Source organism: Bufo bufo, chromosome 6 (genome assembly GCF_905171765.1).
Source record: "Bufo bufo chromosome 6, aBufBuf1.1, whole genome shotgun sequence".
NCBI lineage: Eukaryota > Metazoa > Chordata > Amphibia > Anura > Bufonidae > Bufo > Bufo bufo.
Genome location: NC_053394.1, coordinates 104,835,984 through 104,980,162, shown reverse-complemented (window position 1 = coordinate 104,980,162; position 144,179 = coordinate 104,835,984). Strand labels below are relative to the sequence as shown.

The 144,179-nt window shown below is 46.0% G+C and overlaps 1 protein-coding gene across 3 annotated transcripts; it reads right to left on the bottom strand.

The window, feature by feature from the left end:
- Positions 1-73,219: 73,219 nt before the first annotated feature.
- Positions 73,220-141,673, bottom strand: PLEKHA1 (pleckstrin homology domain containing A1). 3 transcript variants are annotated; one of them, XM_040438040.1, is made up of 13 exons: positions 141,521-141,673; positions 100,551-100,711; positions 100,251-100,307; positions 99,934-99,979; positions 89,215-89,312; positions 86,901-87,032; positions 86,075-86,209; positions 84,044-84,112; positions 83,890-83,954; positions 83,557-83,620; positions 82,735-82,824; positions 74,465-74,542; positions 73,220-73,976 (listed from the first exon to the last, which is right to left on the bottom strand). In XM_040438040.1, exons 2-13 carry the CDS (start codon positions 100,689-100,691, stop codon positions 73,695-73,697), a joined length of 1,257 nt encoding a protein of 418 aa, XP_040293974.1. In that variant the 5' UTR covers positions 100,692-100,711; positions 141,521-141,673; the 3' UTR covers positions 73,220-73,694. The 3 variants fall into 3 exon arrangements, with proteins under 3 accessions (XP_040293974.1, XP_040293976.1, XP_040293975.1); XM_040438042.1 differs by having other exon boundaries at positions 74,465-74,505; XM_040438041.1 differs by lacking the exon at positions 74,465-74,542 and having other exon boundaries at positions 141,521-141,672.
- Positions 141,674-144,179: the final 2,506 nt, after the last annotated feature.

Here is a 144,179-nt window from a genome sequence, read left to right as displayed (position 1 = left end):
GCTTTATATTATGAGTTGTATGTATTCCTACAAGCTGTCTGTAGGTGGCGCTGTTTAGTTAATTATACCCTGGCTCAGCAGAAGGAATCTGCTTTCCCCTCTGAGCCAGTAATTTCTAGTCAGGATCAGCCACTTCAGAGTTTAGCTCTGCCTGCCATTCAGGGCAGATGCCAGTTCAGCCAGAGGCGTAGCTATAGGGGAGGCGACTGCTTTGGGGCCCACCCAGGAGGAGGACTATAAGATTTTATTGTCAGGGTCCCCTCAACAGTATTATAAAATTACATTGTTAACAGAGACACTGTAAGAAATGTACTTAGTGGCTGATGGGCCTCGTCTGAGAGTGCGATCTTGACTAGCCACAGGAGTGGGGGTTGCATGGGAGGAGGGGGTTGCAAAGAATTTGCTGGGGTGGGCGATCCCCGGTAGGGGGGCCCTGTACAAAAATTTTCTGTGGGGCCCATTCATTTATATTTCAGCTCCAAAAGGAACATCCTTCCTGTTGAGAGAATAATCCCTGATGGGAAGCTGGAGAAGACATTCATAGACTGTCCAGGATCACAAGGCTGTGCGTGCCAGCAATGTATACTCTTTATGGCCAATATAAAGACTTTGCTGCTTGGGGAAGGATTAACAGTTAATGGCACCTTTCCCACTTACAGTATATAACCGTTCCACAGTCTGCATTCCTCAGTCCAGGAATTTTACAGCTGATTGTGATACTTTTTGCATGTGGATGGTTTGTAGTCTCTGGTGCTTACCATACTTTCTTGCTATGTGTGTGGATGGTTTGTAGACTGAGACGCCTACCACATTTTTTTAGAGCTTTCCACACCTGTGATCATCTTGCAAAAGTTGCAAAGTGTTTAGAAAGAGCTTAGGGACCACTACTCCTATTATCATCACTGTTGCCCCTTGCCTATATACAGCTATTGGGAAGAGACTGCACTGTGACTTGCCTTGGAAGGATGTACTACAACTATCATTCTGCCCTTCGGTAAAGAGAAACTTGTTTATTTTTTACAATTGGCCTTGGTTACTGATTCCAGCTCCATACCCTTGTAGCATACCAAACCACAGGGGAAACACGTGAGGCTCACGGTGGGCCAATGGGTGCAAAAGTTCATGTACTCACGGTTAGCAGATGCCTCCCTGGGCTGGCGTACAGTGGATTGGAAGTCAGCATGAAATCCTCGGTTGTAGGGAACACCAGCCAGATGTTGGTTGAGGTGCCTTTGATGGTAATTAGTGTAAGGTGCTTTTGCGGCTGGGCCCCTGGTTCGTGACGCCAGCACCATTAGGTGCAAATGTTGGTGGTAGTAGTTGAAATGATGATATATAGAATAAGGGAGACTAGAGCTTATAACAAACTCCCAGTACTTTACTGTAGCTGTTCCACAGATCATCAAGGTATGCAACAGTCATTTACATAAAGGCAGCTTTCACAGTGATTCACATTAGTTTCCAGAAGTTGCATAAGGAATTGTCCTCTATGACAATCAGTCTTTCTCTCTCTTGTTTCTCCAGGCTGGAGGGATGAACTATGTCTGCTGTCCAGTATAATCCTATACTTCTGTATCCTCCTCTAGGAATACTATACTCTGACAAATGGCCTTTTTGTCTTTAATTATGGTGGATAGCTTGTAGCTTGAGATCTCTCCACCTAATGCAAAGGAGTCTAGAGTCTGATAAATGACAGTTACCTTCCTTCGCCAATATCCTCATCTCCTCTCTGGGTTGCCTGGAGATACTGTGATCTTTTCCCTTCTATGGGCTGGTACATGGAACTAAGTATGGAGTTTGGATAACTCACAAAAATGGCTGCTGAGGTTCAGCTTGTCCTCAGACATGACACACTGACCTTCTTCTTCCTGCACTGTGCACACACTGTGTGTAGGGCGGAGTTAGCCCTGGGAGGCTTGTTAGAATCTCCCCCTCCCTATGAGAACACATTTCTAAGCACAGTTTACATGAAACGCAATCACAACAATAAAGGGATTCTGCAGTTTGTTTAAACTGATGATCTATCCTCTGGATAGATCATGAGCATCTGATCGGCGGGGGTCCGACACCTGGGACCCCCGCCGATCAGCTGTTTGAGAAGGCAGATCATCAGTTTAAACAAACTGCAGAACCCCTTTAAACAGTGTGTTTCAGGACATTGTACCCTGGCCACAGAACCTATAGCTCCTGCTCTGCACCTGTACAACACTTCTAACACCAAGGGCCGCCCAACTACCATCTGGAAGGAGCCCCAACGTTAGAGTTTGCCCCAAGGGAAGGAAAGGTGTGCCCTCCTATCATTGCCCAGGTGTGCCCTTCTATCAGTGTAAGGATTGCCACCGTGAATAAGTATTGCAACCAGAGCCACTACAACTCCTATTCTCCACTCCTCTTGGGCTTGCAACACAGCATGCATTACAGCCCTGGGTATAGTACAGCAGGGAATACATTCTTCACAGTACAGCTTTAAAGGGGTTTTGACTTCTGGCACTTCCACAATTCAGGAAACGGTTGTGACGCTCAGCCAAACCATGTGCCCCCTCCCTCCACCTGTGACATCATGTCCATTGGTCACATGGCCTTTGTGCAGCTCAGTCCTGTAGAAGTGAATGGTATTGAGCTGCCAAACCAAGCACAGCTGCTATACAATGTACAGATTGCACTTAGTATACTATGAAGAGGCCAGGGCCCTGTAGCTATATTTCCAGACCAAGGAAACTGGCTTGTTAGCAAATCCCCTGGCACACAGAAACCAGTGCCCCAGCCTCATACCCTGCAAAGCCAATGCAGTACAGCATAGTGCATAACACACTTTGGTACCCAGCATGATCTGTTATGGACTAGGTATGTGATGTGTGTGGCCAGCAAAATGCTTCAAATGCTCTCCTGAGACCTGGACCTGGTAGTATAATGTCATCATATTCTGTTTAATGGACACAACTTAATAGGAACAAAGTACGTGTTTGCCCAGGGGGTCAATGGGCCCAACAGGTGCACTGGACCCCAATATCATAGTACGTTTTCCCAGGCACTGAACTCACTATAAAAGAAAGATCGATTAGAACAAAATGCTTAGTACAACATGGGGAACATTATGCAGTTTAGCAAAGGGCATAATACTTAAAGTTAGCCACTAATTAAAAAAATATCAGGAGTAATGCACACCATTTTATGACCAATGTAAAAAAAAAAAAAGCTGTCCTCCAATGTACTGTGCACCCTTTTTGTTTAGCTTCTTTACTCACCCCTCTAAAGCTCTGGTCTCTTCAGTGGCCAGCTGCTTGTCCCATGTGACCATCAACCACCTGCATCTCTCAGGAGTGCTGAACCCCCCCCTTCCCCCCCAGATTTCAAAGCTCTTTTTTACCTGTCTTCTTCCTCTGCATAGGAAGTAGACTTTCACACACAGCCCTAGAGATTTCACTAATAAATAGCACCACGGTATGGAATGTCCCCCAATTTTCTTCTCTGCATTCTAGAGAGGTATGGCAGTCAGGCCGGACTGGAGCGCAGCGGTGGGGGAGGACGCGCATGAAGAGGCCTGGCGGTGAAGGACAGGTGAGGAAAGGGTTAGTTGTTTGTGGGGGCGGGTTAGGAGAAGAGGCACGAGTTGCCAGGGCGGCGGGGGGCGTGGCCAGAGCGGAGACGGAGGAAGAAGGCGGAAGTAAGGACAGTGCGGCCAGGGGATCGAAACGAGCAGGACGGACCTCAGGATGTCGGCGCCGGTGATGTCAGTTGAAGAGATGCTGGAGAGGTTGCGGCGAGAGGCGGAGGTGAGGGGGCCTGGCTGGCTGCAGGAGCAGGTGGGCGCCTGCATAGTTTCTCCTGCTCCTGTGGTTACCCCCATTGCTAGGGCTGCCCGGCCGCGGCGGAGTATACCGCCGGCGCACTTAAGCCCTGAAATCACCCCCGGGCCCGGCGCCGAATAGGGAGCCCCCCTGTGGACCCTCGGCGGCGGAGAGCGGCCGCTCAGCCTTCTGCGAGCCGCTCTCGCCGTGGGAGGAATCCCGATTCTCGGCGGGGCCCTGTGAGGAGCGGGACGCCCCTTCCCCCGTTCCCTGCGGCAGTGGACATGGATGCGGGACCAGGAACGGTGGACCGGCCCAGTCCTTCCTTAAGCGGGCTGTCCACTCGGCTTTCAGATAGCATCCGGGTTCCTCGGGCTGCTCTGGTGGGAGAGGAATATCAGGGCAGGCCCAGAGAAGATAGGAGCAGTGCGGAGGAAGATCCCCTTGCGGTGGTGGGTGCTGCGGTCTCGTCCAGGCGTCCATCCAGCGTGGTGCAGGAGGAGCAGCCGTCGACATCCAGGAGCTTTGACGGTGAAGTGTCTGTACGGTGGGAGTCAGGATCTACGGCAGCGGGAGTCACAGCGCCCGTGGTGCCTGGTGAGATTGGTTGGGGATCTGTTTTAGCGCAGGGTTTCCCGGGTGGTGGGGGTGGGACCATGGGTGATTTTGGTAAGGGTTTGGGGCAGTTTTTGGGGGGATTGGCGGGTTGGTTGTCGGGTATGGGTGCTGGTGCTGTGTCTCCATTGCCGGGGTGGGGAGTGATGCCGGGGTTAGGGGCAGGGACGCAGGTTGTTACGGCAGGGTCGGTGTCGGTGGAGACGCAGGCGGGGGGGGGGGAGAAGGAGGTGCAGAGGTTGGATGATAGGGCTCGTGGTGAGGTGTACGTGTGCTTTGAGGGGCCGCTGGGGGCTCATTTAAAGCAGGAAGTGAGAGAAAAGGTCTGGAAGGGAGAGTATGTGGAGATATTCTCGCTGCTCCCATTGGAAAGGTTTAACCTGGATAGGGGTAAGAAGGATGAGGGGAAAAAGGAGGATGAGGATAAGCGTAGGCATCGATTGATTCCACGTACCTTTGCTAACTGGTTACAGGCGTTTGCCATATTAGCAAGTGTCATTGGGGAACGGTCTCCGGAATGCTGTTCGGCGCTGTTTTGCTACCAGGAAGCTATTGGGGAGGCTTATAGGGTTTATGGTGGGGTGGGTTAGCTCCGTTACGACGAGCAGTTCCGACAGCGTAAGGCGGTGAGACCCGATATCAGGTGGGATCATAAGGATATTGGGTTGTGGTTGAGGGTGACGGCGCCTCCTAGGGCTGGGCAGTCCTTTCGTGGTGAGTCCGGGGGGTCATCCCCGGGGGCCTTGGCATCGGCATCGGCAAAAGGGTTGTGCTTCCTTTTTAATGAAGGAAATTGCAGATTTGGGGCCAAGTGCAAATTTAAGCACGAGTGCACGGGGTGTGGGGGAGCCCATGGAGCTAACCGTTGCTTCAAAGGGGGAAGGAATAGGGGGGGTGACGGTGCTGGAAAAGGGACGGACGCCGGTACGGGTGGAAGAGATGCAGGTGTTTCTAGATAGATATCCGGATCGGGTTGCGGCCGGTTTGTTGGGGGGATGGTTTTAGGTTTGGTTTTCGTATTCCATCAGTGGTTACGGCGGGGCCTACGGTTCCTAAGAATCTTAGGTCCGCGCTTGTTCACGCGGGTGTAGTGGCGGAGAAGTTAAGGAAGGAGGTGGAGTTGGGGCGGATGGCGGGTCCATTCAAGGAGCCGCCGATTATGTGATTGAGGGTGTCCCCGTTAGGTGTGGTGCCAAAAAAGGAGCCGAACAAGTTTCGGCTCATTCATCATTTGTCTTATCCAAAAGGTGCGTCGGTCAACGATGGTATAGATCCTGAACTTTGTTCGGTGGTATATACCTCCTTTGATGCGGCTGTAAGATGGGTGAGGCGGTTGGGGCAGGGGACGTTGATGGCTAAGGTGGATGTGGAGGCGGCCTTTCGATTGCTTCCGGAACACGTGGAGAGCATGGGTTTGTTGGGTTGTTTTTGGGATGGGGAATATTTTGTGGATAGGTGCTTGCCGATGGGGTGCTCTCTTTCGTGTGCATATTTTGAGACCTTTAGCTCATTTTTGGAATGGGTAGTGGTAGAAGTTTCAGGTTGTTCATCCGTTATCCATTATTTAGACGATTTTTTGTGTTTAGGGCCGGCGAATTCGCGGGTGTGTTCTTTGTTGCTGCACACGGTGCAGTCGGTTTTTGCGCGTTTTGGGGTGCCATTGGCGCGGGAGAAGATGTTGGGGCCGGTGACGGAGTTGTGTTTTTTGGGGATTGTTATAGATACTGAGCGGATGGAGTGCAGGCTTCCGCAGGATAAGTTGGTGGATTTGCGTCTGGAGATTGGCAGGGCCTTGGTCAGGGAGAAGATTAGGTTGAGGGATTTGCAGTCATTGTTGGGTAAATTAAATTTTTCTTGTCAAATTATGCCAATGGGTAGAATTTTTTGTAGACGACTGGCCGCGGCTACGGCGGGGGGGTCAGCGCCGTATCATTTTATCAGGTTACGTAAGGAGTTAAAAGGGGATTTAAGGGTGTGGGCAGAGTTTTTGGGTCAGTACAATGGCAGGTCTTTAGTGATGGCGGAGTTGTGTGATAGTGTGGAGTTTAAGTTATATACTGATGTGTCGGGGGGAGTGGGTTTTGGGGCTTATTGCCAGGGACAATGGTGTGCGGGCGTATGGCCGGATTCGTGGGTAAGTCGTGGGTGGGTGAGGAACATGGCTTTGTTGGAACTTTTTCCCATTGTGATGGCGGTGGTGTTGTGGGGTGAGAAATTTGAAAACAGGAAGGTGCGTTTTCATTGTGACAATTTGGGGGTGGTTCAGGCTATCAACAGTTTGTCCGCATCTTCTCCGCCGGTGGTTAGGTTGTTACAGTTTCTGGTATTGAGATGTTTGTCGATTAACATGTGGTTAGTGGCAGAACATGTGGCTGGAGTGTCTAATTCAGTGGCGGATTCTCTTTCTCGTTTACAGTAGGAGCGGTTCCGGCTTCTTGCGCCAGAAGCGGAGGTGGAGGGTCTGGAGTGTCCGCCGTGGCTGTGGGGGATCCTGGAGGAGAAGTGATGGGGATGTTGAGGGATTCGTTGAGCCCGGGTACTTGGAGGGAGTATGGTAAGGCGTGGACGACCTGGGAAACTTGGAACGGATCCTGGGGGGCTGGTGTTGGGGATGGTGATGTGAGGTTGTTGATGTTGCTAGGTCAGTTGAAGAGCGAGGGGTGGTCGGTGTCAAAGGTGAATCATTTGATTGCGGGGGTAGCGTTTGGTTTTAAGTTGCGGGGGTTGCCGGATTTGACTAAGGGGTTTTTGGTTAGGCAGGTTTTGAAAGGGTGGCGTAGGGGGGCAGGCAGGGTGCCGGATTATCGGAGGCCGGTGTCTTTTGAGTTGCTGGTGCAAATGGGTGATAAGTTGAGTTGTGTTTGTAGCTCTGGTGGGGAGTTAGTGCTGTTTAGGGCTGCATTTGCTTTGGCGTTTTTCGGTGCTTTTCGCTTGGGGGAGTTGGTGTGTGACAGTGTGAGTAGAGCGGGGGGACTAAGGAGCGAGGATGTTGAGTTAGCGGGAGATAGGGTGTATGTCCGGATTCGGAGGTCAAAGACTGATCAGGAGGGCAGGGGGCAGCGTTTTACGTTGTTTCCGGTACCAGGTTGTAGTATGTGTCCGGTGCGGTGTGCAGGGTCTTAGGGGGCGGGGCTACAGCGTAATGAGGTTCATTTTCTTAGGCATGAGGATGGCTCCTTTTTGTCTAGGTTTCAGTTCTTGGCGGTTTTTAAAAAATGTTTAAAGCTCTTGGGGGTGCCGGTCAAGGATTATTCTGGTCATTCGTTCAGAATTGGTGCGGCAACTGAGGCAGCCAGGTGGGGCGCCAGTGAGGAGGTGATTAGGAAGATTGGGCGTTGGGAGTCGGTGCGTTTTAAATCATATGTGAGGCCTGCATTATTGTACATGTACGGTAGGTGGGAGGTGGGTCTTAATCTGTTCTTTTTTGTGTTCACAGGTCGGAAGGTGGCGGCCTTGGTGTGGATTCTGGGGCACTCCTATGTGTTCTGGGGTGCGATCAGAGCAGATGTGAGGCCGAGTGGGCGACAGTTGGGTATTAGTCCGGAGCGGGCTACGGTCAGGTGGTTAGGTGTGAGAGGTATGTTGTGGGGTGGATTGTTGCGGAAGGTGCATCATTTCGTGCGATTGGATCGTCCTCCAGATGTGTTAGTTTTGCATGTGGGGGGGAATGATTTGGGCAAGCGTCCTTTTAGGGAATTGGTTCGTGACGTCAAGTTTGACTTGCTCAGGATCTGGGCTTTGTTTCCAGGGATGATAACGGTGTGGTCAGACATTGTGCCGCGGAAGGCGTGGAGGGGTGCGAGGTCAGTGGAGAGCCTTAATAAGGCTCGGATTAAGGTAAATAGAGCAGTTGGCCGGTTTATTGCAAGGAATGGCGGTGTGGTGGTGCGGCATGAGGTGTTGGAGAAGGGGGAGGGTGCATTTTGGAGAGCAGATGGAGTACACCTAAATGCGGTGGGTACGGATTTGTGGGCTCTGGGGCTCCAGAGTGGTGTTGAAATTGCTTTGCGTATGTGGAGGGACGCGCAGGGTTGAGGTGGTCAAGCTGCGCGTTCTTGGAGGCGGGGGAGGTCCTTGAAGTGGAGGAATATGGTGGTACCTGAGGATGGGAGGGCCCCGCTGGAGGGGCTGGACTCTCATTGAGGAGCTGGTAGGAACTAATTACGCGTCCATCAGTTGCTGCCTCCGAGCTGGGTTCAACGGCTGGGGGCAAGATGGAGACGCAGGTGTTCCAGCTTTTATGGAGTTATTGGGGCTTCTTGGACCTCCCTCGTCATTGGTTAACTTATGTTATATATTTTGTATTTATTCAATATAACGGCTGCTGTGGCCGATTAAATCCAAGCAGTGGTGTGGTGTGTTTATTTCCTGGGTTAGGGTGTTGGGTTGGGGGTAAGGTGATGGTTGAGCTAGTGGGACTGAACAAATAGCCAGTGCCATCTTCAAGTCAGGCCGGACTGGAGCGCAGCGGTGGGGGAGGACGCGCATGAAAAGGCCTGGCGGTGAAGGACAGGTGAGGAAAGGGTTAGTTGTTTGTGGGGGCGGGTTAGGAGAAGAGGCGCGAGTTGCCAGGGCGGCGGGGGGCGTGGCCAGAGCGGAGACGGAGGAAGAAGGCGGAAGTAAGGACAGTGCGGCCAGGGGATCGAAACGCCCACCCACCCGACCCTAGTGGAGGTGGAAGTGGGGGAGTGTTGGTGTGTTATATGTCGCGGCAGTCGTGGAGGCGGGGGAGGTCCTTGAAGTGGAGGAATATGGTGGTACCTGAGGATGGGAGGTCCCCGCGGGAGGGGCTGGACTCTCATTGAGGAGCTGGTAGGAACTAATTACGCGTCCATCAGTTGCTGCCTCCGAGCTGGGTTCAACGGCTGGGGGCAAGATGGAGACGCAGGTGTTCCAGCGTTTATGGAGTTATTGGGGCTTCTGGGACCTCCCTCGTCATTGGTTAACTTATGTTATATATTTTGTATTTATTCAATAAACGGCTGCTGTGGCCGATTAAATCCAAGCAGTGGTGTGGTGTGTTTATTTCCTGGGTTAGGGTGTTGGGTTGGGCGTAAGGTGATGGTTGAGCTAGTGGGACTGAACAAATAGCCAGTGCCCTCTTCATGTATATTTCTATCAATTCAGAAGTAGGGAGGAATAAATGAAAGGTGTCTGGGCCACTTCACCTGCATCTGTATGAGATCATGAGAGAAGGAAGAGAACGGGAGAGCTACTGATCATATGGATCTACCACTGAGTGCAGAAGAAGCTGGACCAGAAGTAAACGCAGGAGGGCGCTATCAGAGGCAAAAAAGTATTGTACATAAAAAAAACTAACATTTTTATTGCATAGCTACTGCAATAATACTTCATTTGAAATGCCATATTCACTGCAATACTTTTCATGGGATGACCCCTTTTTCAAAACTGGAACATCAGTGACAACTCGCCCTTTTTAGGAATAACACAGCCTTATGCCTTAGGCCTCTTGCACACAAATGTATTTTCTTTTGCGGTTCTGCTGCGATACCGCTGCCACTACAGTATATAGTGCATTCACTGAGCGCCTTTGAAGCAATTTTTTAAGTTTCTTGTATTTTCATTCCGTTTCCGTTACGTTTTTTTTGCCGACCGTATACGGAACCATTCATTTTAAGGGGTCCGCAAAAAAAAAAAACGGAAGGTACTCCGTGTACATTCCGTTTCTGTATTTCCATATTTCCGTACCGCAAAAAAATAGAACATGTCCTGTTATTGTCCGCATTATGGAAAAAGGATAGTACTGTTCTATTAGGGACCAGCTGTTCCGTTCCGCAGAATACGGAATGCACACGGAGGTCATCCGTATTTATTGCAGATCCGTTTTTTGCGAACTGCTAAATAAATACGGTCGTGTGCAAGAGGCCTTACACGTCCGTGGTCAATGTTTCGTCCTTGACAATATCCATAAAAAGTCTGTGTTTGGTCCGTGTGTCCGTTTTTTTTTACCTCTGTGTGTCATCTGTTTACCACATGCACTGCTAGGATGCAAAATGGATTTCCAGAGCATCTCCTATCAACGACTAGAGAAAACCATTGATAGAACACGTATACTATTCATGTTCAGTCAGTGGTTTTCATGGATCCATAGAATTCAGTGTGTTTGGTCCACATCAGGGACCACAATACTGCATGTTTGTGTTGTTTCTCCACTGATCCACGAGCAGTAGAAGACAAGATGTGTGAATAAACATTATTAAAATCAATGGATATGTGAGCTGTCCGTGGAGAATCCATGAATAACTGATGTGTGAATAAGCCCTTAGGCAAGATAATATCTCCTGGAGATTTTCCTTCACACATTAAATAGCTTGTTTGGAAATATTAACAGGCACTCAATCATCTGGAACTGCCCTGAAAATGCATACTTTAATATGGGGGACGGAGCGCCGGTCCGGCGGCACGGCGAAATAGCAGAAGGATGGATCCGACAGGGTGAACAGCCTGTCGGATCCGTCCTGCCGCAAGTGTGAATGTAGCCTTAAATGTGATCTATGCAGTATCAATGCGTATATGTATTAATGCAAACTATCTTTTGCTGCTGGCAGCTCTACGTTACCACTTAGATATCTTCCCAGGAGGGGTTAGGTCAACTCATGTCCCATTTGAAGCCCCCCTGATGCACCCTTACAGTAGAAACTCCCAAAAAAGTGACCCCATTTTGGAAACTAGGGGATAAGGTGCCAGTTTTATTGGTACTATTTCGGGGTACATATGATTTTTAATTGCTCTATATTAAGTTTTTTGTGAGGCAAGGTAACCAAAAAATGGCACAGTTTTTATTTTTTTGTTTTTACAACATTCATCTGACTGGGTAGAGCATGTGCTATTTTTATAGAGCAGGTTGTTACGGACGCAATGATATCAAATATGTCTACTTTCTTTGTTTGTTTGTTTCAGTTTTACATAATAAAGCATTTTTGAAAGAAATTATGTTTTTGTGTCTCCGTTTTCTGAACGCCATATTTTTTCATTTTTCTGCCAATCGTCTTGTGCAGGGGCTCGTTTTTTGAAGGAAGAGTTGACGTTTTTATTGGCACCATTTTTGGGTACATGTGATTTTTTGATCATTCATTATTACATTTTATGGGGCAAGGTGACAAAAAAATTTGTTGTTTTGGCACAGTTTTTATTTATTTATTTTTACAGCGTTCACCTGAGGGGTTAGGTCATGTGACATTTTTAAAGAGCAGATCGTTAAGAACATAGCAATACCTAATATGTATACTTTTTCTTATTTATTTAAGTTTTACATAATAGCATTTTCAAAACCCAAAAAATGATGTTTTAGTGTCTCCATAGTCATAGCTTTTTTATTTTTTGACCGATTGTCTTAGGTAGGGTCTAACTTTTTGCGGGATGAGGTGACGGTTTGATTGGTACTATTTTGGGGGGCATACGCCTTTTTGATCGCTTGGTGTTGCACTTTATGTTATGTTAGGTGACAAAAAAAATTTGCCACAGTTTTTTTTTTTTTTTTTTACGGTGTTCACCTGAGGGAATAGGTCATGTGATATTTTTATAGATCAGGTTGTTACGGACGCGGCAATACCAATATTTTTTTTAGAAATTTCACTTTAACACAATAATAGCAGTTTTGAAGCAAAATAAATCATATTTTAGTGTCACATTGTCTGAGAGTCATAGTTTTTAAATTTTTTGATAGATTGTCATAAATAGGGTCTCATTTTTTGCGGGATGAGGTGACGGCTTGATTGGTACTATTTTGGGGGGGATACGCCTTTTTGTTCGCTTGGTGTTTTGTGATGTAAGGTGACAAAAAAAGATTTTTTTTGGCACTGTTTTTATTTTTATTTTTTTACAGTGTTCAGATGAGAGGTTAGCTCATGTGATATTTTTATAGAGCTGGTTGTTACGGACGCGGTGATACCTAATATGTATACTTTTTTATTTATTTCACTTTAACACAATAATAGCATTTTTGAAACAAGAAAATGATGTTTTAATGTCCCCATGTCTTTTTTTATTTAGCGATTTTCTTATGTAGGGGCTCATTTTTTGCAGGATGAGGTGACGGTTTTATTGGTACCATTTTGTGGGACATACGTCTTTTTAATCACTTGGTGTTGCACTTTTTTTTATGTAATGTGACAAAAATAGAAATTTGTTTTACCCAGTTGTTTTTTTTTTTTATGGTGTTTATCTGACGGGGTGGATCATGTGATATATTTATATAGCCGGGCATTACGGATGCGTGATACCTAATATGTGTGTTCTTTCCTTTTTTTTCAATTTTTTATTATAAAATCAGGGTAAAGGGGCTTTTTTTTTCTTTTTTTTTTTTATTAAAAACACTTTTTTGCTTTTTTTTAAAACTTTATTTCTGTCCCTCACTGGGACTTCAACTTTTGAGGGTCTGATCCCCTCTGCAATGCATTACAATACATCTGTACACTGAGTAATACACTAACAGGTTGCCTAGGAGACGCAGCCTGGGGCTGGATCTCCTCGGCCCCTGTGCAAGGCATCGGGCAGCCTGTGCATGGCATCAAGCTGCCTTGTCACCCATTGGGTCCCCACCACAGCAGCGCGGGGACCCGATGGGCTCCCTGCAGTATGCACCTATGCCGCGGTCAGCTCTGACCGTGGCATAGAAGGGGTTAATCTGCCGGCATCAGCTTTTACAGCGATGCCGGCTGATACAGCCGGGCCCCTGCAGTGATCGGGTGTGCACCACTCCAATGCCCGCCCGATTACCATGGCGTAATAGTACGTAAAAATGCGGCAAGTGACTTGCCGCCATGACATACTATTACATCATATGTCGGGTAGGGATTAAAGTATGAATTTTCAGAGCAGTTCCAGATGATTGAGTGCCTGTTAGTATTTCCAAGCATAAAATATAGTACTAAAAGGCTGTGGGGTAGGCCTATAACAGTGCACCTATATCCATAAATTGAGATGGGGGAGCCACTATATCAATTTTTTCTATTATTAAATGGTTAGTTGCAGAAAGCAAGGAGGTGGCATTCCTTTTTTGCGTGCCTCTGCTCTACGGGTAAATGGCCCGGCAGCCCGGCTTATATGTAGGGCAGGGGTTTCCTGCCAAAGGAAAGGTGAAGCAGGACTTTGGCATGTGTGTAATTGGGAGCTGTGACTGTTGTGGTGAAAGCAGAGTCTGAGACAGCCGGCCAGTTAACTGCTAAACTGTTAGAATGATGTGATGATAACTATGATCCTATGCACTATGTATTCTTAATGACTATCCATAGGTAGGAAATTGTTAACTAGCAGTCCTTAGTAATAGTTGCCGGGTCCCTGGCTAGTGAAGAGTTGCTAGTAAGCAAGCCAAGAGGAAAGACGTGTATACTGCCAGATAAGCTACAGCAAGGGAAAAGAATCCTTCTTCAGAGAGACACCATGTCTGTGAGTGAAAAACTGTCAGAAAAGCAACTTTGCTAAGAACCAACCTGTGAGGGAAAGCATTGAATTTTTACAGAAGGTCGTGGACCAATAGGCTTGCACCAGTTTTTGTCCAGGCAAAACCCAGTGCTCATGCTGGAAACTGGCCAAATCCCTGTCAGTTCCCAGTCAATGGGGACCGGCGGTGCATGGCCCTATTCGGCTATGCTGGATACAGTGAACTTACCTTAGCACAGCTGTGCAAGTTGTGCAGCTTATATTTTACCTGATGAAGGGGAGTAAATCCCCGAAACGCGTTGTACTGCTGCAATAATAATTAAACTAATCCTGAACCAAGATCCGCTTTGAATTCTGGCTGGTCCTTTGCGCCGTGGGATACTCTCTTCTCTGGAACAGCTGTGCAAGTGGCCTTAAAGATACAGTGCTTGGACAAAATCAGTAAAGGTAATGCATGCCTTTGGTTTTGGACTTTACTGCACACGATTAGGGTTAATTGCTTCAGGCGCCCGACACACTACTGAGATGGACTGGCCATCTGATCTAGGGCTACAATCCACAGTTGAGCATTGCAGGAAATTATTGAGAGTGATTGCACCCCTTTGGTCATTTTGAAAGATTGCTTGTATCTATAGGAAATAGACCCAGGGAGGACCATAGTAGCCCCTCTTATACACAGCCTTTGGAAAAAACCTACTCTGTGGAAATACTTAAGAGCTGTGCCTACTGCTTTTATTTGAACTGTGACACCCATCCTCTATTCCGTAAAAGAGAGACTTTATTTTACTATAACCAAGGTCATTGGGTTCCACATCTGATCTGGCCCCCCCTGCTCTTCCGCTACCCATTTACCCAAAATCAAGGGCATCCCAGCCACCACCAGGCAGGAGACCCCAAAGCTCATGGTGTGCCCCAAGGGGAAGAAGGGTTGCCCTCATCCAACCACTGAACTAGGGTTGCCACCTGTACAGGATTGACCCAGACAGTCCGGGTTTGTAATCCTGTGTCCGGGTACAAGCCTTTCTCAGACCAGGACACAGGATCAATTTCAAACTGCAGTGCAGACTGTGAGTGGAGGCGAGCTGTGAGCGGCAGGCACTCCGGGACCGTCTCGAACCTGAAGAGGATGAGGCCGCCAGTCAGGATGGATTGGAAGCCGGAGAGCTGGGGGCTGCGGGTTGTCAGGAGCAGGAAGACGCGTTTGAAGGAGAGAAGCAAACCCTCGCCACACAGCATGGCGGTCGCACCGGGACTAAGGTGCTCTCACTCCCAGATTAGGCCGGATAACAATGAGACGAGCCGCGGGCCTGCGCTCCTCCCATCCCCGGCTCTTCTGCTGCGCTCCTTTCCTATCACGACACCCCCCTCTCCCCCGGTCTCCGTTACCGGGCCCAGGAAAGCTGCCCGACTCTCACACAACACTCTGCAGTTAGTGTGCCGGCCCCGAGTGACGGTTCCCAGGGATGAGGGCCACATTACTCTAACTGGGGGTCACTAATGGGGGCATTATTCTTAAAGGGTGGCACTAATGGGGGCATTACTCTTTGGGGTGTGGCTTAACTTGCCCTATTTTTTGTTGGGAAAGGTGGCAACCCTACACTGAACGCTCAAACTGGGAGAGCACTGGAGCAGGGTTATCCAGCATGAGGACTACAACCACCCTCATCTCCACTGTCACCACTCCAATTGTCTCTACTCTCCACTGCCCTCACGCCTCCCCCTGTGGGTCAGCGCAGTGCAGAAGCATTGACTGAGAAACGCAATTCTTGTACCACGACATCACTACTGTGACACTGTACTGAGCTGTAACATTACTGAGTGGATTAACCTTGTGCTGTAGCATCACTGTGTGCCTTCTGCTGGCACTGTGATATCACTGATCTCACAATAGGCCTAATTTATGAAAACTGTCTATAAGTAAAATTGTCTTTGTTGCCAGTAAAAACCAGAGCTCAGTTTTTATTTCTGAAAATGCTTTGGCAAAATGAAAGCTGAGCTGTGATTAGATGCTTTGAGCAACAGACAGCTTTTCTGTTTTGATAAATGTGATTTTTGTGCATTATCCCACTACTGTGACATCTAGCAAGATTGATGAGATATAGCTATAGTGGAGTATCCCTGTACTGTGACATCACAGTGTGCAATAGGTCTATGCTGTAATATCACCAAGGCCTGGCACTGCGAAATCACTTGGTGCAAAATGTCTATGATGTGACATCACCGAGGTCTGGTACTGTGACATCACTGTGTGCAATATGTCTATGATGTGACATCACCGAGGTCTGATACTGTGACATCACTGTGTGCAATATGTCTATGCTGTGATATTACTGTGTGCATTATTCTGGTACTGTTAATGCACACAGCATTAATTAATGCCTGTAAAATTAGATATTACACATATTACAGATTGTACAGCAAAATAATCGGATTCCACTTGCAGCAGAAGGCTGTAATAGTGGAATAGGATCCTTTTTTAAATTTTGCCATGAGGCCCCATGATGAGACAGGCCTTGTCCCAACATTAGTTATAAGCAGAAGGCATTAATAGTAATGACCACAATTATCTAAAATTGTCAGAAAAATTATTAGATTTTTTTTTCACAGAATTAGGGCTCATGTACACGGCCACAGTTTCAGTCCGTGTCCATTTTTTGCAGATCAGATGTGGACCCATTTATCTCAATGGGGCCACTAAATAAGCATCTGCAAGTTCGGTCTGCAGCCCCTCAAAAAAATAGAACATAAAACAGTGGCTTTATGTATATGTTAAAAATGACATAGGAAAGCTTGTAATAACAACAAAATGTTTAAATGTTTAGGTTAACTATACTCTACCTTCTTTTAAAATATATATATATATATATATCGACAAGACATGATATAAAATGTACCATAATGTAAGAACACTACTGTTATGCAAATAATAACATGTAATGAATAATCCACATGTAATGTATATAATTTATGTTGGAATCGATGTCTACTTATGATATTTCAATAAAAATGATTCTAACTAAAAAATAGAACATGTCCTATGTGTGTCTGTTTTGCGGACAAGCATAGGATATTTCTGCAGGAGTAAAAAAAAAGTGGCGGCATGTTCTGCGGACCACAAAACACTTACGGGCGTGTGCATGAGGCCTAAGGCCGTTGCGCCGTTTTTCGTGATTTTCAGTGGACCCATTGATTTTCAATAGGTCCGTTGAAAACTCGACTAATGCACCGTTTGCCATCCGCGTCCGTGATCCGTGGTTCCAGTCCGTCAAAAAAATATAACCTGTCCTATTATTTTCGCGGAAAACGGTTCGCGGACCCATTCAAGTCAATGGTACCGCTAAAAAACGCAGAGGCACACACGATTGTCATCCGCGTCCGCGCGTCCGCGTCCGCTTTTTTCCTATCATTTGCATGGCAAACCACTCTTAGACTGTTTTTTACTTTCCTTTATGTCTGGTGGTCCTCCAAAAATAAAGGAAGACACACGGAAACAAAAACGGAAACGGATCACGGAACAACGGAACCCCATTTTGCGGACCGATAAAAACAACTGTCGTGTGCATGAGGCCTTATTCTGCTAATAAAATGCAGCGAAGCTGAGGATGTAAAAAAATCACATTATACTTGTTTAGTCCCTGGGACGGGTGTGGGGCAAGCCAGAGGAAAATGGCAAAAATCTTTGCATCATTGCAAATTATTGGCACAATTCTTTGGTGAAGTAGGAAATTCTCAAAATAAAAGGCAGGAATTGCCTTTTCCTTAACTTTTATGTAGCATTTATGTGGCTTCATCGGTGGATCACTTTAACAAACAACATAAAAGTCCTATAGAAAGGATCAAAGTTCCATTATAAAGGGGAATACGCAGCTATTATAATGCGCAGTGATTACAGTAAAGGAGATTTGGGTACAAGAGCAAAGTGCAGACTAGGATACATACAATGCTGTGTATTATTGAGCACACAAGAATACAGCATAAAGAGCCATTGAGATCAGAGCACAAAGAGCATCACTCACAAAGAAGAGCGCACTGCCGGGAACAGACAGCATCACAAAATATGCAGGACGGTCCAGGAAGCAGAGTATGGGTCAGAGCCCAGCTAAAGGGATGACCCAGAGATACAGACCACAATGCACAGTGCCCACAATATACTGTAATAAGAGCTTTACTGCTGTAGCAGCCAACTCATGAATGTGCAGCTGTCACTGGCACTTTAAATGATGTAATCTGGAATATACCCTTCAAGGGTTCAAACTGTTGGTGCTAAGTGCACCCAGTAAATCTTTCCTCCAAACTGCAAAACAGGTGGATGCACACAGTTGGTCAAGTAGGTAGGTCCCCTCGGGCATCAGGACCTGACTGCGGTTGCTACCTCTGTACCCCTGTCTCTGATTCCTCCACACTAAACCTTTGCCTTAAAGGGGATGCCGGGTACTTAGCTATTCTGCGGATTTCCCACTTGAATGGTAAGTGAGCTGCAGTACCCTGAGATGGCCACTACACAGTGGATGGAGCCTGGTTATCATGGTCCGGCGTATGGTAAATCTGGCCCAATGTCTATAACTGGAGAGAAAAAAAACACATTAACTCATAACTTGCTAAACAACATAAAGTCATGGTGCAATAACCTATCACTCCACCACCACCTTCATATCTGCATATTCAGTCCACTGCAGTGTCTGTCGCCAACACTATAAAACTTCTAGAACGTCCGCTGAAGAAGACACCTCCCTCCTGTTTGCTCATAACGGCTGAAATTATGGTGGGTCAGTGAACAATTCAGAGATTACGCTACTTTTATAACTTTTGTGTCCCATAACGTTTCGTTTGGCTGTGGCATTGTGTGGCATTTTCAGAACACTGTAAAAGTAATTGACCTAGATATGCTTTCCACTTGTATTAAAAGGAAAGAATGTTGGAAAAGCCCGACTTGAGCAGCTTGTAAAGTTTATTAGGCGATAAAACTCACTTTATTCATAAAACTAATAACTACAGTGTAAACAGGATCGACGGTATCGCCCAGGAGCGGATTGGCCATAGACCCTACAGGGAAATTTCCTGGTGGGCTGATGCCCAGAGGGCCACCCAAGCCCTCCTTTCGGCCACTACCGAGAAACATAAATATCTGATGCTCAGCATTAATCAATGTAGGCAGTATTTTGTGCAGCTCTGTGGTATTTGGTTCTGCTGGGGCAGTATTTTGTTCTGCACTGTGGTATTTGGTTCTGCTGGGGCAGTATTTTGTTCTGCACTGTGGTATTTGGTTCTGCTGAGGCAGTATTTTGTACTGCACTGTGGTGATCGGTTCTGCTGAGGCAGTATTTTATGCTGCGCTGTGGTTTTTGGTTCTTCCGAGGCAGTATTTTATGCTGCACTGTGGTATTTGGTTCTGCTGGGGCGGTCTTTTGTTCTGTGCTACTATAATGCTGGCCCCGCCTACTTCTGTTGTCCCTCCTTCTGTCAATTTGGACCAGCCTACAACATGGGGACACTCTTAGTTTTTTTTTCCGGGGCCACATTAAGTTCCCTGTCCACCCCTGGTACCACCAAGGGATCCTCTAGTAGGACACAATAGAAGGCCCTAAAGGTCCCCATTTGCAGACCACTTTGGAAACAATCACTTCTTATCCGATGATTCACAGATAATTTACAGTATTAGCCCTCATTAATGATACGTCCTGTGTGTAAAATGGTAACAACAGAGATTACAATGCCGGAAGATTTCCATATTTTCTGTATAGATGGTGTTGAAAACAGCCTTGCCCCTCTTACAAAAAAAAAAGTTTTCAGTATTATATTGCTGTAAGTTACCGTTGACCCTGTTGCGGTATCGGTAACAATACCGACTAAGTTGAACTGTTTGTGACTGTTGATTGCATGTTGGCCTCACATAAGTACATTTTTAACCATTAAGTTACAGATGAATTGTTGGACTGTTATTGTTGATATACCTTTAAGTGTTTGCTATTCACCATGCCCCATTATATCCGAGACTAAATCATACCTCCAGCCATGGCCAACCCACAGTGGTGATGATACTCACCTGGTCCCCGTCGCTTGATTCGATCTGTGTGGCTCCTGGAACTGCACTTCCACTCCCCTCTGCACACATATCAATATCCACAAGAGGAGCACCCCCATTGACGGATGTTGATATTGGTTCAGAGGGAAGTGAAAGTGCCACTCCGGGTCAGTATCAGCACCCTCACAGGTTTGCCATGTCTGGAGGTCTTTTAGTCTTGGTTAAACCTTTAAATGGGAAATACACCATTTTTGTATGTAAAATGATATGTTTCATATGTGCTCAGTGGGTCTTAAACTTCTAGGAAGCGCCAGTTGGGGTACCACAAGGGAAAGTATTGAACTAATTGGGGTTCTAACAGTAGAAATGTAACACCCCAGAGTTGTGTTACTACACGCCTCTACCCCGCTACTATCTGTTAAGAGCCTTTACCTTGTCATCTGATGTGATTTTACTCATGTCTTCACAACTATGCATTTAAAATTATGTTAAATGTAAATTTCCTTGTAATTTTCCATGTTCACCAGCAGGTGGCAGCAATGCGTTGGTAAGGAGCTAGTTACAGTTTAGTATATATAGGCTGGAATGGATTATTCCAGCTTAGCAAACCCTCTGTTCCCACATCCTGAACCGTGGATTTAGTTAGTTAGATGTAGTGTAGCCCATCCCCTTCTAGGGGTAGGGTGTGTGTGTCAGGAGTCCCCCTGTAAAGGGAAGAATGCCAGGATCTTGTCTCTGCTGAGACATTGATCACATCCCCAGACTGAGCCCTGCAGCCTCAGCTGGAAGAAGAAGAAAGCAGACAATCTCCAGAGTTCCAGGACGAAAGCATTCCATGTGAGCCTATCTGTGAGTAAAGTCCAGAGACCTAGGAGAAGCCATATTCCTCCTCAGCTAGTCAGTCCCCACAAAGCAGAAGATAAAGAGAAGCGCAGAAGCTAAATTCCTGCCACAGTTATAGAGCTACTAAGCAGACGTCTTTTCCTGCAAGCTCCAGAGTAATAGTGTAGAAGATTTATTCCTGCCAACCATTGCCAAAACCTGCTGGGACTAAAGACCAAAACTGTATTCTGCTTGGATGAAAGTTATCTTCAGTAAAGAAAAGTTAGAATTTCACTTAAAGGTCTGGACATCAATTTCTGCTGCAAAATCCCTCTATTACTCCTACTATCACTACACTCAATTATTGCAAGTGAGCCAGGAGCCAGAAGTCCAGCCGTACCCAGGTAGGAGACACCGTTGACACCATTATCATCACCATAGAGAGACATTATAGGACATTACACCACTCTGGCATTCCTAACCTGGGACGTGCGTTATAACACCTTGGGAGGGCCCTGTGATAGTACCCTGTGCACGCTGCAATTGGCATCACAAACAAACTACAGACTATTAACCACCCATTCCTGACCCACTGCATAAGTGGCATCAGCGTACCCGTTCCTGGTCACTGCAGATACAGCTGGTAGCAGTGGAAGGATGGAACTGATGTGCAACCACCACAGTGAGGTGGACAGAGAAATATTGAGAAGTACAAACAGCAGGTGGCGCTATACAGATACATTCAATTGCTTAATACAGAGGCTATACCAAAATCCAAAGAGATTAGAGGTAAACTCCAAGATCCAGGTACATCAGTGTCAGATCCCACTTAATGGACTTAATGGAAGACGACCAAGGAGGAAACTACTGTTGAAAGCAAATCATAAAAAAGCAAGAGGGGAAGTAGCTAAAATACATATTGACAAGCTTTTTAGCAAGTCGCGTCAGCTCTATGTTCACAGATGTAAAAATTAAGCATACAAAGAAAAGAACTTTGGGGGAGATTTATCAAACAGGTGGAAAGTAGAACTGGTCTAGTTGCCCATAGCAACCAATCAGATTCCACCTTACATTTTTCAAAGGAGATGTGAAAAATTAAAAGTGGAATCTGATTGGTTGCTATGAGCAACTAAGCCAGTTCTACTTTACACCAGTTTGATAAATGACCGCCATTGTACCTACTGTGAAACATGGAGAAGGTTTGGTGATGTTTTGGGGTTGCTTTGCTGCATCGGCATAGGGTGTCTTGAATCTGTGCAGGGTACAATGACTATCAAGACTATCAAGGTATTCTGGAGCAAAATGTGCTGCCAGTTTCAGGTCATGGGTCCTCCAACATGATAATGACGCAAAACACACAGGTAAAGACATCCAAGAATGGCTAAGAGCAAAGCACTGGACTATTCTGAAATGACCTTCTGAAGACCCGATCTAAATCCTATTGAACATCTGTGGAAGGAGTTGAACATGAGGTCTGAAGAAGGCACCCTTCCAACCTGAGACAGCTGCAGCGGTTTTCTCCCGATGAGTGGGCCAAAATACCTGAGGACAGGTGCAGAAGTCTCATCGAGAGTTAGGCCCCCTGCACACGAACGTGTGCACCCCGTGGCCGTGCTGTGGCTCGCAAAATGCGGGCCGCAATGCACGAACACAGTCCTATGATGGATCTCAAAACCGGAAAGGAAAAACGCAGATGTGAAAGTAGTCTAAGGCCGGTTGGTAAGTGATCCGGACGCCCAGAACAGCCTGCCGGATCTCTCTGCATTCCGGCATTGCTGGGAGCAACCGCATCGCCGTCTGGCCCCATTCACTGTAATGGGGAATGGTGGAGATCCGTCCACAACCCGGCAAATATGCAGAGAATGGGTCGGACAAAAACCGCTGCATGTGTTACCAGCACTCCACCTGGGCTGTATGCTGTGTATGATCAGAGCTCTGCCTGGACAGGATGCAATCATTAGGGGAGCTCTGTCTGTGTTATCTAACAGTTCAGGCTGCTGTTTCATAAGCATGAATTATAGAGCTGTCCGTCAAGCTGTAGGAATGAAACATACTTGTATAAGTTCACACTGAAACATTGCACAAGATGGTTGTGTAAGGTTTTAGTCCCAGAAAGCTCCAAAAATAAGACTTATTTCCAATGATTTTTCTGCTAGCTTGGCACACGCTGCCCAGCTGAAAACAGGTTAATGCGTATTCCTGCCCTGAGGCAGTAACACGCTGGAACAAGCTGCGCACGCCGGAGCCAACCTGCTGCTACGGGATGAGAAAGGTTGCATTTCCATTTTCTTTCTATTCATTTTTCAAATGAGGTAAGACGAGAGCAGCATATGCTGCGACGTCCTCTGTATGTTTTCTGTATAGTGTCTTTGTGCCTCATAGGTATTTCTATTTATCAGCAATATCACTGAGGCAAAAAGGTGCCAAAGCAGCCCACCAAAAATCGTGATGTAACCTGGCAGCTTGCAACATGTTTGTAGGCGGTGCGTCTGCCTAAGGCCTCTTTCACATGAACTTATTTGTTCCGTTCCGTGACCACAATTTTCTGTCCCCAATGCACAGGCGGCGGCCGGGACGGATCCAGACCCATTTAACTTGAATGGGTCCGTGCTCCGTCCGTTCCGCAAAAAGATGTGTTCTATCTTTTTATGGAACGGAAGGGAACCCCACGGAAGCACTCCGTAGCACTTCCGTGGGGTTCCGTTCCGTGCTTCGTTTAAGTAAAAGGGTCCGCATCTGTGATGCGGAATGCACACGGCTGGTGACCTGTGTATTGCGGAACCGCCGTATGCGGCCCGCAATACGGCCACGGAACGAATACGTTCGTGTGAAAGAGGCCTTAAAGAGAAACTGGCATTAGCACTACAGCTGTACCCATGAAGTGGCTTCTTAAAGGTGTTTTCCAGATTTTTTTTATTTTGAGTCAAGCGTGCTGTACCTGTTAAAAAAACATACTCACCTGCTGTCCCTTTTCTAGCACCAATGTCTCTGCAGTGACATGTCCCAAGTAGCATGTGGGTCACATGATGCTTGCAGATATCTCACCCCTGAGCCCAGGCATTGGCTGCAGCAGCGCATGTGATCCCATCCATCCAGAAATTTACAGCACAGCACAGCTATGCTGCTTCCTTAGCTCCCATGACCAGAATAGGAGCTACTTCGCTGTTTCCCCTGTCGGCTGGTGGTCGGGAATGTGTCTTATCTTGCCTTAGTAACTGTGAGATGAGACAATCCCTTTAAATAACTACCCTTTGGGAACCGCAATAAAAGAAGTCATTTAAGAGCCAGATGAAGATGTAGGGTGCGGTCTGTGCAGGAGGTTTATTAAAATCTCAACCACTGTGCTGGTATTGTGGATTTTCCACATGTGAACATAATGCCACACAAACATCACCTGGTATTACTCTGGCTTAGGGTACTTTCAGACTAGCGTTGTTGGATTCCAGCAGGCAGTTCCGTTGCAATCTGTATGCCAACGGATACCATTTGTAGACGGATCCGGATGCGGATCCATCTCACAAATGCATTGCATTACCGCATCCGTCTCTCCAGTTGTTATCGTAAAAACGGATCCGGTATTTATCTTTTTCACATTTTTAAAGGTCTGCGCATGTGCAGACCGCAAGACCGGATCCGTTTTTTCCGGAACACTTGGGGCCGGATCCAGCATTAATGCATTTCAATGTGTTCCGGAATTTTGGACGGAGAAAATACTGCAGCATGCTGCGCTATTTTCTCAGTCCAAAAACCGTACAGTGATTGAACTGAAGACATCCTGATGCATATTCAACGGATTGCTCTCCATTCAGAATGCATTAGGATAAAACTGAGCAGTTTTTTTCGGTATTGAGCCCATAGGACGGAAGTCAATACCGGAAAAGTTTAACGCAAGTGTGAAAGTACCCTTATCCCTTAAAGGAAGAACAGAAGAGGATGGACAGGAGCTTCACAGCGGCACAAACCAGGTAAGTAATTCTTATTCTTCAAACAATAGATTTTATTTTTACACAGGCTGTTATGGTAACATGTTTCGGAGCTGTATCGGCCCTTTCATATGGGAATACACATATGTTGTAATGCCTGATGAAGGGTGCCGTATGGCCCCGAAACGTGTGGCATAACAACCTGTGTAAAAAAATATGTACTGTTTGAAGAATAACGATTACCAGCCTGGTTTGCTCTGCTGTGAAGCTCCCGTCCATCCTGTTCTGTTCTTCACTGTCTGATCCGATTTTGCTGACATCTGGAAGGAGTCCATAGCACAACACAAGGAGGTCAGAAGCTTTAAACTACTTATTTCACGCAGAGCACGCTTGGGTGCTCTCCTTCTCTTTGGGGGGGGAGGGGGGGTCCCGATCTAGAGATAGGTGCAAGTCCCATTGGTGGCATATCCTAACCAAATGCCTCCAATGTTTGAGATGGGCCAGACCCTTCAAAATGTGTGTTCCAAGTTTTAAAGGTATCCCCTATGCACACAATAAGAGATACATTGATTGGTGGTGGTTTAACTGCTAGGATCCTCCACCATTCATGAGGGTGGGAGTATCAAGTCCCAAAAAGTGCTCTACTGACACTCCATTCATTCAGGGTTCTCAGTCAAACATTTGAGGGAATCTGGTCCATCATTCCCATAATCGGTGCAGGTACTAGAGGTCAGACCCCTACCGATAAGATGCTTATCCCCAATCTTTTGGATAGTGGATACAAATCCTTTAAAACTAAACCTTTTTAACTGTATTCTCTGAGTGCCTACACCTAGCCATGCCTCTGAATTGTCCCCAAATAAGGTGCTCACAGCAGAGTGGTGCCACCTTGCATATATTCCACATTGAAGTGCCCATGCAGTATTATAGGATAGCACACAAGGGCACAAGGTTCAGACTGGCCCACCAAAGTACCAATGGATCCTCAGGGGAACTCAGGCTCTAAAGTCTTCAAATGACATCTTCAAATGGTGTTGTCTTCTGCTGAGCTTTTGGGACCCATTATTGCCTCAGAACGTATCACTTGCCACTAGCATCTATTTCCTAGGGACCAATTTACAAATAACTTATTAGACCTCATTGGTGATAAGTCCTGTGTGTACAATGATAACAAAAAGATTACAGTGCAAGTGGATGAGCACTGGTTCTGTACAGATAAATGATGAACCCTCAGACCACAGTGTATTCAGGTTTGGGCTCCTGTTTAGCTTACAGGAAACTAAAATTTAGTAAATTTTCAGCTATGAAAATGTGGAATAGCTGAATGTGTAATACCTCAGAGTGGTTTTACCATTCCTACACCCTGCTACTGTCTTTAATTGATGATAACCATAATTCCATCTGTGTACTTCTTCCAGGTCCTCCTACATTGTGCATTCCTAATACTGCTATGTACCGTATTTTTCTCCCTATAAGACACACCGGCCCATAAGACGTACCTAGGTTTTAGAGGAGGACAATAAGAAAAAAATATTTTTCATTAGACCTCAGGTCAGACCACCAATCAGATCTCCAATGTTAATCAGATCTCAGCTGACAGCCCCAATAAGACCCTTAATGTTAATAAGACCCCAATAAGACCTCAGCTCAGACCCCAATGTGAATGACCCCCAATCAGACCTCAAGTAAGAGTCCCATGCCTCTCATCAACCCCCCATGCCTCTTAGCCCCCATGCCTCCACTCAGACTCCATATCAGCACCTATGCCTCTCATCAGCCCCCATGCCACAGAGTACATAAAATAAAATAAAAACACTTACCTCTCCTGCTCCGGACATCGCCGCTCCTCACCTCAAGTGCTCCTCCTGCTCTTCCTGCCACCGGCTGTGCTGTGAACTGACGCACACAGCGTGAGGTCATAGAGCGCCCTCACGCTGGGCGCGGCCACAGCACAGCCTACAGCCGAGGACCAGGAAGCAGTGAGTACAGAGCCTTCACCGCTTCCCGGTCCTCCAGTACTAATGAGCACTTCCTAAATGGAAGCTCTCATTAGTATTCAATTAATATGTAGAGTGAATCTAAATCGCACATCCTCATTCCTATGCTTCTGATATGACCAATTTTTACAATTTTCAGCATTTCTTTTGATAAAACATGGCTATACAGCACTATTATCAATCATTTGCTGTGCACTATAAAGAGGCATTAGTATACAGTTTGATCAAAGAGCATAGGCCCACTTACCGTGACAAGGTTGCCTCTTGTTTAAGTGGAAACCTACTCTAACCATGGCGTGGCGCTGTGTGGCGACCACCGCGCCTCCACACCGCTCCAGCAGGCAACGGGACCCAGCAGCCGCACAGCGGCCCCACTGTACAGTGAGGCCACCTGGGCCCCGGGTCCCATCACTCCACCGGCACGGCACAGAAGCAGCGACGGCCGCCGTCCAGCGCCGCATGTGAACTGGTGCAAAAGGCTCACCTGTTCACAGCCTCCCAGGAACTCCAACTGAGATGTGGTAGGAATTTATAGACCCTTTGCAGACTTCTGCTAATTTAAAAGCACCTGAGCCAAATGGTATTCACCCCACAAGATGCTGGGACATTTTTTCCCCACCTTCAGGGAAAAAATGCGTGTTATGGAGCGAACAATAAGGTAACTATTTTGTTTAAGTAATATGCCTGGTTCACCAGCAGGTGGCAGAGGATATATGGCAGAGAGATCTCTAGATAGAATGGAATTTACCATTCCATTCTCCCCCTTTTGGGAAGAAGGGGGCCAGTCCTGATTCCTACCAAAGGGAAGGGTTGCAATTCTAGTTTATTCCAGTCTACTCTAGACAGTGGAGCTAAAAAGACGTGCCAAGATGTAGAAGCGAGTGGAAAGTTCCACCTCCTGCAGCAGGAGTCTCTGCAGAGGGAAGCAGCTAATAGAGCACCCTGACTACTTGCAGATTTACCTACAGAGTGTCACGAGGGGGTCAACAGCTGAAGACACCTCACTACAGAGATACCAGAACAGTCCTAAAGTCCAGCTGCCAGAATAGAGCCGAGTTTAACACAGCAGAGAGAGAGAAAGCAAAGTTTGTCTGCCAGTTGATGCCAAAGCCTGCTGGAACCAAGAGAAAGCCTGAATATTTGTCTTGATGCAAGTAAAGCTGTTGAACTTTATAAAAGCCTGGGCTCAACTTATTCTCCACCTCTACCATTACTCATCCCTTTTATTGCTTCGAAGCCAATCCTTGGGGAGCGACGGTATCCAGGTAGGAGCACCGTGACACACACAGAGACTGTTAAGTCCGCACCACACCACTCGGCATTCCTATAGACCTGGGACACGATTGGCCCTGGGTGGGGGCGGCACGCTGCAAATGTGAACAAGAACACTCCATTCACTGACAGCAAACAGAGCTCTTGGAAATGGAGAGAAACTGGAATAATGTATATCAGAAAGTTGTAGACATTTTCATCATGATTATTCCTGGGTTTCCCCAACAGAAGCCACCAGGCAAAACTCAAGTTGGGCCAATATGTACATGACCTGTGGATGCCATGCAATTTGATATTTATGATGATGTGATTTTTATAGGAATTCTTGTGAATATTTAATAAAACCTTTGTATCAGAGGAGCAGTCATGAGGCTGTCTTTTTCTTGTATGACAGGCTATTGAGGACGCTGGAATTCTCTACTTGCACTACTTGTTATTGGATGTGGATGTTTAATGTCCAGCTTGTTTCTTTTTATTTGGTGAAGACCTTTAGCTTTCAAGGGTGCATTTTTGGACCCCTTTAGTTTCATATGAATTCGGTATTGTTATCACAAATTGCAAGGCATCTCAGGGACAGTGAATATATGTTATAACACTGATATATTAGTTTGTCATCTTGTTCAAAGTTTGTTCAAGGCAATGTTTCAAATGTTGCTGTGTTTCTAGATTTTACACAGCCATGTCTTACAAAAATATTACACAAATATCCTCATAATGAAGCATCAGTTGGGCTGGTTTTGCTGCAAAAATACCATTTCTAGATGTTAACTGGAGGTCTGTGGGAAATATGGGGGAAAGAAGTGTTTTTTGCTCTTGGTGTTTCTGTTCATTTGGTGGTGTTATTTGTCTTTCTTGCTTTCTTTTAAAACGTGGCATGCTGGCGATTTTGGCATTTTCCCGGGCATTTTGACAGCGCCATCTTTAGAGGGGAAAAATGCCATGAAGAAAATGCCAGTGGTAAGAAGCAGTGTCATAAATTTACTAATTCTATAGATGGCGTAAACTTAGGGCTCTTTCACACGAGCGGATGCCGTGCGTGAAATCCACTGCGTGAAAGACAGCCAAGCCCCGTTCCGGACAGCAGAGACACGGAGCATTAACATGATTGATAATGCTCTTTGCCTCTCTGTGATCTTTTTACTACAAAATCACAGTGAGATAAAGTTGTCACTGTGATTTTGTAGTAAAAAGATCACAGAGAGGCACGGAGCATTATCAATCATGTTAATGGTCCGTGTCTCTGCTGTCCGGAACGGGGCTTGGTTGTCTTTCGCGCAGCGGATTCCACGCACGGCATCCGCTTGTGTGAAAGAGCCCTTAGGCTGTCTAGACCTGCACCAGATTTGTCACAGTGGCTCAGGCTGGATGATAAATCTGGTGCAGGGATAGACACTTTTCTCTGACTCTATGCCAACTATTGATTGCCTTACTTTGAGACAGATTTTTACACCAGAATTGTAACGCAAATTTGTTGCAAAATGGAGCATCTTAGGCAACGTTCCTTTTCCACAAGGCTCCACCCTATTCGCCTCTAAGCTCAGCCCTTTTCGAGCAACTCACGTGCTGTAGTTTTATAATTATGCATATGCACAGAATATGTCTGTAGGGGATAAGTGGCTAGTTATGTGCCAAAACAGTGTCGCTTTAGCATACCATACATTGCTCCTAATAAAAAAACAAACCATCGGTGTTGTACTAGGGTTCCTTGGGTCCACAAGAGAAAATTATTCTCGGGGCCCAACCCTCATATCATCAATAAAGTCTTATAAGGTTTTTATTTAAAGAAATAGACCCTAATGGCAAGTGATTATCTAAAAAGGCAGCTTTAGACAGATTTTTCCCCAGGACTTTTTGGCCCACTAGGATATCAAAGCCTGGGCCCACAGGATGATCCTCTGGCGGGCCAGTCCAACGTTGCGAAACGTATAACGAAAACAGAGATGTGAACCTTATCCTGAAACCAGGGTTAAATTTAAACTTACAGGAAAATTATCTGGCTGCCCAGATGTCTCCACCAAGTCAATGCATACATATCACAGAAGTACAAAGGGTGTTCAATGGTGAGAAAGGGTCATGGAAAGGGCTTGGACGTAAAAACAAACACTAGGCTCACCTGTTCTGGTTAACAAAACCCAGCACCATAATGTGGGCCCATTTTGATTTTTGTTTTGGGCACCCCTCTTTTCTATGTATGCCACAGGTCTTTGTGCATCAACTTACATAGTCAGGCAGAACTATTTTGAGACAACTTCTCTTTAAAAGGAAAACACTTGGATGCCTACATAGCAGTGAAGCTGGCAGTACCCAGACTAGAGTGATAAATGGGATACAGTACACAGGAAAGGGCAGGGTCATATGGGCAATTTAGAACTGTAAGTCATCTTAAAGTGCATGGAGAACTCTGTTTGCTTTTAGAAATGCTCAGTCGTCAAAACACAGCATCCAAACATACTGACACAGTCTATCATGTGTGCGGTGAAATCATTAATATTGAGGTATCATTTCCATCATTTTAGGTGGTCATTTATTTTTAATTGGAAGAAATATGACATATCAAGGCATATGACAACACATGAGTGATCACTTTACTGGATACATTGTTTCTGGTGGACGTTCTTTATTGAGAGAGTGTAAATACATCAAGGTTCTCGTATTCCACATAACCTCAGTGAATACATAGATTTATATTTGACATTTAGAAAACTATAGACTGATGGTTTAGAATAAGAGGTGGTAAATCACCATTAATACTAGAACGAATGGTACATTGCTGATCTACACATGTGAACTAAATTGTTAATACCCTACCATTAAAGAAAGAAAACCTCACAATGGTCAGTGAAATAACTTGAAACAGACAAAAGCAATAAATAAAAAAAATACTTATTAAATCAACTAATGAAAATCAGACATTGTTTTTGATTTGTGGTTCAAAAGAATAACTTATAAAACAAACTAATGAAACTGGCCTGGACAAAAATGATGGAACCCTTAACTTAATATTTTGTTGCACAACCTTTTGAGGCAACCACAGCAATCAAGCGATTTCTGCAGCTGTCTCAGGTTGGAAGGGTGCCTTCTTCAGACTGCATGTTTCAGCTCCTTCCACAGATGTTCAATAGGATTTAGATCAGGGTTTATAGGACACTTTAGAATAGTACAATGCTTTGCTCTTAGCCATTCTTGGATGTTTTTAGCTGTGTGTTTTGGGTCATTATTGTGTTGGAGGATCCATGACCTGCAACTTGAAACACTAGACACCACATTTTGCTCCAGAATACCTTGACAGTCATGAGATTTCTTTGTTCCCTGCACAGATTCAAGACACCCTGTGCCAGATACAGAAAATATGCCCCAAAACATAACCAAGCCTCCTCCATGTTTCACAGTAGGTACAATGTTCTTTCCTTTGTATGCCTTATTTCTGCATCTGTTAACATAGAGCTGATGTGACTTGCCAAAAAGCTCCAGTCTCATCTGTCTAAAGGACATTCTTCCACTTGTTTTTTTATGATTTGCTTTCAACAGCGGTTTCCTCCTCCGTCACCTTCCATTAAGTCCACTTTGGCTAAGACACCAACGGATAGTGCAATCTAACTCTTGACCTTGGAGTTCACCTCTCTTTGGAAATTGGTCTGGGCCGTTTTTCTATCATTTGTATTACTCATCTCTTCAATTTGTCATAAATTTCCCTCTAATGGCAACATCCAGGGAGGTTGGCTACAAACCCATAGACCTTAAACTTCTGAATTATATGTGCAACTGTAGTAACAGGAACATCAAGCTTTTTGGAGATTGTCTTATAGTCTTTAACTTGTTTGTCTAATCTGCTGAGACAACCTTCTCCTTAGCTTTCTTTGGTCTATGTTCAGTGTGGTACACACCATGATACCAAACAGCAGATAGACTACTTTTCACTCTTTAAATAGACAGACTGACTGATTACAAGTTTGAAGACATCTGTGATGCTAATTACAGGACACACCTTAGTTTAACATGTCCCTGTGGTCAAATTATTTTCAAGCTTTTTCAGGGGTACTATCATTTTTGTTCAGGCCAGTTTCATTCGTTTGTTTTTTAAGATTATTCTGTTGAACCACAATTCAAAAGCAATGTCTGACTTCTATTAGCTGATTTTCAGTAATTTTATTTATTATTAAGTTTGTCAGTTTCAAGGTATTTCAGTGACCATTGTGAGTTTTTCTTTCTTTAATGGAAGGGTATCAACAATTTTTTCCATGTGTGTACATTAACTTTGATTGGCCATACATTAAAAGATGGCCATATTTGCAGAAAATATAAAAAACGATTGAGTTTTCTTAGAAAAGAAAGTATTCAATGCTCATATTCTGCTGGTGCTATAGGGACTCCATAGGTTGTCAGATCTCTGACCAAGCATTGGGATCAGCCATCTTATACAGTGGGATGCTAAAGTTTGGGCAACCTTGTTAATCGTCATGATTTTCCTGTATAAATCGTTGGTTGTTACGATAAAAAATGTCAGTTAAATATATTATATAGGAGACACACACAGTGATATTTGAGAAGTGAAATGAAGTTTATTGGATTTACAGAAAGTGTGCTATAATTGTTTAAACACAATTAGGCAGGTGCATAAATTTGGGCACTGTTGTCATTTTATTGATTCCAAAACCTTTAGAACTAATTATTGGAACTCAAATTGGCTTGGTAAGCTCAGTGACCCCTGACCTACAAACACAGGTGAATCCAATTATGAGAAAGAGTATTTAAGGGGGTCAATTGTAAGTTTCACTGCTCTTTTAATTTTCTCTGAAGAGTAGCAACATGGGGGTCTCAAAACAACTCTCAAATGACCTGAAGACAAAGATTGTTCACCATCATGGTTTAGGGAAGGATACAGAAAGCTGTCTCAGAGATTTCAGCTGTCTGTTTCCACAGTTAGGAACATATTGAGGAAATGGAAGACCACAGGCTCAGTTCAAGTTAAGGCTTGAAGTGGCAGACCAAGAAAAATCTCGGATAGACAGAAGCGACGAATGGTGAGAACAGTCAGAGTCAACCCACAGACCAGCACCAAAGACCTACAACATCATCTTGCTGCAGATGGAGTCACTGTGCATCATTCAACTATTCGGCGCACTTTACACAAGGAGATGCTGTATGCGAGAGTGATGCAGAGGAAGCCTTTTCTCCGCCCACAGCACAAAAAGTGGCGCTTGAGGTGGGCTAAAGCACATTTGGACAAGCCAGCTTCATTTTGGAATAAGGTGCTGTGGACTGATGAAACTAAAATTGAGTTATTTGGCCATAACAAGGGGCGTTATGCATGGAGGAAAAAGAACACAGCATTCCAAGAAAAACACCTGCTACCTACAGTAAAATATGGTGGTGGTTCCATCATGCTGTGGGGCTGTGTGGCCAGTGCAGGGACTGGGAATCTTGTCAAAGTTGAGGGACGCATGGATTCCACTCAGTATCAGCAGATTCTGGAGACCAATGTCCAGGAATCAGTGACAAAGCTGAAGCTGCGGCGGGGCTGGATCTTTCAACAAGACAACGACCCTAAACACTGCTCAAAATCCACTAAGGCATTTATGCAGAGGAACAAGTACAACGTTCTGGAATTTCCATCTCAGTCCCCAGACCTGAATATAATTGAAAATCTGTGGTGTGACTTAAAGAGAGCTGTCCATGCTCGGAAGCCATCAAACCTGGATGAACTAAAGATGTTTTGTAAAGAGGAATGGTCCAAAATACCTTCAACCAGAATCCAGACTCTCATTGGAACCTACAGGAAGCGTTTAGAGGCTGTAATTTCTGCAAAAGGAGGATCTACTAAATATTGATTTCATTTCTTTTTTGTGGTGCCCAAATTTATGCACATGCCTAATTTTGTTTAAACAATTATAGCACACTTTCTGTAAATCCAATAAACTTCATTTCACTTCTCAAATATCACTGTGTGCGTCTCCTATATGATATATTTAACTGACATTTTTTATCGTAACAACCAACGATTTATACAGGAAAATCATGACGATTAACAAGGTTGCCCAAACTTTCGCATCCCACTGTAAATATAACTGTCATTGACTGGTCCTACAGTACCAGGGAATTAAGGAATTTTTCAGATTCTCTATAAATTGCTGAGTTGTGAAAATAGTGATCCCCATTGTCAATAAACTTGGAGGACTAGTGGGTTTAGGTCCAACCACTAAATTCAGTCTTTGAAAACAGTGCATCTATTATTTTAAGGAACACGCGTGATGGCTTTCTCTGGTTAAAATTTACAATACAATAATATACAGTCAGGTCCATAAATATTGTGACATCAACACAATTGTAACATTTTTGGCTCTATACACCACCATAATGGATTTGAAATGAAGCGAACAAGATGTGCTTTAACTGCAGACTGTCAGCTTTAATTTGAGGGTATTTACATCCAAATCAGGTGAACGGTGTAGGAATTACAACAGTTTGCATATGTGCCTCCCACTTAATAAGGGACCAAAAGTAATGGGACAATTGGCTTCTCAGCTGTTCCATGGCCAGGTGTGTGTTATTCCCTCATTATCCCAATTACAATGAGCAGATAAAAGGTCCAGAGTTCCTTTCGAGTGTGCTATTTGCATTTGGAATCTGTTGCTGTCAACTCTCAAGATGAGTTACAAAGAGCTGTCACTATCAGTGAAGCAAGCCATCATTAGGCTAAAAAAAAGAAACATCAGAGAGATAGCAAAAACATTAGGCGTGGCCAAAACAACTGTTTGGAACATTCTTAAAAAGAAGGAACTCATCGGTGAGCTCAGCAACACCAAAAGACCCGGAAGACCACGAAAAACAACTGTGGTGGATGGCCGAAGAATTCTTTCCCTGGTGAAAAAACACCCTTCACAACAGTTGGCCAGATCAAGAACACTCTCCAGGAGGTAGGTGTATGTGTGTCAAAGTCAACAATCAAGAGAAGACTTCACCAGAGTGAATACAGAGGGTTCACCACAAGATGTAAACCATTGGTGAGCCTCAAAAACAGGAAGGCCAGATTAGAGTTTGCCAAACGACCTCTAAAAAAGCCTTCACAGTTCTGGAACAACATCCTATGGACAGATGAGACCAAGTGTCATGGTCTTACCTGCTTGCTGCTCTCCTTCGTTTGACATGTGCTGGCGGCCATCTTGGGTTCTGGGTTTCTTGTAGCCTTCCACCCTGCGGCTCCTCCTTCCCCTGGGAGGAGCTGGATGCCTAGCTCATATATATAGGAGGTCTGTGGCTTCAGTTCCTTGCTTGGTCCTCCTGTGTTCACATGCTTCTAGACTGCTGCTGCTTCTGGTTCCTGATCCTGGCTTCGTCTGACTACCCTGCTGGTTCCTGATCCTGGCTTCGTCTGACTACCCTGCTGGTTCCTGATCCTGGCTTCGTCTGACTACCCTGCTGGTTCCTGATCCTGGCTTCGTCTGACTACCCTGCTGGTTCCTGATCCTGGCTTCGTCTGACTACCCTTCTGGTTCCTGACCTCTGGCTTCGCAAAGACTCTGCTCGGTTTCACCATCCGTTTGGACTTTTGCTTTACAGCTTTATTTTCAATAAAGCCTTCTTATTTTCACTTATCTCTTGTTGTACGTCTGGTTCATGGTTCCGTGACATTAGGACCAAGCCATGAATTCTGACGGTACAGGGCCATCCTCGCTACCCACGCTGGTTGCCAGACTTGATCAGCAGGATCACCTGTTGGGTCGGTTCGCTGTGGCGTTGCAAACCCTGCTTGAACGCACGGCTCATTTCGCTCCCGTTGCCGATGGGTCGGTTGTCGCTCCTGGGCTCGCTCCTACTGCCGCTCCGGTTGTTGCGCCAGAGTCTACCCCGACACCTGTTGTTGCGCCTGCGGTGTTTCGGGGTATGACCGGTTCTGCCCCTCTTCCACAGCGCTTTGGGGGAGAGCCAACTCAGTGCCGAGGTTTCCTTAACCAGGTGGGCATTTATTTCGAGTTGCTGCCACATGCCTTTCCTACTGAGAGATCAAAGGTGGGCTTCTTGATCTCGCTGCTCTCGGACAAGGCCTTGGCCTGGGCCAGCCCTTTATGGGAGAACAACAATCCGGTGGTTGCCGAGTTTTCCGGTTTTGTTGCTTCTCTTCGGAAGGTATTCGATGTGCCGGCTCGTGCTGCCTCTGCTGCGAAGCTCCTTATGTCCATCAGACAGGGTTCACGATCCGTAGCTGAATACGCCATTGAGTTTCGTACCCTGGCAGCAGAGGTGGGCTGGAATAATGAGGCTCTGGTCGCTGCTTTCTCTCATGGTCTCTCGGATGCCTTGAAGGATGAGGTTGCAGCTAAGGACCTACCAGTTGAGCTCGAGTCTCTTATTTCTTTCCTGATTTTGATTGACACCAGACTCAGGGAGAGACCTTCCTTTAAGGAGAACCTGCGGAGGTCTTCTAACAGATTGGTGCCTACGTTTGCTGTCCCACCCGTGCCTCCCTCTCCTCCCACGCCTCCTGGGGATGACTTGTCTGGGGGTGAACCCATGCAGCTGGGGTTTGCTCGCCTGTCCGAGGGGGAGAGGGCACTCCGGAGACGCGAGGGCCGATGCATGTACTGTGGTCTCGGTGGGCATTTTCGGTTGGCATGTCCGAACCGTCCGGGGAACGCTCGTACCCTGAGATCCTGTCGGGGGCAGATCTTGGGTGGAGTCTCCTCGTCCCCGGTTTCCCGTGTTGACAAACCACTGATCACTGTTGTCCTCTCCTGGGTCGGGGGCTCGGTGACGACCCAGGCGTTGGTGGACTCTGGTGCTGGTGGTTTGTTCATTGATAGTGTGTTCGCTGCCGCCAATTCCATTCCTCTGCAGGCTCGAGGTTCCCCACTGGCTCTTGAGGCGATAGACGGCAGACCCCTTCTGCCGCCACACGTGACTCATGAGACCCTTCCAGTGGGGATAGCCATTGGTGCCGTTCACAGAGAGTCGGTCTGCCTCCAGGTTATTTCGTCTCCACACTACTCGGTGGTCTTGGGGTACCCCTGGCTCCAGAAGCATAATCCGACTTTCGATTGGAGATCGGTCGAGATCCTCTCGTGGTCACCGCAGTGTGGGGCTAGTTGCATCCATGGGTCTGTCAAGTTGCTGTGTACTTCCTCGGACTCTCTGTTGCCTCCTGAATACGAGGAGTACCGGGATGTATTCGATAAGGTGCGCGCGGTTGCCCTACCTCCGCACCGCCCATACGATTGTGCCATAGAGTTACAATCTGGTGCCGTTCCTCCTCGTGGCAAAGTCTATCCACTGTCGGTAGCGGAGAATGAGGCCATGGAGGAGTACGTGAGGGAGGCGCTTTCACGCGGACACATTCGCAAGTCTTCGTCCCCGGCAGGGGCTGGATTTTTCTTTGTGAAAAAGAAGGGCGGTGAGTTGAGGCCTTGCATCGATTACAGGGGTCTCAATCGCATCACGATCAAGAACGCTTACCCGATACCCTTGATTTCCGAGCTGTTCGATCGCCTTAAAGGGGCCACGGTCTTTACCAAACTCGACCTGAGGGCGGCATATAACCTGGTAAGGATCAAGGCGGGCGATGAGTGGAAGACCGCGTTTAACACCAGGACCGGTCATTACGAATCCTTGGTTATGCCCTTTGGGTTGTGCAATGCGCCCGCAGTCTTTCAGGAATTCATCAACGATGTTTTCCGTGACCTGTTGCAGCAGTGTGTGGTAGTCTATTTGGATGACATCTTGGTATATTCTGAATCCATGGAGGCCCACATTCTGGATGTCAGACGAGTGTTGCAACGGTTACGAGAGAACAAGCTGTTCGGTAAGCTTGAGAAATGCGAATTTCACCGATCCCAGGTAACATTCTTAGGTTACATCATTTCCGCTGAGGGGTTCTCCATGGATCCTGAGAAGGTTTCGGCTGTCTTACAGTGGCCCCAGCCCAGTGGTCTTCGTTCCCTGCAGCGCTTTTTGGGCTTCGCCAATTATTATCGGAAGTTCATCAGGGACTTTTCCATGCTGGCCAAGCCTCTCACGGATCTGACCAGGAAGGGCAGTAATTCCCAGGTCTGGCCGCTCGAGGCCATCCGAGCTTTTGAGGCCCTAAAGTCCGCCTTTGTGTCAGCTCCGATTCTGTCGCACCCCAACCCTGGGTTGCCCTTTGTCCTCGAGGTGGACGCGTCTGAGACGGGAGTAGGCGCCCTTCTGTCTCAGCGTAGAACACCAGAGGGTCCTCTGCTTCCTTGTGGGTTTTACTCCCGGAAACTGTCTTCCGCGGAGTGCAACTATCAGATTGGTGACAGGGAGTTATTGGCCATCGTGCAGGCCCTTAAAGAATGGAGGCACTTGCTCGAGGGTTCGGTGGTTCCGGTTCTCATCCTGACGGACCACAAGAATCTGACCTACCTTTCTGAGGCCAAGAGATTGACACCACGTCAGGCCAGATGGGCTCTGTTCTTGTCACGTTTTAATTACGTGGTCTCCTACCTACCCGGTTCCAAGAACATCAGGGCGGATGCCTTATCACGGCAGTACTCCGAGCTGTCCAGGGAGGAGTCGATTCCGACTTCGGTCATACCTCCGAATCAGATCCTGGCCGCCATTCGCACCAGCCTGACCTCTCCCCTGGGTGAGCAGATTTTGGCGGCTCAATCTGGTGCTCCCTCTGGGAGACCCAACGGCAGATGTTTTGTGCCTGAGGAGTTGCGCACTCGGTTGTTGCGAACCTACCATAACTCCAAGACCGCGGGGCATCCTGGAAAGAATCAGCTGTCCTGGGCTGTTTCACGTCTGTTCTGGTGGCCTTCCCTACGTTCCGACATCGCCGCATATGTAGCGGCATGCTCCGTTTGTGCCCAGAGTAAGTCCCCTCGGCACCTTCCGTTGGGCCTTCTGCAACCCATAGCCACCGGGGAGCGCCCATGGTCACACCTGGGGATGGATTTCATTGTGGACCTCCCTGCATCCCGAGGCCATACGGTCATTCTCATGATTGTGGATCGGTTTTCCAAAATGTGCCACTGTGTTCCTCTCAAGAAGTTACCCTCTGCACAAGAGTTGGCCACGATTTTTGCCAGGGAGGTCTTCCGGTTGCACGGTTTGCCTAAGGAGATTGTGTCGGATCGGGGGAGTCAGTTTGTGTCCAGGTTCTGGCGCGCCTTTTGCTCCCAGTTGGGGATTCATCTCTCCTTCTCCTCGGCCTACCACCCTCAGTCCAATGGGGCCGCAGAACGATCCAATCAGGCCTTGGAGCAATTCCTTCGTTGCTATGTCTCCGATCACCAAGACAATTGGGTTGACCTCCTGCCTTGGGCTGAGTTTGCCAGGAACACGGCGGTGAACTCTTCCTCTGGGACGTCTCCCTTCATGGCCAATTATGGGTTCCAACCTGCCGTGTTACCGGAGGTATTCTCTCCCCAGGATATTCCGGCTGTGGAGGATCACCTTTCCGTCCTACGTGCTTCTTGGGTACAGATCCAGAAGTCCCTTGAGGTCTCTGCGCAGCGCCAGAGACTCCAGGCTGATCGCAGACGAGCGCCTGCTCCTTCCTACCAGGTCGGAGACCGTGTATGGTTGTCCACCCGCAACCTCAACCTTCGAGTGCCCACTCCCAAGCTGGCGCCTCGCTTTGTTGGTCCCTTCCGAGTGCTTCGCAGGGTAAACCCGGTAGCCTATGCCCTTGCGCTTCCTCCTGGCATGCGGATCTCCAACGTGTTTCATGTCTCCCTGTTGAAGCCACTGGTGTGTAATCGTTTCACTTCCTCGGTTCCTCGGCCTCGTCCGGTCCAAGTGGGCAATCGTGAGGAATATGAGGTGAGCAATATCCTGGACTCACGCCTGGTCCGCGGTCGGTTGCAGTTTTTGGTCCATTGGCGTGGTTATGGTCCAGAGGAGCGTTCCTGGGTTCCCTCCGCAGATGTCCATGCTCCTGCCTTGCTCCGAGCCTTCCACGCACGCTTCCCTCAGAAACCGTTTTGTGCTCCGCGGAGGAGGGGCCCTTGAGGGGGAGGTACTGTCATGGTCTTACCTGCTTGCTGCTCTCCTTCGTTTGACATGTGCTGGCGGCCATCTTGGGTTCTGGGTTTCTTGTAGCCTTCCACCCTGCGGCTCCTCCTTCCCCTGGGAGGAGCTGGATGCCTAGCTCATATATATAGGAGGTCTGTGGCTTCAGTTCCTTGCTTGGTCCTCCTGTGTTCACATGCTTCTAGACTGCTGCTGCTTCTGGTTCCTGATCCTGGCTTCGTCTGACTACCCTGCTGGTTCCTGATCCTGGCTTCGTCTGACTACCCTGCTGGTTCCTGATCCTGGCTTCGTCTGACTACCCTGCTGGTTCCTGATCCTGGCTTCGTCTGACTACCCTGCTGGTTCCTGATCCTGGCTTCGTCTGACTACCCTTCTGGTTCCTGACCTCTGGCTTCGCAAAGACTCTGCTCGGTTTCACCATCCGTTTGGACTTTTGCTTTACAGCTTTATTTTCAATAAAGCCTTCTTATTTTCACTTATCTCTTGTTGTACGTCTGGTTCATGGTTCCGTGACACCAAGATCAACTTGACCCAGAGTGATGGGAAGAGAAGAGTATGGAGAAGGAAAGGTACTGCTCATGATCCTAAGCATACCACCTCATCAGTGAAGCATGGTGGTGGTAGTGTCATGGCGTGGGCATGTATGGCTGCCAATGGAACTGGTTCTCTTGTATTTATTGATGATGTGAGAATTCTGAAGTGTTTCGGGCATACTGCAAAAGCAACCAAAGAGTTTTTTAAGGGAAAGAAGTGGAATGTTATGCAATGGTCAAGTCAATCACCTGACCTGAATCCGATTGAGCATGCATTTCACTTGCTGAAGACAAAACTGAAGGGAAAATGCCCCAAGAACAAGCAGGAACTGAAGACAGTTGCAGTAGAGGCCTGGCAGAGCATCACCAGGGATGAAATCAAGCATCTGGTGATGTTTATGCATTCCAGACTTCAGGCTGTAATTGACTGCAAAAGAATTGCAACCAAGTATTAAAAAGTGAAAGTTTAATTTATGATTATTATTCTGTCCCATTACTTTTGGTCCCTTAACAAGTGGGAGGCACATATGCAAACTGTTGCAATTCCTATACCGTTCACCTGATTTGGATGTAAATACCCTCAAATTAAAGCGGACAGTATGCAGTTAAAGCATATATTGTTCGTTTCATTTCAAATCCATTGTGGTGGTGTATGGAGCCAAAAATGTTTATGGACCTGGTTGTAGATGATTAAGCCTGGGCAGAATCTGTGGAACACAGTAGGAAGCAATTTGAGACTTCTTGAGGCCATGGAATGACAGTAATGTCAACTGATTGAGACCTACCACCTATGCTCATCAACAAGGAGGTACTGTAGATGAGATTGGTGGAAATATCTGGACAGACCAGTTCAGTCTTGAGCTTTATCCTGTTTTTTAAGTGTCAAGTCTGCTTTTTTCATGAATGATAAGTGCAGATATATTTTTCAAATGTGGGTTAAAGCATTATAAAGTACATTCCATGTGTTCCAAACAACAAGCCCCATACAGTTAAGTGGTCAGGGTGTCTTGACTTTCTATCTGAAATTTCCCATCCTACATGTTTTACTTGTTTAGGTACCTAGTTTTGGGCAATAACATAACCATTATGCAGCCTAAAGATCATGTTATTCTTCTTCCCATGCACAGTGACCCATAGTTTCCTCTAATTCATAGACAGGGAGAAAGGAAGGGAGGTAATATGATCTTTCCTTGGGGCGGGGGTGTTAGGGCAGACCTGAATAGTCATAACCTACACAAAATTAGGTACATCAAATTAAGTCACGGGTAGGTTGCAGGTGACAGACAAAGTTAAGACTCATCTTTTTGGGCTCCCAACTACAGTACCACAGATGTTTGTACAAATGTGGTTTTAAATATCCTTAGTAAAACTAAGTATCGCTTTTCCAGACTGAAAGTTTATTAAATTCATTTTAAAACTTCACCTAACCTGACTAAGAACCCACAAACTTGTTTCTATCCTTGACCAGTCACTCCTATACTTTATTCCTCCAGGTTAAAATAATCCATTGTATAACAAGTAGAGGATCTGGTCGGCCCTCGAGCTTGTGGCAGTGCATGTGGAAGGGATGCATTCCCGGTCTTCTTTGAAAGCAGATGATCCCGGTACTTGCTTTCTTCAATATGCTTTTTTTTATCACAACATCAGTTATTACATAGTACATGTATGTAACAACTGATGTTGTGATAATAAAGGCATATTGAAGAAAGCAAGTTCCGGGATCATCTGCTTTCAAACAATTCATAGGACTTTCCTGTCATTTCAGCATTCTCATTTTATTGACTAGGCAAGAGCTCTGAATCAGTGAATTTTAGATGTAGTTTTAATGAAGAGGTTCATGGATTCACCACTGAAACTTCATCACTACACTGACGAGCAAAAGGTGAACAATGTTTTGACTTTCGGGCTCAATATCTCTCCATCCACTACAGCTTCGAACGTGAGACTACCATCATTTTATAGACAACCATGGCTCTCTCATACATACATTGGACTTTCAACTATTTAGCATATGATTAGTTATGCAGACTATTGTCATGTAACTGTATTGTTACTGTTTTGCTCCTAAAATTCAAAATTTTTATTTTTATTATTTTGTTCGTATTTTGTAAATCCACCTTCTGGGTATGCGCTCAATCAGATTCAAGCATGTCTTGACTAAAATCTGTTCCTAGGTCTCTGCTACAAGTTCCCAATGTTGATGCATACTGGTCGACTCACTTGGGTATGAATACAGCTTTTTCTCTAACCACAAGTTTTTGATTGGGTTGAAGTCTGGGGACTGTGGGGGTCAATCTACTTCATTGTCATTTTTTCGGCAATCTCGATGTATGCTTGGGGTCGTTGTCCTGCTGGAACACTATGTTGTCCTTTTTATACCCATAGTACTTGAGTGTACAAAGTAACTTGTCTTGTAGGATACTCGCATATAGCTCAGCATTGAGACCACCAATGCTGGGCAGTTTTGACAGGTCATTACATTCTGCATGGGTCTTTCAAATATTAGATCTTTGGTTTAGTAACATAATTGACTACTTTTCTACATGTTTTAATGTTCTACTGAGGAGACACATTTTAAGATAAATTAAGTTAATTTTTAAACATTTTGACATGGACTATGGCCAGTGGTGAAGCCCATGCATCATCCTGCTCTAGCTAGAGAGGTCTAAAGTGAAATAAGATTGGGAAGTGTGGATTTAGAGCACTCCTTAGGGTTCTGACACTTTTTTTCTGGCGTTTCTCTGTACGTTTGCATTTTTTGTGGGGTTTTTTGCAGTAAAAATGCCAGCTCCAGATGTTAGACAGTTTATGCAGAATAAATGCAGTGTTTTTGTTACTTAGGTGGTGTTTTTTGTCTTTCTGCTTTCTTTCAAGCTTAGGCAGGGTGCTGGCTCTCTTTAAACAGACTTTTCAGCAGTGTTCTGTGGTATGAGACTTATTGGCAATGCTCCATGAGGAAAAAAAATATGCAGAGGTATCTCCCAAGGAAAGAGAACCATCTCGCTAGTGCTACCTTCTGGAAGTTGCTCCCTAAAAGTAAAAGGACGACTTTTTAACAAGCCTTGGAACGTGACAATGGACAGTTGACTTGGCTATTTTCCATTGTCATGTTTGAAGGCTTGTTAAAAAGTTGGTCTTTGACTCATAGGTAGCCACTTCCAGAAGGTGGTGCTAGCTAGATGGTTCTCTTTCCCTGGGAGACAGATCTTTGCATACTTCCCTAATAAATGCATGAGCATATTTTGGTGTTTTTTTAAACGGTTAAATAAAAAATGCCAGTGCACAATTCAGGGTATGTTCACACGGCTAAGGCCTCATGCACACGACCATTGTGTGTTTTGAGGTCCCGCAAAACACGGATGGCGTCCGTGTGCGTTCCGCAATTTGCGGAATGGCACTGACAGTCATTGATATAACTGGCTATTCTTGTTCGCAAAACGGACAAGAGTAGGACAGGTTAAGAAATTTTTGCGGACCACGGAACGGAGCAACGGAGTGCTGTCCGCATCTTTTGCGGCCCCATTTAAGTGAATGGAACCGCATCTGAGCCGCAAAAACGGCTCGGATGCGAACCAAAACAACGGTCGTGTGCATGAGGCCTAAGGCTACAAGGCGACATGTGTCACGTGACAAAGAGAGTACAACTACACTGCGACATATTTCGCACCAATGTTGGGCGCCATTTTATTTTTATGCTAGTCACTGTGGCATGCTACGACTGTGTTGTGACAGTCGCACAAAAATCCAACATTGCAGTCTATGGGGAATAGTGTCCTATTTTTGGCCATTTTAACCGCCTAACAGACTCCATTGAAATCAACAGGACCGCTTTTAATGGCCGCTTAGACAGGAGTGCACCCATCTAACGGTCATTAAAAATAGACACACTAGTGCGATAGGGGTTAAAAAAATTAAAAATAAAATCATTCACCTCATTTACTTGCACTCGCCGAGGCAGTCACTCCTCTCTTGATTGTGCCGGACCTGCTGAAGGACCTGCGCTTCAGCGTGATGACATCACCACATTTAGCGCAGGTCTTTCGCAATCAAGAGAGGAGCAACTGTCTCTGCGAGTGCAAGTGGATGAGGTGATAAAAAAAAAAGAAACATGACAGCTGAGGACCAGTATGGGGGACATTATTACCACTGGGGGCCATTATAAGGGACATTATGTATACTGAGGGCACTGCAGGGGTTGGGATTTTATAAAAAAAAATGCCAATGAAATGCATCTGTTTTTCATGGCCATTTTTAGCGGCCATGAAAAACAGAAAGACGGACGGAAAATAAATGCACGCATGGTTGAAAAACGGCCATGAAAAACTGTCAGTGTGTCCATTTTTAATGGTTGTTTTTTTTCACTGTTGTGTGCATGCAGCCCTAAAACCGGTAGGCGGAAGTGGTAGTCAATCAGGTAGAGGTCAGTGCAGATACAGTTTGGGCAGCTCGATAATCAGGATGATGGAAGGAATACATCATGGTACCTTAGCAGAATACAGGAACCAAAATGGATCTATTGCTCAGGCACAGTCCACTTGGGAAAGGCGCTTAAGATGCCCAGGTCAGCTGACCATTGGTTAATTGGACCTTGGTGTGCACTGGCCCTTTAAGAGCGGGGAGTCAGTGTGCACAAGAAGGGACCAGCAGGAGTACCAGCCTGAGAGACCTGTGAACAAGTAGGTGGCCAAACCCGGCTGGAGTATCAAAGAGATGCCGAGTATGCAAAGACCCAAGCGGAGGGCAGGAGACCGTTACAGTGATGATATATTTTTACCTATAACTCAGTCCAATACTTCAGTTTAAATAGAGGGATGTAGCAATGAATCCTGTGGAAAAAGGGAAAAATGTGAGCACCATGTATGTGGGGGCATCCAGACAATATGAAAACAGGAATATCCTCCCAGGATAGGAAAGAGACTTGTCATCTAAAGGTGACTCACAAGAGAGAGTAGTCCAAGACAAATATTGACGTCCGACGCCTGTTAAAATCATTTACCCCGCTGCCATTACATCTGTACAATTGCAAAAAATAAAATAAAATCTATGAAAACCCAAAGTACTTTATTTTTTCTGCTTAGGGCAGTTCAGAGTAAATTTTGTGCATTAGGTATGAAGGAATATATTCTGACATAATAGTGACTAGTGACAATATAACATTCAGCAGGTGACAAAATGCATCAGACTAGAGGAATAACATACAGTAACACTAGGAAATGAGGATCCACCCCAATTACAAAATATAAATATATTTCCCTATGACAAACATGTCATTGTTGCAACCTTCTGGCACCAAAAAAATATTAAAATTATTCACTAAAGCGTTTACTGGGAATGACAATCCTTAGGACGGGCCATCAATATCAGATCAGGGGGGAACCACTCGCAGAATGCCCCATGATCAGCTGATTGAAGGGGATGAGGGGCACCAGCAAACATTGTGTCCCCTTCATTGATTACCAGGCACAATGCATTACATTTTGTAGTGCTGGCGCTTGGTATTGCAGGCCAGTTTTATTAATTTGGAGTGGTATTAAAGGAGTTTCCACTTGGCATGAACATCCTTTAAAATAATAATTTATAAAGGTCGTTGTAATATTCTAATGTAGTTCTGTTACTTTTATTGCTCCTGTCTCCCACTCTGGTCTGTGGTCACATGACTCCCACTCTTATTCCCTGTGATGTTATGTCCATGGATGGGGGCAGTGATAGGGGAGTGTCTGTATAACTAGCTGGTGGGAGGAGCTATAAACAAGCTGAACATTGTAAGGGGTGGTGCTTGAGCTGTGCAACAGAAAGAAGAAGTGCATCATGGGTTTGGTTGGACATCACGAGTGCCACATACAGGATGGAAACAAACCAGAGTGAAAACAGGTCAGGAGAGTCCAAATCAAAAAACAGACCAAAAAAAACCATGAGCATATCTGTTATAAAAAAAAACACATAGTAACCCTGGAAAAAGCATTTAAAGGGGTTGAGCAAAAATTGGGGGGAAGCAGGTAAGTAAGCTTCCCTTTACAGGACCGCCCTCTTGGCCGGACCCGTAAAGGGAAGCTTACTTACCTGCTTCCCAATGATGACTCCCTGCTCCTTCTCCGCTGGGCTCCCTCGCTGTAAACATCCAGATTGACATCACTTGCATTCAACCACTGACTGTGGCAGTGACCGGATCCCTTTGCATCATGTGAACATTTGTCATGATGTGAGGTAAGCCGGTCACCGCTGTGGCCAGTGATTGGCTGCAGGTGATGTCAAACCAGATGCTTACAGCGAGGAGTGGGGAGCCAGCGCTGGGAAGCAGGTAAGTAAGCTTCCCTTTATAGGTCTGGCCAAAAAAAAATAATCCCCATTCTTGAACAACCTATTTAAGTTGCGATTTGCAGTACCATATTCAGCCACGACAAAATTTATGGAGCTGTGCCTGGTAAGTAATCAAAGGCCTTACAGTGCACCTCAGCCCCTTCAATGAGCTAGTTGTTGCAGCAAATTGAACCCCTCTAATCTGTTATTGACGTCCTATCATAAGCAAAAACTCCTATCAGAGTTCTTAAGACACCATAAAAGAGTTGTCCGCTTTAGACATCCCAAGAAAGTAGAATGGCCCCTTGCTTAAAGCAATCAGCTGTAATCTGTAAGGAAACCTGGCAGTAAGTGTTCAAATTCCCTGCAGCGCCACTACAGGGGAAAGTAAGCATTACATATTCCCAGAGCAAGACACTCTTTTGTAGCCAAGAAATTATTTTTTGGGATGGGTTTTAAAAGTAGGCAATGCCCCTAAATCGAATTTCTGATGTATTCAGTATGAAGCATCTTAATATCTCCAGGCTGTTAGGTAGTAACAGGTGTAGCAGAAAGTGCTGATAACATCAATGGCGAGCCATAAGTACATCTGCACCCATGAGTGTACAGTCGTGGCCAAAAGTTTTGAGAATTACATAAATATTGGAAATTGGAAAAGTTGCTGCTTAAGTTTTTATAATAGCAACTTGCATATACTCCAGAATGTTATGAAGAGTGATCAGATGAATTGCATAGTCCTTCTTTGCCATGAAAATTAACTTAATCCCAAAAAAAAACTTTCCACTGCATTTCATTGCTGTCATTAAAGGACCTGCTGAGATCATTTCAGTAATCGTCTTGTTAACTCAGGTGAGAATGTTGACGAGCACAAGGCTGGAGATCATTATGTCAGGCTGATTGGGTTAAAATGGCAGACTTGACATGTTAAAAGGAGGGTGATGCTTGAAATCATTGTTCTGTGACCTGCAAAGAAACGCGTGCAGCCATCATTGCGTTGCATAAAAATGGCTTCACAGGCAAGGATATTGTGGCTACTAAGATTGCACCTCAATCAACAATTTATAGGATCATCAAGAACTTCAAGGAAAGAGGTTCAATTCTTGTTAAGAAGGCTTCAGGGCATCCAAGAAAGTCCAGCAAGCGCCAGGATCGTCTCCTAAAGAGGATTCAGCTGCGGGATCGGAGTGCCACCAGTGCAGAGCTTGCTCAGGAATGGCAGCAGGCAGGTGTGAGCGCATCTGCACGCACAGTAAGGCGAAGACTTTTGGAAGATGGCCTGGTGTCAAGAAGGGCAGCAAAGAAGCCACTTCTTTCCAAAAAAACCCATCAGGGACAGATTGATCTTCTGCAGAAAGTATGGTGAATGGACTGCTGAGGACTGGGGCAAAGTCATATTCTCCGATGAAGCCTCTTTCCGATTGTTTGGGGCATCTGGAAAAAGGCTTGTCCGGAGAAGAAAAGGTGAGCGCTACCATCAGTCCTGTGTCATGCCAACAGTAAAGCATCCTGAGACCATTCATGTGTGGGGTTGCTTCTCATTCAAGGGAGTGGGCTCACTCACAATTTTGCCCAAAAACACAGCCATGAATAAAGAATGGTACCAAAACACCCTCCAACAGCAACTTCTTCCAACAATCCAACAACAGTTTGGTGAAGAACTATGCATTTTCCAGCACGACGGAGCACCATGCCATAAGGCAAAAGTGATAAGTAAGTGGCTCGGGGACCAAAACGTTGACATTTTGGGTCCATGACCTGGAAACTCCCAGATCTTAATCCCATTGAGAACTTGTGGTCAATCCTCAAGAGGCGGGTGGACAAACAAAAACCCACTAATTCTGATAAACTCCAAGAAGTGATTATGAAAGAAGGGGTTGCTATCAACCAGGAATTGGCCCAGAAGTTGATTACGAGGATGCCCAGTCGAATTGCAGAGGTCCTGAAAAAGAAGGGCCAACACTGCAAATACTGACCCTTTGCATAAATGTCATGTAATTGTCGATAACAGCCTTTGAAACGTATGAAGTGCGTGTAATTATATTTCGCTACATCACAGAAACAACTGAAACAAAGATCTAAAAGCAGTTTAGCAGCAAACTTTGTGAAAACTAATATTTGTGTCATTCTCAAAACTTTTGGCCACGACTGTAGAAAGGTAGGTGACACCAGAAGCCTGTTACTTTGTTTTTCATAATTTTTTATTTCAAGTTTGCCAAAAAGGCAAACAGTGGAGAAAAGGCCATGTATATAAGATCACCCATCATTGAAAATCAGAACCAGGGCCAGTTCATAAAAGTTTATATATGATATATATCTAAAAGGCTTAGTTTTGTGAGGTTGGAATAGGATATGCTCATCCGATTCTGTCATGATCATAAACTACAATGGAAAGGATGTGAGGAAGAGCAGTCCTCTTCATTGATTTCAGTTGGGAATCGGCCAATTGGGGCCATGGGACCACGTCCTTCAGATAAACAATAGTTTTGGCTCCATCATTTTGAAGATCGTTCTTATCCTACCGATCAGGAAGTGATGGTAATCCAACCAATATGTCAGTATTTGTGAGGTCCAGGTCACACTTCAGTTACAGTATTTCCATCTATGACTGTGAGCCAAAACCAGTAGTGAAGCCTAATCAGAAATAAGGTACAATGGAGAGATCTGCACCTGTTCTGTGTTTTAGACCCAAACCTGACTTTGGCTCACAATAACTGATGGAAATAACTGACCAAATCACTGAAGTTTACACTTCAGTGATTTGGTCAGCCTAAGGGCTCATGTACACAAACGTATTTTCTTTCCGTGTCTGTTCCGTCTTTTTGCGGACCGTATACGGAACCATTCATTTCAATAGGTCCGCAAAAAAAATAAAAACGGAAGGTACTCTGTGTGCATTCCGTTTCTGTATGTCCGTATTTCCGTTTTGCAAAAAAATAGAACATATCCTATTATTGTCCGCATTATGGACAAGGATAGAACTGTTCTAATAGGGGCCAGCTGTTCCCTTTACGCAAAATGCGGAATGCACACGGACGTCATCTTTATATTTTGCAGACCGCAAAATACATACATACATGTGCATGAGGCCTAATAGGGATACGATCCTTTAAAGAACTGCTATTTATGCACTACCCAAGCAAATTTACTAAAGCTTTATATACCAAATAAGTAAGAATTTAACCATATAAACATCAGCAGGATTCAGCATACACGACAACTACGTTCTAAGTTCAAGTCCTGAGATTGCAGGTCCATGAAAATGGATTCCCCTTTCCAAATAATACAACCACAAAGCCAGTAAAGCTTTGACTGACCATGACTGACAAACATATATAGTTGCATAGCTAGTAACATTGATTTAATGTAAGGTTTACACTGCTGCGTGCAATAAAATGATGAGCGCTGCTTGTACTCGCTATGTATGCTTTAGTAAGAACATTTGAAATAGTTTTGGATGGTTTCCATGAGAAAAACAGAAGACTGTGTTATAGAAAGCCCTGGGTCACGTCAGGATCTTTGACAAGAAATATATTTTTGTAGCAAAATGAAGTAAAACATTACAACAGCGGATTTTGGCTCTGGAGTTATTGGCCGTGAGACAAGACTTTTCCTGTCTCTCAAAACCCATGAACAAATTAAGCAAGAAAACCACTCAGATTTATAACATTATGGATGTAAAAAAAGACAACAAACATATAGAAGGATAGGTTTCCAGGCTCTTGCGGTCCACTGTCGTAATGGAGAATAACAATTTTGAAATAAATTATACAACTTGCACAACCTATGTGCAATCAAATCTTTTCAGGGTCACGCTTAGCCTAAAAAAGGCAAACAAGAGATTATGACTGCTATGTAACACAGTACAGTAAAATTACACTGGTCCAGCATACCTAAATGGGTTCTCTGCTTAGCAAAATTCCCACTAGTTCTTTGACAATAAAAAGATCACACATTTTTGCATCAGCTGTAATTTTTTTCAAGGGGGAAGTAAGAAGACCATTCAAATCAATGCTTTGTCTGCATTCAGAACAGGACAGGAGCTCCAGAGTGATGCTCTTTGTAACGTTGTCCACTCTGGTCAAGAGAGGTGGATCCTTAAAGGCGTTTTCTGGTAGTCAGAGACAGATGACCTATCCTTATGTGCCCATGTCCTCTGATAGGATAGCGATAGCTGTAGCTCCATCATTCTGAAGGTCGTAAGAGTTGGTCTGGACCTTTCAATCAGAAAGTGATGGATGTCATACCAATATGTCATCACTTGTAATAGGGGTAAAATCCTTAACAGGAGTAAGGTAGGGCTTAATAGGAACCTTAATATGACAGGCTTAGTAGCCTTTACAATGTTGCAGGCTGCCATAGCAACCAAACAGTGCCTGTGACCTTGTCATGGGGGCCACAGGGAGCACCCAGCTCTCTGCAAATGACCACTCAGACGTGGAGATGCTAGCAGATACCTGCTGTGTAAAATGATGTGTGGCAGATGTCGGGAAAGAGTTAAGTATCTACATGCTTTGTGTGTGCATTTAATTATGGGTGTATTCATGAATTTTTGGGTTTTAATGTATGAATCTGGAGAAATAGTAACCATACCAGTTCAGAATATTAAAGGATATTTCTAAGAATGGGTGGATTTTTGGCAAACCATGAACCCAAACTATGCTGGACCTGTAAAGGGAAGCTTACTTACCTACTTTCCGTGCTGGCTCCCCTCTCCTTCTCCTCCGGGCCTGTGATGCTCCGATGGGCTCCCTAGCTGAAAATATCTGGTTCAACACTGCCTGCAGCCAATCACTGGCCACAGCAGTAACTGGATCCCCTTATGTCATGACAAATGGTCACATGATGCAAAGGAAATCCAGTCACCGCCGAAACCAGTGAATGGCGGCAGGCAACGTCAAACCAGATGTTTTCAATGAGGGAGCCTGGCGGAAGAGGCACGTGAGCCCTTGATTTTACTACAGGTTGGAGAGGTCTGTTATGAACCCTGCTGAGGAATAGGGATCTTCTTTGATCTCTATAGGATGGGGGACAGCTGTGGCAATAAAAAAGTGTGGAGGCTGTTTTGACAACTGTGAAGTGGTCAGTCTATTCTGCCAATATTCCCAAAGTATTCTATGGCGTTTGGCAAAATCATTTATATTTTCCAGATTTAGTACACACATACTGTGTGTGTGTGTGTGTGTGTGTGTGTGTGTGTGTGTGTGTGTGTGTGTGTGTGTGTGTGTATATATATATATATATATATATATTGTGACACAATGAGAGGTTTGGTCTGGGAAAAAAGGTATTTTCCTCCCAGCATGTGCTGCTGGTCTGATTTACAGCCAGATGAGGTCAAATACCGGACTTTAAGTGCCGGTCCGGGTTTTGGCAGCACCTGGCTGTCCTTAAATAGGGAGCTGGACTCAGAAGCCAGGTCTATGTGTTGGGATCTGGGAGCCTTGTGTCTGGATGAAGGCTTGCTACCTGTTTGGTGTGAAAGCGGTTGGTGCTGCTATGGTCAAAGACTCTTTGAGGCAGAATTGCTGCATGGTGTGAATTACCACCAACACCGCAAGGTGACTTTTTGTTTGATTATGACTGCTTGTTTCGTCACTTGCCTAAAGTGTGAATAAAACACTGAACTGTTTGATCCAAAGAACTTGTTGTTGCCTCTATACTGTGTCCGCTAATCCTGTCTACCAGAGCGAAATCCCACAATTGGTAGAGGATGCGTGCATGAACAGTAAGGCTGGCGTGAACGCTAATTTGTTTGGTTTCTGCATTTTTCAGGCACGGTTGTATGCCGTACATTAAACCAGCTGTATTACAACCAGTTCCCCACGACAAAATGGAGGCTGTTGTAAAGGCCCTCATGGAGGCTAATCTGCAGCAGCGAGAGGCAAACCTGGTGGAACGCTATGAAACTACCAGGAATCTAAAAGGAGGGTTCTGTCGGGAGGGGGGTCGGCAAACTACAGAAATCTCCACCCCAGGCCTGGAGATTTGAGCCGATAAAACCCACCCAGGATGTACCCACGGCAGAACTGGCTCCGATAGTCTGCTGGCGGTGTCAGGAGCCTGGCCATGTAAGGGCTGACTGTCCCCATTGGGTTGAGCCCATGGACACTAACTATGGCTACCGTCAGTCGCTATATGCCAGGAGGCTGTGTGCAACAGCTACCCCAGAGTCTCTAGATCATTTGTGCCAGGTGGAAGTGGGAGACACTTCGGCGGAGGCTCTGCTGGACTTAGGGAGTCTGGTGACCCTAGTAAGGGTTACCCTAGTGCGGTCCCCTGAGTATACTGTCCGGAAAGTCTGGGTGATGTGCATCCACGGAGACTTAAAAGACTACCCCACCGTGCTGGTGTCTCTAACTACGGTGGCCGGTAGATGGACCCACGAGGTGACTGTCGTCACAAATCTAGATTATGAACTCATAATAGGGAGAGACTTCCCGGCACTGTGGCCTGCTACGTGTCACGGTCCCTCAGGTGACTGATGTCAGGAAATCAAGGAGATTGGCGGAACATGGAGGAATCTAACAGTCTCCTTGATTTCTCTTGATTCAGTGCTGATATGGTTAATGACCACTTCCCTTTTCTCAGCCGTTGCTCAGTGGTCATCACTTCTACCCTTTATAGTCTCACCCCACCCTTCTGACTATGCAGTAGATAGCGTCATTTGGGTTTGGCTAGGCTGGTGTGAGATCCTCTCTATTGTTCCTGTTCATCCATCTCTACAGAAGTTAAGTGTTGCGTTTGTTTGTATTTGTTATATTCCCTGTTATTGTATCTGGGCCTGAGACAGAGACTTCCATTTGTCCATCTGGAAAAAAAAATGGGTTTTCTCTGGTCCTATACTTATTCTAGGGCATTATAGGGAAATTAGGGCCTAGGTATCCTGCTTATGAATATTCCTACCTTCAAGGTCTATTCCTATTGATAGGTAGTCAGGGCCTGGATTAGGGTTGTCTAGGAGGTGACCTGTTTCTTCCCTAGTTTCCAGGCCCAGTTACTGTTTCCCTTCCCTCCCGTGTTCAGTGTGGAGTTTCCCGCCCTCACTGATCGTAACATTATCAACCGGCACAAAAACCACCATTTCGTTCAGGTCAGTGCAGCTATGGATCCTATGTCTGTACTGGTCGAACAGCTGCAGGGACTGTCTTTGGAGGTAGCTGACCTCCGCGCGACAGTCTTACGGATTCAGAGACCACAGGTGGCTGGTTCCGATGGGGGGGTACCAGGCCTGCCCTGAACCTAAGGTTGCCCTCCTGGACAGATTTTCCAGGGGGTAGTGACAATTTCATTGGTTCAGGGAATCATGTAAATTGTACTTTATTCTGCGTCCATACTCTTCTGGGGATGGCAACGTGTGGTTATGATCATTTCTTTACTTAAGGATGATGCACAGTCTTTTCCTCTGTTTTTCTCTGCCGACCGGATCACCGTCCCTCCAGTTGGTAGATGAATGTTTTAGAGCCTTGGGTCTTATTTATGATAACCCGGAACGGATCTCTCAGGCTGAGACCACCGTATGTGTTCCGTTTTTTTTGCGGACCTATTGACTTGAATGGAGCCACGGAACGTGATTTGCAGGCAATAATAGGACATATACAAACGCAAAATACAAATGCAATAGCACTCTGCAACCAGCACTTTGCCCTGCCTCTATGCTGGATGTTGAATGAGGCATTGGTGTACATTTTGGCCAAAGCGTAATAAGCGTGTCCGGACGCTGACGGTGATGGCTGCTTGAAGAAGCTGCTCCTGCCTGCACCGCAAATTTCTGGCCAGCGACACATCTCTCCTGGATCATATGGGGAAGAAAGTGGCTCCGAAAAAGACCCCTATCCCACCCCGATCCCCCTCACCTACTAGGACCCTGGAACAGTGCTGGGATTGCACTCTGGGTCCGGCGCTTCCACCACGCAGCACCAAGGCACAGAGGGCCTCTTGCCATTCCTCCCTCCCCCCGCTGGATTCCCGTGCCCTGGCCAGGGAGAAAGACACAGTGCTACTTACCCCTGCTGGATCTCTTCAGGGAACCGGAACGCCATCTGCAGTGTCCACATGCGGACCCTCTGACCTGGGGCTCTCACCGGCCGCCCCGGACTTTCGGCCTGCTTCTGCTGCAAGGAGGGATCCCGCCATGATGGCTCCTAGATCCACTTCTCAGGGGGCGACTGCATGTAAAGGTACTGTGGCTACTAGGGGACGGGATATTAACCCAGGGGACCCTGCATCTAGCCTTCCTGGGACCCCCCTGCTTGGGGCCTGGTGAAATAAGCAGCTCCCAGCCCCACCATTGCTGGACCAGGGGGACAGCAGCTCCCCTCTTCCTTCTGACATCTGGGCCAAATCCCCAAACCCTCCAACACTTGTCGTTATGGACCCCCCATCCCTGCCTGAACCTCCACAGCCATGGGCGCGCTATTTCAGTCGTTTTCCTACAATAGAGGAGTTTCGGGTTCTTATTTCTGAAGTTACGGAAGCCTGCAGAGCTGAAATTGCGGCAGTTCGCACTGACATTAAACATGTGGTGGACCGGGTTGACTCCCTGGAAAATGCCCATGACGATACCAGGCAATATATTTCCACTCTTCATGATTCCATTTCTGCCCAAACGGCTGTACTCAGGGGCATGGGACGGCATTTAGAGGACTTGGATAATCGAGGGCGCCGGAATAACATCCGAGTACGGGGTCTTCCGGAGGCTACTGGTGACGAAGATGTCCTTGCTACGCTGGAAGCCATTTTTAACATGATCCTGGGGCAACCATCCTCGCACAAGATCAAGTTGGACAGGGCCCATAGAGCACTCAAACCTAAGGGATCTGCTGCATGTCCTAGGGACGTATGTTGTTGTGTCCACGATTATGCTCTTAAAGAATCCATCATGGCTAAGTCGAGATCTCTACGCAACTTTGACTTTGATGGCGCCCCAGTTCAATTGTTTCCTGACCTATCCTGGTTCACACTCCAGAAAAGGAGACATCTCCAACCTCTCCTCACATTACTCAGGGACCGCCAGATCGCCTACCGCTGGGGATTCCCTTTTGCCCTGACGGTCCGTCATCAAGGAAGAACAGAGACTCTCTGTTCCTTTTCAGATCTTCGCCCTTTCTGCAAATCACTTGGAATTCCTATCCCTGACATGTCGGACTGGGAATTTGAGTCTCCAGCGCTTCCGCCGCCCCGCATTTGGTCTCCTGTAACCAGGAAAAGAAGGCCTGGTCCAAGTGCGTCCTCTTCCCCGCAGTCTCCACCGTTATCAGGACATCGTCCATCTGCTTGACCGCCAACGGCTGGGGAGACTTGGTTGTCCAGAACTTGCCCTTAACCCTTTTCGCCCTCAGGATTGATGGTCCCTGAAGGGCCCCCATAATGATCAATTATTTCCTCTGTTAAGCCAGTTATTGTTTTCTTGTTGCTACATCACAGTGCAGGCTGTCTGAAGGCTCCACCTAGTTATAACTTGTTTTCGTTTCTCTCAGATAATTGTAGTTGGCTCCTTGGCCAGCCTTAATTTGTTGGTCTCCGACACTTACACCCCCAAAGGGGCTTCTTATTTGCCCCTAGCAGGGATTACATCCCTGGGAATAGCTGTTTACTGCTATCTGTTTGTCTGTCTTTGTGTTGTCCTGTCCTGTCTTTTCCCCCTCCCCCCCTGTGTTCTCTCTCCTGAACTTCCTTGCCTGCGGAGATCGTGTACTTCAGTTCGGCCTTTGATCCGTTGCCCGACCAGGGCGAACCTACTGACATATACGGACTCCCTCGGTGAGCAGTACCCTGCATACATTGTGTACCATCACATATTCACATGATGCGGTGCATAACCTTTAATGTCAAGGGGCTTAACTCCAACGCCAAGAGGAAACTCTTGCTTTTGGAATTGAAATCCCTTAAAGCGGATATTGTGTTCTTACAGGAAACACACTTTGATGGCAGCTCCTCTTTCCGTTTCATCTCTCACCTGTATCCCACCGCCTATTCGGCTACTCATAGCCGTCGAAGGGCGGGTGTTTCCATCTTGGTGTCTGCACAGTGTCCCCTCAGGATTGAATCTTCAATTATAGACCCACAGGGCCGTTATATCATTTTCTGCGGCCATTTGGCGGATAGACCCATCACCTTATGTAACATTTATGCACCAAACACGTCCCAGATACGCTTTCTCGGCGGAATCTTCCGCAAGGTGTTTGCTGAGGAAGCGGACTCCTCAGAGCCCCTAGTCCTCCTCAGAGCCCCTAGTCCTCCTGGGTGGAGATTTTAATGCAGTGTTCTCTGAATCAATGGATCGCCTGGCACTCCCGGGTAGACCAATGCACTCGACGCAGCAGCGCTTGGCCAGAGATTTTCGTAAACTAGTGTGGAAATACTCCCTGTATGACCTATGGCGTCTCACTTATCCCACTGATAGGTCCTTCTCCTTTTACTCTGCCCCCCATGGCTCACACATCTGTATTGATTACCTCTTTGGTACCATTTCAACCCTCAGATTGTTGGAGGGAGCGGACATGGGCCGAATCACCTGGTCAGATTATGCTCCGGTACTAGTTGACATTAGTAGTGAGTCGGGCCATGTTCACCATTGCCACTGGAGACTTAATGACTCCCTCCTGAAACAACCTACCACTAGGGAGGAACTACGCGAACATCTGAAAACGTACATTGACCTAAATGAGGGATCAGTAGGGGATGTCCGTCCTTTGTGGGAAGCACATAAAGCGGTCATGAGGGGTCATTGTATTGCAATAAGCTCAAAATTAAAGAAGGACTCGACTGCCTTAGTCAAGACCCTTACGTCCTGCCTACAATCACTAGAAGAGAAGATGGCTGCTCATCCCTCACGCTGCACACTGAGGTGAATTGTAGATACTAGGGCCCAATTAAAGAGTCTAGCTTTAGGTCGTATCAGCAAGTTATTACTTTACACACGACAGCGTTATTATGCTTGGGGGAACAAGCCCCACACTTTGCTGGCCAGACAACTCAGGAATCATAGTTCCCAAACGGCCCTGAGTGCTATTAGGGGGGCTGACGGTACAATCCACTATGACCCCCCCCGGTGATAGCCGAGAGGTTCTCGGCCTATTACTCTTCCCTGTATAACTTACCCTCCGATCTTCCCACAGATGAGAGACTGAGAGATAGTACACTCAAGTCTTATTTGGCATCCTGTCACCTTCCTACCCTATCGACTTCCGCCCTTAATAGTCCGATTACACCAGAGATTGGGGAGGTGGTAGAACATCTTCCTGAGGGTAAATCCCCGGAGCCTGATGGCTTTTCGTACAAATACTATAAGACCTTTCAGACTGAACTAATCCCCCACTTAGTAACCCTATTCAATAATTTTCTAGCTGGCAACGCGGTACCTCCCCCAATGTCTCACTCGTATCTCTCGATGATTCCGAAACCTGGGAAAGATCCGCACGATTGCCCTAACTATAGGCCCATTGCCCTACTTAACTCAGACCTTAAGATTTTCACCAAAACCCTAGCTACCCGACTAAACGTCTTCCTCCCCTCCCTGATTCATAAAGGCCAAGTGGGATTTGTCCCGGGCCGTCAGGGGGCCGACAACCCACGAAGAAACATTGACTTGATAGATGTCTTATCTCGCTCGGGTGAGGAGGCACTACTTCTTAGTTTAGATGCAGAAAAGGCATTCAACCATTTAGGTTGGCCTTTCCTCTTTGCTACCCTACAGGCTTACGGCCTTTCTGGTCCCTTTGTTAGAGCCATTCATAGTCTATACTCCTCCCCCACAGCGACGATCAGATTACCTCATGCTCAATCTCGACCCATAAGCATTGCTAACGGAACGAAACAGGGTTTCCCCCTATCTCCCCTACTCTTTGCAATGTGTATCGAACCCCTAGCGGCCAAGATCAGGGCCTGCCCGGACATCAGAGGTGTTATGGTCAAGGACAGTGAGTTTAAGCTATCGCTATATGCTGACGATATCCTCCTTACCCTTACCAAGCTTCACATTTCCCTACCTAACCTCCACTCCATCCTACGGGAGTTTGGTCGTCTCTCGGGGTATAAGGTCAACACCCATAAAACTGAGGCCCTCCCTCTTAATATTTCTCAGACGGCCCTGGGCTCTCTCAGGGTTAACTTTCCTTTCCATTGGAAGACGGACTCCCTGCGATACTTGGGTGTTGACCTCACTCCCCGATATGGAGAGCTTTACAAAGCTAATTTCCCACGTATATATGCTGAGATTAGGGGTCTTCTAGAGAGGTGGCATCCTCTCCCTCATGGGGCGTATTGCGGCGACTAAAATGACGATCTTGCCCAAGCTTCTGTACCTTTTTGAGACCTTACCAATTAAAGTCCCCCTTAAGGATCTGAGATCCACTTAATCTCACCTCCTTAGATTCATATGGGCGGGAAGGCGGCACAGAATCCCGCGGTCGGTCCTCCTATCTAGTAGGCACCAGGGCGTTCTAGGGGTCCCGGATCTGTCCAAATATTACTGGGCAGCTCAGCTGCGTTCTGTCACAGCCTGGGCTTCCTTGCACCCATATTCTGTCTGGATGCAGGTAGAAAGACTCTGGCTGGCTCCTGTACATCCTAATTCCATGCTATGGTCTGGACCGGATGGGACCCTGCCAGCCAAGGATCTCCTAGGGCCCATGGCTTGTACCAGACGCATCTGGCAGCAGTATAGTAGCAGATTCCCTCTGGAGTCCATTCACTCCGCCATGACCTCCTTCTTATATCACCCCACGCTCCCTGCTAGCCTTATCACGTCCACAACGAGACCATGGTTTCAGCAGGGGGTGTTTCGGTTTGCTGATATTGTGGACCCCTTCACTAGGGTCCTTCTGCCGTTTCCTACTCTACAGGCCAAATATGATCTCCTCCAACTTCTTTTATATCCAGATTAGACATTTCGCCCAGTCCATTTTTTCAGGGGTCACAGTTTCCCTTCCGACTCCCTTTGAGTGCCTTTGCAGGGAAGGGATACATGCGAAAGGTCTGATTTCTGAGATTTACTCCATATTGCTGACTCCCTTCCCTGATCGGGTCCAAATGCATTCCTATATTCTACTGTAAAAAAGTGTATTTTCATCTTTATTTACTTAATAATAAATATACAATTATAAAAAAGATAAACCGCTCACAGAATCGTCGCTTAAGCAGATGCTCGTAGCATTAAAAGCCTCCATCCAACAAGATATTGTTTCAGTGTTACACCCAGTTACCACTAGATTGCAAGAAGTGGAAGACAGGGTCATGCATGTAGAAACCAAGATGGGCGAGTTTGCTGCGTCTCAGAATACAGTGATAGACGCTCAAAACAACTTAAGGCTCCATTCACACGTCCGGATAATGGGTCCGCATCCGTTCCGCAAATTGCGGAATGGGTGTGGACCTATTAATTCTCTATAGGGATGGAATGGATGCGGAGAGCACACTATGTGCTTTCCGCAACCGCATTTCCGGAGCGCGCCCCGAACTTCTGGTCCGCGGCTCTGGAAAAAAATAAAACATGTCCTATTCTTGTCCGCAATTGCGGACAAGAATAGGCATTTCTATGGGGGTGCCGGCCGGGTGTATTGCGGATCCGCAATGCACTAAGGACGTCTGAATGGAGCCTAATGGAGGAAGTGGAAGCTATTAAAAGAAAAATGGTGGACATTGAAGACTGCTCACGCAGAAATAACATAACGCTCAGGGGCATACCTGAAAGTGTACCCCCTCAGGAACTGCCTGCCTATATAAAAAGGCTTTTTAGCAAGCTATTGCTGGACTTGTCAGAACCTGATCTTATCATAGACAGGGCTCATAGCGTTCCAAATCTGAAACACCTGGGACCAGACATCCTTAGAGACACCCTGGCAAGGGTCCACTTTTTTAACGTCAAGGAAGCAATAATGGCTGCAGCTAGGAAAATAGGCACCAGTAAAAATATTTGCCGATTTGTCTGCAGTGACCTTGAGACAAAGACGTTCTCTCTTACCTATCATTATGTCTCTACGCAATTTTAACATACCCTATTGCTGGGGTTTCCCTCAAAAGATTCTGATCTCCAGGAATGGACACATGTACGTCGTTCATACTTTGGAAGAAGGAAAAGGCTTACTTTAGGAATGGAAACTCCAACTATCATACCCGGAGCCTAGGAATTCTCCCCAGTCACTCCTGATTGGCGACAAGTGACCAACAGAAAATCTAGATAATCCTGGGAGGACTCAATGGAGTTTTATTCAAGCTCTTTGCCTGACCCCCAGCCTCATATACTGCGGGCTTTGCGACATGCATGGGTTCAGTATGACTGAAACGTAGTCTTTGGAGGTCCTTTGATAATTGCTGTTTAACCACTTCCCATCTGGGCCATTTGCCCCCTTCCTGACCAGGCCTAATTTAGCAAAACTGACATATCTCACTTTATGTGGTAATAACTTTGGAACGCCTGTACTTATCCAATTCATTCAGAGATTGTTTTCTCGTGACACATTGTACTTCATGATAGTCATAAATTTGAGTCAATATATTTCACCTTTCTTTATGAAAAAATCTCAAATTTACCAACAATTTAGAAAAATTCGCAATTTTCAAAATTTCAATTTCTCTGCTTTTAAAACAGAAAGTGATACCTCAAAATATTTATTACTTAACATTCCCCATATGTCTACTTTATGTTGGCATCATTTTGGAAATGTCATTTTATTTTTTTAGGACATTAGAAGGCTTAAAAATTTGAAGAATTGCTTCTAAATTTCTAAGAAAATTGCCGAAACCCACTTTTTAAAGGACCAGTTTAGGTCTGAAGTCACTTTGTGGGGCCTACATAGTGGATACCCCCATAAATGACCCCATTGTAGAAACGACACCCCTCAAGTTACTTAAAACCGATTTTACTACTTTGTTAACCCTTTAGGCGTTCCACAAGAATTAAAGGAAAATGGAGATCAAATTTTTTAATTTCACTTTTTTGGCAGATTTTCCATTTTAATCCAATTTTTTCTTTAACACATCGATGGTTAACAGACAAACAAAACTCAATATTTATTACCCAGATTCTGCGGTTTACAGAAACACCCCACATGTGGTCATAAACTGCTGTATAGGCACACGGCAGGGCGCAGAAGAAAAGAAACTCCACATGGTTTTTAGATGCCATGTCCCATTTGAAGCCCCCCTGATGCAACCTTACAGTAGAAACTCCCAAGAAGTGATCCCATTTTGAAAACTAGGGGATAAGGTGCCAGTTTTATTGGTACTATTTTTGGGTACATATGATTTTTTGATCATTCATTATAACACTTTATGGGGCAAGGTGACCAAACAATTGGTTGTTTTAGCACAGTTTTTATTTATTTATTTTTACAGTGTTCACCTGAGTGGTTCAGTCAAGTCACATTTTTATAGAGCAGATTGTTACGGATGTGGCGATACCTAATATGTATACTTTTTATTTTATTTCACTTTTACACAATAATAGCATTTTTGAAACAAAAAAAAATTAAGTTTTAGTGTCTCCATGTTCTAAGAGCTATAGTTTTTTTTATTTTTTGAGAGATTTCCTTATGTAGGGGCTCATTTTTTGCGGGATGAGGTGACGGTTTTATTGGTACCATTTTGTGGGACATACGCCTTTTTCATCACTTGGTGTTGCACTTTTTGTGATGTAAGGTGACAAAAATGGCTTTTTTTGACAGTTATTTTTATGGTGTTTATTGGACTGGGTCGATTATGTGATATATTTATAGAGCCGACCGTCACGGACGCGGCAAAACTAAATGTCTATTTTATTTTTTCTATTTTTTTTATTCCTTACTTGGGAAATTATTTTTTTTACATGTGAAACCTTTTTTTTATTTTATTTTTTTAACACTTTATTTTTTTATTTTTTATTTTACACTTTTTGTCCCCCATAAGAAGTACATACATATGGGTCCGCGCTAGGCTTCAAAAGGCAAGCGTTTCACTAACAGGAAGATTCTATGGAGGTTCCACGATGTCACCGGTGCATCTCCAATATGACTCTCGATACCAACCAGCAAAGCTCTCTCCTTCAAGAGGAACAAATCATAGTGCAATACCCGGATGTTAATTACACGGTAAGGTTTATTCTACTTACAAACATTGACTTGTACACAGCGTGTAAAAATACCCGACCCGGGTTTCGCCTAAGCTTCGTCTGGGGCGTTACAAACTAATCAGCTCCAGCTGTGATCTTATACCCTCAGAATCCTATGTCATATCCGGTTTTCCCGAATCTGGATTCATATATAATCGCATACATTCACATGTCGACAAACCATCAGATTAATTAAAATCGCATTGCTATAACCATAGACTTTAAAATCGCATGCGATAAAATCACAAACCTAAAATGGAAACTACTACTTAACCCTAAACTACATAATAAGTCCCCATTTCCTAAATCCTCTATTAACCCACCCCATACCTGAATCTTCTATTATCCCACCACATACCAATCAAAGGAGCGACTATTGGACACTAAGAAATTGGTGGTTCCATTTAACTCATGCTGACTGCCTTCATATCCCATTCTATATTGAGACCGTTGGGTTGCAAGGTGTTCAGTTCGTATATCCATTTTGCTTCTATTTTGTTAATTTGTTTAGCCACATCGCCACCTCTCCAATTTTTTTGCACATGTTCTACTCCAACAAATCTAAGTCCTGCGGGATTCTTTTAAAATGTGCAGATACACTATGTGTCTCCAAACCTCTCTTTATATTGCCTATGTGCTCACTAATCCTAGTTTTGAGTTTTCTTAAGGTTCTGCCCACATATTGTAGCCTGCAGGGGCATTCTAAAACATAGATTACCCCTGCAGACTCACAGAATAATTGTCCTCTCATACAAGACATCTGGGGGACATTTACTTCACTCTTTTTTTTTTACTGTTGATTTCTCCTGTAACTGGGGCTGACATAGTAGCCCCAGTTACAGGAGAACTGCACCCCCTAGAGAGGCTGTACAGCACTATACAGCGCCGTACAGCCTCAGTGCAGGGCTGATCGAGGTCTGTAGAAGACCTCACACAGCTCCTGCACTCTCCGGTCCCGGTGATCACATGACCGCCGGGCCAGAACAGGAAGCGCATAATAGTCTGTTCCATTAACAATAATGTGTACACGCTAGTGAACATCTACGCCTCGAACGAACGCCAGTTATCCTTCTTACACAAAGTCATGAGACAGGTGCAAAGACTCAAGCTGTCACGGATGATGTTGCAGATAGCTGGAACTTATGAATAAACATCCGACTGGCTTGATCCCAAACTAAGGAGCATATAGGTGAGCCCTATAAAACCCTAAGAGCTCTCCCTGACTGCTATGCCCATGCAGGGGGCTCAATGGTAGACGATTGCATGCCCACGTACTTATGACTGTGTGACACCTCAAAACCCTATAATAGTGAGGGGACACGACCACCAGCTCCCTGCACTTAATACGGACGGAGTCAGGGTCAACTAGAATCAAGCCAGCAAGGAAACACAATACATTAAAAGACTTATCCGAGCAAACAGCAGCAGCATCCAGCAGTGAACACTTCATCCAGGAAGTAGTATAAACCGCAAAGTGAGGCCGTATGGGAGGGAATAGAAAGGGAGACGATTAGTCTAAATAGGTGACACCTGGGAGAAGGAAAGGAGATGACAAAGTGAAACCAAAACAAAGAAAGTCATGCAAGAGGTAGAGAAGGACGTCTGCCAGACCTTCTCACAGAACTGGCGGTGACACAAGCAGGGTAAACTAGTTTTATGCGGGGACTTCAATGCTGTGATAGACCCGTCCCTGGATTCCACCAACCCCTCTAGAAGGACCATGGGCGGTTTGACTTCCTTTATCCAATCGGAAGGACTAGGAGATCTCTGGCGAGCACAACATAGTCAGAAGGACTACACCTTTCCCCCACCCCCCATCATAAGTCATACTAAAGTATAGACCTCTTCTTAGTGGATCAGACCACCCTTTTCCATGCTACGTCATTTGATATTGGCCTTATTAGTATTTCTGATCATGCTCCCGTAATAATTACACTAGAAGATCTCTATCAGGAATAACTCCTTTTTGTTTAACGTCCCTTCCTACCAAGCGGAAATCTCACAGGCCATGCAGTAATACTTCCTTTTCAATGAAGGGTCAGTTTCAGACCCCTTTATAATCTGGCAAGCTCATAAGAACCTTCATTCGTGGGCTGCTCATTAAAATAAACCATGAAGAGAAGAAAAGAAAGGAACGGGATACTAAGGAATTGCTTGAAAAAATCTCCAAGTTAGAAACAATAAATAAACGAACTCCCACGGCCCCGATGACTGAGGAGCTGAGATTGGAAAGAGACAAATTGAGATTATTGTTGATGCAGGATTATGAGAAAAGCCTACTTAGGTTAAAATCCAGATACTATGTACAAGGAAATAAAGCGGGACGTTTATTAGCTAAACAACTTAAAGCACAACAAACTAAATCAAAGATCCCATATATACTTAATTCACAGACACAGGCAAAATTAATAGATCCCAGAGATATTGCCGATCAGTTTAGACTTTATTATATGAATCTATACAACCTCAAAGAGTCTGTTTCTCTGCCAGAGAACTATACAACATTGGTATCCAACTTCTTAGCAAAGCAGCACTACCATCGCTCACCCAAGTCCAGCTAGAAGTTTTTAATTCCCCCCTCACGGAGCTAGAGATTAATAAATTGTTATCAGCTCTTCTGCAGGGAAAATTCCCCGACCCAGATGGCTTATCGAATGAGTTTTACAAGCAGTTTGAGACACTACTAGCTCCCAAGCTCTTGACCATATTCAATCAATGTATGAGGGGAACTCCCTTCCCTAAGGACATGCTACAAGCATTGATTATAACACTTCCTAAACCGGGCAAACCTACCCATTCACCACAGAATTTTAGACCCATATCCCTTTTAAACTCGGATATAAAGATATTTGCAAAACTGATAGCATCTAGGCTTTCCCCTGTACTTCCTTTATTAATAAAAAAAAGGATCAAACTGGCTTTACTAAAGGTCGTCTTGTGTCTGACCATACCCGCAGAGTAATGGATTTATTTAATTACGCCGAAATGCATAAATTACCCCTGTTGGCAGTGGCCTTCGATGCCGAGAAGGCGCTTGACCGACTGCATTGGCAATACGCTTTCTCGGTTCTAGATGAGATAGGTTTCCAGGGTCCTTTTTTAAATGCTATTTACAGCCTATATTCTAAACCAACCGTAAATGTTTTTGTGAATGGTGTGCTATCTTCTAGCTTTCAGAATTCAAACGGGTCTCGTCAAGGCTGTTCACTATCCACCCTCCTTTTCATTCTGGCATTGGAACCTTTAGCTCAGCATATCCGTAATTCAGATGACATCAGTGGATTCGTAGTAGGCTCCACCACACACACCATTTCGTTATATGCAGACTATATTATTCTAACTTTGCCAGCCCTCCAAAATCCTTAGGTGCCACATTTAAGATTATCTCTCATTTCAGCTCATTCTCCTATTACAAGGTTAACGAATCAAAGTCACAAGCTCTCCCGACTAATATTCCTTATCCAGTTATCAGATAATTACAGGCTATGTATCCCCTAGACTGTCAGACAACAGAGTTAAAATACTTGGGAATTAAACTCACTAATTCTAGCTCTCTGTTATATAAATAAAATTATGAACCCCTTCTGTCCACACTTATTCAGAAACTCAACAGTTTCCTCATGAAAGAAATATCCTGGATACGGAGAATAGCTTCTTTCCGGATGATGACATTACCCAAATTTATTTATGTTTTCAGAGCCCTGCCTATACCAGTTCCAGAGTCCTTTTAAAAAAAAGCACTGGCAATTCTGAATAGGTACCTTTGGAAATCTGTCCGACCTCGCATTGCACACAGTTAGATGATACGGAGGAGGGGTGCAGGAGATTTGGGACTTCCGTCAATAAAAGATTACCACTGCGCTATAGGACTATCATTCCTAAGGGAGTGGTGGACAGACTCACCTGATAAACAGTGGATTCAAATTGAGTTGTAATCTATAAAATAACAGTTGTTGAGAAACGATTTAGTTCAATCGTTATGGACTCCCAAACCTCCCCAATCGCAGCTATTTACTGTGGTTCACACAGGGAATTTATGGCAGCGAATCCATCAAGTTCATGGGAAGAAAGGACAACTCCCGATCGAGATGGTCTCGACCCACATCGTTGAAAGTGGCTCTGAGGGTCTTGACCTGTCTATATGGAGCAAAGCGGGAGTATACACCTTGGACCAGATTGTTCTGGGAACCTCAATGATTCCTTCTGAGTATTTTCGAGACCGCTTTCATATCCCCAATAGGGAATTTTATAACTGCCTAAGAGTGAGACACTGCTATGACACAAGCTTAAAGAAGCTTTTAAAAATCAATTCAGATCTTCTTAGGTTATTCCTAAACCCGACACTACACAAAAAGCAAACCACAAGATGTATATACGATCTGATAGGGGACAAAAACACGTTTGTTAAATCTAAGCCCATCTTGGCATGGGAAACAGATTTGGGACATTCATACCCTGAAGAAGACTGGTCTAAGGCTATTGGTTTCCTTTCTTCCAACTTTAAATGTGTAACACATTATGAGGCAGGAGTGAATACCCTCTTAAGATGGTATTTCACTCCGGAACGGTTGAGTAAAATTTACCCGGGTGTATCAGCTTGCTGCTGGAGAGAGTGTGGAGGTACGGGCACCTTATATCACATCCTATGGTCTTGCCCCAAACTTCACAACTACTGGCAACAAGTCTTTCTTTTGATTTCTAAAATTGCCCTTAATATGATCCCTCCATCCCCAGAATTAGCGCTATTATTTTTGGGCATCAACCATTGTAATAGGAACTATATGGGCCTGATAGGCCACATATTATTGAGTGCCAAATTAGTTGTTAATCGCCACTGGAAATCAGTGAATCAACCTGACTTGCAGGAAGCCATAGGTACAGTGAATAATATATGCAGATATGAGAAACGCCTCCTGTGACGAGACTAATCTCGCCACATTGCATTGGAGAAGCCTGGTTGCCCGCCTGCTTCCTTTAGACTATGGCCCCATGTTGAAACGCTTGATTTTCCCCTGCAAAGACTATGTGAAAGAATTTGGCTCCATGGCAATTGAACTGTATTCGTGTAGTCTGAGTTCCATTCACCTAATAATTGAATGCACTCAGACCTGAGCTATCTGGGGATATGTTAAATGTCTATGTTTTATGCAATAGCTGCACAGTTAAATATTCTTATGTCTTTTGCTACCATGTGGCTAATGAAGTTTTGCCTCTGCCCTTGGAGATGAATTGGATTACTTCCCAATTGTCTCCAGGACAGAAGACATTGTGTAAAACTGTGTATTCTCCTGCCTGTGATAATTATATTAACCCATTGTGTGAGGTAATTGTATCACAGGCAGAAGGGAGGATTTTGTGTGGTTGTGTCTGAGTGTATTGTACGTGTTTACTGGTTGTTTTACAAAACCCTGTGGGTGGTACTAATGTGTATACAAGAGCAATAAACCCACAGCTCTGGCTGACCACTGCTTGACCCTCAACACAGAGCCTCATCTCGTACTTGGGGGGGATTCACTGTATGCTGTTAAAGACTGATTGCTAGGAGTGTAAGCTGCTTGGGTGCGTTTCCTATTCGTCTGCTAGCAGCTATTCGTGAGGTTCCGTTCGGGAGATTGGGGTGCTATGCTGTATTCCGTTCGTGAGTTTGGTGCATTCCCAATGGTTGCGGTTTTGTAACGACTTTCGAAAGCTTAACAAGGTTTCCAAATTCAATGCATATCCCATGCCCCGGGGGGGATGAGCTCATCGAGAGGCTAGGACAAGCCCAGTATTTTCCTGTGTTAGACCTCACGAAAGGGTACTGGCAGGTGCCCTTAACGGAGGCTGCTAAAGAGAAAACTGCCTTCATCACGCCTGAGGGGCTGTATCAATATAAGGTCTTACCCTTTAATCTGCATGGCGCCCCCGCCACTTTTCAGCGACTAATGGACATCGTGCTTTGTCCACATCGTCGGTAGGCTTCGGTTTACCTGGACTATATTGTCATCCATAGCACCGACTGGGAAAGTCACCTACCCAAAGTGCAGGCTGTACTGGACTCCCTTTGGAAAGCTGGCCTAACCGCTGACCCCAAAAAATGTGTGATAGGGTTAGAAGAGACTAAGTACCTGGGGTATGCCATTGGGCGCCGAGTTATCAAACCCCAAAATAGAGGCAATACGGAATTGGCCCCAACCTGTCACCAATAGGCAAACAAAGTAATTCCTGGGAATGGTGGGCTATTATATGAGGTTTGTTCCCCACTTTGCTATTCAAGCCACGCCTTTGACAGGATTCTTGAAAGGACACAAGTCAACAATGGTTCGCTGGGATGATCGGGCAGAAGAGGCTTTCTCCGCTTTGAAGTTGGCCCTGTGCGGGTCCCCGGATTTTGGTGATGCCAAACTTCAAAAGGGAGTTTATAGTACAGACCGATGCCTCCGAAGTAGGCCTCGGTCCTGTACTGTCTCAGGAAGTCAACGGGGAGGAGCATCCCGTTGTCTTCCTCAGCCGTAAGCTCACCCCAGCCGAGACCCGGTATAGTATAGTGGAGAGAGAGTGCCTGGCTATCAAGTGGGCACTAGAATTTCTCTGCGATTATTTATTGGGGAGAAAGTTCCACCTAGTGACTGACCACCCGATGGCTTCTCTCCCTACAAAAGTGATCGGTGGAACACAGGGCAGGCCAGTTACAGGGAAACATGGATGCCCTGTCCCAGGTACACTGTCTGATGTGTGTTCACCCCCCCAGGGTTGAAGAAAAGGGAAGGGGGGGGGGGTGGTATGTGACACAGTGAGAAGTTTTGTCTGGAAAAACAGGTATTTTCCTCCCAGCATGTGCTGCTGGCCTGATTTACAGCCAGGTGAGGTCAAATACCGGACCGGATTTTGAGTGACTGTCCGGATTTTGGCAGCTGGGCTCAGAATATTTATATGACTTATTTATATGACTTGCATTCCGTATTTTTAACAGTTTCACCCTTTGTAGGCTCCATATCGGTCACTGCTCCATGAGCCCAGTTCTAGTATGTGGAAAATAGTTGCAATGATGTCCCCCATACATAGAGAAGATGAGACCCTGCTCCTGTATCTCTCTGTAGTACACCCACAGAAGCAGCATAGAAGACATTATACAGCAGTACTGAGAAGTGTAGCTGAGAAATCAGGGGCGTAGCTAGAAAAGGCCAGGCCACATAGCACATTTTTGACTTGATTGCACATTTGCTAGTGGACACATCTTCTTTCACAGAAATAGACAGCGACTTGAACACAAACTGAGTAGAACAGCGAAAAGTTGTAGTTAAAAAAGTATCTAAAAAATGGAGTGAGAAAAAGGGCTTTTAAGAGATGTGCAAGACATGAGAGGCCACTAAAGCGGTCACCATCGGATAAATGAGAGTAATCCTGTTTCAGCATGTGAATGATATTTTGTTGAAAGGTATACAATGTTATCATTTACTTTGTATATTATAAAAATAAAAAAAATAAAAAATTCAAGATTTCTGCTTGCTGCCAATAGGAATTTCATGGTTTACTCATAGGGTACACAAATCTGCCCATGATTATGTGATGGACAAAGGGGTGCAGGTCTTGCCAGAACACATAGTAACAATAACAACAGTTCTGTACCGAGCCATTCACTTACGTGACCAGGAAATATTTTATCCGGTGGAAAGAAACAATGAAAGTTGGTATTAATTGCAAACAAGCAGAGATCTTAAAAACTGGAACAGATTCAGAAAGAATATTGGAAAATGATATGATATAGGACATGTCCTACTTATATGGCACGGACTCGGAAGCACACAGAAGGGCTTCTGCATGTTTCTGGGTCTGTGCCTCCGCCCCGCAAAAGATAGGACATGTCAATGGGTCCACACCACAATGTGGGGTGCTTGTGTTTTGTGGTCAGCAAAACGGGCACAGCTATCCCACAGGCGTGTGAATGCACCCCAATAATGACTTTCAACCTTTAAAAAGTTTCCTGCACACATTGAGGATTATGCTTGTTTTTTTCTTGTGGATTCTTGTGCAGAATAGCGTCATAAAGTACCAGTAAAAAGTATGAGATTACACAAATCTCATGCACATTTTGCTTCTTTTTTCACTTCTTCCACAAAGAAATTAATCTGACTTATGGATTTATAAATCTGCAGCATGTCAATTATCTTTGCAATTTTTGGTGCGGATTTCAGCCTTCTTAATGGAAGGGCGAGATCTACTGGATCAAATCCGCACCCAAAACCACAAATAACACGTGGATTTTAGTGCAGAAACAAACAGAAATCTACATGGAAATTTGTGCAGATCTTCTGCATGTTTACCTGCACCCGTGTGCAGGTAACCTAATGATGTCCATAGGTAAAGCACCCTGCGTACATGCTAAACTTATCCACAGGGTTCTATTAGCTTGAAGCATTAAAAGAACTTTGCTTTTCCATTCAACAAATGCGGCACCTTTTTTGGGTGTGCATCTTTCATGGCCTCCATTAAAACTATAGGTCGGGAGCACACATCCTAATAAATTTCTGCAAAAGAAAAATTAGGTGCGTTTTAGACTGGTGGAGTCTTGAGTGCAAACACATTCTTACACATCATGCAATACCCTATAGAACATTTAAAGGGCATCTGTCAGCAGATTTGTACCTATGAAGCTGGCAGACCTGTTGTATGTGCGTTTGGCAGCTGAAGAGATCTGTGTTGGTCCCATGTTCATATAGGTCAGCATTGCTGAGAAAAATTATGTTTTACTACATGCAAATTTAATATATGCATTTTTCTTAGCAATGCGGGCACATATGAACATGGGACCAATACAGATGCCAAGTGCACATGTAACAGGTCTGCCAGCTTTATAGGTACAAAACTGCTAATAAATACCTTCAATAAACAAAAAATAAATAAATCACTGCTGTAAGGAGACCATCTAATGAACAAGTCCATTGTGTGGGTGAAGCCTGCTGAACTACATGGCCTTGTAAACATTTTGTGGTCATATTTAACCTTTTTCCAGGACTCCCCACCACAGAGAGCAGTGCAACCGCACTGTGTGAATACAGCCTATAACTCACTTCAATGGCGTAGGCATAAGCACTATTACTCACGCTCTCGACACTTATAAACAAACACTACGTTAATGAAAACGGATATATTTATTTCAAGTGATCTGGTCAAATGGTGCATGTCAGGCACACTATTGAGAATTTCTCTTTTATAAATTAGAACCCGCCACCCACATATATAATATAAAAGAAAAAAACAAAAAAAAAGAAAAATACAAGAACTTTGGGATTTATCATATGTGAAGAGTCACAGATGGAAGCGCATGGTTACAGCAGACTTGTTAGTATCAGCAGTTCACAAGACGACAGTCTTACGTCACATGAGCTTCAACACAAGGAATCAGCAGGCACTTGAGACAAGAACAGTGCAGGGACAAAATGGTCTCCAGGAATTTCACGGAATAGACCACTGACTACAGGCACGGTGAGATTAAAAGTTTTGCAAACAGAGGACTACTATTAAAAAAAAAAAAAAAAGCATAAAAAGGGTAAAAATCCATTCCAGTGCTATTTCAAGAGCACTTGTCCCAAAAGTGGCACTGACTGAAAGAAAATGTGCAATATATGACTGGGACAAGGAATGGTGGCAGGATGTGAAGATCACGTTAACTCACAGTGGTCCAGCTTTCTTTGCTTGCAGACAGGCATTTATTGCATTGCAGCAAAGGTTTAAACATGAAAAGGAGGATATTCATCAAAACTGGTGTAAAGCAGTTCTGGCTGAAAGGGGTTGTCCGCTATTTTTTTTTTTTTTACTATTGACGACTTCCTTTACCATTGATCCTTAGGATAGGTCATCAATATCTGATCGGCAGGGGTCCGACACCCTGCTCCCTGCCAATCAGTTGTTTGAAGAGAAGGCAGCAATTGTACATGTAATTACAAATATGGGGTCTCCATTCCCTTCTATGGGACGTCTCCCGTCTCTTCAAGTGGATAGAACGGAGCCGTCCCACAGAAGTGAATGTGGACACCATACTTGTAATTTCACCGCTTGTCACTGCAAATAGCTGCGGCAAGCAGGTGAACAGAGCAGAGTAGGCAGCGCTCATATGAGCGCTGCTCTCTCTTCAAACAGCTGATTGGCAGGGGTGTCGGGAGTCAGACCCCCGCCAATCGTATATTGATGACCGATCAGGAGGATAGGTCATCAATAGTAAAAAGAGGACAACCCCAGTTAATTGCACTCAGCAACCAGATTCCACCTTTCATTTTCCAAAGGAGCTCCGAAACATGAAAGGTGGAATCTGATTGGTCGCTATGGGCAACAAAGCCAGTTTTCCTGCACCCCAGTTTTAATAAATCTCCCCCACTTTGTTAGAAGATTCTTAAAAAGCTGCTAAAATACCAAACAGTACGTCTCACTAAGGTCTGACAGCAACCTTTGGCACTCCAGCTGTTGTGAAACTACAACTCGCAGCATGCTTTCACTTCTCTGGGAGTTCAGAGAACAGCCAAGCAAGTGTGCATGATGGGAGATGTAGTTTCGCCACACCTGGAGTGCCGGAGGTTGCTGACCTCTGCACTAAGGAGTATGTGCTAGCTGTAGCACAAGAACGAAATTACTTTGCAAGAAAAACCACTATAAGGGCAAAAAAGGCACTCCATGCCAAATGCGGCATGCTCTCAGTGACCGGTGTCACACAGTTCCAGAAAATGGGCTAAAGTCAATCCTCTCTCGCTTTGGCTGCCGTAGAAGAAAGCTCTTGACTTTTGGGAATGTGTTTCAGCATCTTATTGCATTGGTCCTACAGACCCGGTGGAATAAAACATTCAAAAAAATTCTTTACCACTGAAAGTAAATGGCAGGTCAGAAGGAGGAGGTTTTGCATTATAAGACAAAAACTGAATGGCAAAGCTGTATTTTTTATCCAGATTTCATCCCACGCATCCTTGCATTTGCCTCAGACATCAGTGACTGGCAAGCTGGCATCATCTAAGTCAACAATCCCCGATTCAAACAGACTAATGGCGCTGGGCACAGATTGAGTCATTTTGCCAGCTTGGTTTCCTGCAGAGACAGACGGGATCTTAAGATGTCCTGGCTGGTTCTTGGTATTGGTGCTAGAGTCATCCCTGTTCCGATAAAGAGGCCCGGGGTCAGAGTGCTGAGCTCGGGCGGTCGGGTGAGGGAGACCGAAGGAGCGAGAAGAGGAGCTGGAGTCAGAGTATAAGGTGGGGTTCTCCTGCAAACAAAACAGAGAAGGTGATGAAACAGCAACAGGTACTGGGTACATGTTAGTAATTGCCACAGCCAGAAATGGGCGGCAACTGTTGACCAGGACGTGAACCAGATTATTCTCTCCTGGGGTGGCAAAACTTGCAAATCAGCAATACTTTTACAGACATGATTTAAATGTAAGACGCCGAATTGTTCCACAAGCCTTTAATGGCCACTTCAAGGCACGCTGAGGCAAAACTGTTAAGGTTAGGAGTGTAACACAAAGCTGACTGTTCATATGAGCATTTCAGTATTGTCCCAGGATGAGGCATGCTCTGTCACGGACTCAACATGTAGCATGCAAATAGAACAACAAAGTGCAGCATGGCCATGAGCACGGAGTACACTGTGGGGGCCAATGTCTTTAGTGGATGGAAGTTATGTGGATGTGTGATGGGTTACATGGCAAGAGGCAGCAATTAGTATTTTGGGCATGCACTGCTGCCCATGTACCTCGGAATACAGGGATTTGAAAGACGTCTGACCTGTCGCATCTGCGGGGAGACAGGGCAGGGTGGGAATTAAAAACACCTTAAAGAGAATAGAATAAGGAAGAAAAACAAAAGAGATGAAACAGAAGCTGAAAGATACCAGAGAAAGCTGTGAAAAGAGAAAAGACTTAAGGTGGATTTACACAGCGTGATAATCGGGCACATTGTGCGGTATAAACAGTGATCTGCTGTCCAGAAACATTGCAACTGTACATGGACAAGCGATCGCAATAGCAATCCCTTGTCCTCATACTGTGAAGGAGATCGCTGCTTCGGATGAGCGAACCCAACTTTTTTAGGTTCAGGCTTCCGTTTTGCATTCAGTCATAGAATTCCATTATATTCTGTGCTAACGGAATCCATAACGGAATTCCTCCGCTCCTCGAACACGTTGGGTTCACTCATTCCTAATCGCTGCATGTAAATGCAGTGGTCTCCTTCTCTGAACAAGCTTCTGCTTTAGCTCGGCCTGTGTAAACCCACCTTTAGAGAGAAAGTACAATCTAGATTAAAACCTGGTAGAGGCAATTGTTACGATCTGAAAATTAGAATAAGATTTATGATTACAGGTTTATGGAGGTGGGCTCTCCTGTGCAAATCAGACAATTCATTTAAGCCAGTCCAATTAAAGACGCTGCGAAGTAACTGACAACGAGATTTTTGTGAACTCGCCTGTAAAATCTTTCTCGCTTAGTTCATTGGGGGACACAGGACCATGGGTATAGCTGCTTGCTGCCACTAGGAGACACTAGGCTGAAAAGTGATAACTCCTCCCCTGCCGGCTATACCCCCTGCAGCCAAGAGAGAGCATATCAGTTGGTGCCCAAGCAATAGGAGTAGGAGAAAAACCATAAGGTAAACAACCAATAACTGACAAATGCCAGTCGGACCGAACCAGAACTGAGGACCATACTGGCCCACCAACCGCCATCATTTGCGGCAAACAGAACCACTGGGTGGGAGCTGTGTCCCCCAATGAACTAAGCGAGAAAGAGATTTTACAGGCGAGTTCACAAAAATCTCGTTTTCTCGCTCGTATCATTGGGGGGACACAGGACCGTGGGACGTCCTAAAGCAGTCCACGGGGAGGGAAACAAATCACACGCCCATGGAGAAAAAACGCACTGGAGGATGGGTAATTCACTGACGCCTGCAAGACCCTGCTGCCCGGAACAGCATCCGCCGATGCCTAGGAAGGCACCAGGTAAAACTTGGTGAACGTGTGCCCGGAAGACCAAGACACTGCCTTCGACAACTGGAAAGCTGTTGCATGGTGGAGATGAACCCAAGAAGCGCCGACCGCTGGTCGGGTAAGCCATAACTCCGCTGGGCGGTGCCTTGCCTAGGAGCGGAATGCCCGAGCAACTGAGAAACAGATATACCTGGAAAACATCCCTCTGAAGGCAGTCAAGCTTTCACGAGCTTTCTCCAGGAAAAAAAAAAAAAAAGAGGTAAAAGTCCGTACGGCGGTAAGCGCTAGTCATGGACCAGCAAACCTCAGAGGCCAAGTCACATGGCTGATAGAGAGCTCGCTGATGGAGAGCTGTGATGACTTGGAAGGCAGCGACTGCAAAGAAAGAAGATACTGGGCGGAGCACTGCCTTATGTTAATGACAAAAGAAAAAAAGTACGTACAAGAAGGCGCTATCAACTCCGAAAAAACCGCCGGGTGGAGGATCCCGCCACCCGGAATGCCACCTTCGCAGAATTAAAAAGAACACGACGTCCCAGAGGCAGGACCTTTTCCTCACTGAAACGCCTCCAAACGATCCACAGGTCGTTTGGACGAAGCCGGCTCCTGGCCGCAACTGTGGAAGCAGAACCAAAAATCCAGGTTCGCAGGATCCTCCTCTAGTCAAGAGAACGCCCCTTAGGAAGCTGTAAATTGGTAGACCAATGCCCCTAGAGCCGTAGAGGCTTGTGGTGAGACTTCTAGCGAGAGAAGGTGCTTGAGAAACCACTGCAGGCCAAAGAACCAATACCTCGGAGAAAGGTAGCAGTAAAGCCAATGTGAGCATCACCGGTTATGGGAAGCTCCGTCAGTGACCATATATTGACAAATGTGGAAACCTTGCCTGGAAGGGTAGATGACCAAGATGAGAGAAATACTCTTGCCGGGTGGAGTGCGATCACGCCCTCACCGTACCAGAGGAACCCTGGTCACGTGGAAAAAATAAAGATGGGATTCCAGAGCCGTACAACCCATGGCTACTGGTCAACTAGACAGAAGGGAAAGGTGGTCAGCCATCCAGCTCGAGGAGGGACAGGAAAAGAAAAGGGTGTTCCGTTCCAGGAAAGAAACCCCTACCAGCGGTGGCAAGGTGTGACAGACACCCGCTCTGCCCGGCGTGGGGAGACTCTTAGTCCATCCCCGGAATGAGCAGTGAAAGGAATGACCACCATCGGCTTGAGGTGACGTAGACATTACTCATATCTGAAGAGAGGTAGCACCGATGGAGTCACGGCAACAACTATTAGCCCAGTCCCGCTTATAACGGCAATCTAGTGGTAGAAAAGTTCCGCAGGGACTAAGCTACCCAGTAGAGCGCACTCGAAGGTAGGTGCTGATCAGCTATGGCAATTACACCATCGCAAGGCCAGAGTTGATGACAGAAGGACAACAGTTGTCAGAGCAATGGTCAATTATCGGTAGTGTAAACCAGTAAGAGGCCAGGGCTAAAGCCCATTCCCATCTGAGACTGGATCTCTATATAATCTATTGGTAATGCAATACTCCGCTTGAGGAGGAGGCCATACAAGGGAAGCCACAAGAGTAATGCTAACGCCATACTTCAGCTGAGGAGGAGGCCACACCGTAGAGGTCACCGATTCCAGTGTCAGAAGAATCCATCACCTGACAAAGGAACTGTGCAGTAGGAACCCTAGTATGTAGTGGTGACACAACTACCCCTTGTACAATAAGAGCTACAGCATGCTCCGCCAGTGTAAAACTGCAGGGGAGGCCTAAGGACACCCAGTAGAAGCCATGGTACCATGCTGTCCCAGTTAAGTAGAGCTAACCTTAAACACTCCACCTGAAAAGGGCGCTGAACAGGAGCAACCGTCGAAGCCGTGCCAGGGTAGAACCCCTACCTGAGGGGGGCTGCCCCACTGCAGCGACTACAATTCCGCCACCTACAGAAGGGGGCACGCCTATGGCTGGCACTGAGACCAGTGCTAGTGCGCTTAGTGAACCTATGGAAGAAGGTAATGCATAAGGTAAGTAGTGTATTCAGTAGTAGTGCAAATACCGCCTAAGGAGGGGGGTAATGCATACAAACAGTACTGCTGGCTAGCATGGACGCAATCTTGGAAGATTGAACTGGATTCATGTCAGAGTCCGAATAACTGATCCCCCCCCCTCAGAACCAACCCCTTCAGGAAGGGAGGGTTCTGAACGTGACCCTAGGGAGGAAGGGTGGAGGTGCAGAGGAGAGAGATGAGAAAATATGTCCTGCTCTGGGCCGCTCGTGCGCAGTTCTACCTCTCAGCATCTAGCCCATGGCAGTTGCAGGCTGCGCCGGTGGTGATATAACAATCAAACCACCCAGGGGGTGGAATAGGAACTTCTACAGGACCACTCACCGGATAGCACAGGCGGTGCTTAATTAACCAAACGACCCCGGAGGGTGGATTGGGAACTTCGAGGTCCTCCATTGGATTGAGCAGGTGGTGACATATCAACCAGACAACTCAGAAGGGTGGATTGGGAATCCTTCAGATGTCCTCCACTGGATTTGCGCAGGTGGAGAATTATCAACCAAACGGCCCCGGAGGGCGGATTGGGAAACTGAGCGATCCTTCACTGTCCGGGATAGGACTCGGGCCCAGTTTGGTACCAAACAGTCAGAGTGGTCCCCCGGTGATGTGGGCTGAGGGAGGCAGGACTATCTGTGATGCCCCCGCCGAATGGACAAGAGGCAGGAAGGTGTTAAATTCCTTAAAATTAAGGTACGTGGCCTGCAGAGAGAAAACACTGGATAATCCGATGCCGGCTGCAAAGAGGTGGCTGACCATGAAGGGTTAAGCCGGCCTTGAGCACCAGGGGCGGAGCTCAGCGGGCTCCTGGAGGAGGACAGCTAGGCAGGAAGAATTCACGCCTGAGGGACGAACCCGCCCCTCCATACCTGGAATGAAAGTTGCGGCCTGCTAGGCTGCAAAGCCGGGGCATAAAGTTCGGCGCACGGCCAACCGGGAAGTACTGCCGGTCGGCTAAAAACAGAGGGACTAGGATCGGTGCGCGGGATGTGCCTGCTTGCGTCCACTGGCCACCCCGTGGGCCGCAAGAAACAGTGCGAGCCAAGTACAGGTAGGTCCGAAGTGAAGCCAGTGCCTAAATTTGCGGCGCCCGGCCGACCATTCAGCCGGTCAGGGAGCGGAGGGCCCGGAGCGGCACTCTCAGGCGCCCTGGTTGCATAACAGCCCGGATAAAGTGAGGCCCCCTGAATGACAGGAATGCGCCCTGCCGTTACCGGTCGCGGGAACCCACCCCGCAGGCGGGGGGAAGAATAGGCGCAGGCCGCAGGACCTAAGGAGCCAGATAGGGGAACCCAGGCCCGCAGACCTGGACAGAGGTTCAAAAACATACGTTGGGGGCTGAGGCAACGTGGAGCCCTCCCCAAGGCATGGCCCACCCTGAAGAAAATGTCCTCCATTTTAGCACAAGGTGACCAAGGGGGGAGGGAGCTGAGAATACTTAACCAATCCGGACTACTCACCCCATCTTCATCCTCTTCTCTTCACCCTTCTCAGAGTACCAGCAGGGTCACCTCTTCAGCAGCTGGCACCTGAAGTGGCAGGAGACTGGAATGGCAGGGGGCCTCACCGGATCCAGGTGACCGTTTGGCTGGCGGGAAGCAGGGGAGCTGGGCTGCCCTAGTCCACTTTTGCTTCTTGGGGAGGGCGAGCGGTGAGGGAATCCGACACCGGTCTAGCTCCCGGGGTAGACAGAGGGGCAGGCGCCTCTGTTTCCCATACCTAAAAGGGAAAAAGATGAAACAAAAAAGAAAAAAAGAAAATAAGAAAGGGAAGCAGCCCTGCAAAAGCAGGGAGGTCTGCTTCCAACGACTCTAAGCTAAAAACTGATATGCTCTCTCCAGGCTGGAGGGGGTATAGCCGGCAGGGGAGGAGTTATCACTTTTCAGCCTAGTATCGCGTCCTAGTGGCAGCAAGCAGCTATACCCACGGTCCTGTGTCCCCCAATGATACGAGCGAGAAATTCTAAATGATAGCCTTAAAGGGTGTGTTCACCATTGGAAGAACTGTTTTCGTTGTAATACAATTACGATGAAAAATGAAGAATAGATCTTCATCGAAATTTAGATTATACAGCTACAAAACCAACCTTCATGTCTCCATGGTAGCAGACAACAAACAGACCCAGAGTAGTCTGATCCTGCAGGGATATCCCCCGTTCTACTTGTCCTACTTCTTGTAATGTACCTAATGTTCGTTAGAAAAGCATAGGAAACAAGATGGAACTTTCGGTTATTGGATCAGACTACACATGGTTTGTTTGTAGACTGTTACCATAGAGACTCATAGGTCTTAAAGGGAATCTGTCACCATAATTGTGGACTATTATACATGAGTAGTGCTGGAGATGGAGTCCAGATCGCAATTTTTTATTTCCCTACTGCAACCTATTCCCCCACTGTCAGCACTCAAATCTGTGATGAAATACACAGCCTGGACTGCTGTGCTAACACAATGGAGAGGACTCCTGTGCGCATGCACGGCAGCCCTGACAATGTAATTAAGCGCAGGTAGGAGGAAAATAAAAAAATAGTGATTTCTGGACTCCTTATCTGCAGTACTACTAATTTATAACTGCAGATAATAGACCAAGATCCTTAATTTCAGATGGCCAGCCCCATCTAGATGTCTCCGTCGGGGACTTTCCTTTAGGCCCCTTGCAAACGAGCGTTCCTCCCGTAGAGAGAGTCCGCATCGCAGCACCCGGCCTGAACTCCCTTTGCTGCCGGGAGTCACATAGCATTATATTGATTTATGATGCTATGTAACCCTTACAGTTCTGGAATGTATTGGATAACACTGGCAGCATTATGCCAGTGTTATCCAGTACATTCCAGAACTGTAAGGTTTACATAGCATCATAAATCAATATAATGCTGTGTGACCCCCGGCAGTGATGGGAGTTCAGGCCGGGTGCTGTGATGCGGACTCGCTGCTGGAGGAACGCTCGTTTGCAAGGGGCCTTAGGAGTCAGAGAGGAGCGCCACTGAAAGAGCTGCTCCCGCACTGGCGAGTCAACCATATATTGCATGGTTACTTGTTCATGTAGCCACCTGCAGCTTCCATCCACTGGCAATATCAGCGGAACTCTTTAGCACGCCAAGCTCTTTAACCTGTGTCAGACCACCCGTAGACTATATATGTCCGAGCGTTCTGTGTTAATTTCTGCCAGGCCATTCCTGAATGTCTTTGCAGAGATGGCAGCTGTTTTCAAAGCGTGCAGTTACAGGAGTGGGAAGCCCGTTGTCAGTGAGAGCAGGCTTCTCATAGAGAAGTAAGAGACTGCTTTTTACCATCCCTTCTGTCTCCATCACTGAGTGAGGCATACACAGGTCGGCAGAAGCAATGCTGCTTCCTGAACTGGTACCAGTGGATCACATGATAACCAGGGAAATCAACAATAAAAAAAAGAAAAAACATCATAAATGTATTTTTATAATATAACCTCATGGGGGACACAGTTAAAAAACTAGACAAAAAAATAAAAATAGGAATGCCACCACTTGCCCACACACGCACCCCCATCCACCATAAGCTATGTATCTCCTATATCTAACAAACAGACCGGGAAGGGGACATTTTAGTTGCACTTTGTGCTATTAAAAGAAATGTGAAAAACCGACTATTCTTTCCTTTTTCATACTCGTATATTCCTGGGTATAAAACATAAAAACAAAAATACTACAAGAACAACATAAAAATAACGTCCCAGGTATCACCAAAAAAAGGCAAAAAAAATATTTAAATAACCAAACAGCAAAAAGTTATGGCTTTTAAAGCAGCACGGACTGAAAAAAAAAAAAAATAATTATATATATATATATATATATATATATATATATATATATATATATATATATATATATATATATTTGAAAATGGTCCCAGTAAGCGGACCGAAACGTCGCTACCTGATTGAAAAAGGCTCATTTAGACCCGAAACGTTGCACCGGATGGTTGAATAAAGGTATCACACATTTTTTCTGGTCAGGGAGGTATAAATGGCCTGGTCCTGAACTGCTTACAGTCCAAGAAACTGTGACCGCTACAAAATACCCAAATGGTGAACACTACTTCCACTTAGATTTTATCATGCAAACATACTGGCGCTTGCTGTATTTCAGGAAGCATTGCTTATGCAGAAACACTTTGCAAAAAGGACCTAAATGAAAGTCATAGCAGCCCATTATTTTTCAGCTGCCTTGAACCTGATGCAGCAAAATGTTTGAGATGAAGACCAACCCTGCCTCAACCCTGCACACGAGACCGCGACATGCAGCCCAGTAGGGCAAATTCTTCAGACTTTAACTTGAAAAGGTAACGATGGAGCCCTAGCCTTATGTGCACTTGTGTCATTACATGCACAGCTAGACCACAATAAAGCAAACAAAACTGCTACCAGCATACTAATGCTACCACTCAAGTACAACATAAAAAATCTGCAAGTAACCAAATAGATGACCAACACCGCAGGTTCTACTTAAAAATACAATAACCCAAAGTTCATGGCTACTTAAGCCAAAAACCCAGACAACTATTGGGTTCTAAAGATGATGTATTGTGCCAAAAGATGACCACACTGTCCACCGTGCCAGGAATTCTTGGACACTTATGTCCCCACAGCAGCTCAACCTCCACCTCCTGAACTTTCATACTCAGAACGACCAAACAACCATTACAATTTCAATCACTGACGCAGCATTGCGGGTATTTGTAGGTTACTATCTGGCCAACCGCAGAATAACTACCAAACGATCATTATTTCACACACACTGGTCATGTTCGGCCATGGAATTTTCTAAAAAAAAGTGAGAATTGTACTCAGTTACTTGCATTTATCTGCACAGCGCGATTGAGAACAGATAGGGATTAGAAATTTATAAGAAAGGAAAGTACACAGGAAAGAGTCTAAAAGGCACAGTATGCCTGCGCAACTGCAAGCAGCAGCCCCATGTACTACAAGAGGAGGAAACCTACAGAGGCTGCAGATCTGGCCGGCCCACGTTGTGCTACAATGGCGCCAGATATGGCTCGAATCCAGCTGTGCATTTCTTCAGGACTGTCTGTCTGTGATAAACATAATAGAAAAGACAGACAAAACAAAGAGTTAAAAAATCTATACAATACACACCTAGAATTAACAACATTTACATTTCTTATCCAGGGGAACACGGACTGACTTAAAGGGAACGTGTCATGAGAAAACTAACTATTGTTTAAATCAATTGTTTAAAGAGATGATGTCTTAAAGGGGTTGTGTCACCTCAGACAATGGGGGCATATCTCTAGGATATGCCAGCATTGTCTGATAGGTGCAGGTCCCACCTATCACGTAAATGGAGCCGGCAAAGTCCCGGATGGCACACTGCGCATGTGCGGCTGCCCTCCATTCATTTCTATGTAGCCGCCGAATATAGCCGAGTGCTGGGTCGACTGTTTCTATCGACCCCATAGAAATGAATGAGAGTGCGGTGCACACCCATTCATTTCGATGGGAATTCTATCAACGGGCCAATAGGAAGGCTTGGTGGTGGCCAGACCCGGCACCGCCGGCCACCAGTTTGCCGGCCTCCTGTTAGGTGCGGGTTTCTCCGTGCCTTCACACTGCAAAAAAATAGAACATGTTCTATTTATTTTTTGGGCGGTACGGACAGATCAAGTTGAATGGGTCTGGATCAGTCTGCGAAATCCGCACGAATTTTGCATGAGCCCCAAGACTAGATTGCGAATTAAATTTAAGTTTCAATAATTCTTGATATCTCAATAATTCTTAATCTCTCTTATGAACAGAAAACAAACCTGCACGTAAAACGTTCGAGAAGTCGTGACTATTTCAAATAAGTTGTCCCTCATCATTATGTCACTGCGGAGAAAGAAAAGACTGTTATCCCATGTGATATCACAAAGCGCGGTTTACTTTGTCAGACTGACACTGCACGGAGCTGGGACAAAGGATAGACTCTGTACATATACAAAGTTCCCCAATAATTCCTAGTAGCAATGCATTTAGCATTAAAAAATAATAATAATTAAAAAAAAAACTGCCATATAATACTGGTGTTACCCAGAGGACCATACTACGGGCAGTCTGATGGCCACTTTCTTACAGGGACATAGGAGGTCTCATCTCACCTTTGTTTGCATTCCTGCACCTTCTGCACCTCCCTCAGCTGTATCATGCGAAGCGGATCTCTGTCCTAGGAGAAAACGCATGGAATAAATTCAACAACTCAAAGACCTAAAAACATGTTTGTCTTGTGCAAATGAGAACACACGGTATCCATACCATATCAGACTTAAAATATCCTATTGTGTTCTCATCTAGAAGAAAAAATCTTCTTTTCCAGGTCTTCATCTATATGGAGAGAAGAATGACAAACACATTAGTAAGGGTAGGGGGGGGGGATTATTTTAGGGTATTTACTGCCGGAATTAAAAGAGGATTTTTCCATCCATAAGAATCTGATAGGCTGAGGTTCAAGGTAGGGGTGGGCGATATAGACGATATGCGATATAAATTTGTGCCACGATATGGATTTTGAGCATATCGCCGGACCGCGATATGATCGCGCTCTCTGCGTGCACCATCTTCTCCTGAGCCGGCACACTGGAGAAGGAGAGAGTCCCTCCCTCCCCACTGTGCGCGGCTGCCGCTGACCACCAATGACAAAAGAGGAGGAGGGGAGGGACTGACAGTAAATCATTGAGTTTTCACGATCTCAGTGAGCGCGTGAAAACTCAAATCCGATGGTATATTCTAACCCCCAGGCGTTCCCATGGTGACAGGGACGCATGCCTGGGGGTTAGAATATACAGGGCCACGCCGCTGACAGTAGAACATTTAAAAACTAATCAGTAACTTTAACTTTATTAATTGGTGATCTCTTTACTGTATACCTTACTAGGTCTTAGCTCCGGTAACAGCAGGCAGTGCGGGCGGGGCTCACTCACTGACGTCACGCGCCTGCTCCTCCCACTAGGCGGCGCAGGCGCGTTACGTCAGTGAGTGAGCGCCGCCCGCCCGCACTGCCTGCTATTATCGGAGCTAAGACCTAGTAAGGTATACAGTAAAGAGATCACCAATTAATAAAGTTAAAGTTACTGATTAGTTTTTAAATGTATTCCTGTGAGCGTCGGGGGGGGGGATCTGTGGATGGCACCGTTTAGGGGAGGGGGGTGTCTGTGGATGGCACCGTTTAGGGGGGGGGGGGGGGGGGGATCTGTGGATGGCACCGTTTAGGGGAGGGGGGGGATCTGGGGATGGCACCGTTTAGGGGAGGGGGGGGATCTGGGGATGGCACCGTTTAGGGGAGGGGGGGGGGATCTGGGGATGGCACCGTTTAGGGGAGGGGGGGAGATCTGGGGATGGCACCATTTAGGGGAGGGGGATCAGCTCCCTGCTGCTGTGTGCACAAAGCACAGGGCAGCAGGGAGAGTGTAAAGTCCTATTCACCCTAATAGAGCTCTATTAGGGTGAATATGACAAGGGTTCTACGTTCTAGCCCTTAAGGAGACTAATAGTTATTAAATAAAAAGTAAAAAAAAGTTTAAACACGCCCCCCCCAAATATAGAAAACAATATATCGCAATATATATCGCACATGCTTAAAATTATATCGCAATATAGATTTTAGGCCATATCGCCCACCCCTAGTTCAAGTGACCCGCTTCTATCTGGTAATGCAGCCACATATGCATGGCTCTTCATTCACTTCCTAAAGAGGAGTTCTGAAAACAGCAAAGCAAGACCGCTCATCCATTTTTAGAATTCCCATGGAAGTGAATGTAGAGGGCTGTGCATCAGTGGCCATCTCTCCATTTACAGTGTCTGGAGATAGTAGCAATTCTCTGCCAAGCCCATCAAGAGTGAAAAGACTGCTGTCAGCTCACTGAAGGATCAGATTACATACAGCCCTTTAGCAGACTATGGAGAGGAGTGAGCTGAAGAGACGAAAATGAGCTTATCTAAAGACACGCGCATGTTGTCCACAGTAGTCTATAGAGAAGATGCTGCAAGAGGGAGAAAGTAGCACGTTCACTGATGAGCAATATTACAAAGTTTGTTATATTCACTAATACTATTTATTTACGCAAAGTTTGTTGAAACGGCAGTGGCCATTTAAAAAGGAGATTCCTTCAAGAATTAAATTTTCATTCAGAATCTGGACCACATCAAATATAATTGTACTATAATAATACATTAGTGATACTTTGCTTCAGTGTAACACTACAGTCCAATGAGCTATTGTTCAGTCCACATGACCACCAGCTATCACTAGTGTAGCAGATCAGGTATGGCACTCATTTTGCATCTTACCACAGCTCCTTGCTTGACACAGTACCCAGCTTTTATAATACCGCCTTCTGAAAGCCGATAGGGAGAGCAGAGCTGACTCTGAGTACGTTTCAAGTTTCCTCGATCACCAGTGTTGGCACTTTCACTTATGTCTTGCTAAAAATGAGACCAAAAATAAACTGTAATGAGTAAAAAAAAAAAAATAATGTAATTTCATTTTGAAAGCTCAGTGAATCCAGCGTTGAGGTAGAGTTCATCTTTAGTCCTTTTGTTGCCATAGCAAAGGCAAATTTGTGCATCAGGAGGGAAGGATTTGACATTTTTTTATATGGTTGTACAGAATTAGAAAAGGGATCTTTTTCCCCAAAACATTAGCCCCTCTCTTGTCCATGGACTGTTTGTTATTGCTGATCAGACCCATCAATTTGAATGAGGATGACTTGCAATAACAGATACAGCCACCAGACAAGAGTGGCGCTGTGTCTGGAAATAAATTAGAGCCTAAAAAACGGAGTATATTTTTTTCTCAATATACAGTATATTGCCTACACAATATAAAGATACTGGGAATAAGGAATTTGTGACTTTTAGGAAGACAAAGATCTGAAAGAATCCTTTCCGGTAAAGTATCATTTGGCCTTGCTCCCTCGGTAGAGTTTTGATGCAGGACTTGCATGTAAGGTCACAGGGGGCGACAAGTCTGTATTACGTATGCTTTTGACCACCGTAATGTGCACAGCCCTGTGCATGAGGGTGGTCCAAGAAAAAACCTGCACCCCCTGAACAAGTGACAGATTATCTGCCCATAGTATTCAATCTAACGTGGTTGGAAATATCCAGCAAGTACCTGCGTTGGGGTAATAATGGGGACGCCGCCAACTATTTCAGTCCTGTAGGAGATCTGCTTCTTGCTGCCTGAATATTCCAGCTGGTTGTGCACACTGTCAGCAGGATACGGTTGGTCACTGGGTTTTGGTACCTAGAAGGAAGTCAGAACACATTGACAAGTAAAAAAAAGTTGCTTATATACACACACACACACAATATACCCTGGAGTGCTTTGTACCTTGGCAAATTATACATATGTTCCAATTTTTAAATCGGACTTTTATTAAGGGGGTTGTCAGCGTTAAATAAAAACTGTGGCAGCCTTTGTAAATGGACTAAAATAACCAAAGAAGTGATACTTAACACTTTTCTCTTCTGCCGCTTCCTGCTCTGGGCTCCGACCCTCCCTCCTGGCTGCAGCAGTGACACATCAACACTGCAGCCAATCGCTTTCCTTAGTGTTGATGCCCTGTATACTACCGAGGCCAGTGATTGGCTGCACGGTGATCTGAGTGCTCTGAGCTTTACCGCTGCAGCCAGGAGGATGATGCCAGAATCGGAGTGCAGCACTGGAAGTGATAAAGTGTCTCTTCTTTTGTTATTTTAGGCCATTTACAGCTGCTGCCCGTGTTTTTATTTAACTCTCACAACCCCTATAATTTAGATGTATCCAGACAGCCGAAAGATGCCCACAGCTACTGCTACAGAGGTTCACCGCAATGGCAAGGCATTTTTTTTATGTAATGCATTTTCATGTCATAAGGATGAGGTCAAGGCAAGTCTCTACAATTCCACCGAGATCTCACAAGAAAGTGTTTATTTTGCAGCCAATCACATTGGTTTGTGAAGAAAGATGGTTTCTGGCAGGAAACCAAGCCTCCCACGTCTCGGTGCTTTTAATAGGCATCACTTCATGTCTCGAGGTGGAACTTATATACAAAACCCATCTTCTGCATTGAAAAGGAAGCCGCCCACAGCAGAGCACTGCAGAAACCCTTCCACAGGTCGTTTCCAGTGTAAGATCAGGCAATCGTTTTCTTCTTTTTATAATGCCCTCAAAGACATGCTTTGTTATATAGTGGACAATACTCTGTATTTACTGTATATACGGAGGGTGGTCCTTCCAGAAGATGAAAAGTTCTCAAGGCCTAGTCTGCATGCTTTCTTACAGAAGATGTTATACAAATGATATTGTAGATCACTGACACGACCAGTCTGGCCTGGGTATTCACTAGACCTCAGTGAAAGGGGGGAAAAAAAGAATTCTAATAGGAAGCATTAAAAGTGAAACCCTTTAATACGACATTCATGTGAACAAAATCATGTACACACTGTGTGTAGCAGATAAACATTTTATATATACTGCTAAATATTACTGTGCCATTTGGTTAAGGCCTCACGTCACGCACACAACGTTGTGTTGCATCAACGTTTTTTGCAGGCCCTTTGACTTCAATGGGTCTGCGCTCCAGATTTTGCAGCCAAGTATGGGACATGTTCTATCACAGATCAGAATATGTCTGCAAAATGCAGACTTTGGACACACTGAAGTCAATGGGTCTGCAAAAAAAATTATGGACCGCCCGTATTTTGCACATCTGCAATTTGCGAACCACAAATCAGATCCGGTCGTGTGCATGAGGCCTTAGAATGTTCATCTTCTAGAGTGATGGAAAACTGCTAGAATATGCCATCATGTCATTGGTGGAGGGGACCCGACTTCTGAGAATTAAGAGGCCGGAGTACTGCCTCCCCTGCACAGTGGTGCCCCAGGGCATCGGTTCTGCAGGGACCTACATGATGTTCCCTTTTATTTCAATGAACCCGTGCTGTATTTCCCTGCACTGCAGATGACTGGACATACTGTCGTGCAGGGAAGAACAGCGAACAGGACTGCAGCTTCCTCCTTGTTAGGAATGGTGGGAGTCCAATAGGTTTGACACCCACAAATGAGGGTGATTTTATATCTTAAAGTTATATCATCACTTCATAATATGGAACAACTATTTAATAGCAGCTAATTAACTATACATGGGACTCAATCATGAATTTGCTCATGAGGAGACAGCACTCTGTTCCACCTCTATACGCTGCAGCCATCAAACATCAGTGAAGGGGATGTCCATCAACACAGCAAATTCATAACCATGAGATGCTGTATTCTTTATCGGTCATTAACGAATAGCAAAATGTATTTGTGCAATTTGTTGTAATATCCCAGCAGACCTGTCACTGTAATAAGTCCTCTTGATCTAGGACAGCATACCCGGGTGACAGATCTGCTTTAATTAAATCCAAATCCAAGCACACCAACAGAAATAAAGAATGCTCACTGTAATTTTGGTAGCTTTGTTGAGGACGTTCACCCATTCCACTAGGTCTTGCTGATCATTGGCCTGTAGAAAGTATTTCCTCATGCCGGCATTTATTACTGTAAGAAAACAGACATATAAGATGTAACAGTATCAGTGCTGATTCCACATATATAAGCAACTATGTAATATATCTTATTAGAGAAAAGTGACATTTCCTCCCCTTATGAGGCACCTTTTCTCCGCAACCTCCCTCCTGAACTGATCATTCACTCTGAAGTCACTGCTAAAAACAGACAGATAAAACGGATCGTCAGCTCACTGAGAAATCAAGTTACAGGCTGCTAATATCACCCCAGTGCTGGATTCACAGCAGCACTGCTGTTTAGGGTGCATTCACACGACTGTATGTATTTTGCGGTCCGCAAAAAATACGGATGACGCCCGTGTCACATGACTGTTCCATCCGTTTTTTGTTTTTTTTGCGGATCCATTGCAAGAATGCCTATCCTTTTCTGCAAAACGGAAAGGAATAGGACATGTTTGCGGGGCTACGGAATGGACATACGGACGCGGACCCATTGAAATGAATGGGTCCGCATCCCATCTGCAAAAAATGCGGATCGGATGCGTACCAAAAACATGGTCAATGGGGCCTTAAGGTCATACATGCTGCTCGTTTTGGTGTGCTAAAGAGAGACAGGGGAGCAGGATCTCCCCTGTGTATGGGAGACATTATAGCAGCTAATCACTGTCCCTCTTGAAGCTGAGCTCAGTGAAAGCTAACAATTCAGCTGGGGTGGCATGGTGACTTTGGCCCTGACATGTGGTGCAGGAGAAGATTGTAACATTGCAATACAACTGTACATTGCAACATAATCAAAACTACTGGGGTCATGTTGTGATTTGCAAATTGTCATGACCCAAAAAGTCACAAGAAATCCAAGCCTGCAGAATTTCATGGGACTGTTGAGTTGCTGTCATATGCTGTGAAGGATGTTGCAGTCTAAGTCAAAAAATGGTCAGATATAGTTTTATTCCTCATGTATAAATGACCGCTAAGGCTACTTTCAGACTAGCGTTCAGAGAGGATCCGTCTGGTGTCTGCACAGACGGATCCGCTCCTATAATGCAGACGTTTGGATCCATTCAGAACGGATCCGTCTGCATTATAGTTTAGAAAAAATTGTGAAAGTAGTTCAGACGGATCCGTCCAGACTTTACATTGAAAGTCAATGGGGACGGATCCGTTTGAAAATTGAGCCATATTGTGTCATCTTCAAACGGATCCGTCCCCATTGACTTACATTGTAAGTCTGGACGGATCCGTTTGCCTCCGCACGGCCAGGCGGACACCTGAACGCTGCAAGCAGTGTTCAGGTGTCCGCTTGCTGAGCGGAGGCTGAACGCTGCCAGACTGATGCATTCTGAGCCAATCCGCATCCACTCAGAATGCATTGGGGCAGTACGGATGCGTTCGGGGCCGCTTGTGAGCCCCTTCAAACGGAGCTCACAAGCGGAGCCCCGAACGCTAGTGTGAAAGTAGCCTTATTCAGAAAGAGTCACTAAAACGACAAGTATGCTTTAAGGGCACCAGACCGGCAAGTTGGTATAATGCTCATCAGCAACAACCACCATGGTCCTTCTATTCTGAGAACGCTGCAGTTTACTGATGGCACTTGGGGACCGCCACATGGAGAGTCACAGGCGAGTCGTGTGTAACTTCCATTAAAGTCAATGAAAGAAAAGACACGCATGAGTCGTTACACAAAATCAGTCATGTCGCACTGTGACACCCTTGGCAAACATTACATAAAATGTAATGTTAATGGCTGTGCGGCATTGAATGTGCCAGCTGGGGTCCCTACCTGTGGCCCGCCAGCTGCATCCAAACTGCATGTATGATACCAGCCTGAATCTGAACAGTCGTCTGCGGCAGGCACAGTAAACTGCTGTCCTAGAGACCAATGTTGCTGATAAATATTTAACAGGAAGGAATGTAAGGAATGGAGGAAAGAAAGGAAAAAAAAAAAGGAAGTCAGGGGACATGTTGGGATCTGTCCACAAGGGACAAGTCTAGTTTGCTAGCAGACATCGCTGAAATACCCTGGTACCACATATAAAACGGTTACAAGTTAAAATATATAAAAAGTTATTCCCCTAAATGAAGAAAAAGGCTATGTTCACGCAGCCAAATAGCAGGAGCAGAAATCCAAGCCCAACCCTCAGATTTCTGCCACTGATTTTCATTCACACATGACGTGGACCCACCTGAGGATTCAGCCCTATTCAAAGGGACTAATCCACGTGAGGCCACGGTTTACACCTGGAGACTGTGGCAAGTTTTTTTCTCTCTCCAATACAGTTTTCCCATGGAAACCAACAGGAGGCTGAAAACAACCAGGTGTCAATTTATTCATGTATTTTCAGGAGGTAGCAACGTTCCAGCACTGCTATTTCACATGGTTAAACCTCATTCACACTTCAGTGTCCGTGATGTCATCCGTGAAAAGGTGGTCAGTGATGCACCCGTGTCCGTGATGGATCCGTGTGTGGTCTGTGCGTCCGTTTTATGCTGTCCGTGTGTCATCTGTATTTTACTGACACTGCACAGCATCTCTTCCTGATAATCCATGGTTTTCACTGACCCATAGACTATAATGAGCGTGATGGATCCATTAAAGGGGTTGTCTGGGTTCACCCAGGCAGCCCCTCTGACATGAGCATTGGAAAAGTTCATGATCGCGCAGGGCAAAGGCTCTTTTGTTTACAATAACACACTGCCCGGCGTAGGCTTCCGCCCGGCAGGGTGTTCAGCGACATCACAGGCTCTGATCGGCGGGCTTTAGCGCTGCCCTAGCCGTTTTACTGGCTAGAGCAGCGCTAAAGCCCGCCCATCAGTGCCGGTGACGTCACCGGGCTCCCTGAGCAGCCGGAAGAGGAGGCTTCAGCGCTCCTGCAAGGGACCCGGTACGAGTATAAGAAAACGTCACTTCCGGCGAAGAATTTCCTATATGAAAACGGGGCTTCAAAAATATGTGGCAAAGGTAGGACATGGATGTATGTAATATGTATGTCACTCTAGTACCATTACACCAATGTCCCCAATCCCGGACAACCCCTTTAATACGGACAAAATAGAGCACAAAACGTGCTAAAAACACAGACCGTGGTAAAAAACTGATGTGTGAATACACACATTAAAATGAATGGGTACGCGTGCTGTCCACAATGCTACGAAGGCTCGCCCCCGTCCCCGCCTGCCATTGGCTGCTCCCCCTCCCCCCCTCATCCGTGTACAGGGAGAAGAAGCAGCGGCGCCGAGAGCGGGGTAAGTATATTACCTGAGGGGCCCGGCATATTGGGGGGGCTGTTTGAGAAATTGGATAACCCCTTTAAACAAACCTGGGGCACCTCAGAACTCGGCATTGTGTTGTCCCTTCATTATTCCTCTTAGAAATTCATGAAAAAATTGACAACTGGTCCATGAAGGGGTGTGTTGCTGTACAATTGGCTCTGTCAGCACTTGGACGGAGTATGTAGGCATGCCACTCTACTGTTAATGCCAGGTTGTCAATTCAACCATCTTCCAGAAGGAATAACAAAGGGATGGCACAATGCAGAGTTCTAATATGCTCCAAAATGGATATTTCATGGGGGATGCCATTGCTTACTAAAACAGGTATGTCAGGAAAGGTGACAGCTCCTAACCCAGTCTTCACACATAAGGTACTTGAGGAATGGATGTGAGAAACAATGGACCAGAAATGAACTGACCAGACATGGGAGGAAATAAAAGGCTTCTGCCTAAACGAACCAGCGATTAGACCAAAGCAGTAAAATGTCTACGAGTTGAATTTCATTTTCTGATATCAAAGAGCGCTTTCAAATGAGAAGCACTGCTAAATAGAAAAGCCTCCCGATGTCCTCCTCTGCCTTCCTCTCTACTTGTGCAAGAACGTTCAGAAATGCAAAGCACCATTTCCTGTAGACATTCGTTTTTTCCAATGCTCATTTCAAATGAATTCATATGAGAAAACATTAAAGGGGAGTCTGTCACCCGGCTTATGCTGCCCTATCTGACGTGGAAGAGACCTCGATTATGGTGGCATGTCACCTTACCAGGTGCAGTGCTGGAGTCCTTTCAATCATGTGAAAGCCCACTGCCGATTAACAGCATTCTCCCCAATACCATGCATAAGGAGAAAACGGTGCGTCAATGAACGGCCGGCAGGGGAGCAGCTGCATCTGATACACTGGAATTTGATTAAAAAAATTACCGCATATCGAAAATGAAATGACGTTCGACTATAATCAGTGTCTCCGTTACGGCTTTAGGTTGTCCTCAGGCACAAGAAATGCAGATTGTGTCCTCATATAAAAGTATTAGGGACCAAGATGCTGTTCAGCAAACATCCCTCACCTGGATATCCTTTCACTCTGGTCTTTAATTCTAAAATCTTAAAACTGCCATTAGAAGACACTTTGCATTCACTATGGATAAACCCTTTAAAGGCTGTGTCTCCGCTTTGCAATAAGCTAGTTTTTATTCCAGTGCATCTAAAATGAAGCAACTTTCCAATACAAAATAGGGGGCTGACGAATGGTAATATGACTGCAAGATCTGAGTACACGGGTGTCTACGTAAAAGTTGATACTTTTTCATTGTTGAATAAATGGAACAAATACATAGGTTCTGAAGGTAAATGGGCGGAGGTAGGTGACAGCCCCTTTACTGTGTAACCACTTAGGGACCCAGAGATCAGACAGCCCCCCACTGATCGCCTATCCTGAGCACAGAGAGCCCCCCACTGACCGCATTACGGACAAGAACAGGACTGTTCTATTATGGACCAGATGTTCCGTAAAATGCAGAACGCACACGGCCGGTATGCGTGTTTTGTGGAGCCACAAAACATCCATGAGCCCTAAGACAAATAGAAAAGTCCTTTGCACTAAATACTAAACCAGAAAGGCACAATTATTCAGAAGATCTACGAGTACCAAATCGCGGATCCACACAATACAGATACAGGCCGTGTGCATCCTGCATTTTCCCTTCCGCAGGTCCTGCAGAATGTTTCAAATGCCTGTTCTAGTCCACAAAATGGACAAGAATAGGACATGTTCCGTTTTGCGGGGCCGCTGAACTGAGATCATCTTTTGCTGCCCCATTGATGCAAACCAAACATACGGTCGTGGGCACGAGCCCTTAGACCTCATGCACACGCCCATACGGATGCAGGCTGTGTGCCGTCAGCATTTTATTTGCAGACACGTTGTTATCCATGAATCCGCGTTCTGCATTTTATGGACATATGGATGCAGAAAGCACACAAATGATCTGTGTGCTGTCCGCATCCGTAGGTCCGTTCCACAAACGGATAGAACATGTCCTATACTTTTCTGCAAAATGCGGACCATGGACCCATTGAAGTCAATTTAAGATGCTGTCATATGTATTAGGCCTTAATATTAACTGCACTTGACGGTGGCCATTTCAGTAAAGGAGAGTAAAGGCTCAGCGGTGAAGAGAAGAAGCTAGATAGCAAGGAAGCTGCTCAGGAAGAGGGGAGAATGAGGCACATCTATACAGGAAGCTAGAACTTAAAATAACCCATCTCAAGAGGGATAAGACTCTGCAAACGACAGAAACCAGCAGTCAGGATGCTGCTCGTCCACAGCCCGATCAATGGAAGCTTTCTGCTGAGTGACTTGTTCTAGAGGGCACAGCAACTCCAAAAATAGGCCCACTCACTTGCAAACGGCAAGCTCAGATTTTCCAACCATCGGCCTTCATCCAGGAAACCAATGCTGAATATCAGCTGAATCAGACGCACGCTTATTAAGCATCACATTATTTTCTATGCTGTAAGCAGACACCCTATTTATAAAAGTAATTTTTTTTAAATGGGATTCATACGACCGTATAATTTTATCCTCATCCGTACCGCATTTTGCGGAATAGATGCGGATCCATTCATTTCTATGGGTGAATAAAATGTGCGGACAACGTTCAGTATGTGGTCCGCATTTGTGTTTCCACATTTCTATTCCGCAAAAATATGAAGCTTGCACTACTATTGTCCACACAGATCGGTCCGCAGCCCCATTCAAGTCAATGGATCCGCAAATTGCGGATGACATACGGAATGGTTTCCATATGTCATCCGTTTTTTGCGGATCCGTTTCCGTATTTTGGAAGGCCTTAATTCTTTTTTTTCCCCTCTCTCTCTCTCCCATACGAAACACAAACGGAAGTAATTTGTCCGCAAAATGCAGACACACGTTCTGTTATTTGCGGAGCGCAAAACGGAAAGTATTACACACGGTCGTAATGTACCCTAATTCAAAGAGTTCTGTAGACGTGAGACAATTCTCTGTCAAGTGCTGTATGTGCAGATCTATTCCCATCTAGATGAAATGTTATGTGGACTCTCCTTTACTGGGAACACATGCTGTCAAACTAAACCAATGCAGAACAGGACTGGTACAGAATTCCTGTTTTAGGGCTAATATACAGAAAAAGGCACATTTTTAACCCCAGTTAGGCCTTCTGCACACGAATGCACGAACACCGACCGTGGGGCAGCCACAGCGGATCGCGGACCCATTCACTTTAATGGGTCCGCGATCCGGCCGTTCCTCAAAAAGATAGGACACGTTCTTTTTGCGGAACGGAAGTACGGGACGAAACCCCACGGAGCACTCCGTTGTGCTTCCGTAGGGTTCCGTTCCGCATCTCCGGACCCACTGAAGTGAATGTGTCCGCATCCGTAATGCGGAATAGACACGGAACGGTGCCCATGTATTGCGGATCCACAACAAATAAAATCACTGAAAGTGGCCACATACACATATTTGGCTTGTGGGTGAAATATTACGATGAAATATTACGATGAACCTAAATTACACTCTAAGGGTCCATTCAGACATCCGTAGTGTATTGCAGATCCGCACTACACCCGGCCAACACGCCCATATAACTGCATATTCTTGTCTGCAATTGCGGACAAGAATAGGACATGTTCTATTTTTTTCCGGAGCCGCAGAACGGAAGATCGGGGGCTCTCCGCATCCACTCCATCCCCATAGAGAATGAATGGGTCCGCACCCGTTCCGCAATTTGCAGAGCGGATGTGGACCCATTATACTGACGTGTGAATGGAGCCTAACCTTAACAGGTGAACTTAATGTGACCTTCATTAAACCTTTGAATGCACATGTTCAAGTGTTAAAAGTTTCAGTATGTTTTCCACAACTTGCTGTTTGATCCACGAATCGCCCAATAAATTTCCTGGTTCAATTAGAATTGGTATTTAAACAGTCCTCCTCATCATGCTGTTCACATTTTGACATCATGAGACGAAGACGACACCTAACAATTGATCAACAGTACCTGCCATTGTGAGGCTTCAAGTACGATGTTCTCAGGCGGAAGTGGCCACTGAGCTTAGAGTGTCACAGAGTGTCATCAGCAGGTTGTATCGGAGATACAGAGAGACTGGAAGAGTCACAGAAAGGCATAGAAGTGGATGTCCTTTGGCCACATCCCAGACTGATGACTGTTTCATTGTGAACGGTGCCTTGCGGAACCAGATGATGAATGCCACACAACTCCAGGCACATTTAAGGGAGGTGAGAGGCACCAAAGTGTCATGTCAGACCATTAAAAACCGTTTACATCATCATGGTCTGTGTGCTAGATGACCTGCAAGGGTCCCGGACCACCGGCCTCTGTGTTGCATGGGGCAGGGAGCATCTACGCTGGACAATGGACCAGTGGACCTCAATGCTGATCACTGATGAAAGTCGATTCACGCTGAGCAGAAAGGATGGCCACCAATAATGTTGGAGATGTCAAGGAGAGCACTATGCATCAGCCACTGTTGTCACCAGACGAGCCTTTGGAGGTGGTGATGTTACAGTGTGGGCAGGTGTGTCTAGTCAATACAGAACTGCCCTACACTTTGTGAATGGTACAGTGACAAGCTCATACTACTTGAATAACATGAATCCAGTCATTGTGCCTCTGCATGAACAACACAGGCCTAAGGCTACTTTCACACCTGCGTTAGGTGCGGATCCGTTCGGTATCTGCACAGACGGATCCGCACCTATAATGCAAACGCTTGCATCCGTTCAGAACGGATCCGTTTGCATTACCATGAACAAAAAAAATAAATAAAAAAAAAATAAATTCTTTTTTTTTTTTTTTTTTTGTTCATGATAATGCAAACGGATCCATTTTGACTTTGACTTTCAATGTAATGTGGGACGGATCAGTTTGAAAATTGAGCCATATTGTGTCAACTTCAAACGGATCCGTCCCCATTGACTTACATTGTAAGTCTGGACGGATCCGTTTGCCTCCGCACGCTGCAAGCTGCGTTCAGGTGTCCGCTTGCTGAGCGGAGCGGAGGCTGAACGCTGCCAGACTGATGCATTCTGAGCGGATCCGCATCCACTCAGAATGCATTAGGGCTGGACGGATCCGTTCGGGGCCGCTTGTGAGAGCCTTCAAACGGAGCTCACAAGCGGAGCCCCGACGCTAGTGTGAAAGTAGCCTAACTTTATCTTCATGGGGGACAATGCGCCAGATGATCAAGGTCACATTATTAGGGAACGGCTGCTGGAAACTGGGGGACCTCAAATGGAGTGACCTGCACTTTCTCCAGACCTGAATCCCATTGAAAACCTATGGGATCAGCTGAGTCGCCGTGTAGAGGCTCGTAACTCTGTGCCCCAGAGCCTCAATGACCGGAGACCCGCCTTGTTACCATGGGCATTAAAGGGCATCTGTCAGAAGATTTGTACCTATGAAACTGGCTGACCTGCTGACATGTGCGCTTGGCAGCGGAAGACATCTGTGTTTGATTGACAGGGCCAGGCATTGTAAACATGCCTGCCTGGACCTGCCAATCAAAGTGGAGAAGATACAGCAGTTGCAGAGAGAGCTGAGCCTCTAGGTGTAATGGCAACTCCCCGTGGCTCCTAGAGGCTAATTTGCATATATTAAAACATAATTTCTCTCAGCAATGCGGGCACATATGAACATGGGACCAACACAGATGCCTTCAGCTGCCAATCTCACATGTAACAGGTCAGCCAGTGTCATAGGGACAAATCTGCTGACAGATGTCCTTTAAAGAGAACCTGCCACCGGGATTTTGGGTATAGAGCTGAGGACATGGGTTGCTAGATGGTCGCTAGCAGATCCGCAATACCCAGTCCCCATAGCTCTGTGTGCTTTTATTGTGTAAAAAAACTGATTTGATACATATGCAAATTAACCTGAGATGAGTCCTGTCCCTGACTCATCCCACATACAGGACTCATCTCAGGGTAATTTGCATATATATCAAATCGTTTTTTTTACACAATAAAAGCACACAGAGCTATGGGGACTGGGTATTGCGGATGTGCTAGTGGCCATCTAGCAACCCATGTCCTCAGCTCTATACACAAAATCCTGGTGACAGGTTCCCTTTAAAGACAACAAACTGCATAAATGACATTCTAAGGCAAAAGGTCATTAATGCCCACAGCACCCAAAGGACAGGTCATCTCTGGTTGCTATGGACAATCTGACACTTTAGCGCATCCCCCAAATAGCACCTGATGTTAGGGCACCTATATAATGTCTATACACCAGAGGGCTTATCAGCATGTATACTTATGCCTTAAGGTCCCTTTGCTCTGGCCGAGCATTGGCCAAATAATTACTAACAAGCGTTCATAGGAACGCTCGTAAGTGAATATCTGCTGGTGTAAAGGTGCCGCCAATTTCCGATGAACGAGCAAAACACTCGTTCATCAGGTAATATGATCGTTTGTGCGGTCACCTAAATAATCGTTTGCCGGCGGCAGATCGAGATGTCTAATCATGGTCTGCTGACGGCAAATCATCATTTTGTATGGGGACGAGTGATGGCATTAGTGATCGCTCCTCCCCATACTGTGGAGGAGATTGTTGCATGTAAGGCCTCCTGCACACGACCGTTTTTTTCCCCCGTTTACTGGCCGTTTTTTGCGTTCCGTATACGGAACCATTCATTTCAACGGTTCCGCAAAAAAAACGGAATGTACTCCGTATGCATTCCATTTCCGTTTTTCCGTTCCGTTTAAAGTTAGAACATGTCCTATTATTGTCCGCAAATCACGTTCCGTGGCTCCATTCAAGTCAATGGGTCCGCAAAAAAACGGAACACATATGGAAATGCATCCGTATGTCTTCCATTTCCGTTCTTTGCGGAACCATCTATTGAAAATGTTATGCCCAGCCCAATTTTATCTATGTAATTACTGTATAATGTATATGCCATACGGAAAAACGGAACGGAAAAACGGAAACACAACGGAAACAAAAAACAGAACGGATCCGTGAAAAACGGACCTCAAAACACTGAAAAAGCCATACGGTCGTGTGCAGGAGGCCTAATAGCAGCAGTCCCCTTCACTGACAAGCAGGCGATTGCCAGGAAGGACTGCTTCCTTCCCGACAATCTGGTATATCTAGCAGTGTTAAGGGGTCTTTAGTATACAGTGTGCCAAAACCAGAGTCATTTTGAATAGAAGATCTGAGCTTTTCAGTAAAGGAGGGCGGCAGATGTCTGCTCCAAATCCTTTTACGTGCGCTAACATCAGGGTTCCTCCGGTCCGGTCACATAAGCCCTTTTAATGATCTTGTAATCAATGTCTCCCTACTCACAACGTAGGATGACGTAAATTAAGACTTACCAAAGCAAAACTCAGCCTTTGGTCGAAGTTTCGTGGCATCGCTCACCTACGTATAAAAGAGGATTGGATAAGACTACCACAATATAAAGGGATCAGCAGTGTAAGGGCATGGCCACACGGTCAGGTTTACTGATGCAGTTTCAGAAGTCAAAATCAGGAGTGGATCGTAAAAGGAGAGAACGTATAAGAGGCAGATATGACCTCATTTTTTAATGCACTCCTGGTATTGGCTTCCAAAACTGCATCAGAAAACCTGACCGTGTGGCCGTACCCTAACTTTTCTTGAAGGAAAACAAAAAAAATAAGGAAATTCTTACCTTTGAAATGTAGGTGAGCTTAAGACACCCTACAGAAGGAGAACCTGCAGGGAGGTTCTGTAAAAATAAAGGAATACATTACAGAAAAGGCATATAAAAAGCTTCAGAAAACAGGAAATCATTCACAGAAAACCACAATCTTCATAGGTTTGAGTGCAGAAAAATATTTATCTATTGAGTAATGAGTACGACATGTCGGCCCCCGGTTACAGCCTGACCACATTAGAACTGAAGTAGGGCCAGACAGCCGGCCCTACAGGAGTGCCACGTGTAATACAACAGTGTCAATGCGCCGCTCACCTGTGGATTGTCCATGTACCATAGCAGACCATTCTGGCTGGTGTCCAAGATGAAATATCTCCTAAGAAACTTGCCGCTGTTCTCGTGTTCCTCGATGTCCAGGAAGCCACAAATGCGATTCTGACGATCCACGTAAGGCATGTCTGGACTGGAACATTACCCTGTGTAAAATGAGGCACAGTAAGGTGATGTAATTCCTAGTCAGACTCAGGCACATGGGCCGCCCTGTGGTCTCCAACCTTCTTACCACGGGAGAACCTCCAAAGGACACTTCAAAATGCAGTGAAAGGGGGCCTAAGGTTCACTCTGCGGATTTGAAAAAACACACCGAAATAAAAATCTGTGTGGAATCCGCTCTGATTTCCTGTACGTTTTTTGAGCTTCCTATTCATTTCAATGGGAGAGTTAGCGCAGATTTCGCCTAAGAGCATACTGCTTTTTTCAAGCTCTGCTTCCCATTGAAATGAATGGGAGTCTTTTTAGAGGCGTTTGTTGATGCGGAATCTGTTCAGGAAAGCACGTGAAAAACAGTGCCAAAAAAACGTTGTGTGAACGATCCCCGAGTCCTGTAAGATGTCGTAACACATCTATAAAGCATTTCATGAAGGACAGAAGTCATCTAGAAGTATCTGCAGAAGTTGATAGATTCCACTTACAAAACCAGATGCTCAATAAAACCGAAGTGACCCAATTAATGACCAACGTCCACGTGATGCATTTATGGGGGATGTGCCATTATAACAAACTTATCCCCTATACTCAGGATAGGGGATAAAGTATCTGATCAGTGGGATTCTGACTGCTGGGGCCCCTGCAGATCACTAGGAAAGGGGCCCTTCGTTTCCCTGTTTGAATAAAGTGGCAGATGTGTGCTGCTGCTTCATTCAACTCTACGGGGCTGCCGGAGATAGCCGAGCTCTTGTACATGGTTATCTCAGACGTCGGCACCCAAGACACTGATCCCAGCATGTTGATGGGTTGTCATGGCAGGGTCCTAACTGCAGCACCCCGGTCTGCCATTTCAGTACACCTAAGAGGCATATGCATTACGCTGATAGGCTGGATACGCTGCGATACAGAAGAACACAAAGTATAGAAACGTATTATATAAAGTGATTGCACCCTAAAGTATAAAAAAAAATTACGTTAATTTTTGATACTTTAAAAAAATTTAAAGTTAATTGGGAGGACGTTACTGCTGAAGACACAGTCATTGGCTGCAGCAGCGTACTTGACAGTGTCCTTACCTGGCCGTAAGTACACAAGCCTGGGCACTGGAAGATGGCAGAACGGGTAAGTAAGAATCTTTCAGTAGGTGATCCTTGCCAAGGACCATAAGTAAATAGTTAATTTAACCCAAGGACCACACAACTTGCTTCACTGCGCATGTGCAACGAATTGAGGTGTACTGTCCTCGGATTAAATGTGTCTGGAGCTGCCGGCTCCTCTCCGGTAATAGACGGGTTCTTTTACTACATAATGCTAAAGGTACTTTCACACTAGCGTTTTTCTTTTCCGGCATAGAGTTCCGTCTTAGGGGCTCTATACCGGAAAATAACTGATCAGTTTTATCCCCATGCATTCTGAATGGAGAGCAATCTGTTCAGGATGCATCAGGATGTCTTCAGTTCAGTCTTTTTGACTGATCCGGATGGAGATAATACCGCAGCATGCTACAGTTTTATCTCTGGCCAAAAATCCAGAACACTTGCCGGAATGCCAGATTTTTTTCCATAGAAATGTATTAGTGCCGGATCCATCCGTGGAAAAAATAAAAAATAAAATGCTGGATCCGTTTTTCCGGATGACACTGGAAAGACTGATCCGGCATTTCAATGCATTTGACTGATCAGTCTTCAAATGCTATCAGTTGGTATACGTTCTGACAGATCTGGCAGGCAGTTCCGGCAACGGAACTGCCTGCCGGATTTCTCTGTCGCAAATGTAAAAGTACCCTAAAACTGCCAGAGGCATTTTTGGAAAGATGCTTAAGGACCTGCGGGTGATTTAGTTGCCCCAAAACTAATGAAAGCTTCACTTTAAACTATTACAGTGCTGTGGATGTTTTTGAAAACTTTATCCTAACATTTATGACCGGGTCCCTTGTCACACTATGTGCCTCTTAACTGTAAGGATGCTTGGCAGACCATGCCTGACCGTCACTGTGTATACGCAAAACTTTATACAGCCACTGTAAACGCCCACAACAGCTTAACCTTCTTCTCGTCATGAAAACCTGCCCTATCAAGTAACAGATTTCTGTTTACAGAGAATATTTTGGTGGTTTGGTGATGTCTATAATGAATCAGGAGGAGGCTAACCGTTTCATGTCTCTTTAGGCTACTATCACACTAGCGTTTTGGATTCCGTTTGTGAGATCTGTTCAGGGCTCTCACAAGCGGTCCAAAACGGATCAGTTTTGCTCTAATGCATTTTGAATGGAAAAGGATCCGCTCAGAATGCATCAGTTTGCCTCCGATCAGTCACCATTCTGCTCTGGAGGCGGACACCAAAACTCTGCCTGCAGAGTGAGAAGAATCCACCCTGACACAATAGAAAACGGATCCGTCCCCCATTGACTTTCAATAGAGTTCATGACATTCGTCTTGGCTATAGAAGGCATAATACAACCGGATCAGTTCATGACGGATGCATGCGGTTGTATTATTGTAACGGAATAGTTTTTGCAGATCCATGACGGATCGGCAGAAACCGCTAGTGTGAAAGCAGCCCAAGTCTGTTTGCCTACTGTCCAATTAACGTCTGCTACATTTTTTTTCTCTTATGTGGTTACACAGACATCGGATGTTACCTTTTTTTCCCCCCACAATAAAAAAAAAATATATATAATCTTCAAAAAAATAAAAATAAATTGAAGTTAAATAAAATGTTTAACTATATTAAAAGGAAAAAAAAAAAATATATGTAAAAACTCTAATTGCCATGATTCATTACGTAAAAAATATGAAAAGTACAAAAAATTTTTTTCAAATGATTGCGCTATAAAAGCATAAAAAATAAAACCACCGCTAGAATTCCACTTTTTGTCATCCTCCCTGCCAAAAAGAAGTTGTATGTTCTGCACGGATAATGGTGCCAATGAGACATTTCAACTCATCATGCAAAAAAACAAGCCCTCACAGAGACAGCCAAGCGCTGTACCCAGTTATCTATGTCAATACCGTAGAGACTGAACGGAGCGGCCATGTGCGTATGTGAGCACCGCTCCAGTCAAACGACTACTTCTGACCATATAATTACCTGGAATCAAATGGAGGTCACCAACACAAATCGGAAAGCTTGCCAGGCAACCGGTAGTAAGGTTAGGTTTACACTTGCATTAAACTGAACCGGCTGAGAAGAGCCTACCAGAGATCACCAGATCTGGCCTAGCCAAATACTGCCATTCACCACAGGTCCCCAAATTGCATCCAGCTGCTTTTTGGTGAAATGCTGGCTTCTGGACAGACAAAAAAATAAATAAAAAATAAAACTCTGCATGTGAACAGCAGGATCCCATTATAGTTGATAGGGTCCGGCGATGAACTGCAGTATGCGGCTAGGCCGGATCCATTTAACGCAGGCATGAACCTCCCCTAATAAGCCGGCATGCTGTATCTGCCATGATACAAGAGAAATAGCTTTTACAAAGTCTGTACAGAGAACAGTAGGAAAAAAACTGCAGCTGCGCAGTAGCCCATGCGTGACACATATATATATATATATATATATATATATATATATACACACACACACATATACACACACACTAAAGTGTAATTATGAAGAAAGATTAATTAAAATATTATTATTATCACTAAGTGTACCTGTGTCCATTGGAAGTGTAGGACCCGACTAGTCACATACAGTATATACCTTTCAGACTGCAATCGGACGGGAAATACTGTGCCTAAGCAAACAGCCCTATCACAGACATCGTAGGCTCAAATATTTGCGGAGCTGATAAGCTTGTAAGACCTTCACATATAGAGCTGTATGCTTTGTTAGAACCTTGTTCACATCATGTGTCGGCCCTACGTGTGATCTGGGAAAGCCCACACAGACACCGTGTACACCAAGCGCCCTTCTGTTCGTATATTCCGGGGCATATCTTCTATCTTTGCGGACTAGAAGTGTATACAGGTAGAAGAAGTGGATCAGCACCCCCCCCCCCTTTGATGCTAATAAATCTTCACTTTCTTGCCATGAACAGAATACAGACAAATGTGATGCGTTGCGGCTAAACAGCAATTGGTTGCTTGTTTGAAAAACTATGTTTAGCTGAAACGCGTCACATTTGTCTGTATTCTGTTCATGACAAGAAAGTGAAGATTTATTAGCAAAAAAGAAAGAAAAAAAAAAAAGTGTGTTTGTATGTTCTCCCCGTGTTTACGTGGGTTTCCTCCGGTGTCCTCCCACACTCCAAAGACATACCGATAGGGACCTTAGAATGTGAGCCCCATTGTGGACAGTTGGATGATAATGTCTGTAAAGCGCTGAGGAATATAGTAGCGATATAGAAATGCATAAAATAAATAAATCAAAGGGCGAGTGCTGATCCACTTCTTCTAGGACGTATGGGGCTGCAACCCAGGATACGAGCACCACCACCACGTGCCAACTGATTATTTCTACAAACTAGAAGTGAATACAGTAAACGGGAACCTGTGAGCAACATACAATGGGTTGGGGGGTTATCCACGGGGGTTTCTTGCCTATGCAGTGGGATACATTGCAGATTTCTGTAGAACACGTGGTAGGCTCCTAACAGTGTGTGAACAGAGCTATAAGGCTTCAGTATTCTCCTAAGACTATAGAAAACTATTTTTGAAACTGTTCGTTTCTGACTTCACTTTTGAAGCAATTTTAAATATTCTAGTCTTCACTGCATTACCTTGGTGTTTAAAAAATAAAATAATCCAAATCTTTATAAAAGGTGACAGCAGCCACTACAATTTACACTGCATCGTTAAGGCCGCCATATACATTAGTGTAACGTTGGCTGAACCTGAACAAGAACGGTGTAGAACAGTAATGTGTGTGGGGAGTGCCCGACAGATAGGGGCGAGAAGGATCAAGTGAAATTAATATTTTCACCCAATCCTTTTAGGCTAAACACACGATCAGGATTGCGTGTGGATTTGCGCGTGGAAAATATCTACAACGACCATAGGTGATGTACTTTGTGTTCTATGAGAATTTTAAATCGTCATGTACACAATGCAGATTATTTTGGCTTATTTAATATCCAAGTCATGTCTCAAGGCTTATTTTAGGAGCTGAATATTGACTTATAGGATAGCAGCCTTACATCTGGTGGCATTACAGGCAAAGCTTGTTAAGAGCTCATTTGCATTTCTTCCCTCCCATCGTGAATGGATTAATGGAATTTATTTACCAAAAAAATTAAAACATATACAGCCTTATTCTACATATTTAAAAAAACGAATCTTTATTTCATGATGGAATAACCTTTGGATGGTAATTTATTTTCCTCAGAAAGCATTTTCTATAAAAAAAAAAAAAAAAAAATCAGATTTAAATAAAAATCATTGATTTTTATCCACCCTGTTGCTAGTTTTTCTTTACACCAGTTTGATAGATCTCCAATATTCCCCCCCCCCCCTCTTTTTTTTTTTTTATGTACAGAACTTGACGACTGGGATCCATTCTCCCTCAAGAAAAGTTGGGGTCCCAGCAGTGAGACCCCTACAAATCATTACAAGTCGACTGTAGGAAATTCTAAAGCAGATGGAAAAGTGCCAATGAAGAACGATTGTCCAATTGAGACCATGTAAACTGCAAAATTTGAGATAATTTGTATCGCACAACCCATTTTATTTTATTTTTTTGCTGAAAGCACAAAGTACTACTTAGACCAGACGGGGTTAATATCCTTACTTCCTGAGCCCCAGCCCTCAACACCTGCTGGACACCACTATGAATATACATTCAGCGCTATGAGGAGAGAACAATCGCCCATTTTCCAAGTCAGCGCCCCCACTTCCTGTGCTACAGATTTATCAAAACCAGTATAAAGGAAAACTGGCTTTGTTGCCTATAGCAACCAGATTCCACCTGTCATTTTTCACAGCTCCTATTTGAAAATAAAAGGATCACTGATTGGTCGCTATAGGAAATTAACCCAATTTTGATAAATCTCCCCTAATCTGTTCTTGGACCATCACAGCTCCCCTTGTAATTGATGTCCGACTAGGCCAACACAGTGCAAATACTGAGTAGCGTCATAGGGAAGGAGGGGGAGAGAGCGAGGGAGAGGTGACATGTTAACAAGGAACCCAACCATTTGCATTATTCTTTTAAAAAAAAAGTCTAAGTCAAACTGATCCGTCCTGACTTACATTGAAAGTCAATGGGGGACGGATCCGTTTTCAATTGCACCATATTGTGTCAGTGAAAACTAGGAGTGCACCGAAATGAAAATTCTGGTCCGAAACCGAAAATTCAGGATGCCCTTGACCGAAAACCGAAACCGAAACTGCCTTTTTGCCCAAATACTTTTAAAATACTTTTTTTTTAATGATTTTATTAATAATTCTTTTTCATGAATGAAATTCATCTGTGGGTGGCGCTGTTATGGAGAGGGGGATCTGTGGGTGGCGCTGTTATGGAGAGGGGGATCTGTGGGTGGCGCTGTTATGGAGAGGGGGATCTGTGGGTGGCGCTGTTATGGAGAGGGGGATCTGTGGGTGGCGCTGTTATGGAGAGGGGGATCTGTGGGTGGCGCTGTTATGGAGAGGGGGATCTGTGGGTGGCGCTGTTATGGAGAGGGGGATCTGTGGGTGGCGCTGTTATGGAGAGGGGGATCTGTGGGTGGCGCTGTTATGGAGAGGGGGATCCGTGGGTGGCGCTGTTATGGAGAGGGGGATCTGTGGGTGGCGCTGTTATGGAGAGGGGGATCTGTGGGTGGCGCTGTTATGGAGAGGGGGATCTGTGGGTGGCGCTGTTATGGAGAGGGGGATCTGTGGGTGGCGCTGTTATGGAGAGGGGGATCTGTGGGTGGCGCTGTTATGGAGAGGGGGATCTGTGGGTGGCGCTGTTATGGAGAGGGGGATCTGTGGGTGGCGCTGTTATGGAGAGGGGGATCTGTGGGTGGCGCTGTTATGGAGAGGGGGATCTGTGGGTGGCGCTGTTATGGAGAGGGGGATCTGTGGGTGGCGCTGTTATGGAGAGGGGGATCTGTGGGTGGCGCTGTTATGGAGAGGGGGATCTGTGGGTGGCGCTGTTATGGAGAGGGGGATCTGTGGGTGGCGCTGTTATGGAGAGGGGGATCTGTGGGTGGCGCTGTTATGGAGAGGGGGATCTGTGGGTGGCGCTGTTATGGAAAGGGGATATGTGCACTGTTATGGGCATAACAGTGCACAGATCCCTTTCCCCATAACAGTGCACAGATCCCCCCTCCCCATAGCAGTGCCATAGACCGATCCCCCTACCCATAACAGCCCCGGTCCTGCTGCTCACAGCATCACTCACTGCATCTTTATTTTACCTTACAATCGTGACGCTCCAGTAACTAACAACTCTGCAGGCAGAGCGGAGGGCGGCGTAACGTCACTTACTCACGTGACGCACCTGCTCCGCCCACTTTATGAATGAAGGAGGCGGAGCAGGCGCGTCACGTGAGTAAGTGACGTTACGCCGGCCTCCGCTCTGCCTGCAGAGTTGTTAGTTACTGGAGCCTCACGATTGTAAGGTAAAATAAAGATGCAGTGACAAAGTAAACCGCCCGCCCGGCGCCCGCCCGCAGATGGTGGGTGACAAATCCCACACCCCATATTTTCGGCCGATATGTAACAATATCGGCCGAAGTGGATTAGGTGCATTTTCGGCCGATATTTTCGGCTGCCGGAATTTCGGTGCACCCCTAGTGAAAACGGATCCGTCCCCATTGACTTACATTGTAAGTCAGGACGGATCCGTTTGGCTCCGTATTGTCGGGCGGAACGGAGGCAAACTGATGCTTTCTGAGCGGATCCTTATCCATTCAGAATGAATTGGGGCTGAACTGATCCGTTTTGGGCCGCTTACGAGAGCCCTGAAACGGATCTCACAAGCGGACCCAGAAACGTCAGTGTGAAAGTAGCCTTACTAACCCCAATCACTAGCCACAACATTATTATATATATTTTTTTTTAAAGGGGTTGGCCAATTTACAATGGCATTTCTCAAAGTGCCATAAACAGTCATGTATGCCCCATACACGACTCTGTCCTGTCCCTCAGCTCTTAAGGTTCCCGGCATCTTCTGCGTTCATTGGCTACAAAATGGCGGCAATAGCATGATTACTTTCCTGGTTAACAAAACAACTGGAACGGCAAGTGGACATACCTGGAGAAGGCAGCAGGATTCCCTGTACCTGCGCATGCGCCAGATGCATTCAGTGCATGTGCAGAAGCTCGATGGGTGCAGTGCTGCAGTTCTGAGCTCCCTCCGCTACAAGGTGGATAGGCTGTGTAGTTCCGGCTCAGACCTCTAGTGATGGAGTTATACCCAAACAGGTGATCAGTGGCTGTGACCCCCACTGATCAGCTAATGATGGTTTATCCTGAAGTCTGGACAACCCCTTTAAAATTAGGGGTTGTCCATCACTACTTTATGCTGCCCAACAGATTCCCTTTAAGGCACAAAATGCGGATTATGTTCGTTTTTTCCATGGGGATTCGCGCGCAGAAAAACGGCAGTGTAATTGAGAAATCCACAGCACGTAAATTCTTTGTGCGAACATCACCCATTTTCAATCCATCAAACCTGCAACAAAATCCGAAAGTAACACGTGCAGCTTTTGATGTGAATTTGGTGTGGAACCGCACAGAAATTTGTGGCAATCTTCTGCATGTTTACCCGCACCAGTGTGCAGGTAGCCTCAGACCTGTCAGACATCACACACTGCGTGGGAGCGATTTCCTGTTATGGACACTGCTCGTTTCGCAGGAGCGCACGGCATTATAATGAGTTATATAATGCTGTGTGTCCCTGCCCGACCTTACTGCTACAGAATTAGGGTCCATTCACACATCCGTATGTGTTTTGCGGATCCACAAAACACGGACACCGGCAATGTGGGTTCCGCATTTTGCGGACCGCACTATAATAGAATATGCCTAATCTTGTCCGCAATTCCGGACAAGAATAGGACATGTTCTATTTTTTTTCGGGAACGGAAATGCGGACCTGGAAGTGCGGATCCACATTTCCACTGGATCCGGGCAGCACATTGTGCGGCCCCATAGAAATGAATGGGTCCGCAATTCCGTTCCGCAAAATGAGGAACAGAATTGCGGACGTGTGAATGGACCCTATACTGACAGTGACAGCGTTATGTCAGTAGAATTCAGTAGATACAGGTCCTGGTCAGGTTTCCTGGTGCAGTTTTGGAAGCCAAAATCAGGAGTGGATGATAATATAGAAAATATAAAAAGGACATAAGACGTCTATTTTTTTTATTTTTTATTCTGCATCAGAAAACCTGAATGTGTGGATGGACCCTAAGGGTTTACAGGGAGTATGAGCTGCCATGTAAGACTCCTAACCTGAACAAGAAAGGGCCTCACCTCAGCCTCCCTCCTGCGGGCAAGGCTTTGATCTGGCACAAGCAGGAAGCTAACCCCGTCATCCCCTCTGCATGATTACAATACACACCCCGGCATCCGTCTGCAGCAATGGCACAGAAAACCATATAGCGGTATGTATCACATTACACACTTCACAGCAGCACAACGAGAAACCAGTAACCTGCTCCTAAGTATACAACCGTAGATATACTAGGCAACCCCCCGAATTAACCCTTTATAGGCCTCCCGTCCTGTGTATAAAGGAATTACGCAATGCCATGAATTCTGCAGAAATACTAATTATGTAAGCTCAAGATAAGTAGAAAGCCGACGATACACCTACATGACTAACATGGCAGAAAGCTTAAAAGGGGAATTTTAAAGTTTCCAAATGTAATTGTTTCTTATGCACCAACGTGCTGCCCGATCACACATTGCGGAGACCAGTGCAGCCAAGTCCCAGAGAGCCTGCATGGCATGGGAAGATGGTCATCAGCCCCTCCGAATGGAGAAAGGAAGAACAGTTTAGGATTAAAATGGTGGTTATGATGTATGGGAAGACAATTACTGGAGCATATATATACATACCCATCCACATCTATTGTACTGTACCACTGCTGAGGACATTCTGTCAGGAATACGCACTGCACGTCCGACCTGTGTGATCGTGGCCTTACTGCCCAGTTTGAAAGGCCTGGTTCAGAATTTATTAAAGGGGGTTTACGTCACATAGCCTAGACGCGGCTAACTCCCATACAAGTGAACAGGCTTGAGCTGCAATACCAAGCACCGCCACTATACAATGTATGGTACTGTGCTTGATAAGCTGTGCGCAGTGATCTATTCAAACAGCTGATTTTGGGGGGTGGGCACCAATAAGAAATTGATTATCTATCCCAAGGATAGGCCACTACATGTAAACAGTAACAAGCACCTCCTTAAAAAGGGACTGTCCCATCTGGACATTTATGGCATATCCACAGCCTCTTTTAGTCGAGCAATACTGAACGTGTCGGGGTCGGATGGATTGCGGAGTTGCGGACCCAAGTTGAAAGGGTCTGCGTCCATCAGCGCAGGCCACACAGATGGTGCCCGTGCATTGAGGACCACAATAGGTCCTGCATTGAGGACGGCATGGGTGGCACACGTTCGCGTGCAAGTGAATTTTTATTTTTTTTTAAGAATAACAAAGCAAGCCTCAGTGAAAAATAGACTGCGCACAGATGCCATCCATGTGCTTCTTTCACTGACCCATTGACTTTAAATGTAACAGTCCTGCCTGATAAATGGGTGAAGATAGAGCACGCTGAACGCACTGATGGTCAGGATGCTTATGAGCACGTACCTGCAAAAATAAATGGGACAGCGTTCAGTTCGGATGCCGTGAGTTGTCAAAATGGACTGCATCTAGACATTGCATGTGCCTAAAAAAATCGTAGCATGCTCCATCTTCCAGACAGGATGGGACCATTCGACTCAATGGGTCAGTGAAAAAAAATCTGTGTGCAGTCTGTTTTTCATGGATGTTTCATGGAGACGCTGTGTGTTACTCTTGTGTTATTCTTCAGGGACAAATGGATGAAATCCAGAACAGAAAAAAGCAAAAAACACTGAACAAAATCGCATTCAATTTTCATACAACATGCTCCATTTTTCACTGAACAGACAAGTTCCGAAAGGCTAAATGTCCAACAGGTACGGTTCTCAGCTCTGGAACCCACTCCTATCTCAAGAACGGGGCCCCATCACATGCCACTGGGAAGGAAGAGAAGGCTGTGTGGCTCTGCCCAGTGACTGCTGAGGGAAATCTGAAAACAGCAGAGCGCGTCTTCTCTCCATTTCCAGCTGCTCGCAACAGAGCCCTGTCCTTAAGATCGCAGCGGGTCGCAGAGCCTGATCTGCACTTATCGGACATTTAGGCTTGTCGATATGCCATACAGACAGGAGCACCTCTATTAACGGGATCTGCCGACTCTCCTGATATATTCCCCCATCAAATAATAATGCTCAATCATGTTAGAACGTTGCATTGTGTCATTTCTCTGTTACTTCTACTATAAAATGTATGAATACATTGACAACTGCGTGTTACCAGTAAGGCTACTTTCACACTTGCGGCAGTGTGATGCGGCGGGCAGTTCCGTCGTCGGAACTGCCCGCCGGATCCGCCAATCTGGATGTGACTCAAAGCATTTGTGAGACGCATCCGGCTGCACATCCGTCTCACAAATGCATTGCAAGAACGGATCCGTCTCTCCGCTTGTCATGAGGACAGACGGATCTTGTATCTTTTTTCACATTTTTAACGGTCTGCGCATGCGCAGACCGGAAGGACGGATCCGGCATTCTGTTATTTTGAATGCCGGATCCGGCACTAATACATTCCTATGGGGAAAAAATGCCGGCATTCGGGCAAGTCTTCAGTTTTTTTCGCCGGAGATGAAACCGCAGCATGCTACGGTTTTATCTTTTGCCTGATCAGTCAAAAGGACTGAACTGAAGACATCCTGAACGGATTAGGCTACATTCACACGTCCGTGGTGTGTTGCGGACCCCGGAATTTTTTTCCATAGGAATGTATTAGTGCCCGATCCGGTATTCAAAATAACGGAATTCCAGATCCGTCCATGCGCAGACCTTTAAAAATGAGAAAAAAATAATAATACCGGATCCGGTATTGCAATGCATTTTTCTGACTGATCAGGAGTCTGAAAAATGCCTGATCAGTCAGAAATAATGACATGCGTTTGCATACAGTTTGCCGTATCAGGCAGGCAGTTCAGGCAACGGAACTGCCTGCCGGAATCAGACAACGCAAGTGTGAAAGTACCTTAAGTGGTGTGTCCCTACAGTCTGACACTAGCCAATCAGTGCAGGACATATCTCTTTGACAAAGGGAATAGTGTACACCCAACAATTTATTTATACATTTCTAGGAGGAACTGCACAACCTAATGTTGTAAGAAAAAAAATGCTCCAGAATTGATAATTTACGGCGAATACAAGAATTTACTAAAACTTATCCTTACGTGAAGCATAGGGGATAAGTACCTGATCGGTGGAGGTCAGACTGCTGGGAACTTAACCAATTAGAAGAATGAAGTGTTGGGGCCCCTGAAGTGGCAGTCATGCATGCGCGGTGCAGCTCCGCCCTTAGGGCCCATGCACACGAACCATATGTCCCGGAGCAGCAACGATCGTGTGCACAGGAGTGTACAGCATCATAGGTTACTATGATGTGGTTCGTCGGGCCGCCCTGGGGACTACTGCCCCACACTCATATGATCATATGAATGAGACAGTAGTCCCTCGGGTGGCCCGACACGCACAGCCTCATAGTAAGGGCTCATGCACATGGACGTATTTTCTGTCCGTGGCAGTTACGTTTTTTTTGTGGACTGTAAGCCGAACCATTCATTTAAATAGGTCCGTTAAAAAAAAAAAAAAAAAAAGGGATGTTCATTCAGTTTCCGTATGTCCATTCCACAAAGAAATAGAACATGTCCTCATTATTGTCTGCATTAAGGACAAGTATAGGACTGTTCTATTTGGGGCCGGCTCTTCCGTTCCGCAAAAGGCGGCGTGCACACGGACATTATTCATATTTTTTGCGGATCCGTTTTCTGCAAAACTTTCTAAAGTTTGAAGCTGCGCGCTCCGGTGCACGCAATCGATGCTGCCCCAGAACATATGGCCCGCTCGCGGACCGCATCTCTCGGAAGGCGTACGTTTGTGTGCATGGGGCCCTTAGTCTGTACAGTATAGGGACCGATGATCAATTACTTTTTCTCTGCAGCTGAGCATGCAACAAACATTAGGGTCATTGTTCTGACTCCAGGAAACAATGGCAGGACACACAAGTTCCCCCCTTATTCTCAGTCTTTCCTCTAGCACGGTTACATTTAATTACCCCTTGGAGACCAGGGCTCAGGACCGGCAGTCCGCGCTGGAGAAACTGTGGGCGCAGCTAACAACTGGATGGCTTTATGGAAAACAGGCACATAGTCACTTCCCTTCATTCTGCGGAGGGTCCACTGGGAACAAAGTGGCTCTTGAAAGGTCCTATGAATATTCATCCCATTTAAAATCTCGGCTGAAAGAGACTGCAAAGCTCAAAGCTTGATCTCGAGTACAGTACTGGAGAATGGGAGACAATAGTTCATTCATTACAATCAGCACTGGTCCATCGATACTTTCCATTTTATGCCACCATTCAGCCTCATTCAATCCCAAACGTTCCGGTATAAGACATTAAAAGGGCTCTGTACTGTCCCACAACGCAACCCCATAAGGAGCAACTGAGACAGGGTGCCTCTCGTGGACAAATCTTCTCCTGACTCTTCCTCCTACGAGGACCAAATTGACTACATTTCTGGCTATACCAGTGAAAGTGTCCTGTGTCCTGTAGTAGTGGCGATTCTGCATAAGGGTCCATTCAGACGACCGTAATTGTTTTGAAGTCAGCAAATTGTGGATCAGCAAAACAGATACCGGTCGTGTGCATTTTGCTTAACGCACACGGCCAGCCCTATATAGAAATGTCTATTCTTGTTATTTTGCGTGGCCGCAGAACGGATGTGGACAGAACATGGTATGATGTCCGCATCTTTTGTGGCCCCGTTGAAATTAATGGGTTTGCACCCATTGGAATGGATGCGGACCCAGAAATACAGTCGCCTGACTGGACCCTAAAGGATAGCAAGCCTTAGAGAAGACATCCAAGATCTGCTACATCTCCACTGCTGTGTCCTAAAAAACAGGCAACAAAAGAAGTGCAAGATTGGCGTATAAGTTAGGGGCTGTTCACATTACATGTCAGATCTGCAGTGAATAAGAGGCGAGTCCATATACTGAAGTCCGCGGAGGAGTTTTTGAAGCATTTCCGCCAAAGAATGAGCACACTGTGGATTTAGAGGATGTCCACTATGTACCGATGGGGTTTCGAAATACCGTCCACGTTAACAGTACTGTAAAACGTCACAGATTTGGGGTGCAGAATCTACACTGCAGACTTGTAGCAAATCCGCCATGCCTGAGCTACTCCCAAGTATAAACATTTGGATAAGTGAGCTTAAGCCCCTCAGGAGAGGCCATCAAGGTTTGATCAGTTGGGGAAACAACCCCCAGATCCATGCTAATAAGGCCTCATGCACAAGACCATATTTTTGGTCCACATCGGATCCGCATGTGTCCGTTTTGTAGACAAGAGCAGGTAATTGTTACACAGCGCGAGACCTGCAAAAAGGAGAAATCTGGGATGCATGACGCCGGTATCGGCCTTTAGCGGATTCCCGATCTGCAGCCCGCAAAAAGGATACCGTTGTGTGCGTGAGGCCTAACAAGAATGAAGGGACATTGGTCCTCGCTGGGTACACAATGAAGAGGCCTTGGTGACTGATGAGGTCCCTTCTTTTGCTGACTGGTTGGAGGTAGGACCCTCACTGATCATACACTGATGGTCGATCCTATACTGGCTAACAGTGTATGAAAAGTACTCCCCATCCTTTTCAAAAGCAGCGCATGTTCCTACACAATCTCCAAAGCTGTTCCAGAGAGAAGTTAGCTGAGAAGTGTCCAACGTATTCATGCCCAGTCCTCCGGTCTCCTGATTGACCGCTTACCACACCTCCGTTACACAGGAAATCCTGAAACTGCAGGTTCTGGCGCAGAATGCGCCCCCTTACTGCCCTCTGGCTACAACAGTCTACTGCGCATGCGCTGGATTGTGTAGTAGACTACTGAGGTCAGTAAGAGGAAAAAAGCTGGAGCTTGCAAGCAATGCGATGGTGCCAAGATAAGAAGCATCCGGACAACGCAAATGTCAATGAAAGAGTTGAGGACATGGTGCGCAGAGCCCGGGTCTAGTGCCGCACTGCCTCCGATTTTTATACAGGGCACTAAACATCGGATAAACATTTAGAAAAATAGGAAACAGGTCATACCGTACTTAGTCACGTAGGCTCAATAACTCAACGAAATGTAAAAGGAAGAAAAGGCACCAAATCCAAGCTGCAGAACCATGAGCAAACAGGAACCTTTCCTTGACATAAGAGATTTTATGATCAGGATCAAACGCGAGCTGAACCTTTACAGAGAAATGAGCTCCATAAAGAAGCAGACACCTGTCTCCTCACACATGTACGTTCCTGCCCAAACCTGACACGATGGACTGAACTTTGGATATTTATCACGGCCCGATATAGGACAGCTTCCAAGTAGATTTCAAGGAATGAAAAGCCCTTCTCATTTTATGAGGAGTCATTGCTAATCTGGTAGATCTGCCATCACACGTTCCAGAACAATTCCCGTACAATGACTGATATAAAGTGTATTACTATACAGAATCGGGGGGGGGGGGGGAGCATGATGTGGAGATCATGGCCTATAACTTACTCCTGAAAATTCTGAGTAATGGAGATGAGCACCATGTGGACATACCGGCGCAGGGCTCAACGTGGTCAAAATGTTTTCCCCCTTTTTATACACTAACTCCGTGTGGAAATTATTGTATATGAACCGAAATCTCAAAAGTCAGGAGTAAGTAACACTTGGGGTTCCTGCACACAGAAATGTCACTTGCTGGCCCTGTATTACGTAGCGGTTTTGCCGCATAAGAAACCACACGGCGCGTGTGCAGGTAGCCTAAAGACAGTTACGACTGCTTAGACCAGGCATGCTCAACCTGCGGCCCGCCAGCTGTTGCAAAACTACAACTCCCATCATTTCCTGACAGCCTACAGAAGGGCATGGTGGGAGTTGTAGTTTTATAACAGCTGGAGGGCCGCAGGTTGAGCCTCCCTGGCTTAGACCATTTTCGGACAAGCGCGTTGGGCTGGGAAACACACTCCTTGTGAAGTCCACAATTCCTAGACCAAACTCACAAGACCTCTAGCAAAAGTTACATTTTAAATGGCGCTCTTATTTCTCTAATGAATTAAGAGACTGCAAGGAATGTCATTTTGATAGGCAACTCTATAGTTTCATCATTGGTTTGATTTTTAGATAGAGAAGACCTACAGTCCTCGTGCAAGAAGAAGTCCTCTATGTGGCATCGAAATCTACAGATATACTAAAAGGACTGAGCAAGTCTACAAACTGGAAGTGTGCAAACACTAAATGGTTAAATGTATATGAATACCTGAGCATCACATCCATAACAGATTGCGCAGGGTTTCCATGTAAATGTTCCGTTCAGCAGAAGACCCCCTCCCCCCAAGGATACCTCTAGGCACATTTGTACAGCTCCGGCCAGCCGGAAGACTAAGTACCCAGATGACTGCATCACTCAACGTGCAAGTTTGGCTAATAAGTAGGTGTAAACCAGTTCTACTACATAGAAGCAGTCTATACGCGAGCTCCCCAGCTCACTGCGGTTTTCACATATCTTACTGCATGCCCATTCATGATTTTCCTGCCTCCGTTAACAAGGACTGAACAGAAAACAACATCTCTGACAGCCTGTGGGTTCAGATCTGTGTAGTAGAACTTTGTCAGATGTGTGGTCACAAGCGTCACAATCTTTCCGCCTATGAACCTATGTGTCCCATCCTTCTTGGTTATCTGCCTGCAGATCTTACCGTCTAGATCCCGACCTTTGTATTGTCGCACATACAGTGCAGCCTTGGTAAAGCAGGTTTGCAGATAGTGGGCCGGCTGCAGAGCCCATCACCAATGGGTGACAACTCATGGGGCGCTCTGCTGTCAGTGGGGCAGGATGGGTTATTAGGGCTCTCTATGTGGGTATGATTTTTATAATGTAGTTGAGGAGGGTCTAGAAGGAACCAGTTGTCACCCAGCAAGACAAAAAAAAATATATAATAATAATACTCTTGAGGTAGAAATCTAGTCTATGAAATACCTCTAGGTCCTGCTGGAGACCGAAAAAAGATAAGGGAACATTCATACATGGATCGGTCAGCATTTCTGGGGCCAAACAGTATTGTACAGGACTAGAAAAGTGGATGAGACTTTAAGGTCATGTTCAAACAGAGTTGGAGTAGGGTTTGGAGGAGATTTTCCTGCAACCAGGGATGTGGATTTGGTCAGTAGAAATGTACCTAATTCCGCTTAAAAAATATATAATCTATTAATATTGTGTCATTAATTTATTAACTTTCATATACTGTAAATTTCAAATGGCCAAGTTTAGAAATGTGAATCATAAATATACAGTATTTATATCAGTCAAAATCAGTGATAAGCAGGGTGTAGTAGTGATAGAGAATCCGTTCTCACCTTTCCTGTGTTCTCTCCTGTCCCTTATACTAGGTATCATCTCACCTTTCCTGTGTTCTCTCCTGTCCCTTATACTAGGTATCTTCTCACCTCTCCTGTCCCTTATACTAGGTATCATCTCACCTTTCCTGTGTTCTCTCCTGTCCCTTATACTAGGTATCTTCTCACCTCTCCTATGTTCTCTCCTGTCCCTTATACTAGTTATCTTCTCACCTCTCCTATGTTCTCTCCTGTCCCTTATACTAGTTATCTTCTCACCTCTCCTATGTTCTCTCCTGTCCCTTATACTAGGTATCATCTCACCTTTCCTGTGTTCTCTCCTGTCCCTTATACTAGGTATCTTCTCACCTCTCCTATCCCTTATACTAGTTATCTTCTCACCTCTCCTATGTTCTCTCCTGTCCCTTATACTAGGTATCTTCTCACCTCTCCTATGTTCTCTCCTGTCCCTTATACTAGGTATCTTCTCACCTCTCCTATGTTCTCTCCTGTCCCTTATACTAGTTATCTTCTCACCTCTCCTATGTTCTCTCCTGTCTCGTATACTCGGCATCTTCTCACCTCTCCTGTCCCTTATACTAGGTATCATCTCACCTTTCCTGTGTTCTCTCCTGTCCCTTATACTAGGTATCTTCTCACCTCTCCTATGTTCTCTCCTGTCCCTTATACTAGGTATCGTCTCACCTTTCCAGTGTTCTCTACTGTCCCTTATACTAGTTATCTTCTCACCTCTCCTATGTTCTCTCCTGTCTCGTATACTCGGCATCTTCTCACCTCTCCCTTATACTAGGTATCATCTCACCTTTCCTGTGTTCTCTCCTGTCCCTTATACTAGGTATCTTCTCACCTCTCCTATGTTCTCTCCTGTCCCTTATACTAGTTATCTTCTCACCTCTCCTATGTTCTCTCCTGTCCCTTATACTAGTTATCTTCTCACCTCTCCTATGTTCTCTCCTGTCCCTTATACTAGGTATCATCTCACCTTTCCTGTGTTCTCTCCTGTCCCTTATACTAGGTATCTTCTCACCTCTCCTATGTTCTCTCCTGTCCCTTATACTAGTTATCTTCTCACCTCTCCTATGTTCTCTCCTGTCCCTTATACTAGGTATCTTCTCACCTCTCCTATGTTCTCTCCTGTCCCTTATACTAGGTATCTTCTCACCTCTCCTATGTTCTCTCCTGTCTCGTATACTCGGCATCTTCTCACCTCTCCCTTATACTAGGTATCATCTCACCTTTCCTGTGTTCTCTCCTGTCCCTTATACTAGGTATCGTCTCACCTTTCCTGTGTTCTCTCCTGTCCCTTATACTAGGTATCATCTCACCTTTCCTGTGTTCTCTCCTGTCCCTTATACTAGGTATCGTCTCACCTTTCCTGTGTTCTCTCCTGTCCCTTATACTAGGTATCGTCTCACCTTTCCTGTGTTCTCTCCTGTCCCTTATACTAGGTATCTTCTCACCTTTCCTGCCTTTCCTACTACTGCTGTCGGCAATACAGGCAAGAATAGGACACGTTCTACATATTGTGAAAAGGCCACATAGATCTGCAAAAAATATGGATACGTGCATGGCTCTGCAGAAATGAATGGGTCAGTGTACAAAACGTGGAAAGCAAATAGATGAAAAATATGGGCTTGCTTATGAGGCTCTAAACAGGTATTCCGGTTTTGTGATATTGATGACATCCTCAGGAGAAGTCATCAATGTTAGACTGGTGGAGGCCCAAGTCTCGGCACCAACACTGACCAGCTGTTTGAAGGGGCCGCGTTTCAAGAGCAAGTTCTCTTGAATGTTTACCGGCCCATTGTCTACATTGTAGACGGCAGCGGTACACGAATGCACCATTTGGTACTGGTGATTTAGGTGCGTGGTCATGCATGAGATACAGAGAGTGGCTCTGTGTCATGGCTTATAAAAGAAACTGATTGTGACGTAAACAGTGGCAAAGATTTTAAATCTGAAAGATGTCAGGTTATGCTGTGGATTTCCACCATGGATTTAACCCTTTGTAATGCATAGGGTGAATTCGTACCCTAAGGCTGTGTTCACATGTGACTGGCCATCGTGGATTTTCGTGCGGCAAATCTGCAGCGTTGCACAGTACCAGCAAAGTGGAATGCGATTTTAAGAAATCTTAAAACTGCAGCGTAAACTGACCTGCGGCGTGGGTTTAAAAACTGCAGTCTGTCTCCCCAGCGAATTGTTTTACTGTATTTTCAGTCACGTGTGGATTAAATATTAAAGGAGGTTATACGGGAAAAAATACTGATGACCTATCCACAGGATAGGTTATCAATATCACATCGCCAGGGTCCGACCGTCCGAGTCCCAGTGCCCCCACTGATTAGCTGTTTGGGGAAGACGTGACGCTCACCGGAGCTTACCAAGCACATTGCTGTAAGTCGTATAGCGGCTGCCCTTGGTACTGCAGCTCAGTCCCATTGACCTGAATAGGGTCCAGCTGCAACTAAACCATGTTAGCAATGTACGCGGACGTCACAGGCCTAGGAAAAGGCTGCATTGCTAAGAGAGGGTCGGCCTCTTCTAACAGCTGATGGTCCTGGGTGTCAGAACGCACCAATCCTGAGGATAACTCATCAATGTTAATTCCCGGATAACCCCTTTATTTGTGGGAGAACCACTTTAAAGGGGTTGTCCCACTTTAGCAACTTATCACCTATCCCTAGGCTCAGTTATAAGTATCTGAACTGTGGGGGTCCAAGACCCTACTGATTATAAGAACAAGATCCCTGACTGAACGGAGCGGCAGTCATACATACAGCTCTATGGGACTGCCAAGTACAGCGCTTGGCAATCTCCGAAGTGACTTTAGCTCTGTTCCCTTGAGGGACTTGTGATCGCGGGAGTCTCAGCGGACAGACCCCATCCATCAGACCCATCACCGATCCTGTGGATCCGTTATAAGTTATTTAGGTGGGACTATTTATATTTTTTGCATTTTTCACATATGATCTTTTTTACAGTTTTCTCCATTGAATTCAAGGGGAAGGGGACCCCAAACCACAGAGCTGCGACTCAGCTGACCCGGCTCAAATCTGTAGTCAGTTCAAATCAAAGCAATCACGAGTTCTGCATTCAAAAAGACGGCACAACGAAAGAGGGCGCACATCAGTCTAGACCACACCAAGAACGACTTTCCCATGAAAAAACAATTCCACATCCGATCATCTCCAAAATAGAGTCCAGATGTCATTCTAAGATTTTCTGGATTATGCAGATAAGCTGGGTTCACACGCAGAACAACGGAAGTCCCGGATTAGTCACATAACAGACACCAACGGCTCCCCACAGACTGTAATGTGGGACTGTTGGGTTTATGACCAAAAAGTGCAACGTGAATATTCCCATTCCACTTCTCTTCTGGTTCCTCAACTCGTCTGAGCGTACAAATACTGATGAAAAACACTGACCAAATACTGACAGCGCAGAAGTGGCTTAAAGGGGTTGTCTCATCTTGGACATTGGGGGCATATTGCTAGAATATGCCCCCAATGTCTGACAGGTGCAGGTCCCACCTCTATCTTTAGAACTGAGCTATGCATTAATTTCTATGGGAGTGTCAAAAATAGAGCAGTGCGCTCGGCTATTTTCAGAAGTCCCACTGAAATGAATGGGAAGTGCATTGCGCAAGCGCGGCCACCATTCCATTCATTTCTGTGAGGCTTATTGAAATATCTGAGCCAGCGCTCGGCTATTTTCAGCACCCCCATAAAAAAAATGGAGGGCGGCCGCGCTTGCACAGTGCGTCCTCCGTTACTTTGCGGGCTCCGTTTTAAAGATATCAGACATTGAGAGCATATCCGAGCAATATGTCCCCCAATGTCCAAGATGAGACAATCCCTTAAGGATACAGCTACACAGAGAAACTGGTCGTACGACGTGGCTTTTGTGAGAATTGCGCAGCGATCCCATTCATTTCTATGGGATCACTGCTGCTCTGCTGGTTGTGACACAAGTCATGCAACCAGTGTCGCCATGTAGACATACCCTAAAGGGGTTGTCTCATCTGAGAGATTGGTGGTATATTGCTAGGGTATGCCATCAAAGTCAGATAGGCGTGGGTCTCACCCTCTGGGATCCGCAACTATCTCTAAAACGAGCCCCCGAAAGTGAATGAGAGCACACCACATACGTTTGGGTGCTCTTCATTAATTTCTATGGAAGTTCCAAAAATGATAATTACACTTTCCGGTAATTGGATTTTCCAGAACCCATGACAGCACCATAGAGAGAAACTGGACAGGAAGCCCTAGAGCAATCAAAATAGGAACACCCACTTCCTCCCTCAGTGTTGATTCCAGAGTAGATCAGTAGGAGCCGTATAAATAGAATTCCTATAACCTCATTCTTCCTTTTCTCTTTTTACTTGAAAGACGGAAACAATTCTCATCAACCATAATCACCAGGGAGGGAATTAGAGGGGTGTTATCATGGGTTCTGGAAAATCCAATTACCGGTAAGTGTAATTATCACTTTTCGAATACCAGAGATTTTTTATCCCCTCGGGAGGGACGTGCTATAATAGTAATCTTAAGCTATGAAGACCCCAAAAGCTAACAAGAGGTCCAAACTAAAAAAGTGTGAACAATAAACATCCTACCTAGGAATTTCAACATTACACCTTAGACCCAGGATAATCTTATAAAATAAATCTTATATGGCAGGGCTCCAGATGGCGACCAAAATGGTCGCCAATGCGACTTAGAACTGCTAAATGGCGAAAAGACTTTGTAGTCTTGTCGCCATTTGCGCCTAGACCCTCCGCTCGCTGCTCTGCTCTTAAAAAAAAAAAAAAAAAGGCTTTCATCCAGCAGACAGAGACACGCTGCAGACGTCTGCTGGGTGAAGACCCGCCCCTCACATTACCCGTCATAGAGGGTGGGCGTGGCTTGTGTTCCCGCTTCCAGCAGTCTGGCAAGTTTTGGAGTTGAGTCTGTGCTGTGGCGCTGAGCTGCTGGAGACACTTCAACTAGGGCCGCACAGTCCACGGCTGATAACACGAGGCGAGTCACCCGTGTGCAGATTTATTAGTGTGTTTTATAGGACTGGGTCCTGGGGTCACAAGGAGAAGGCAGAGATCCGTAAGAACAAGTATAAGCACCGGCTGTGCTGCTTTAACACTCGCTGTCCTGGTCTGCATAGCACTGCCGGGGTCGCATGGCATTTTATTGATTTATGATGCTATGTAACCCTTAGAGGTCTGGAATGTACTGGATAACACTGACCTAATGCGGTCAGTGTTATCCAATACATTCCAGAACTGTAAGGGTTACATAGCATCATAAATCAATATAATGCTCTGCGACCCCGGCAGTGCAGAGCTCCTGCAGACAGACTCCGGTGTGAAACCAATTGACAAGGAGAGATTGCCGCCTATACTGCGATGTCTGTGCACGGCTCCTTACTGACACGGGGGTGATGGGCAGAGAGCCCTTAACTGCTCCTTTCTGTGCTAAAGTCATGTGGTAGAGTTAAAAAGAGCGAAAATGGCACTGAAGCAGCCTATAAGGGGTTAAGCACAGGCTAGTTCAGCTGCCAGAGGAGGTCCCCTAGCTTTCCTACATCTCTGCTTGCTGGCAGTGAATGGAAACCTTTAAGGTTGACATTGACAGACTGAATGTCCAGCCACAGTTACACAGTGAGCAGCACTAGAATATGGGCAATCTTTCCTCAAGAAACAACAGCAAACAAGAGGTTTTCATTCACTGACCGGCAAGCAGAGGGGTTGAGAATAAAGAGTAAAGCTCGTGTACTATTATATTTTTTCTTAATGTAAAAAAAAATAAAAAAAAGCTGCCCTCCCCCCACCCCCACTGTCATGCTGGTCCCGTCAACACGTGATGCCTGCTGATGTGGTCACTGGTTGCAGTGATTGGCCTTTTAAGGAGTGCAGTGGGGATAGTTTTTTTGAACCCATTCTGTGTCACATATAGAATAATACTGGTTTGAAACCCCTTAAAGAAAAATATAAAAATTACTCCTTAAAGGGTTTGGATACAGTAATTTCTGGACCTCAGACTGTCAGGACCTCTGTTGGTGATCATACTTGCCTGATGCCCAGTGCGGGGTCCCGGCTCGTTTGCTCCCCAGCCTTTGTTGCTTGTCTTGAGTCCCTTCATGAAAACCTCCTATTTGACTGACCACTGCTTCCCATGCATTATGTTAAATGGTCATGTGATGCCAGGGGAGCAGATCTCCACCGTGGCCAGAGATTGTCTTGATGCCACTGCAGCCAAACGTTTTCATGGAGAAAGCCAAGACAAGCAGCGGAGGCTGGGAAGCGAATGAGCCTGGACCCAGCACCTAGGGATTATCAACGCGAATCTGGCTTAGTCTGACAGGTCATGGAAATTAGTGTACAACCCCTTTAACTGTGTGGGCTGTAGCTTAGAAAACCCCATGCTCCTAAGCATCCCAGCTATTTTATGTATTCTAAATTTGGCGACTAAAAATTTCATTTGGCTCCTAAATTTTTCAGGTTAGGAGCCAATGGCTCCTTGATATTTTTTTTAGTCTGGAGCCCTGTATGGGTTTCTCATCAAGTGTTAACATAAATCTTAACAGATTTAGGGTCCATTCACACGTCTGCAAATGGGTCCGCATCCGTTCCGCAATATCGGGAACGGGTGCAGACCCATTCATTCTCAATGGGGCAGAACAGGCTGCGGAAAGCACACTATGTGCTCTCCGCATCCACATTTCCAGAAGGCGGCCCCGAACTTCCGGGCCGTGGCTCCGCAAAAAAAAAAAAAAAAAAACACGGATGTGTGAATGGACCCTTAACAAAACATCCTTAGGAGAAGTACTTATCTTGATGCAGAATGATCAAACTGAAAACGATTGCTAAACACCGATTCCTTTGGTGCAGATTATATATTCCGAGACAGATGTTTCTTCCTGCCTCACCAAAAGTTCCCCAGGAGAGGCCCTTCCAATGCACGCCACCTGCACTGTTGAATCTTCAGGGAGCGCGTAGCGGGGAACTCACCCGACACGCTCCCCACCCAGTGAGCCAAGATCCACTGGAGGACCAGAAAAACTTCAGATGCCAAAATCTCCAAATTTTCTCGCAATCTGGCATCTATGATGGAACCCTACCGTGGCATCAATCCCTTATCTGGAGGAGTTCATGGATCTGCTAAAAAGAGGTCCAAAAAGAGCCCCCTGGACCCCTTCAGACCTCCTAGGGTCCGCACCGCCAGAAACGACCGCACAAAGGACCCCAGCAGACAACCGTCGACACTCCCAGGGACTCCCTGGGAAGTTCTAAATCGGCAGCAAGTATTTATAGGGTTTTGCTGGTGAGCCATACCTCCTGTAGGCCATCCAACTAAATGGACAAGCCCATCTTCTTACTACCAACCAGGAGCCATATAGGGCTTTGTTGGTACGCCTTATGTCCTGTAGGCCGTCCAAACAACATGGTCCAGCCCATATCTTCACTCCTAACTAGGAGACTTATAGGGCTCTAAACCATCTTGTCCAGCCCATCTTCTCATTCTCCACTAGGAACATTATAGGGCTTCGTTGGTGTACTATGCTTATTGTAGATCATTGAACTACAAACTGTCAATCAGGCATAGCCATCAAGGTAGACTGCCACCAAGACATGGTTGCATTTTAGGCACAGCTGGTCACAAACACCCACTTAGAGCCAGGTACCATCATCCAGATACTGTTGTAAGAACCATGAGTTATCAAGACACAGCGGCACGAGCCGCCAGCCACACAGACTTGGCGAGCAAAGCCGCCAACCATGCAGACAGAGCAGCAGAAGCCGCCAAACATGCTGCCACGGCCCATGCAAAGTAAGCAGCTGAACAAACACAGCTGCACTAGATAAGCCCAGCAGCAGAAGCAGCCAGCTAAAATGCAAAGCTGGAGCAGTCATCCCAGGCAAGCATACCATAGAAGCAATCACCTCCATAGGAACATGAGGCCATGAAAATAGTCACCCTGCCACAAAGACTGACTTTTTTATTACCACAGGCTCAAGGCAGTGAACCAGAAAGGCCCGGCTGCCATCATTTTTTAGGCATGGACCCAAAGGGGTAACCAGCCGACCAGGCGCAGACTCCAAGGCAGAAAGCCAGACAGGCATAGACTCAAAGGCTGTCAGAATTCAATGAAACCAACATAAGATCAAAGGCATTCAGCCTGAAGCTATCAGGCCTCCACCCAAAAGCCATGAGGCAGTCAACCAGGCCCTGAAGCCATGAGGCAGTCAACCAGGCCCTAAAGCCATGAGGCAGTCAACCAGGCCCTGAAGCCATGAGGCAGTCAACCAGGCCCTGAAGCCATGAGGCAGTCAACCAGGCCCTGAAGCCATGAGGCAGTCAACCAGGCCCTGAAGCCATGAGGCAGTCAACCAGGCCCTGAAGCCATGAGGCAGTCAACCAGGCCCTGAAGCCATGAGGCAGTCAACCAGGCCCTGAAGCCATGAGGCAGTCAACCAGGCCCTGAAGCCAGTCAACCAGGCCCTGAAGCCCGACAAATATTCAAACCTATGAATCATCCTAAAGGCACCAAACAGATTCATACCAACCACTCAACACAAATATTCACTGTATAACCTAAGTTCATAAGGTGTTCCTTGTTTTTCAGCCTTGGAGGCTTCATGCTCCAGGCTCCTCTGTCCGGAGGACAGGAAACCAAACTGAGGGAGGACGTTTGCTCTGGGGCTTCCTGTCCAGTTGTGGGGGTGGATCCATCTCTCTACGGTGCTGTCATGGGTAAAGGGAAAAACAGCCAAGCAAGCACGCTTGGCTATTTCACCACGCAACAATGATTTTGCTACTGAGAGAAAAACATGTGATTTATACTAAAATGAGCACGCCGATTCCAAATATGAACTCAGAATTTGCCTGACACGTCTAGATTTTAAGTTATACATGCAAAGCCTATTCAGTTATAATATGAATGCATTATATTGGAAATATTCCAATGGACATGTCCAGACCTGTTCCAGTGCTCCGGACAAAAAAAAAAAAAAGAATTACCTAGTAGCCATTGGCTCCTGAACTGAAAAATTTAGGAGCCAAATTAAATTTTTGTGGGGGTTCAGTCAGCACAACCATGTATGCAGGTGCACATCGCTATGGTGAAATACACATACAAACGCAAAAACACAAATGCAATAGCACTCTGCAACCAGCACTCTGCCCTGCCTCTATGCTGGATGTTGAATGAGGCATTGGTGTACATTTTGGCCAAAGCGTAATAAGCCACTCACCACATCAAGGTCGCCTCTATGAGTGGTCCCTAACACTAGTACCTACCTGTTATGGGCCATGATAGCCACACAAAGTCCAGGGCGCGCAGGCACAGCATGCACGCCAGGCACACTCTGCTTTTAACCCCGTCCGGTGCCGTGACAGCTTTCATCGGATCCAGGGATGCAAGTACCAACATGCATGCTGAGCCCACTATATACTTCTCCTGGAGCCAAATGGCTACTGGTAGGCGCTGTAAAAGCAGACTCAGTTTTATACTGAATTTAAAACCAGCCAACAGGCAGTTCCGACGACGGAACTGCTTGCCGGATCACACTGCCGCAAGTGTTAAAGTAGCCTTAGTGTTTGTGTTTTTTTTTTACTTACTAACCCTTGTCCTATTCACCCTTAGACCCCTTTCACATGGGCGAGATTTCTGTGCGGGTGCAATGCGTGAGGTGAACGGATTGCACCCGCACTGAATCCGGACCCATTCACTTCTACGGGGCTGTGCACATGAGCGTTGTTTTTCACGCAACGCAGGCCCCATAGGCAGGCCCCCCCGTAAGCCGTGCGATTTTCGCGCATGGTTGCTAGGATGAAAGTCTATTCACGGTGTTATTTTCCCTTATAACATGGTTATAAGGGAAAATAATAGCATTCTTTAATACAGAATGCTTAGTAGAAGGTCAATTGAGGGTTAAAAAAAATAAATAAAATGGACTCCAATTGATCGCTCAGCTGCCGGTCTCCTGTTCTTTCTTCAGGACCTGTCTAAGGACCTGTGGTGACGTCACTGTGCTCATCACATGATCCATCACCATGGTAACAACCCCTCCCCTCAATCCCAGTGTATATAAGGTCTCTCTTTCTTTGCTGCTACCAGATAAGTACAGAGAAAGTTAATGTTATCTATGCTTTTCCCTTTCAGCTGTTTTGTTGCCCTTCAGCGTCCCCCCCCCCCCCCCCCCCCCTTTTTTTTGGGCCCGGGGAAGCTGTCAGGGGCATCTTATATATTCAGGTTATAGGTTTTGTTCTTTGTAAGCAACTATTCGCCTTCTGCTGCAGAGGCTCAAACATTGGCATTGCAGCAGTCAATTTCTAATGCTATTATGACGGCTATGGGCTCTATGTCCTCCGTCCTTACACTCGCCATTTCCCAGGTCCTGGTAGCCCAGCCTCATACTGCACACCAGGGGTTACAATTGCCTCAGTTGCCACCTCCATCTGCCTCCAGAAATCATAGGACTGGTGGTTCTGCTCCATCAATAGAAAACGCGATTGGTTCGCGTAAAAGAGCCTGTCCGCGCCAGGCAGAACACGCGCGGTTATGGAAGTCGGCGCGGTCACAGCCCGAGCCTGAGTCCGACTCCGGTAGGTAGTCCGAGGAGGGGGCGCAATTGCATTCGCTACATGATTCAGAGGAGGATTTGGCAGATATTGAAGTGGATCCATCTCCCCAAGCTGACCCTTCCCCGAGTCGGCCGCCTACTGTTGCAGCGTCAGGTTCTGCGGTTTCCCTTATGGATCCGGCAGGGGAACCGCTATTTGATCCAGACTCATTACACCATCCCCGGTCCTCCGAGTGGCTTCCGGCCACACATGTGGCACATTATATGGAGGCCATGATACGTAAGCCCCTTAATAAAGAGGCCCGTAGCAAATTGCGGGCAGAATGCCCGCGACCACTTATCCCGCATAAAATATGCGACACACCAGTAGTGGATCCCAAGATGGTGCAATTTTTGGCCAAAACTGGTTTTAACCCTCAAGTAGACCATGAAGAACTCAGGGGGTGGATACAGAGGGCTATCTGTATAGCAGGAAACGTGAACACATCGCTGGCCATAGAGAGGCGGAAAGCGATTTTGATGAAGATTGAGCCTAAGTTGGCCAATCTGGCAAGGATGCCCACGGTCTCTTATTTGGGGATTCTTTCATCAAGGAGCTGGGCAAATACGTTGGTGCCTTTACGGCTCTCGACAAAGCGCAGACATCTATGCGCAGGGTGTTCCCCAATCGTTTCTCCGCCAGGACCGGCAGTTCCCGGGGCCGCCTGTCCGGCCGGTCCTCTGTTCACACCCGAGGTTCGGGTAGAGGCTCCTACGCATACCGGGCATCTCTCCAGGATCAGCGGCACCAGCCCGCCTTCTTCCCATCCCGAGGTGGACCAAGTCGATCCAGAGGTTTCCGTGGCAATCCAAGTGCCAGACGTCCATATGGTAAGTCCCAATCCTCTGCTTTTTTCTGTCGGTTGCATCGGGGGCAGACTCCGGTTCTTTTTGCATGCTTGGGCAGGTATCACCTCTGACCCATGGGTACTGTCCACGATCAGAGGTTTCGAGATAGATCTCGTAGCCAACCCGATAGGCCTGTCTCCTCCTCACCCCATGGTGTTGTCCGGCCCAGCACAGTCACTCGTTCACAGGGAGCTGACAAAATTATTTCACAAGGGGGCGATAGAACTAGCCCCCACGGGACACACGGGAGATGTCAGCAACATCTTAGTTCAGAAGAAGGGAGGCCATATGCGGCCGGTGATCAACCTCAGATCTCTAAACGAGTTTGTTCGGTACCGCCATTTCAAGATGGAGGGAATCCACCTTCTAAAGGGATATGCTGCTCCCCGTGGATTGGATGGCCAAGCTGGACCTCAAAGATGCTTACCTTACGGTTCCCGTAGCTCCCTGCTCCAGAGATCTCCTTCGGTTTCTCTGGAACGACCAGGCATGGCGTTTCACGTGCCTCCCCTTCGGACTCTCCTCCGCTCCGTGGTGCTTCACCAAGCTGATGCGTCCGGTAGTGGCTTGGCTTCGCAGCCGGGGAATGCATTTGATTATTTACCTGGACGTAGGGGTGGGCGATATGGCCTAAAATCTATATTGCGATATAATTTTAAGCATGTGCGATATGCGATATATATTGCGATATATTGTTTTCTATATTTGGGGGGGCGTGTTTAAACTTTTTTTTACTTTTTATTTAATAACTATTAGTCTCCTTAAGGGCTAGAACGTAGAACCCTTGTCATATTCACCCTAATAGAGCTCTATTAGGGTGAATAGGACTTTACACTCTCCCTGCTGCCCTGTGCTTTGTGCACATAACAGCAGGGAGCTGATCCCCCTCCCCTAAATGGTGCCATCCACAGATCCCCCCCCCCCTCACCTAAACGGTGCCATCCCCAGATCCCCCCCCCCCTAAACGGTGCCATCCCCAGATCCCCCCCCCCCCTAAACGGTGCCATCCACAGATTCCCCCCCCTCCCCTAAACGGTGCCATCCACAGATTCCCCCCCCTCCCCTAAACGGTGCCATCCACAGATTCCCCCCCCTCCCCTAAACGGTGCCATCCACAGATTCCCCCCCCTCCCCTAAACGGTGCCATCCACAGATTCCCCCCCCTCCCCTAAACGGTGCCATCCACAGATTCCCCCCCCTCCCCTAAACGGTGCCATCCACAGATTCCCCCCCCCCCCCCTAAACGGTGCCATCCACAGATTCCCCCCCCCTCCCCTAAACGGTGCCATCCACAGATTCCCCCCCCCCTCCCCCTAAACGGTGCCATCCACAGATTCCCCCCCCTCCCCTAAACGGTGCCATCCACAGATTCCCCCCCCTCCCCTAAACGGTGCCATCCACAGATTCCCCCCCCTCCCCTAAACGGTGCCATCCACAGATTCCCCCCCCTCCCCTAAACGGTGCCATCCACAGATTCCCCCCCCTCCCCTAAACGGTGCCATCCACAGATTCCCCCCCCCCCCCTAAACGGTGCCATCCACAGATTCCCCCCCCCTCCCCTAAACGGTGCCATCCACAGATTCCCCCCCCCCCCCCTAAACGGTGCCATCCACAGATTCCCCCCCCCTCCCCTAAACGGTGCCATCCACAGATTCCCCCCCCTCCCCTAAACGGTGCCATCCACAGATTCCCCCCCCACCCCTAAACGGTGCCATCCACAGATTCCCCCCCCACCCCTAAACGGTGCCATCCACAGATTCTCCCCCCCACCCCTAAACGATGCCATCCACAGATTCTCCCCCCCACCCCTAAACGGTGCCATCCACAGATTCTCCCCCCCAACCCCGCGGCGCTCACAGGAATACATTTAAAAACGAATCAGTAACTTTAACTTTATTCATTGGTGATCTCTTTACTGTATACCTTACTAGGTCTTAGCTCCGGTAACAGCAGGCAGTGCGGGCGGGCGGCGCTCACTCACTGACGTCACGAGCCTGCGCCGCCTAGTGGGAGGAGCCGGCGCGTGACGTTAGTGAGTGAGCGCCGCCCGCCCGCACTGCCTGCTGTTACCGGAGCTAAGACCTAGTAAGGTATACAGTAAAGAGATCACCAATGAATAAAGTTACAGTTACCGATTCGTTTTTAAATGTTCTACTGTCAGCGGCGTGGCCCTGTATGTTCTAACCCCCAGGCAAGTGTCCCTGTCACCATGGGAACGCCTGGGGGTTAGAATATACCATCGGATTTGAGTTTTCACGCGCTCACTGAGATCGTGAAAACTCAATGATTTACTGTCAGTCCCTCCCCTCCTCCTCTTGTCATTGGTGGTCAGCGGCAGCCGCGCACAGTGGGGAGGGAGGGACTCTCTCCTTCTCCACTGTGCCGGCTCAGGATCATATCGCGGTCCGGCGATATAGGCGATATGCTCAAAATCCATATCGTGGCACAAATTTATATCGCATATCGCCTATATCGCCCACCCCTACCTGGACGATATTCTGTTCATGGCTCACAGTCCCTCTGTCCTCCAGGAACACTTAGAAATGTCCATGGCACTCATCGCAAACCTGGGTTTCATTATCAATCGGGAAAAATCGTGTCCGATTCCCTCCACGTCCATGGAGTTTCTGGGGTTCTCCATAGATTCCACTGCCTTGACACTCAGTCTTCCCCAGGCGAAGGTGCGAGCTATTCGCAAGGAGTTAATACACTGCCGCAGGTATCCCTGAGACACCTGGCACGGATAATAGGTCTTTTTGCTTCATCCATCCAGGCGATATTTCCGGCTCCTCTTCATTACAGGGCGTTACAACGCCTCAAAATTGCGCATCTACGAGCAGGGGGCGTCTTATGCCGACACCCTCGCTCTAGACGAGGAAACCAGACAGGAGTTGATGTGGTGGATCCACAATCTTTCGGTGTGGAATGGCAGGGCCCCAGCCGGACCTCATCATAGAGTCGGATGCCAGTCTTCATGGCTGGGGGGCCCCATTGCAACGGCGTCTCCACCGGAGCGCCCTGGTCTCTGGACGAGTCGCGACTCCATATCAACGCTCTGGAGCTCCTGGCGGGCTCTTTAGCGATCCGGAGTTCCGCCAACGACACAGTCAGAGCCTGTATCAGGCTCCGTATGGACAATGTGTCAGCGGTCCGATACGTGAATTGCATGGGCGACACGCGTTCCTCCGTACTGACACACTTAGCGAGAGATTTCTGGGAGCATTGTTTGTCCAGGAACATCATGGTGGTCGCAGAGTACCTTGCGGGCCTCCACAATATTCAGGCAGACTGGAGTTTGCGTTTCATGACCGACTCCAGCGACTGGAAATTAGACGTGACAGTCTTCTCTGCCGTTTCATCTCGATGGGGCCCCTTCTCCATCGATCTCTTTGCGTCACGTTTGAACGCACAACTTCCCAGGTTTTTCAGCTGGCGGACAGATCCGGCAGCAGAGGCTGTGGACGCATTCCTCCGACAGTGGTCAGGGTCCCTCATGTACGCGTTCCCGCCGTTCGCACTCATCCCGAGAGTTCTGCTCCAGATTCTGCGCCAATCTGCCGAACTGGTCCTGATTCTACCTTTTTGGATAACTCAATCGTGGTTCCCACACCGGTTGGAATTACTCGTCGACGAGCCGCTCCTCTTGCCCGCTCATCCTCAGTTACTCAAAGGACCAGCCGGTCAGCTGCACCCGTTACTTCAGGTAGAGGTTCTACAACTCCTCGCTTGCAGGGTGTCGGGGGTCCCTGGGACGTCACAGGTTGTTTCGGACACTGCTAGATTCTTACTGAAGAGCGCATGGGCTCCCGGAACTAGACGAGCCTATCGGGCGGCTTGGGATTCCTGGGCTCGTTGGTGCTTTGCTCGGGATCTGGATCCCGTTGAGGCACCTGTAAATGGCGTGTTGCTTTTTCTGTCGTTTTTGTTTGAGGAAGGTAAAGCGTACCGTACTATCAACCTTTACAGGTCCGCGATCTCGTCTCGACATAGTGGTTTTGATGGATGCCCGGCAGGGCAGCACCCCCTAGTCTGTAGACTGCTCCGAGGTTCTCGTCTTTCCCGGCCACCGAGACCGCGTTTCTCGACGACCTGGGATGTGTCTACGGTTTTGAACTTTTTAATTGCTTGGCCATCTAACGAACAGTTGTCATTGCGACAGTTATCCGCGAAATTGGTCACCTTGTTTTGCCTGATCTCTTGCAAGAGTGTCGCATGTCTGGGCGTTGGACCATGACGCCCGTGCGTTTACGCCAGAGGGAGTTACGTTTAATATCTCCCGACGTGCTAAAACTAACATCCGTTCTGTATCCTATCCATTTTTTCCCTCTTCACCGCAGCTGTGTCCTGTGGCTTGCTTACGGGATTATGAATCGCGCACGCTCGGATTACGCTCCTCGGCTCACCCTCATCTGTTCATTTTCTTCCACAGACCTTTCTCCCCAGTCGCCAGCGTTACTCTCTCACGCTGGCTCAAATGGATCTTATCCCTCTCGGGGGTTGATACTTCCATTTTTACCACACACTCGGTTCGCAGCGCAGCGGCCACGTCCATGACTGTCTCTGGCGCGCGCTTGGAAGAGGTCATGAAACTAGCAGATTGGTCTAGGGTCTCCACCTTCCGGGAATTCTATTTTCGGCCACCGTCTCACGCTTTTTCATCAGTGGTGGCTCGACTTTAAAACTTACAATATGAGCCTCCGTGTCCTGATATAAAATTACATGATTTTTCCTATTACATGACGTAAAGTCATGATTTTATGAAGGACACGGAGGAGAGTATTGCCCCACCCCTCTTGCTGACCCTCCCTTGTTGCCCTTATTGATTGTCGGTTTAACTTCTCAGTTATTTGTATCCGGTTAACCTGTAACAGTGCTACATGTATGATTTTTGTTCTACACGACTTCTCAATGCTTCCTTATCAATTGTTTCTTCATAGGTTGAAGAGGTCAGGTCTTTGAGGTCATGCTCCAGCATTCGTTGCCTCTAGTCCCGGTTTTCCCTGTTCTTGCTTCCAGTTGAGGAGGTCTCGGACAAAGTTCTCCAGTCGATCCGGTCGAGTTTCCAGAAGATGTTATTTCTCTTCCAGTTGGTCTCAGTTGAAATTTTCCTGGCAGCACACTAAGAAAGAGGAGGATCCCAGTGGTAACAGACCTTATATACACTGGGATTGAGGGGAGGGGTTGTTACCATGGTTTCTGTACCCTCAATGTTGCTTTTCTTTGCTGCTATGGTAGAAGTAAAGAGCGAGTTAATGCAATACTCGCCTCCGTGTCCTTCATAAAATCATGACTTTACGTCATGTAATAGGAAAATCATGTAATTGTCACAATGTATTTCCTGATCCAGGACAACTGGAGGGTCAGCCGCACTTGCCGAGCCAAATCAGATTTAGATGATCTGGTAAGAGATCTGTCATTATCTAAGGAAAAAAGTCAGAACTGCTAGCTTTTAGACTTCAGGAATGGAATTTGCTACAACGAGGTACCACAACTTCACACTTTCATCATCGACACACCATGCAATGGGAAGCGATGTCTGTTTCTGTACTGATGTAAATGGTCTTATGATGGAGTTAGATGGTACACATGTTCCCGATGAACAGAGGCTATTCATAGACTCTAGCAAAACAAGTTTGAAAGCTGTCTTGTAGCACAATGGTAACGAAAAACCATCTGTTCCATTGGCTCATGCGGTTGGAATGGGAGACCCATGCTTCTATGGAGTTAATTTTGAAAATGATCAAATACTCAGAACGTAAATTGAAAATTTGTGCTGACCTGAAAGTGGTAGCACTGCTGCTTGGCCTACAGTTAGGGTACACAATTACATTAAACTTGGTTTAACCTCCCTGACGGTATTCCCGAGCGTGACTCGGGGTTAATTTTCGCTGCCAGAAGCGGTAACCCCGAGTCACGCTCGGGGTACATTGCAGAGGGAGCGGCGGGTGTCTTTACCTAATCCCGGCGATCCAGAGAGCTCCGGCGGATGTCTCATCTCTCTTCCTGGTTTCGTCTCTGTGAGCCGCAGCGCCTCACAGAGGCGGAACTGGGCGGGAGATTAAAAAAAAAAAAAAAAAAAAAATACATTGTATAAAAGTCAAACACACACATAAAGTTAGGTGATACAGTGGAATCCTGTCAGATTACACTATCACCTCAGATTTGACATCTGATCATTCTACACTGCCCTGGCTGCCCTTTTAGCTGTTTTTTCTAAGCAAAAAAAAAATATATTTTTTACCATGGCATCAAAGCGTCACTTTAGCATCACCAAAGCGGGTTTGGATCAGATAATTGACAGCGACAGCGACACAGAGCCCCTCGCAGAATTGAGCGACAGTGATAGCGATTTGTGGAAAGATTCGTCATCCGACTCTGACCAGAGAAGTGGCGACAGCGACGAATCTTCACTTGAGCTCAGTGAGGTGCGCTCTTGGTGCCCTATTGATTGCGGTATGGATGCAGTACCACCGCCAAGATTCCCGTTTACAGGATCGCCTGGGATGAAGGTAGACGTTGATCACAATGATCCTTTGGCGTACCTAAAATTATTTCTGACGGATGACGTCATTGAAAAGATTGTCACGGAGACAAACCGCTACAAAGAGCAGCAATCCACTACTCTGCACAGCAGATTTTCCAGAACCAGAAAATGGGAACCGGTGAGTAAGGAGGACATATGGAAATTTCTGGGGCTAATACTTCTTCAGGGGGTGGTGGGGAAACCCCTGCAGAAATGGTACTGGACTACCAATAAATTGCTGGCAACCCCATTTTTTGGCACCATCATGTCCGAGTACCGATTTTCCCTCATAATGAAGAATTTACACTTCACCAACAATGAGGAATTTGACGAAGTCACACATCCAGCGCCAAAACTGAAGAAGATCTGGGAAGTATTCCAAATGATCATAACCAATTTCCAGCAGGCCTATGTGCCAGACAGAGACATTAGCATTGATGAAAGTCTGATGGCTTACAAAGGACGCCTCAGCTGGATTCAATACATCGCATCCAAGAGAGCGCGGTTTGGAATAAAATCCTATATGCTCTGCGAGTCTACAACTGGCTATATATGGAATTCCATCATATACACCGGCAAAGGAACACAATTCAACCCCAGGTACAGCGGCTATGGGATGGCAACGTCATCAGTCCTTTCACTGCTTGAACCATTGCTCAATCAGGGGTATTGTGTGACAACAGACAACTTTTACACGTCGCCTGAGCTGTACGAGTTTCTACTAAAAAACAAGACTGACGCATATGGAACCGTTAGGGCCAACCGACGTGGCCTGCCATGTATGTTTTCCAAGAAAAAACTGAAAACAGGAGAAATGGTGGCCTGGCAGAAAGGAAAGATGATGGCAATGCGTTGGCGTGACAAAAAAGACGTGTGCCTAATGAGTACAGTACATAACACCTCCACTACCACGGTCCACACAAGAGGTGGGAAAGATGTCATAAAGCCACAACTTGTGATCGACTATAATAACACCATGGGAGGAGTCGATAGAGCCGATCAGGCGATGACATTCTATCCAGCTATGCGGAAGCAACAAAAAAAAATACTACAAAAAAATATTCAGGCATCTCCTGGAACAATGTCTGTGGAATGCCTATATACTGCACAGAGGAAAGAGTGACAAGCCTCTTGTTCACTCTGACTTCATCTGGAAGGTGGCGGAGCAGATTTTTGTGAACTACCAAACGCCATCAGTGGCCGTGAACAGATCTGGACGTCGCGCTGTTGACGTTGTAAACCCAGAGAGGCTGACTGGTCGTCACTTTATGGATTACATCCCGCCAAGCGCAAAAAAGGCAGCACCTACAAGGATGTGTGTAGTTTGCTGCTCAAAGCGAGATGGAAATGGAAAAAAAATCCGAAAGGAAACCAGGTTCCATTGCCCTGATTGTGACGTTGGTCTATGTGCAGTCCCATGTTTCAAAATTTACCACACCCAGGATGTTTACTGAATTTTCTTTTGTTTGACAAATTTCATTATTTATTACATTACTGAATAAAATTATATTATTTATTAGATTATAACTCATGATTTTATTTTTTCGAACTTTATCACATCTGAGAGGTCTACTAGAGTCTTTATTGGTCAGGTTTAAGTAAGTAATTACTAAGAATTGCAGGCCTACAATACATAACACCAAATTTCCATGCAAAAAAATGGTACCGCTTTTGGAACAAAATTCCTGACATAATCATACCGCCAGGGAGGTTAATCAACCAATTTTGTAATTGCACTTGATTGTGATGGAAATGGTTTCCAGTATTTGAAGGAGAAGTTTAGCAAACTGATGCTAAAATAAATGCCGCATTTTTTATTGGCCCCGAAATCAACAAAAGTAATGCATGATGACACATTCAGAACAAAATTCAACCCTCTGGAACTTGCAGCTTGGGATGCATTTGAGCTAGTAGTGAAGAACTTCCTTGGGAACAGACGAGCTGCAAACTATGCTGAATTAGTAGACAACATGCTTACAGCCTATGAACAACTTGGCTGATGAATGTCATTGAAAGTGCATTTCTTACATTCCCATCTTGACTTTTTCCCACCAATTTGGGACACGTAAGTGACGAACATGGAGGGCGGTTCCATAAAGATATTTCTACAATGGAGAACAGGTATCAAGGCCGCTGGAATCCCAACATGATGGGGGACTACTGCTGGTTTTTGCAACGGGAAAATGTGACCGTTCACAAACGCAAAAGCAGATGCCTGAAGCACTTGTAACAGTACTGGGCCTTGCTCAAGTAAGACTTTTAAACTGAAAAACTAGACTTTTTGAAATTTTGTTATTCCATTACAATTTCATACACTGTTTACTACGCAAACTTTGATGTAGATCAGGTAATTGTTGGAGTAAAACTCGTTCTGTTCAAAATTATTCAATGCTTTCCAAGTGCTTAATTCATTTAGTCAATGACAGCAGGGCACCCCAGAGAGAAGGCAGAGACCGTTCCTGGGTGTCCCTGCCTTCTAGATCACTGTATAACGAGCACTGTGTATACAGATCGGGAAACGCTATGCCGCTTTCTGTCCCGGCCCAGTGGTCATGTGACCGCCGGGGCCTGGAAAGTGCAGGAGCTGTTGGGTCTTCCATAGACCTCGATTAACCCTGCACTGAGGCTGTACAGCGCTGTATGGGTCCATACATGACCCAAAACATGAAGCCAAAGCAACCCAGGAATTTATTAAAAAAGTGGAATATTCCTGAATGGCCAAGTCAGTCACCGGATCTGAACCCAATAGAGCATTTCACTTGTTAAAGACTAAACTTCCGACAGAAAGGCCCACAAACAAGCAGCAACTGAAAACCGCTGCAGTAAAGGCCTGGCAGAGCATTAAAAAGGAGGAAACACAGCGTCTGGTGATGTCCATGAGGTCAAGTAGTGAAGTGAGACATAGGTTAAGGTGGCACTGCGGCTTCAGATCTTCGCTTCACCACTAATCACATGGCAGAGGGTACGGTGACTCGCAATCTGGTGGTCCACGGCTTGTCCATGAGGTCACTTCAGGCAGTCATTGCCAACAAACGGTTTTCAACCAAGTATTTTAGAAATTAACATTTTATTTACAATTATTGAATTTGTCCAATTACTTTTGAGCCCCTGAAATGAAGGGGTTGAGTTTAAAGGGCTTCTGTCACCCTCCAAAAGTCCTTTTTCATTTTTGGGCTAATTAAAATCCTTATAGTGCGATTATTCAATCTATAGTGCTCTTACCTTTTTCTGTGGCTTAGTTTCTTTAAAAACGCACTTTTATAATATGTTAATTACCTCGCTACCAGCAAGTAGGGCGGTTGCTTGCTGGTAGCCGCCACATCCTCCTTTCAAAAAAACGCCCCCTCCTCCTGTTGATTGACAGGGCCAGCGAGCGCTCTCCTCCTCCGGCTGGCCCTGTCTGCAATTCAAATCCTGCGCCTGCGCCTTACGTGTCTTCATTCGGCGCAGGCGCTCCGAGAGAAGGACGCTCGCTTCCTCAGCACTCCCTGGTAACCAGGTAATTAACATATTATAAAAGTGCGGTTTTTAAAGAAACTAAGCAACAGAAAAAGGTAAGAGCACTATAGATTGAATAATCGCACTATAAGGATTTTAATTAGCCTAAAAATTAAAAATGACTTTTGGTGGGTGACAGAAGCCCTTTAAAAAATACTTTAGTTCCTCACATTTTTATGCAATCATTTTGTTCAACCCACTGAATTAAAGCTGAAAGTCTGAACTTCAACTGCATCTGAATAGTTTTGTTCAAAATCCATTGTGGTAATGTACAGAACAGAAATTAGAAAAATTTTGTCTCTGTCCAAATATATATGGACCTAACTGTACATGGCTGTTGTCCTCTCACTTTGGGGGTCCCATAGGTAGGACCTGCACCTATCTGAGATTGGAGGCATATCGTAGTGACATGCCACCAATATATCACATGATACAACCCCTTTAAAGGGAACCTGTCATCAACGTTATGCTGCCCATACTAACGGCAGTATAAAGTAGAGACAGGTGAGTTGATTTCAGCGGTCTGTCATGTAAGAGTTAAAAGTAAGTGGTTGCCGAGAAGCCAATATCACAATCATTGCAGACTAGGCCCGGAAAAGAGTCATGGCCACCTGAGAAGAGTCATGGTTATTCATGAATTCCTGCTCTCCTGCTGATGATTGACAGACTTCTACCTAGAGCAGGAGATTAGGAATAACCATGACTCTTCTCAGGTAGATCTGACTCTTTTCCAGGCCTAGTCTGCAATGATTATGACGCTGGTTCTCGGCAACCACTTACTTTTAGCTCATGACTGACACCCCGCTGAGATCAGCATTTCTGTCACTACTTTATGCTGCCCTCGGTGAGATCAGCCTAAAGTTGATGACAGGTTCCCTTTAAGGCCGGGGCCACACATGCCTACAGTACGCCATCAGGTCATAACACCGGTTTTACACCGCATAGCATGCTCCTGGCACTAGAGAATACACCAAAAAAGGTCAGTGTCTTCAGCCACTGGCTGCAAACAAGATTTCCATTCCCTAACTGCAAGCAGTGATCTTGTCAACGGCCAAAGACAAAAGTATGACGCAACGCAGCGCGTCTTTCCAGTCCGTTTCAATGGCGAAGACCTACAACAATCACACGACCGCCCCCAGCTTTCTTCTGAGCTGGTCAGCGTTGACGGGCCCATGAACACAGTCAGTTGACTATGACCAGACGGCTTTTCACTGACAGCAAACAGAGATCTTGAAAATGGCGAGGAACGAAAATGCCAAATCTATTATTACAAAGTGGCAAAACTTTTCATTACACTTTAAACTGGAAAAAACATTTTAGGAAATAACGGAAGCAATGCAAAAGCGATACCGCACGTGCGATAAGATGACGGCTGCGCCACCAGACGCCAGGGCTTGAGCTGTCACTGGACTGTGGGGCTCACTATGCTGCTCTGCAACCTGTGGCTCTCCTGCAGCCTCCACTACTACTCCCAGTATCCCACGCCTGCCTCTTGCTGGGAGTTGTGGTGATTTCAGCTCGGCCACAGGTTGCAGAGCACCTCTCCAGTGTGTATCCGCCTGACTCTCCCATCAGATGATGCCTCTGCAGTCTACACACCCCTTGCTGACGGGGCTCTAGACGCAGCCTGTGTGAATGCAGCAGCAGTCGGGGGTGTGCGGTATCTCACCTGTACAGAGCTGTCTCATAGCTGTGCGGCCGGTGTGTGTCCTGGAGCCGGCGGTCACACTCACTGCACACACCACTCAACTAGTGAACTCCGGACATCACTTCTCAGCCGCTCCCTCTCTGCACCTTCCAAGCCTCGCACTGACACTTCAAAGATGGCGGCTGCTGACAAACTGCGAACCAATCAGACGGCAAAGAATGCGTGACGTCATCGCTGCCCGCCCACTCCCAGTCGCTTCGCCGCCTCCGTACAGAGCTGTGAATGACGTCACCGGCAGAGATCACGTATCTCCTGATCGAGGACATTCATAGTAAATGAAGTGAGAATTCTCTCTCATTGTCTGCGGTCTAAGGCTAGTAACATAATACACAATGTTTTCATTACAGTTTTCTTATTTCGTTTGAACAATAATTGATCTGCCTCTTGTTGGAAAACCTATATTTTTTGTAGGCCTAAAAGGGGTGGTCTGGTTTTTTACTGTGTACAGTCACACAACAGATGAAAAATGGTCATTAAAAACTGGTGAATTTCATTAGCTTTTTTATTTATTTATTTTTTTATCCCTAACCCTGCAGTGGCCCCAGTATATATTATGGCCCTCATAATGCCACCAGTATTATAAATGGCCCCAATAGTGCCCCTAATATTATAAATGGCCCCCAAGAGTGTCCCAGTATTCAAAATGGCCCCAATAGTGTCCACAGTATGATAACTGGCCTTTGATAGTACACCTAGTATTATAAATGGCCCCAAAAATGCCCACAGTATTATAAATGGCTCCTAATAAAGCCCCTAATATTATGAATAGCCCCCATAGTGCCCCCAGTGTTATAAATGGCCCTCAAAAGTGTCCCAGTATTATAAATGGCCTCCTATAATGCCCCCAGTATTATAAATGGCTCCCAATAGTGCCCCCGTATTATAAATGGCCCCCAGTATTATAAATGGCCTCCCAATAGTGCCCCGTATTATAAATGGCGTTCCAATAGTGCCCCCAGTATTATAAATGGCCGCCATAGTACCCTCAATATTATAAATGACCTCCCAATAGTGCCCGGTATTATAAATGGCCTTGCAATAGTGCCCCCAGTATTATAAATGGCGTTCCAATAGTGCCCCCAGTATTATAAATGGCGTTCCAATAGTGCCCCCAGTATTATAAATGGCTGCCATAGTACCCTCAATATTATAAATGGCCTCCCAATAGTGCTGCGTATTATAAATGGCCTTGCAATAGTGCCCCCAGTATTCTAAATGGCCCCATAGTGCCCCCAGTATTCTAAATGGCCCCCATAGTGCCCCCAGTATTATAAATGGTCCCCATAATGCCCCCAGTATTATAAATGGCTCCCAATAGTGCCCCCATATTATAAATGGCCCCCATAGTGCCCTCAGTATTATAAATGGCCTCTATAGTGCCCCCAATATTCTAAATGGTCCCCAATAGTGCCCCAAATATTATAAATGGCCTTCCAATAGTGCCCCCGTATTATAAATGGCCCCCATAGTGCCCTTAGTATTATAAATGGCCCCCATAGTGCCCTCAGTATTATAAATGGCCCCCATAGTGCCCTCAGTATTATAAATGGCCCCCATAGTGCCCCCAATATTATAACTGGCCCCCAATAGTGCAATTAATATTATAAATGGCCCCCAGTAGTGCCCCTAATATTATCTTTTCAAATGTTTTTATTTCAGGTTGACATGATAAAGGAGTACATACAGTGTGATGTGATAAGTAGTACTTTACAGCATCATTTACAGCAAGTCTTCGGTAAAAGTCCCAACATAGACAATCAGAGTAATATATAGGAGCTATTATGTCAACCTTCCGACATCAGTCGGTTTTTAGAAGGGGAGTGAGGGGGAATTAGTAGTACAGAAACCATAACTTGACTCCCTATAAACCACAAGGTGATTTGAACCTGTTCTCCACAGTTAGTGGAGTTAGAATCCAAGCAAGCACGCTGCGCACAGGGACCCCCGCTGAGCCCTCAAGTAGAGTCATATCTCTGAGATTGGCGGATCATTTAATAAGAATGAATGCATCTTCTAACCTGGAGGGGCTGTATATCTATGAAGCTCTCCCAGCATGCTGCCCCTAATATTCTAAATAGCCCCCCTGTTTTTTTTTTGTGGATCCCTTTTTCCATTTCGCAAACTATAGAACATGTCCTATTCTGGTCCATATTGGGGGTGAGAACAGTCCTTTCCATTGATGGGAATGAGAAAAATACAGAATGCACATGGAAGGTCTCTGTGTTTGCGAATCCTTTGCGGACTGAACACGGACATGGCTGTGTGCATGACTCCTGACCAGCACATAACTGTACCAGTTCTCCGGGACTATTTACATGAAAACATCCAGCACCCGCTTGTGTATACTGTATACAGCTGAATGACTTTTGACAGGAACCTTTTCCACATGACAGGTTTCTGACTGTTTACCCAACAGTTTATGGCCATAATATTATAAATGGCCCCCATAGTGCCCCTAATATTATAAATGGCCCCTAATATTATAAATGGCCCCCATAGTGCCCCCAGTATTATAAATGGACCCAATAGTGCCAACATTATGATAAATAAGCCTCCAATAGTCTCCAGAGTATGATAATCGGCCCCCCATAATGCCCCCAGTATTATAAATGGCTCCCAA

Coding starts and splice junctions, on each gene's coding strand:
- PLEKHA1 (XM_040438040.1), bottom strand. CDS start 100,691: ATGCCTTACGTGGATCGTCAGAATCGCATTTGTGGCTTCCTGGACATC. Junction 100,308..100,550: donor GGTACATGGACAATCCACAG/GTGAGCGGCGCA, acceptor TTATTTTTACAG/AACCTCCCTGCAGGTTCTCC. Junction 86,210..86,900: donor CCATTATTACCCCAACGCAG/GTACTTGCTGGA, acceptor TCTCATTTTTAG/CAAGACATAAGTGAAAGTGC.